Source organism: Zalophus californianus, chromosome 13, assembly GCF_009762305.2.
Source record: "Zalophus californianus isolate mZalCal1 chromosome 13, mZalCal1.pri.v2, whole genome shotgun sequence".
Lineage (NCBI taxonomy): Eukaryota > Metazoa > Chordata > Mammalia > Carnivora > Otariidae > Zalophus > Zalophus californianus.
The window spans coordinates 88814969-88930060 of NC_045607.1; the positions used below are offsets into that span (position 1 = coordinate 88814969).

Sequence of the window (115092 nt, forward strand, 5' to 3'; positions counted from 1 at the left end):
AAGGTCCAACCCTTGCAGATCACTGCCCCTTACCCCCCAAATGTTGTGGAACTCACCATCTGGTGACATTATCCAAGGACGGTTGCAAACCCATGTTACTACGATATTGGATTCATAAATCTGTAGTCAATTGATAGATGTCTGCGCATCTCTTAAGGTTTTTGAGCAGAGGAGCGACATAACCCAATCTTTGGGAAGATTCTGGTGTGCAGGATTAAAAGACAGCAAAGAGGGAAAAGCAGAGTCTGTGTGTCTATGAGTGAAGTTATTACAACTACCCATTTTGAGCCACGCGGGATGGGAGGAACTGACTTGGCAAGAAGCGTTGTGCATGTAAAGGGACCGATGTGAAAGGGGCAAATCTTGGTGTCTCATAATAAAGTAAGCAATGGCCTGGTATCGCAAGACTCCGGTCCCCAGGCATGGGGCCACGGCCACCTTTGCAATGTTCCTCGCGTCTTTCCTCACGTGTAAGGGAGCACCACGCAGGGTTACAGCTGGGAGCGAGAGGAGTGCGCCGGCTGCGCGCTCAGCGCCGAGTTCACGACAGGGTAAGCGCGCTAATCCCATCTTCTCCTCTATCAGGAAAAAGGCAGGGGAGATAATACCATCTACATCCAGGGTTTGCCTTAAGTACTGAGGCTAAGTACCGGGCATGTAGTAGGCACCCAACCCCAGCCCGTTGCCTCCCCGGCCCGCACACCGGTGGAGTGAACGCACGGACACTACCGACTAAGGGGAGCTCCCGCGCTTGGCTCCCAGGCCGCCCCCGGCACGCGCTCCCTCCCGCCGCGCACTGTTGCCGGGGTCCGAGCACCGCCCTACTCCAGCGCGGGCCAATGGCAGCGCGGCCCGGGCACCGCCCAGCTCCAGCGCGGGCCAATGGCGGCGCCTCAGGGGCACCGCCCTGATCCCGAGCGGGCCAATAGCGGCGAGACCCGGCGCGGGAGCCGCCCCCGGTCGGGTGGGGAGGCGGGGAGACAGCCACCGACTCCGCCCCTCTCCCCTCTGACCCGGTGTCTCGTCTCTCCGTCTTCCTGTTCCAAACCACGTGGACGCGCCGGGGGCTGCGGGGCTACGGGAGAGAGCCCGGGTCGCCACCGCCGCTGTCGCCGCCGCCGCCGGGGTCGCGACCCCCGCGCCCGTCCGAAGTCGCCGCGCCCGGGCCGCCCGCCCCTTTGCGGAGGGCGCGCACATGGCGACACAGGCGCACTCCCTCAGCTACGCTGGCTGCAACTTCTTGCGCCAGCGACTGGTCCTGTCCACCCTGAGTGGGCGCCCCGTCAAAATCCGAAAGATTCGGGCCAGAGACGACAACCCGGGCCTCCGAGGTAACTCGGGTCGGGCAGCGCGCGGGGTGGACGCGGGGGCCACGGGGGTGCGGCGCCGATGCCCTGGGGGCGGCGCGCGGGGAGCCTGCGCGTCTCGCGGGCGCGTCGGGGAGGCCGAGCGCTGCGTCGCCCCCGCACCCGAGCGCGCCTGGACTGGGGGGGGGGGGAGGCGGGGTCGGGCCCGAGCGGTGTGCTCAGCTGCGCGCTGCGCTGGCGTCTCGGGGCGCTGCTAGTAAACAGCTACACGTTTTCCAGCACTACGTGTTGCAACAAATCCCGGGCATCGCCCCCTCGCCTGCCTTAAGTCCCTCTTGCTCACGCTGTGAGCCTCTCAAAGGATAAAGGCAGTTTGCTGGACCGAAATGTGGTGATTGGGCAGATATAAGATGGAGAGAGATTTGGAGAGAAAAGTACCAGTTTGGTTCCGTGCCCTGGCCCAAAACACGTCTCAGAAGCAGCTGCCCCCGCGGACATCGGCTGTCCCTGTCGCCATGATTTCTCAGCTGCCCTCACACCTCTCCTTGGGTGTGGATTAAAGAAAAAATTAAAATTCTGTGTTTGTTTTTAGCTGTAACTGGGATGTGCGCAGGACAGAAGCTTTGTGATTTTTTTTTTTAACTCACGGGCCTAATTGCCTTGACTTCAGTCAGATTTGATGACAAGCGCTAAACTACTTTTTTGCCCGACAGAGGTGGATTGATGAAAAAACAGGGCTTGTTTAAACTCACATCAAGTTAAGTGGTGCCGATTTTCAACTGGTACCCGGGAATAGGACACATGCATTTATGTGCATGGTTATCTCAGATTGGGAGATTCACTCAAAGGAAAAAGGGAAAACCTATCTGCAAATTGAAGGAGAGGGTTTGTGGTTGGTCTTGGAAGCTATGTCGGTCCTGTTGAAGTGTTTACTTTTGCACCGACTTCTGTACTAGTTGGCCCGCCCATTTCATCATCTGTCTGCATGTTCTGAAGGGTTACGTCTCTCCCTCTCTCGAATGGTGATTGGTTGCACATAAAGGGAAAACGCAATGTCATTGATGGAGATAGACCGTTAGGAAAGAAAGACCCTCCATACCTGGTGACCGTGGGAAGGGCTTGTGTTGGTACATGATTCTTCTCTCTACTGCTCAGAAACACTGAGAACGTTGAGGAGGGACCCCTAGTATGGTTTCTGCCAGGTGTTCTCAACATCTGTCCTTATTTTGAATCGGCGTGGGCAAAGCAGTTGCTTGAGTGCTCTGCTCTTGTGGCATTCTCAGCCAGCTCTCCGCTTTACCTCCAGTTTACTCTAGAGAATTTGCCACTAGCTAGATATGGTAAGACAGGCTTCTACTTCTGTGAACAGTGGGCATAGGTTTTTTTGTCGTTTGTTTTTTAAATAGCAATAGAAGTCCTTTGGCCTGGAAACCTGGGATTTCTGTGGGAAATATAGTGCTTGTAAGATACAATTTAGTGTTTGTCTTTTGACAGGTGGCCTCCAGACTAATATTTAATGTTCCGAAGGATGCGTCCCCCCCTCCCTGCCGTCCACTGTTTGTGAACATTTCTTCACTGCCACACACACGTACTCTCATTTCTTCCAACAGGGCTTGGCCACTTGGCACTTTCCTGAAAGGTTGCCAGGCTCCGCTGCTTGGGGGAGGTAGTGCTCTTTGGCAGATGTGTTGGTATTTTATGGGGAGCACTGCGTGGAGCATTATTTGCCTTACCTTATTAATACACCAAGGGAAAAAACAGAGGCTCCTGACTTAGATCTCCTTGTGATGGTTTCAGGTCCTCAGAAATCTTGTAGATGTTCACTTAATTTCTTCAAGAGAGGGGCTTGAAGTCGGGTTAAGCCACTGACTGGGTGGCTCAGTCGGTTAAGCGTCTGCCTTCGGCTCAGGTCATGATCCCAGGGTCCTGGAATGGAGCCCTGATTCAGGCTCCTTGCTCAGCGGTTGTGTATCAGGGGCTACATGTATTTCTATACATAAATATGCACGTGTGTGTATGCATATGTGTATATATACATACGTGTATGTGTATCTATGAATGCATGTATATACACACAAATATCTTAGTTCCCTTGAAGAAATTTTTTTAAAAAGATTTTATTTATTTGTCAGAGAGAGCACAAGCGGGCACGCATAAGCAGGGGGAGCTGCAGAGGGAGAAGCAGGGAGCCTGATGCAGGACTCCATCCCAGGACCCTGGGATCAACCGTGATTCTGGCAGCATCTGTCCAGAACAGAAGCAGACCCAGAAGGTCTTCCTTCATAACCCTCAGGGATTATGTGGTCATAGTCAAGTGAGTCCTTGGTAGTTTGATTAAAGATGTAGCCAGGAGGCTGTGCCACCAGTCATCTCTCCCTTTCTGACTCTTTTCTGACTCAGATTCTGAGAATTGGTAAAGACTCAGAGCATATTCAATAAAATCTTCAGCTTAAGCATAAAAATTGCATCTCTCAAAGGTGCTTGCTTAATCACTCCTCCTGGTGTGGGCTCTGGAGGGTGGGGGGGTGTGGAGGCCTTTTGCCTCAGGGGCAGTGGTTCAGAAAAAGGTTCCAGAGCCCCAGTATGTGCAAGGCTTTGTGGGAGTGTAAACACGAGAGGCTGGTTGCCCCACTTCTGGAGGAGCTTTCTGAGTAGGAAGCGCTTGAGAGACTAGCTTGAGTAACGTCAAGTAGGAAGAGCTGAATGTTGTAAAGGGACTCAGGGGAGTTAGGGCAGAGGCTTCCCTGGGGGTTATGAAGGAAGACTTTCTGGGTCTGCTTCTGGTCTGGACAGATACGATGGTGGCTGCCAGAATCACGGTTGGTGAAAGGAACAGCTTGTAAGTCAAAGAGTTCTTTATTTATTATGTCGAGGTAAAATCCTTAATTTGTCGTGGTTGTAGTAGTTTGGTGGTTAAGAGCTTGGTCTCAGAGTTAGACCTTGGTTTGAGTCCTGGTTCTGCTTTTGCTATTAGCTCTTGGACCTTAGGCAAATTCTTTAACATTTCTGAGCCTCAGTTTTTTCATCTATAAAGTGAGGCCAACATCACCAGCGTCATTGGGTTATTGTGAAGATTAAATAAAATAATACTTAAAGTACACAGAGCAGTGCCAGGCATGTAGGAAAAATAAACGTTAGCTGGTTTTGGGGCGCCTGGGTAGCTCTTTTGTTTAAGCGTCCAAATCTTGATTTCGGCTCAGGTCATGATCTCAGGGTTCTGAGATTGAGCCCTGCATCTCTGGCTCTGTGCTCAGCAGGGAGTTTGCTCCCCCCGCCCCCCCCCCCCGTGCACTCTCTCTCTCAAATAAAAAATAAATAAATCTTTTAAAAATAATGTTAGCTGGTTTTATTATTATGTAACTTCTACCTATGAGTATAGTTCTGCTCTCTGGCGTCCGAAATCTGTTCCTGCTTCTTTTAAAAAGATTTATTTATTTATTTATTTGAGAGAGAGAGCGAGCGTACAGAGGGAGAATGAGAGGGAGAAGCAGACTCCCCGCTGAGCAGAGAGCTCGATCACAAGACCCTGAAATCATGACCTGAGCCGAAGGCAGACACTTAACCGACTGAGCCACCCAGGAGCCCCTGTTCCTGCTTCTATATGGAAACTTTTCACATATTTAAAGAGAATTATGCCTTCTTTTTGTCCTCTCTTTTCCGTGTAAAGTTTTCCTTTTGGGTGATGTCTTCCAAATATTTGTGTGTATTATGTATAATGTAGTGGTTTTCAAACAAGGCAGTTTTGCTCCCCTGGGGGACATTTGGCAGTTTTTGGAGATATTTTTGGTGGTTACAACTGGGAGGCTGCTCCTGGCATCTTGTGGGTAGAGCCCAGGGATACCAATAAACATCCTGCAATGCACCATACAACTTCCTCACACAAAGACTACTTCTGCCCAAAATGTCAATAGTGTGGATGTTGAAACCCCTGGCATATGAGACTTAATTATTATGCCTTTTCTTTTCTTTTCCCCATATCTCCAATGGTTGGGAATAGCAGTGTGTGGACCAAGAAAGCTGCAGAGGGATTCAGAAGGGGGTGAGACACAGGTCAGACTCTGTGACTTCAGGCAGACAAGCTAATCTCTTAAATAAAACTGCCTCCTTCCAGTGCAGAGGGATTGTGTATAATGAGAAGATTTTGAACCCCAAAGAAAGATGATCCTGGAATGATTTTTACTAATTACACAACCCCATGTGTAGTTTTTGCTTCATTCTGAGAAACACAGACAACTATGTTTCATTCTACTCTTGCTGTTCAGTGAGGAGGAAGTAAATACTTTGTTCTGCCGCTGTGTTCCTGCGGGTAGAGAGCCAAGGCATAGTTAGGTGAGGTAGACCGCAAAGTTGGAGTCTACTGAGTGGCAGAGCTGGAAGGAGGATGCAGCCGGCTCCCGCCCGGAGGGCTTGTTCTCCCGTTTAACCGCATGCGGGACTCGGCTGTTCCTCGGTGTTCCGGAAGGCAGCTGTCCACAGCGCCCCCGGCTCTGGATTTCATGAGGGCTGTGTCTTGCAGGGTTAGGTTGAGTTCACAGTTTATGGGTAAGAATGGAAAGAATTCCACAAGAATAATTGTTTAAAGTGGGAATAGGGAAAGATGGACTTGGGCAGGAGCACTGGTTTAACGGTTAGGACACGGGACCCTGAGCCAGTCCCGTGACTAAGCCTCACAGTGTTCCCCTGTGAAATTGGAGAGAGGAGTTATGTGGGCCCAGGGGAGTGCTGCACATGGCTTCATCAGATGAGATTCTGAAAAGGGAGGGGCAAGTGGAGTTTTAATCAGAAGAATGCCTCAAAATGTGTTGAGGAAACATGCTACCTAGGAAAACATCTTTTGGTAAACTGATATGCTGTTTTGGGGCTAAATCTGGCTGTTCATAAATTGCATCTTCTAGAAGGAGAATTGTGAGGGAAAACTTTCTCCTCTACCCTCAGTACCCTCCCAGATGGGCGGGGTTTTCCCCCTACAAAGCAGTTCTCCAGTTCTCAGTGAGAATCAGCTGGATGTCCTACAGATTGAACTCAATTCTGACGCTGTCTACATGGAGATAGCAGCAGATCCCACACGGTAAGGGCTCGGTCCCACAAGACTGCCCCCACTTCGGACAAGTCCCATTTGCAAGTTCAGGCCACTTGTACTTCTGACCAACTGGTTATATAAATCGGGGGTTCTCATCGTCCCTTCCTTGGGTCTGATAATTTGCTAGAATGGCTCACAAAGCTCAGGGAAACACTTATATTCACCAGTTTATTGTAAAGGATATTATAAAGGACACAGCTGAACACACACAGATGAGGTATATAGGGTCAGGTCCTGCAGGGTCCTGAAACAGGAGCTTCTGCCCTCTGGACCCAGGGTGTGCACCACCCTTCCAGCACCTGTGTTCATTCGTCAGCCTGGAAGTTCTCTCCTTGTGCAAGAGTTTTAATAGGGTTTAATCTCCAGGCAGCCTCCTTTTCCCTCAAGGCCAGCAGGTAGGGCTTAAAGTTCCAACCCTCTAATGACATGGTGTTTCTGGTGACCAGCCTCATCCTGAGGTTGTGTAGGGGCCCCATCCTAAGTCACCTCATCAGCATAAATTCAAGTGTACTCAAAGGGGGCTCCTTATGAATAAATTTTAGGAGACACTCCTATTATTTTGGAACTTCCAAGGGTTTTAGGAGCTCTGTGCCAGGAATCGGGGACAAAGACCAAATACATTTCTTACTATACCACATGGATGCACCTGTATTTTGTTTTAGTATGGTCTGAGACTCAGAGTTACTAATTAGAAACTAGAGTTGGGGAAGCCTGATTACTAAGGATAGTTGATTGACTATTGTCTTGTGGTTTGGGAACCTACCCTCTTGTGCCTCTGTTGACTGTTGGTTTGCTGTCACATGTTGATTATTGGGTGCCCAAAATGAGATACTAATCTTTTTTTTTTTTAAGATTTTATTTATTTATTCGACAGAGAGAGACACAGTGAGAGAGGGAACACAAGCAGGGGGAGTGGGAGAGGGAGAAGCGGGCTTCCCACGGAGCAGGGAGCCCAATGCAGGGCTCGATCCCAGGACCCTGGGATCATGACCTGAGCTGAAGGCAGATGCTTAACGGCTGAGCCACCCAGGCGCCCCGAGATACTCATCTTTGAAAGACAAATGCCAGGAATCCTAATCGTCTGCTTTCAGATCTGCTGTTGCTTGGAAGCTGTAAAATGCTATTCCAGATGGAACTGTGCACCATCTTTTTTTTTTTTAAAGTAAGCTTTTTAATTTTGAGATAGTTATGGATTCACATGCAGTTGTCATAAATAATACTGAGAGATCCTGTCTAGACTTCACCCGATTTCCCCCACATGGAACATCTGGGAAAGCTGTAGTACCATATCATAGCCAGGAAATGGACAGGGATAAGAGTGAAGGTATTGAGCATTGCTATTACCACAAGGATTCCTCAGGTTGCCCTTTCTCACCACACCATCTTCTTGCCCCACCAACTCCTTAACCCTTGGCAATCACTAATCTGTTCTCCATTCCTATAATTTTGTCATTCGAAGAATATAAGTGGAATCATATAGTAAGTAACCTTTTGTGGTGGGCGTTTTTCACTCAGCATGATCCTCTGAAGATTTAAGTTGTTTTTCAGGATTGTTCCTTTTTATTGCTGAACAGTATTCCATGGTATGAAAGTATCAGTTTTTTTAACCATTCACCTGTTGAAAGACATCCGATTGTTTCCAGTTTTTTGGCCATTATGAATAAAGCTGTTATAAACATTTGTGTACAGGTTTTTATGTGAACCTAAGTCTTTGCCTGGGATAAATGCCCAGGAGTATAGCCGCTGGGCTGTATGGGAGTTTGCATACTTAGGACACTGCCAAAGTGTTTTCCAGTGTGGCCTTAGGATTTTATATTCCCACCAGCAATGTGTAAGTGATTCAGGTTCTCTGCACCCTTGCCAGCATTTGGTGTTGTCGCTGTTTTTTCCCCCAAGGGTTTTAAAATGTGTTACTTCTTCTAAAATCAACATTTTAATAACTTGGCTAAGCCTGTGCAGCTGGTGGCACTGAGGCACCCTCCTGGCCTCTGGCCCTGCAGACCAGCTGCAGAGTCCGCTGGGCTGTTTCTGGATGATCCCCAGAGGTTGTTGGCTAAGAGGCAGCAACTGAAGGTCATTGTCCCACCCCTGTCCCCACCAGAGGTCACATGTTGGAAAAATCCCATCTTGATCACACTTTCTTGTAGAACTGATGTTCTCAGATTTGGGTGGACGGATTAACATTTCCTTGGTTGTCGCCAGGGTTGGGTGATGCTATTGATGTGAAGGCCGCCGATGGCCTTCAGAAAGAAGAGGGAGGAGGCGGTGAACTCCCACCAGAGCACCGGCGAGTGTGACCTGGTTTCAGAGGATGATCAGAAAACTCAGGAGTGCTCTTCTGTCCCCCCGGGAGAGGACAGAGTCTGTGGCCCCCTTGTGCCGTGAGTGGCAGCCCTCCCTGCAAGGAGCTGCAGGCCAGACAGGGCAGCTGCCACCGCCGCGCTGCCGCGGACGGACCGGGATCGGGCCGGGACCAGGCAGGGACAGTGTCCAGGGCAGCCCGGGCCCGACCCAGGCCTCTACGCAGGGTGGCCAGGATGGGCGCAGGAAGCGCAGACAAGCCACAGCTGGGAAGGCGGCCCTCGGCCTGCAGCAGGTGGCCGTCACCGGAGGGGCCCCGAGGAGCCGGAGTAGGGCGAGCACGTTGAGAGGCGGGAGGAAGGACTCCACGAAGGACCAGCCCTGGGCTGGGGGCGCCTCCTCTGGGCTCACAGCCTCTGTACCTTGTGCTGCGCCTGCGCTCCTCCTTGCGCCCTCCGGCCGCGGCGCTTGGGGTTTCTGGTTTTAGCCGTCCTGGTTGTACAGTCTTGTTTAATTTGCGTATTCCTAATGGCTGATGATGGCCAACATCCTTCCCTCTGCCTATTTGCCATCAGCATGGCCTCCTCCGACATCTTTTGTTCATTGCCAACTAATTTGTTTTTAAGCTTATGTTTTGAGAGTTCTTTACGTGTTCCGGTCCTTTGTCAGATATGTGGATGGCTGATATTGTGTCCCTGTCCATAGCTTGTCTTTCATTCTCTCTCTCTCTTAAGTAAGCTCCACGCCCAACATGGGGCTTGAACTCATGACCCTGAGATCAAGAGTCGCCTGCTCCACCAACAGAGCCAGCCAGGCGCCCCCAGTCTCGTCATTCTCTTAACATGGTCTTTTGCAGAGCAAAAGATTTTACTTTTAAAAAGATAAAATTTATCAACTTTGTCTTTTATGGCTTGTGCTTTTGGTGTTGAGTCTAAGATCTCTTTGCCTATTCTAGATCTCGAAGATTTTCAGTGTTTTTTTTCTAAAGGTTTCATAGTTTTACGTTTGATTTTTGTGTGAGGTTTAAAACTTAGGTTGAGTTTCTTTCTTTCTTTCTTTTTTTTTTGCTTATGGATGTTCAATTGCTCCAGCACCGTTTGTTGAAAGGGCTATCTTTCTTCCATTGAATTGCTTTTGTATCTTTGTAAAACATCAGTTGGGCACATTTGTGTGGCTCTCTTTCTGGGACCTTTATTTGGTTCCACTGATCTATATGTCTGTCCCCTTGCCAGGACCATGTATACTTGATTACTGTGCCTAAGATCGTGTAGACTGATACCTCCAGCTTTATTCTCACTTTTTGGGATTGTTTTAGCTATCCTGGTTCCTTTGCCGTCCATATAAATTTTAGAATAATCTTGTCCTTATCTAAACAAAAATCTTGTTAAGATTTTGACAGGAACTGTGTTACACCTCTATGTCAGTTTGGGGAGAATTGTCATCTTTACTGAGTCTTTTAATCCATAAACATAGTATCTCTCTCCATTTATTTAGATCTTTGCTTTCTTTCACCAGCATTGTGTAGTTTCTAGCATGCAAGTCCTATAAACATTTTGTTAGATTTACAAGTAAATATTTTACTTTTTCGAGCAATTGTCAGAGCAGTTTTCAATGACACAGTATTTTTAATGTCAGTCTCCGTGTGTTCAATGCTAGTATATAGAAATACCGTTCATTTTTGGGAAGATAGTTTATCCTCTGACCATGCTGAATTTATTTGTTAGCTCTAGGTGTCTTTTGTACATTCTTTGGGATTCTCTGTGTAGATAAACATGTCACCTGCAAGAAGGAATAATATTATTTCTTCTTTCTAAACTTTATACCTTGTATTTCCCTCTCCTTGCTGCACTGGCTGGAACTTCTAGCACCATGTTAAGTATGTGATGAGAACAAACTGCCTTGCCTTGTTCCTTCTCTTAGGGGGAAAGCGTCCAGTGTTTTGGCGCTAAGTGTAGTTTTAGCTGTATGGTTTTTTTTTTTTTTTTTCCCAGATGCTTTCATCAGTGAGAAAGTTCCCTTCTGTTCCTATTTTTCTGGAGGTTTTTTTTTATTATTATGAATGAGTTGTATTTTGTCAGATGCCTACTCTACACCAATTGATGTGATTGTATGACTTTTCTTCCCAGTGCGTTTATAAAGAAAAATACTAGAACTGAAAAATTTGTATACAAATAGGAAACTTGAAAGGTCATAAAGTAGCATAAATCAGAGAATTAAATTTCCCTTTGTTGATTTTATTTCTTTTATAGGTTTTTATATAAGCACAGCAAAATATCTGGGAACATTTGAAGGCATGGGACAAAAAAAGTAATCTTCAGTGTTTGTTATTACAAATAAAGCAGCAGTAAAAATTTTTGTACATATATCCTAGCGTACTTCTATTTCTACAGGATAGAGTACTAGATGTGGAATTGCTGGGTCAAAGACTATGCTTTTTTTAAAATGTGGGGTCAAATCAAAGTATGTGAAATCCTCTTGCTTAATTGGTAAGATATCCTTTCCCTTAATTGCTACTTCTTCCTTGTATTGACACTTTTTTTTTTTTTGAGATATATTTAATGGCATTTGTAGTATGGCAAATTGGAGAGATGATTAGGTTTCTTTGCTTTTTTCATAATTTTTAAAGGTACTCTTTCTTTGAATTTGATTTTTGTTTATTATTTTTTAAAGATTTATTTATTCATCTGAGAGAGAGCACGCGTGTGAGCCAGGGGCGAGGGGTGGTGGGGGGCAGAGGGAGAGAATCTCAAGCAGACTCCCCGCTGAGCACAGAGCCCGTGGTTGCTCAGTCTCACGACCCTGAGATCAGGACCTGAGCCAAAACCAAGAGTTGGTCGCTCAACTGACTGAGCCAGCCAGGCGCCCCTTGATTTTTATTTTTAAAAAATAAACTTTTAGGAGAGAATACTACATATTAAGAAAAGTGCACAGACCCCGGTGCCTGGATGGGTCAGTTAGTTTATTTTTTTTTTTATTTTTTTTTTTTAAAGATTTTATTTATTTATTTGAGAGAGAGAGAGAATGAGAGATAGAAAGCACGAGAGGGAAGAGGGTCAGAGGGAGAAGCAGACTCCCTGCTGAGCAGGAAGCCCGATGTGGGACTCGATCCCGAGACTCCAGGATCATGACCTGAGCCGAAGGCAGTTGCTTAACCAACTGAGCCACCCAGGCGCCCTGGGTCAGTTAGTTTAATGGCTGAGTCTTAATTTTGGCTCAGGTCATGATCTCAGGGTCATGGGATCCAGGTGTTGGGCTCTCTGCTGGGGGTGGAGCCTGCTTAAGATTCTCTCTGTCCCTTCCCCCCCTCTAAAAAAAAAAAGGCACAGACCATAAATGGATAGCTTGATGAATTTACAAAGTGGAATGCTACCCAGGCCAAGAAATAAAACATGACCAGCAACCCTAAAACCCTTCCATGCTTGTGCCATCACACCATTTTCTCCCACTCCCAATGTAAATAATAAGTTGACTTTTTACACCATTCATTGCATTTCTGAAACATTAACCGTAATTTATATAAGTGGAATTATAGAGTATGTATTTTGTGTGTGTGTCTGGTTTCTTTGCTGTCTTTCGTGTTTGTAAGAGTCATCTCTGTTGGAGAGGCAGTAGCTGGTGTTAATTGCTGTAGCATGCTATTATGTTTTATTAATATGGCACAATTCTCTGTTAAGGTATTGTAAATATCTAGTTATACTCTGACTTGTTTTTTCGCGCTTAATGGTTTCTTTTGATGAGCAATAGATACTTCTTTTAATGTAGTCCAATTTATAAATTTTTCTGTCTTTTTAAAGAAATCTTGGTCTACCCCAAGACCAATGAAGACGTTCTCCTGGAACTTCTAAGGCTTCTCTTGCTTTTTTATTTATTTATTTTTAAGATTTTACTTATTTGGGAGAGAAAGAGAGCACACGAGCAGAGGAAGAGGGAGAAGCAGACTCCTTGCTGAACAGAGAGCCCGACATGGGATTCAATCTCAGGACCCTGGGATCATGACCTGAGCCAGAGGCAGATGCTTAACTCACTGAGCCACCCAGGCACCACCTAAGACTTCTGTTTTTATTTTTATTTACTTTTAAAAGATTTTATTTATTTATTTGACACAGAGGGAGCACAAGCAGGGGGAACCAGGGGGAGCGGCAGGCAGAGGGAGAGCGAGAAGCAGACTCCCCGCTGAGCAGGGAGCCCGATGCTGGGTTCTGTCCCAGGACCCTGGGATCATAACCTGAGCTGAAGGCAGTCGCTTAACTGACTGAGCCACCCAGGCTCCCCCTCTTTTCAGTTTATTGATAAATTTTCTCATTCTCTTAGTTTTGGGTTTCTCCTTTTTGTATCTTTTTGTTTGTTTTATCTGTTTAATTTATCATCTTTTTACATAGTTATATTAATTCCAAATATATTAGTAAATACCAGAGAATAGTTCATCACAAAAGCTCATAATCTTTTATTAATTATGTTATTTATTATTAGCTTACATTTTCTTTCCTTGTACAGATGAATGAGACTGTTGATCTGTGTTGTATTTTTTAAATGAATTAGCTTGATTTTTTTTTTCTGTATATTTTCCATTTTTTAAATCTCTGTTGTGATTATTTTTTCATTTACTTTTTGGCTTGTAATTCTATTCCATTTCTAAAATCTCAGTTCATTTTGCTCTTGCTTTTGTTTTATTTTTTTAATTACTAAGGTATTTAGAGTGGTAAATTTTTTTTTTTTGGTTGACTGCTGTGTATTCTGGTAAAATTGATATTTCTGCTTAAAATATTTTAGTATGTTCTGTAGTTTTTTTCTTGACGTGTTGACAGTTTAGGAAAGATGTTACATGTTTCAGTTAAAATATAATTTATGAATCACATGTGTAATTACATATTATACATAAGATATGTGTATGTTTTATGCATATTTCCAAGTGAATGGACATCTTTTAATTTATTCTGAGAATTGTGTATGTGTTTATAATAGTTACCTTGTGGGATTTAATGAGGATAAGAATAATTTTTTTTAAGATTTTATTTATTTGTCAGAGAAAGAGAGAGGGAGAGATTGACTGAGCACAAGCAGGGGCAGTGGCAGGCAGAGGGAGAAGCAGGCTCCCTGCTGATCGAGGAGTCTGATGCGGGACTCAGTTCCAGGACCCTGGGATCATGACCTGAGCTGAAGGCAGATGCCACCCAGGCGTCCCAGAATGATTTCTAATTTCATGTATTAATGGCTTGTTTTCTTATTTTTTAGGTACTTCTCTAAAGAAATTGAAATCACATTGTATATATTTTTTTCATTTTTTTTTTAAAGATTTTATTTATTTATTTGAGACAGAGAGAATGAGAGAGAGAGAGCACATGAGAGGGGGGAGGGTCAGAGGGAGAAGCAGACTCCCCGCTGAGCGGGGAGCCCGATGCGGGACTCGATCCAGGGACTCCAGGATCATGACCTGAGCCGAAGGCAGTCGCTTAACCAACTGAGCCACCCAGGCACCCCACATTGTATATATTTTATATTTTTTCCTTAATGTGAGCATTTCCTCATGTAATTAATTATTTAAAAATATTTTTAATGGCTGTATAGTATTATAAAGATCTTTCATAGGCTATTTAATGAGAGCAGTTTTATTTGCTATTTAAATTGTGTTATAGACGGGGCGCCTGGGTGGCTCAGTCGGTTGGGCATCTATCTGCCTTCGACTCAGGTCGTGATCCCAGGGTCCTGGGATCGAGTCCCACATCGGGCTCCCTGCTCAGCGGGGAGTCTGCTTCTCCTTTTCCCTCTGCCTGCTCCTCCCCCTGCTTCTACTCTCTCTCTCTCTGTCAAATAAATAAATAAATAAATAAATAAATAAATAAAATCTTTAAAAAAAAATTGTGTTACAGTACCTTTATTTGTATTTTTTAATTTAAATTTTATGTATTTTAAAAAACATACGCATGGTGTGAAATCAGAGGAAGCGAAGAGGGTTTACACAGTGTGTCTCTGTCTTTTCCACCCTCCCTTCCCTGTGAGGCAGTCAGTGTTACTAGTTTGTTGTGCTTCTTCCCAGGACTCTTTTTTTCATAAATAAGCAAATACGTATGCACGTTTTCTTTTTTTCACATAAATGGCCAGCGGCATCTTACTTTTTTTCACTCAGCGTATCATGGAGGTGACTTATATCAGTTCATAAAAATTCTCCTTATTAATTTTAAGGCTGCAGAGTGTTCTGATATATATCCAATATGTATACATCTAACATTTATATTATATGTGACATGTATATAATATTAGAAATTTATTTTAGCACAGTTACTGTTTCTAGATATTTAAATTGTTATGATACTTTTAAGTTGAAACTGTATTGATTGAGATTTGCTCCTTGTTTAAAAGTGTAGGTCTTACATGAAAAAGTGCTCAACATCGCTTGGTATCAGGGAAACCCAAATCAAAACCCGATGAGATACCACCTCACACCAGTCAGAATGGCTAAAATTAACAAGTCAGAAAACGACAGATCAACATCTGTCGGAGGGTTGCGGAGAAAGGGGAACCCTCCTACACTGTTGGTGGGAATGCAAGGTGGTGCAGCCACTCTGGAAAACAGTATGGAGGTTCCTCAAACAGTTGAAAATAGAGCTACCATATGATCCAGCAATTGCACTACTGGGTATTCACCCCAAAGATACAAATGTAGGGATCCGAAGGGGTATATGCAACCCAATGTTTATAGCAGCAATGTCCACAATAGCCAAACTGTGGAAAGAGCCAAGATGCCCATCGACAGATGAATGGATAAAGAAGAGGTGGTATATATACACAATGGAATATTATGCAGCCATCCAAAGGAATGAGATCTTGCCATTTGCAACAAGGTGGAAGGAACTGGAGGGTGTTATGCTGAGTGAAATAAGTCAATCAGAGAAAGACATGTATCCTATGACCTCACTGATATGAGGAATTCTTAATCTCAGGAAACAAACAGGGTTGCTGGAGTGGTGGGGGGTGGGAGGGATGGGGTGGCTGGGTGATAGACATTGGGGAGGGTATGTGCTATGGTGAGCGCTGTGAATTGTGCAAGACTGTTGAATCACAGATCTGTACCTCTGAAACAAATAATGCAATATATGTTAAGAAAAAAAAAGAAGATAGCAGGAGGGGAAGAATGAAGGGGGCGGAAATCGGAGGGGAGACGAACCATGAGAGACTATGGACTCTGAGAAACAAACTGAGGGTTCTAGAGGGGAGGGGGGTGGGGGGATGGGTTAGCCCGGTGATGGGTATGAAAGAGGGCACGTTCTGCGTGGAGCACTGGGTGTTATGCACAAACAATGAATCATGGAACACTACATCCAAAACTAATGATGTAATTTATGGTGATTAACGTAACAATAAAAAATTAAAAAAAAAAGTGTAGGTCTTTAGCTTGTATTCTTTCCCTCACTGCCCTTGAGACAGTTTGCCTTTCTTAGTGAGGAATGGGTCAGGCATTGTGTTACAGAGTTACTGGCCCCTTTAAAGAAGTGATGAGCCCACCTCTTGAGGGGCTGAGGAGGGGAGTGGAGTGCATTAGGTATCAGAGGCAGTATTTAAGGAATCCTGAGATTGAAGGTCCTAATAGTATAAACTTCTAAAAAATGTCAAATATAATAACATAAAAAATGCATGAAACATAAAAGTAGTGCTTAAAAGATTATAAAATGAACACCCGTGTGACCCCATCCAAGTCAAGAAATAGAACACTGTTGCACCTACGGGGCGTCTTCCCGGCACGGTTCCCTCCTCTACCCCTGCTGGTAGCCGCTTTCCTGACCAGTACAGTATTTGTGTTAATTGCATTTATAGCTTTATGACCTAGTTATGTATTCCCAAACAGTGCAGTAAAATTGTGCCTGGTTTTGGATGTTTTTCCCCAGTGTTTTTAGATATCTGAACTTCTGTATCCCCAAGAGCAGTCTTGAGGCAGAGTCAAAGAGGATGTGTGGGAAGTGAAAAGGTAAGGAATCCTACACATCTTGTCTTAATGAAGTTTGGGGACATCAGTCTTACTATTATTAGGTGAACTTGAGATCTTTTTCATACCATGTGATGGAGCTCTATCTTCACTGTTGCCAGGATTCCGGAACTAGCTCTGTTTGGTTCTTTGAAGTATTGCTTCTGAATCACCCATTTGCTGTGACCAGGGGATGGTCCAGCCTGGAGGTCTCTTTATGTGCCCATTCTGTTCCTGGCCCTGTTCCTCTGCTGGGCATTTTTAACTAACTGTGTTCATGCTTAAGTGCCCCTGTGGATTGCAGAAGAAAAAAAATTCTAACGTTATGCTTTCTTTTTGTTTTTGCTTTTTTTCCCCCTAATCTGTAAAAGCTATGGAGTTTAATCGTGGACTTTATTCATAAATGTCTGTTCCTTTCTCCCCTTTAGCCACCTCAAGAGTTTTCCTTTTTCTGTGCAGAGCCCATTGCATTTGCTAGAAAGATAGGTGGAAAGTGGCACTGTGGGTTGGATCATGCCTGGTTTTTTTAAAAACAGAATATTCTATATTAAGAGGCCATGGAAACAGTTTTGTAGTTGATTTATTTTCAAACTTTGGTGATGCTACTTAACACCACAACCAAGTACATATACAGATAATTGTAAAGCCCGCTGAGGATTGACGAACAGTGCCCTATGTAGGGTTAACTCTGACATTGTTTATTCTGCTCTAATTTCATTAAAAGTAAATGTTGATTGGGGATCCATTAAATGGTCTGCAGGATCCTGCAGTAGATCACTCTGCCTGCAGTTAAAAGGTTCCATGATTTTCTAGAGGAGGTGGTTGACACTGAGGGATTAAATGGAGTTCGGCACACTGGTGTGGTGGTGTGGTTAGGAGCGTGGACTCCGGAGAAGCTGGGGCTTGGCCTCAGCCCCCGGCTCTGTCACTTGCCAGTCTCATTCTCGGGCCTCAGCCTTCTATATAATGGGAACGGCACTCCCTGCTGCGGGGCTTTGAGGATTAGGCAAGAGTCTGGCTGCATGGGAGGCTTTAATGCGCACCTGCTGGAAGTAGCCGCTTTTCCTGGTTTCGGAACTTACTGGATTTCCTCTGACTTCTAGCCCAGGCTCTCTGTCCAGATTGCAGCATCTACCGGGACAGGAGTTGTGGGGCAGCGTTCAGTAACGGAACAGGTGGATGAGCATTGCTTAGTTGATGTGCTCACCCTCTGGGATCAGTTCAGGTGACTGCTGCTGTCTGAGCTCAAAAATTCTGCTAGTTTCTTACAGGGGTGGAAACTGCCTAAATCACCACGTGGTCACCATGCCTTTGGTGCGGGAGAGCTGCTCTTCCTGCCCTTGTTCACGGGCAAGAGGTTGACGCTGGAGAGGGAGGGAGTGAGCGTGAGTGTGTGTGAGTGTGTGTGTGAGATCCACTCAAGGGAAGGCCACAGGACATATTCTCCTGCCTGAGTCTTCTCTCTTCCTCCTCTCATAGTTCACATTGAAAATCCATTTCCTCCCTTTCTACCCTCCCCTTTTGATAATGACCATCTTTTACGTTTTTTGGATAACAATCTGTCTGTAAAAGGAATTGAAGTAAATTTATACATGAGAATTTAAATAAGAAAGTTAAACTAATGTAAAGTCCCAAGTCCTACCATGAAGAGAAATCCATTCATTAACATGTGGTGTTTTTTCTTCCAGTCTGTTTTCATGTGTTAAGAAGAAGGTGGTAGTAATACTGTACATTCAAGCACCTTTGTAATGAAATTAAAAATGGAACTGGTTAGATAGCTCTAGATGAGTAGGGTGGCAGAAGGGAGAAAGGGACAGAGTTGAGTGGGGGAGACAGTGACCTCTTACTGCTTCTGAGACTGAGGAGTGACCTGCAATTTCATCTGCCCTCATGTATTCTGGAACAAATAAGAAATTGACTTTAAAACGCTTCCCTACTCTCTGCTGTTTCTCCCTTATTTGGTGTGCACCCCTGAGGTCAGAAGAGCAGGTCTTTACATGGGTGTTAGGCTGCTGAAATTAATATCCCACTAGATTGCTGGTAGAGTTGCTGTTGTGGGATATGAAAGGTGAATTGTTTCCGATAGTCCCACCAAACAAATGTGTGCTAGCCGGTGCTATTCAGCTGCTTTAGTGCCCTCAGCCAGTGGTCCCTCCCTGGTCCTCACAGGAACCTGGGCGTGACGCAGGGAGTCACGTACCTTCCACCACAGCTCTGGAAATGGTGACCCGACATGAAGCCAGTCTGTTTTCTCTTTTCCCCACAGACTTTGAAGCCAGCTTCATAAGGCTGTTGGACAAAATAACTAATGGTTCTCGGATTGAAATAAACCAAACAGGTAAGCTCTCTTTCTTCACGTTCCTGAAAGCACCCACATGTACTACTTAAATATTCCTCTACTTCTCATGCCTTTTGACCATATAAATACTCGGGTACAAAGAGCCAGTTTCCTGTCTGTGATACAGTTGTGCGGAGATGTATGTGAAATCTGCCAATATAAGGGGCGTACACTTGATTTAAAGAAGTTAGAAAGCTGGAAATTTCAGATCAACAAATAAGCACCTCCTTTTTCAACAACAAAAGTACTTTACACCTAAGATTTATGCATAACTTTTCAAAGTCCGTTTATTTATTTTGTCACAATAAAATTTCACAGCAAACTTTGTGAGGTAGTCGTATATGCTGAATTTTATTTTTTTTAAATTTTTTCTTTTAAAATAAGTATGCACGGGGCGCTTGGGTGGCTCAGTCAGTTGAGTGTCCAGCTTTTGGTTTTGGCTCAGGTCATGATCTTGGGGTTATGAGATCGAGCCCTGGAATCAGGCTCCATGCTCAGTACAGAGTCCGCTTGGCATTCTTTCCCTCTTCCTCTCCCTCCGCCCTCTGCCTAGCCCCCACATGCACGTTCTCTCTCTCTCTCTCTCTCTCAAATAAAAAAAAAAAACTTAAAAAAAGTAAGTATGCATAAGTGTATACAAAAGATGTGCAAATCCCTTCACCTGTTTCTTCTTCTGTTCCCTCCCCTAGGGGCAGCCGCGGGCACAGCCTGGGGTGCGTGCCCTGGTCTCCGTTACATGCCTTTGCTTGCATGGACGCTTCTGTATCTCACGCTGCCAGCAAGGTCACGCTCTTCATGTTGCTCCGCAGCAGCTTTTCTTCACTATCACAGATGTCTCAGAACTTTCCCTGCCGGGCACATGCAGGCCCATCTCAATATTTCAGTGGGCCTAGTAGAGTAGTCTGTTGTATGGAGGCATGATAATTTATTTAACTGCTCCCTACTGATAAACATTTAGGTTGTTTTCTAGCTGTTTGTTTGTTAGCTCTTAGAAACTCTTTTCTCGACCTTGTATGGGAAACCATGGCAAACACTGTTTGGCTGGCTCCATGAACTATTCACCTGTGCACAGATAGTCCACAAAGGAAACTGTGCACTTCCTCCTTCGTTGGCTGTCTTAAGAAAGAACACAAGGTTGGCCTAATAAGTGGCCCCTACATCACATGAGACTCATTGATCCATAGCTGCATTTGGCCCTACCCTACAGAGAACAAGTTTCAGGCATGAGGGGCACCTGGGTAGCTCAGTCGTTAAGTGTCTGCCTTCAGCTCAGGTCATGATCTCTTAGGGTCCTGGGATTGAGCCTCACATCGGGCTCCCTGCTCAGTGGGGAGCCTGCTTCTCCCTCTCCCACTCCCCCTGCTTGTGTTCTCTCTCTTGCTGTCTCTCTCTCTCTCTCTGTCAAATAAATAAATAAAATCTTTCCAAAAAAAAAAGTTTCAGGAATGAGACTTCAGATGCCCTTTGCAACCTACGATTCCTCGAGTCTTCCTTGACTGACTGACTTTGAAATTGCTGGAGATCTGAAAAAGATTTTAAATTTAAAAAATTGTTTTTTCAGCAGTTTTTATCGGGGATTCAGAGGGTTCATAATTCTTTTCTGGTCATACCTGCAGCTTAACTTGGGAAGTAAGACATTTTACATGATAGTGCTTCTACCTCATGCACCCTGCCCCACCAGAGTAGAAGCCTTCATTCTGATGATCTGACCAATTTCTCACTTGGTTAATTTGCAGGCCACAGATTTGCAGACTTTAGTGATGATATAGTCTTTTTTTTTTTAATTTTACATAAATTTTTTCTTTTTTTATTTTATATTAATTTTTTTATTTTATATAACTCCAAAGAGCTGCTTTCCTTTTGAGTGACCAAGCCTAGATCTCTTTCCTCTAACGTTAAATTTATTGGTAAATTATGCCAGAAGACAGTGGCAAAAGATTTCGAGCAGCAACAATCCCTTGTTCACCCATTTATGCGCCACCCCCCCCCCCCAGTAATCTAGAATATTTTACTTTGCTTTTCCCCCTAATGCATACACCCAGTAAGAAACTTTTTGGATGATACAAATATGAGAAAGAGTGAATAAAAATAATAGAGCTTCTACTAAAGCTGTTCAGTAATTTTAGATCTTTTTGTTTGTTGCTATTAAATTAAAACAGCTACTATTGACAGAATTAAGTGCCATCAAGTACTTGCCTTCTTTAGGAAGCCTGTTGGTGAGTGCTGTTCATGGGAAATCTCATTTCAAGGGCCCCGAAGAAGCTGGTTGCTGGTGTGATGGTTTCAGCACGTCATTTGTAAAGCCCCCCACCCACAGGCAGAGTGTGCTGTTGGAAGACCAGAGCGCCTGTTAGGATCTCTCCTCTGTGCCCTGCCATGACTTTGGCAACTCAGATGCTTAGGGAGGGGTTTATTACCGTTTATTAAATTACACTCACAGTTTATTACTGTTACAGGGGCTTGACAGTAATGAGTCAGCTTTTGGAGTGAAGTGTGGGCTCTTAGGAATGGCATTTTGAACTTCTTGGATGCCCTTGTCAGACTTTCCCCTTGGGGTTTACCGCCTTTGTTGCCTTTGTGACACTTAGTGCTTTTTTGTTTCTGTTTTTGTTTTTGTTTTGTTTTCTTTTTCTTTGTTTTCTGCTGAATGTGGCTCTTCCTCCGGTGTAAGGAACGACGTTGTATTACCAGCCTGGCCTCCTGTATGGTGGGTCTGTGGAACATGACTGTAATGTCCTTCGCAGCATTGGCTATTACCTGGAGAGTCTTCTTTGCCTGGCTCCATTTATGAAGCACCCGTTAAGAATCATTCTGCGAGGAGTAACCAATGACCAGGTTGACCCTTCGGTGAGTAGTGAGTAGTGAGTAGTGTTGTCTTTTGCGGCAACCCAGCGTTAGAGAAATAAGTTCCTGATAAAACGCAGGTTTATTGCTGAGTGTCTTTGTCTTGTTATTTACCTTGAGGTGTAGACATTAATCACTCTAGGAAGCAGATGAACCAAGACTTGCAATCATCAGATTCAGTGACGATTGTTAACATTCATCAAGGTGCCTTTCATTGTCGTGTCTAAGAGCCTTCAGAACAGATGCATGCAGTCTCATCACGGTTGACATGAAATACGGCTCTGTTGGCTCAAGTGCTGGAGAGTGGAATCATAAGGTCATATGTTGGCTGTGGCTGCAAGACAGCAGACCAGAATTTTAGACAGAAAATAATATCTCCTTGGTATTGCTATAGCATAGTCTTGACTTACTTAGGTTTTAACCATAACTTTTAGGACTTTTCTTCTCCCGAGAAGAGTTTGCAGATTTAGAAAAAGGGCAAGGGCAGGAAAGGTGTACATGAACTTGGGTAGTTTGTGGGCACCAGCAAGCTGCTTTTTTTTTTTTTTAAGATTTTATTTATTAGAGAGAGAGAGTATGAGCAGTGGGGAAGAACAGAGGGAGAGGGAGAAGCAGACTCCCCACTGAGCAGGGAGCCCAATGCAGGGCTCTATCCCTAGACCCTGGGATCACGACCTGAGCTGAAGGCAGACGCTTAACCGACTGAGTCCCCCAGGTGCCCCAGCAACCTTCTTATTAAGCATCCTAATTTTCCTGCATGTGTGGGGAGGATAGTTTAATATACATGTGGGATTTTCACTGTGACCACCACAGCTGTCTCAGTGCCTATCTAGGATGGGTTTTGTCGTGTGTGTGTGTGTGTGTGTGTGAGAGAGAGAGAGAGAGAGAGAGAGAGAGAGACAGAGATTAGAGCAGTTTTCTGTCCAGGCCTGCCTTGTACTTCTCTTGTGTGGAGGGAAGGATCCCCCCTTTGGATTCTTTGCTGGCCACAGACGGTATCTTAAAGCTGAGGGCCACGATGTGAAATCCTTGCCAAGGACGCTTGTCTTCATCTCTACTGATACTGGACCAGGACTCTTGAGGGGGTGTCTTCTGAGGCAGAATGTGAAGTGTGTCGCTTTCCTAACCAGGAAAGACCAACTAGGTGGTGCAGTGAGTTCTAAAGCAGAGACGGCTGGTATTCACCCAGACATCTGTTAAGGTATAAACTGGTTAATGTGTTGCTAGGTACTAAAAGACTTATTCCTCAGTTCTTGGGATTTCAGGTACATAAACTCTTTTCTTAGGATCCTGAGTACGGTGGGAGATCTGAAATTCTCAGTTATAAAGGAATGTTGCATTATAAATGCTTAGAATTTTAAAGATTTATTTATTTGGGGGGGAGGGGCAGAAGGAGAAGGAGAGAGAGAATCCTGAGCAGAGTCCCTGCTGAGTGTGGAGCCTGACACGGGGCCCCATCTCAGCCCTCTGAGGTCACAACCGGAGCTGAAACCAAGAGTTGGATGCTCGGGGCGCCTGGGTGGCTCAGTTGGTTAAGCGACTGCCTTCGGCTCAGGTCATGATCCTGGAGTCCCGGGATCGAGTCCCACATCGGGCTCCCTGCTCGGCAGGGAGTCTGCTTCTCCCTCTGACCCTCCTCCCTCTCATGCTCTCTGTCTCTCATTCTCTCTCTCGCAAATAAATAAAATCTTAAAAAAAAAAATTATAAAGAGTTGGATGCTCAACCGACTGTGCCACCCAGGTGCCCTCTGCCCCGCCACCTTTTTTTAAAGATTTATTTATTTAAACGGTTTAGAATTTTAAACTAATTTCAGATGATTGCTGTTTTTTTCTGCCTTTTCTGAGGATTCTAGGAAACTGCCTTTCAGTTAAAAGTGTGAGAGGAGGCCTCTATACTTTTAGAATGGAGTTGGGGGGAGGAGGAGCCTTCCATAATGGGAAAAACTCTGAAGCATGCAGGAAACTTGGGCACTACGTGTCTCAGTTTTCCACTCTTTTTTTTTTCTATAATTGCTAATAATCTTAAAAGCTGTTTCCACTGGCATTATTAAAAAGGGTTTTATATATTAACAATGACAAAGCTTAACTGATGAATTCTGCAGAAATAATACTTAGTTCTTGCATACAGTATTTTTTTTTTTTAAGATGTTGTTTATTTATTTGACAGAGAGAGAGAGAGAGAGTGAGAGAGGGAACACAAGCAGGGGGAGTGGGAGAGGGAGAAGGAGAAGCAGGCTCCCCGTTGAGCAGGGAGCCCAGTGTGGGGCTCGATCCCAGGACCCCGGGATCATGACCTGAGGGGAAGGTAGACGCTTAACCGACTGAGCCACCCAGACGCCCCTTGCGTGCAGAGTGTTTTAAAAAAAAAAAAAAAATATTTTCACGTGTTGCAGAGCTCTCTGCTTTTGCTAGTTGTGCTGCTAAAATGACCTTGGTTAGTACCTGGCTCCAGACCAGGATAAAATAAATACACCTAATCCTGGATGTGAGTAACTTCTTCAGCCTGTGGCTTCGTCATTTCAAGCTTTCTCTTGAATGTGTGGCACACCCCGTTCATGTCCACTCTGCACACACAAGGATGAATTTGAAGAGTTCCCTTCTGCAACTTGATCTCATGAGGTGGACAACTATGAAGGCAGCTCGGGGGACTACAGGGTCACCCCTGTCAGAGGTACAAGCAAAATGCTGAGGGCCGGGGAGGGTTTTCTAAGGAAAGGAAGCCAGAGTCAGTCTCAGATTTTAGGAAGATGAGGATGAATTGGAGAGGCGTCAACTAGAGTGAACATAATGGGCATGGAAGTGAAAAGGAAGGGGCAGATCTGAAGGACGTTGTGGAGTGAGAGACTTCTTAACTTGGCAGCTCAGTGGAGATGGGATAGGAGGAAGTCATTGTAAGTTATTCCAGGATTTCTATTCTTGACTGGAAGGATCAGGATCAGGTAGCATTTGACACAGGGAAGAGGAAAACTGTGGTAGGATGAATGACGATATATTTGATTTTGATCCTCTTCTCTGCAGTATTGGCAGGATATCCACATGGGGATGTCCAGCTGGCAGTTGGAAATGATCGTCTGGAGCCTCAGCGACAGGTCCTCAGGATCTGGAGAATGAGATTGACCAGTGCCAAGGTTGAACACTGGTGGCTTTTTGACTGAATTAATCCTACAAGTGTTCCCCTGCGGCTTGCACAGTGTGGTGGTGGCGTGTGTGTGCGAATCGGTGGTTCACGTTTGAGACCCCAGATTTTATATTATAGTAGGTTGATGTGGCAGCACTGGGTGGCCATCCGCTGGACCTGTGTGGCCCTGACTTCTTTGGATAAATCGTGAGCTCTTTGGTTGGACACAGATCTTAGCTGACCTCATGGTCCATTAAAATACCCTTTGTGGCCTCTGTGGGCCACATGCTTTCTGAGACTGAGCATAGAGGAAGAAGAGGAAATGAATGTTTAAGGTGTGAGCGGGAGAAGAGGGGCTGGAGGCAGTGACCTTGAGATCGGAGTTGAGTTCTAAGAAGCAGGGGCTTGACTCACAGAGCCAGTTTTTGCAGGCGCTCCCTTAGGGCTGGGCAGGGAGATTGGGCTGTGGGAAGTTGTGTTGACCTTTGAGAGAGTGGTGTCATTGGACTGTAAGGACGGGCACGCTTTGAGGAAATGAGTAGCAAATAGAACCATGGAAAACGGGGAGTTTCTTCTAGAAGGTTAGATAGGATGCTTCTTTAGGAGCTGAGTTTTTGTTCTGGTTTGGTTTGATTTTTGTTTTTTGAATGAGGGGAAGCTTGATCTTGCTTGTGGGCAGAGGAGATGCTGTAGTGTAGAAAGGAACACTTAAAGGAGTGGGGGTGTTTGTAAGGCTGACTCCAACAGTTGGGGGGGTGAGGGTCAACAGTGGAAGGGATGGGGTGAGCCTTGTGCAGGAGTAGGGACATTTTCCCCTGGGGACAGAAGGGCAGGAAGTGGGGACAAATTCTGAGGAGAATAAAAGTTCAGGAGGTCTCCTCTGATTCTCAGGAATTCTGCTCCAGAGCCACTGGTCAAAAGGCAAGTGAAGATTCCAGTCTTTTTTAGTTCCCTCCTGGGAGGGGAGAAGAAGTACAGTTACGCCTGCTGTGTGCTGGGCGCTCTTCTGGGCGAACCTGTGTTCACATGTATGCATCCTTATTTATTTAATTCTTTTACCAACCCTGTGAGGTGGATGTTCTTATCACTGTTTCAGGCAAGGTAGCTGGGAATGGGTTTTTTCCCTTTTTCTTTTTGGCTTGGATCTGGTCACATTTCTGATGACTGATTGACTAGACGGAAGGGTAATGCCTTTGCCCTCAGGTGCCCCCTGGGTCAGACTTTAGCCTGTAATTACAGAGTTGTAGCTTCGTTTCCTTAAGCAGGACTTGCAGACCATCCTCGCTCTGCTAAAATTAAGAGTGTGTAGAGCCAGGGGAGCATGTCCAGTCCAGCCCCTCACTTTATGCAGGAGGCACCCAAGGCCCTGGGGATGTGGGGAAGTGTCGAGGTGTCATGGCTGGTGAGAGGCAGAGAGCGACTCAAGCCCATATCTGCTTTTCCGGCCCTGGTCCCATGCTCCACGATGCCTGCCCTCCATGTCGAATGGAGAGTGTCAGGAGACAGGACCACACCTCCGCTTACACTGGGGCTTCTGGCTGACCTTCAAAGTCAATTTGACCGTGTCCTTTTGACTCCAAGTATAGGTAGAATAAGCCGGAAGTGAGGCACTGTTTTCTCGCCATTCTTTCCCCCAGGAGGGCTGGTGGGTACCTAGCTCCTGGGAGTCATGCCCTCAGAGCAGCCTGTACCCATCCATGCACCCCCCACTTTTCCCAGATTCTGGGTTAGCCTTCTCTCCAGTTGCCCTTCATTCTAGTCTGGACTGACTTCTCTATTCTGGCAACCCCAGATGCATATTTTAAGTTTTTAACACGTGTTTAGCTTTAATGTTTAATGAAATTAGCTAATCTTTAATGAGTTTTCCTCCTAACTGCTTCTGCCTCACCTGATCCCATTCTGACCGTGTTCCTAGGCTTCGTAGGTCATTTCTGCCTCTGGTTAGTTTTGTGGTATCAGAATATTTAGTTGGGGCCTGTTCTGTGCGCCGAAGCCTTATTGGAATATCACTGTGCTGAATCTTAGCATGTAAGAGTTGGTAGCAGCTTGGAGACAGGCTGAGCCCCTTACCTTAGAGACAAGGAAATTCAGACATTTGGGATTTTCTGATCTGAGGCCACACAGTTAACTGGAGGCAGAGCCTGGACCGGGACCAGACTATTCCCTCTGTGCCCCGCTCACCCTGCCTGCCCTCGCCGCCTGCGGATAGGGTCAGCTCCTGCAGGCCGAGGAGCAGCTCTGTTGCATTGGGAGCAAGTAAGGGAGTGATTTTTCTTCCCAAGTTGCTGTTGAGACAACGTTCACGGACTTGTTAGCTGGCCTGATTTGGATGTCATCCTCTTCCCTCGGGGGAGTCCGCAGATGAGTAAGCAGAGGACCCCAGGCCTCCCAGGAGTCTGAGTGAGGAGGACATAACAGCAACGCTTTGCACAGCCTTGCCATTAACTGTGGGTATTGTCATCACAGTCCAGGTTTGTGCCGCTCCTGGAGTTTGTGGCTGCCCATCCCCGTCTGCCCCCACCCCCTTGTGGGCTCACCACCTCCCCTTTAACTGCCTGTGTGGTGGGCATCGGCAGGATCCCAGGTCGCCCCAGCTCAGGTTCATTTGGTTTGTTTTGGCTTGGAGTGCCACCAGCTTTAAACATTAAACCACCATGTCGGAAAAAGAATAATAAAAAAGGCTGGTATTTTCTTCTATAGCATTTATACCTATAAGAATGAGCAGAAGTCAGGGCCCTTGGGTAATTCAGTTGGTTAAGTGTCTGACTCTTGGTTTTGACTCAGGTCATGATCTCAGGGTCCTGGCATCGAGCTACACGTCATCGGGCTCCGACCTCAGCAGGGAGTCTGCTTGAGGAGTCTCCTCCTTGCCCTGCATGCCCCCCCCCCCCCGCTCGCTCGCTCTCAAATAAATTAAAAAAGAACAGAATGAGCAGAAGTCCCAGTTTGTTTTCTGTATGAACTCGGCAGTTTCTTGATGCTTTTTGCATGATGCATGTGATCCTCCTGCAGGGTAGGTGTATGCTGTATAAAGTGAGGGAAGAGGGGCTCAGAGAAGCCAGTGGCTTGTAAAATTGCAGTCTTTACCTGGGAGCAGAGCTGGCCCACTCCCTCGGTTGTAAGCCTGCGTGCTTTCTCTTCACAGGACCGCATCATCTACCTGCTTGCTAAACCTCATCCTGCTTTCACGGGCTCTTTATTCTTTCCACCTCTTAAGGTTTATTTTTTATTTTTAAAATTTTTTTTAGATTTTATTTATTTATTAGAGAGAAAAAGAGAAGGCACGAGCTGGGGAGACGGGCAGAGGGAGAGGGAGACAGCGAGAGAGGGAACACAAGCAGGGGGAGAGGCAGAGGGAGAAGCCGACTCCCCACCGAGCAGGGAGCCCGATGCGGGGCTCGATCCCAGGGTCCCAGGATCATGACCTGAGCTGAAGGCAGACGCTTAACAACTGAGCCACCCAGGCGCCCCTCAAAATTTAATTAAACTTTTTTTTTTTCCTGGAATAATTCTATAGGTTGATGTCCTTAAGGCAACAGCCCTCCCTCTGTTGAAGCAGTTTGGAATTGACGGTGAATCATTTGAGCTAAAGGTAAGAGTGTTTACACTGTTGGCTGTAAACGTGTGTAAAATATTCTCTTATGAGCTCATTGGAAGAGCTGTAGGACGCAGTGTGTCTGTGTGTGTCACGTTTGAAGTCACCATTGAGCAGCCCCACAGGAGCCGTGATCCAAGCATGACAGACTTTGCACCGAGGAGAGACCCGAGCAGTGGCAGCGCCAGTTCCTTTGTGGTGGGCGGCGTTGTGCGCGCTGCACACGGAGGGACTCCTTTATTCCTCATGGCAGCTGCACAGGAGCGGCCGCGCCAGGCTTCCGGCCACATGCGCTCTCTGAGCGAGGTCACCCAGATGTAATTCGCGTCCCGGGCCTCCCAACCTGGATGCCCCTGAGAGTTTTCAGTGTTTTCAAAATCTAGAAGTAATTTAAGCATCTGTTTGTTTGCTGTTGGAAGGAATTATTACATCACTAAGCTAACTGGATATCTTAAGCTGCTTAGCATCTCTACTTCTTAAGTTAATGTTTTAAACAAGGGAAATGACTTCATTTTTATTAATAAAATGAATTTTGCTAGTTTAGTTAATTGCATAGGAAGGAGAAACAGTTCCTGATGGTTAAGAAAACGGCTGAGCCGCTCATCGTAAGCATGAGGGAACAGGCGCTGGGGGTGAAGTGACCCCTGGGGCGTGCTGTCCCTCTCTCCGCTGCTCTTCCTGCCGTTCGGGGTCCCTGCTCAGCACGTGCCCTCTCGATGGTCTTGAAGGGGTTGACCCATTGGCTACCAAAGAGCTAACTGCGTTCTGAGGAAGAGCCCCTTGGCCTAAACCAGCCAGGCTGGGTATCAGGGTCTCCCACTCTGCTGCCTCCTCACCTCTTCTCTCTCACCACCTGCGCAGGTGGTGCGGCGGGGAATGCCTCCTGGAGGAGGAGGGGAAGTGCTCTTCTCGTGTCCCGTAAGGAAGGTCCTCAAGCCTGTCCAGCTCACAGATCCAGGGAAAATCAAGCGGATCAGAGGGATTGCGTATCCTTTGCATTTGATAGAGATTTCTGATCTTTTACTTGCCTCACGAAGATAAGAATGACTCATAACAATTTACTTCTTCCCAGAGTTATTTACGTTTTATTTTTATTTTTATTTTTTTTAAAGATTTTATTTATTTAATTGACAGAGAGAGAGACACAGCGAGAGAGGGAACACAAGCAGGGGGAGTGGGAGAGGGAGAAGCAGGCTTCCAGCCGAGCAGGGAGCCCGATGCAGGGCTCGATCCCAGGACCTCAGGATCATGACCTGAGCCGAAGGCAGTCGCTTAACCAACTGAGCCACCCAGGCGCCCTGAGTTATTTACGTTTTAGACAACAGTCTTGGAGAAGTCTTAAGAGTGAAATTGTAGTTGTTGGCTGAGTTATGATGTTTTATTATCTGTCTCACCATGACCAGACTGATCCATTCCTTGTTTTTTTAGTTAATGTTGAAGCAAACAACTCCCGGGTATGTGCTGCTCTCCTGAGGGCTTTGGTTTAGGGGCCACCAATACACCGCAGTCCCTCCCTCAGAAGAGCTCGTGGTCTGATGAGGGAAACGTGCAAACATGTAATTCTGATATAATGTGTAAAATGGTGTAGACGGATGCACAGTGGGTTGGGGGAGCTAAGATAGAGGATGGCACACTGTCTGGAAGATGTAGGAGGGCAGGAGTAAGATCTACTTATTAAGTGGTTACTCTGCATGCACTGTGATAATATACTTACTTTCTTTTCAAAAAAACCACTTTATTGACACATGATTTACGTGCAAAAAGCTATACATACTCAACGTGTACAACTTGATGAGTTTGGAGATGAATATACACCTGTGAAACTAGCAGCATAGTAGTACCATAAACATATGTGTTACCTCCAAAAGTTACTTTTTGCCTTCTAGTTTTTTTTTATTTTTACACTTTTAATTTTTTGTGATAATAACACTTGACATAGAACTACTCTCTTAGCAAATTTGAAAGGAATTTACTGGGGCGCCTGGGTGGCTGAGTTGGTTGAGTATCCAACTTTTCTTTTTAATTTTCTTTTTTTTTAAATATTTCTTTCTAATTTTATTCATTTGAGAGAGAGAGAGCATGGGCAGGGACAGAGGCAGAGGCCAGGGGAGAAGCAGATTCCCTGCTGAGCTGGGAGCCTGACCTGGGGCTTGATCTCAGGACCGGGAGATCATGCCCTGAGCCGAAGGCAGACACTTAAGCATCTGAGCCACCCAGGTGCCCCGAGCAAACAACTCTTGATTTCAGCTCAGGTTGTGATCTCAGGGTCGTGGGATTGAGCCCTGCGTCGGGCTCAGTACTTCATGCTCGGCGCAGAGTCTGCCTGGGATTCTCTTTCTCCTTCTGCATCACTGATCACTCGCATGCTCTCTCTCTCTCAATAAATAAATAAAATCTTAAAAAAATAAAATAAGTTTTATTTTTTAAACCCCAGTATAATTAGCAAATTTTTAAGTATATGATACAGGCATTATGGTACACAGATCTGTAGGACTTAGTCTTCTTACATAACTGAAACTTTGTACCCTTTGACTGACGTCTCCTTGTTTTCCCCTCCCTCCAGCCCCTGGCAACCACCAGTCCACTCTCTGCTTCTGTGAGTGTGACCATTTTAGATTGCTTATATAAGTGGAATTATGCAGTATTTATTCTTCTGTGTCTAGCTTATTTCACGTAGCACGCTGTTTTCCTTCTTTACCGTGTCACAAATGACAGCGTTTACTTTGTTTTTTTTTTTAAGGCTGAATAATATTCCATTGTATGTAAATATTACATTTTCTTGATCTGTTCATCTTTCACTGGACATTTAACTTGCTTTCGTGTCTTGGCTATAGTGAATAAAGCTGAAATGAGTGTGGGAGTGTGTTCAGTTTCTGTGGATATGGACCCAGAAGTGGGACTGTGGAATCAAATGGTAGTTCTGTTTTTTATTTCTTGAGAAACCTCCCTACTATTTTCCATAGTGGCTGCACCAATTTGCATTCCCATCAACAGTGTGTAAGGATTCCCTTTTCTTCACACTGTCAGCAATACTGGTTACCTTTTTTTTTTTTTTTTTGATCTTAGCTACTCCAACAGGCATGAGGTAATAGCTCATTGTGGTTTTGATTTGTATTTCTCTGATGATGAGTGATGTTGAGCACTTTTCCACGTGAATGTATAAACATCTCTGGGTCTTCTGTGGAAAAATATCTATTCAGGTCCTTTGCCCATTTTTTAATTGGATTGTTTTATTTTATTTTTAAGATTTAATTTCTAAGTAATCACTCTACCCAATGTGGGACTCCAACTCACGCCCCTGAGATCAAGAGTCACACGCTCCACCCACTGAGCCAGCTAGGTGCCCCTGGGTTATTTTATTTTTATTTTTTTGCTGTTGAGTTGTAATGAGTTTCTTATGTATTATAGATATTAATCAGAGGTGTGAATTGCAGACATTTTCTCTCATTCTGTGGGTTGTCTTTTCACTTTGTTGTTTCTTTTGCCCTTGTTTTGGTATTCCATCCAAGAAAGCATCGCTGGTGCGAAAAAGCTTTTCCCCTGTGTTTTCTTTTGGAGTTTTAAGGTTTTAGGTCTTAAGTTTATCTTTAATCAATTTTGAGTTGATTTTTCTACGTGGTGTTAGTCTGTTGAACAGATATGGGCAGGTCTATTTCTGTTCCCATTGCGTTGCATGTTTTTATGCTGGTACCATGCTGTTTGGATTATTGTAGCTTAGCGGTAGATTTTGAAATCAGGAACTCTGATTCCTCCAGCTTTGTTTTTCTTGCTCAGAATTGCTTTAGCTATCTAGAGTCCTTTTTGGTTCCATATAAATTTTAGGATTGTTTTTTATGTATCTATTGTCTGTATCTATTATTCTATAAAAAGTAATCATTGGGATTTTGATAAGGATTGCATTGAATCTGTAGATCACATTGGATAGTATGGACGTTTCAAGAGTATTAATTCTCTCAGTCCATGAACGAGGGCTGTCTTTCCATTTATTTGTGTTTTTTAAAATGTCTTTCATAAGTGCTTTATACTTTTTAGTTTACAAGTCTTTCACCTTCTTGGTTAAGTTTATTCCTAAGTATTTAGGTTTTTTGGGATGCTATTGTAAATAGGATTATTTCCTTGATTTCTTATTCAGATAGTTTATTGTTAGGGTACAGAAATGTAAGTTGATTTTTGTATCCTGCAACTTTTAAAAAATTCATTTATTCCAATAGTTCTTTTTTTGGGTGGGTGACATCTTTGGGGTTTCTACATATAAGATCATGTCATCTGCAGATAGGTGATTTTACTTTTTCCTTTCCAATTTGGATTCCTTTCATTTCTTTTTCTCGCTTCATTGCTCTGGCTAGGATTTACAGTACCATGTTGAATAGCAGTGGCAAGAGTGGTCATCCATGCTTTGTTCCAAATTACAGAAGAAAAGCTTTGGGTTTTCTACAATTGAAGATATTAGCTGTGGGCTTTTCATGTATGGTCCTTATTGTGTGGATGTAATTTTCTTTTCAACTTAATTTGTTGAGAATTTTTAATAATGGAAGAGTGTTGAATTTTGTCAAATGCTCTTTCTGCATCTGTTGAGACAGTCATCTGATTTTTGTCCTTCCTTAATGTGTTAATGTGGTGTATCACATTAATTGATTTGCATATGTAGAACCATTCTTGCATCCCGGGGATAAATCCCACTTGGTTGTCATATGATCCTTTTAATGTATCATTGAATTTAGTTTGCTAAAATTTGTTGATAATTTTTGAATCCGTGTTCATCAGGGATATTGGCCTATAGTTTTCTTTTCTTGTAGTGTCTTTAAGGTCTGGCTTTGGTATCAGAGTGACGCTGACTTCATAAAATGAATTTGGAAGTGTTCCCTCTTCATTGTTTTTGGAAGTTTAAGGATTGGTATTAATTATTCTTTAAATGTTTAGTAGACTTCACCAGTGAATTGATTAATCTGGTGAAGCCATCTGGTCTTGGGCTTTCTTTTTTGGGAGGGGGGCTTTTCTTTTTTGTGAGGTTTTTGGTAACTGATTCCATCTCCTTACTTACAAGCTGTAATCTTGATGCAAACTTGGAATTTATCCATTTCTTCTAGGTTGTCCAGTTGGTTGGCTTGTAATTGTTCATAATAGTAGCTTATGATTTTTAAAAAAATGTGGCATCAGGTGTAATGTCTCCTCTTTCATTTTGGATTTTATTTGCATCTTCTCTCTCTCTCTTTTCTTAGGCTAGTTAAGCGTTTGTTAATTTGTTTATCTTTTCAAAAAACTGACTCTTACTTGTGTTGATTTTTTTTTTCCTACTAGTTTTCACTTTGCTGTTTCATTTATATCTACTCTGTTATTTCTTTCCTTCTGCTAACTTTGGATTTTAGTTTGTTCTTTTTCTGGTTCCTTGAGGTGTGAAGTTAGGCTGTTTATTTGAGATCTTTTCTTCTTTTGTAGAAAGAACATAGGTGCTTATCACTATAAAATTCCTTCTTAGTACTCCTTTTGCTTCGTCCCATAAATTTTGGTATGTTGTGTTTTCATTTTTGTTGTCTCTAGGTTTTTTTTTTTTTAAGATTTTATTTATTCATTTGGCAGAGAGAGCACAAGCAGGGGGAGCGGCAGGCAGAGGGAGAGGGAGAAGAAGGCTCCCGGTGGAGCAGGGGGCCTGATGCAGGGCTCGATCCCAGGACCCTGGGATCACGACCCGAGCCGAAGGCAGACGCTTAACCAACTGAGCCACCCAGGCGCCCGTCTCTAGATATTTTCCAATTTCCCTTTTGATTTCTTTTCTGACCCCATGTTTGTTCAAGGATCCGTTCATTTTCATCTGTTTGTGAATTTTCCCATTTTCTTGCTGTTATTGATACCTAGTTTCATTCTGTTGTGGTTGGAAAAGGTGCCCGAGGTGATGTTAGCCTTTTTTTTTTTTTTTAAAGATTTTATTTATTTATTTGACAGAGAGAGACACCGCGAGAGAGGGAACACAAGCAGGGGGAGTGGGAGAGGGAGAAGCAGGCTTCCCACCGAGCAGGGAACCCGATGCTGGGGCTCAGTCCCAGGACCCTGGGATCGTGACCTGAATCGAAGGCAGACACTTAACAACTGAGCCACCCAGGCGCCCCTAGCCTTCTTTTTTTTTTTAAATTTTATTTTATTATGTTATGTTAGTCACCATGCATTACATCATTAGTTTTTGGTGTAGTGTTCCATGATTCATTGTTTGCATATAACACCCAGTGCTCCACGCAGAACGTGCCCTCTTTAATACCCATCACCAGGCCAACCCACCCTGCCACCCCCCTCCCCTCTAGAACCCTCAGTTTGTTTCTCAGAGTCCATAGTCTGGGTTCGTCTCCCCCCCTTCATTTTTCCTTTCCTATTATCTTCTTTTTTAACATATAATGTATTATTTGTTTCAGAGGTACAGGTCTGTGATTCATCAGTCTTGCACAATTCACAGCGCTCACCATAGCACATACCCTCCCCAATGTCTATCACCCAGCCACCCCATCCCTCCCACCCCCCACCACTCCAGCAACCCTCAGTTTGTTTCCTGAGATTAAGAATTCCTCGTATCAGTGAGGTCATATGATACATGTCTTTCTCTGATTGAGATGTTTCGCTTAGCATAAGATTTCAGCCTTCTTAAACTTGTTACATCGTGTTTTGTGACCTGCCGTGTGATCCTAGAGAATGTTCCTTGTGCACATAAGAAGAATGTGTATCCTGCTACTGTTGAGTGAAATGTCCTGTGGATGTCTGTTAGTTCCTCTTGGTTTATAGCATTGTTCAAGTCACCTGTTGCCTTACTGATTTTCTTCCTGGGTGTTCTATCCGCTATTGAAAGTGGGGTAAGACCTCTCCTCTTACTGTTGTTTTGCTGTTTCTCTATTCAGATCTGCTGATGTTTGCTTTATATATTTAGGTGATCTGATGTTGAGTGCTTACATGTTTATAGTTGTTATATCTTTCTGTTGAATTGACCCTTTTATCATTGTATAATTAACGTCTTTGTCTCCTGTGACTTTAAAGTCTTTTTGGACTTAGTCTGTTTTGTGTGATGGAAGTACAGGCAGTCCTGCTCTCCTTTGGTTCCCATTTGCATGGAATATGTTCACTTTCAGCTTATATATGTCCTTAATATCTAAAGTGAGTCTTTTATAGACAGCATATAGTTGGATTTTATTTTACCCATTCAGCCACTTTTGTTTCTTTTGATTGTGGAGTTTAATCCATTTACATTTTATATTCTTTATTTTTAAGCCTCCATGTGACTCTGAGTTTACTTGCATTCTGTTCTGCAGATGGAAAAACCGAGGCTTCACAGACCGAAGGAATTTGCATCCACATCACACTGTTCATAATGGCAGGGCTGGGATTTGAGCCCTGTCTTAATTGCAGCCCAGTCTTTGAACCTCTGCTTTTCCTTAGAGGAAGGGAGGGCATTTGGGTTGAGCCTTGATGAGCAGAGGCCTGTGAAGTGGAGCAGGGAAGGGGGTGCTTCAGGCAGGAGTGTGGGCCTCTGCACACGCAGTGGTGCACCCTGGTTCTGGGAGTGGCAGGCCATGCGGTGTGGCCTGAGGGCAGTCTGTCACTGGTGTTCCGTAGTTGAAGGTGGGATGTGAAAGATAGGGCCAGAGCCAGTGAAGATTGCGCCTGGGTGGCTCAGTTGGTTAAGCGACTGCCTTCGGCTCAGGTCATGATCCTGGAGTCCCCGGATCGAGTTCCGCGTCGGGCGTCGGGCTCCCTGCTCAGCGAGGTTCTCGCTGCTTCTCCCTCTGACCCTCCCCCCCCATGTACTCTCTCTCTCTCTCATTCTCGCTCTCTCAAATAAATAAATAAATCTTAAAAAAAAAAATGACTGAAGGCCATGATGACCAGTTGGCTTTCATTCCAAAGTCTGTAATTTTCTAGAGAGAGAATTTCCATAGAGGATAATGTCGGTGGTGCTGAAAGAACTTCTGGCTGCACTTAGCTCATTGTAGAAACTTTGGAAGGTACGAGTGTAAAAAAAAAAAAAAAAAACTTACACCTAACGGTGACCACTTAGAGGCAAAGATACTAGGGAGTCATTTTGCCCGAAGAGGATGGTGAGGGTCGTGGCTGGAGTACAGGTGAGGGCTGCAAGTTTACAGAGAACTTGGGAGCAGCGTGTGTGGGAAGCCGTCCCCACCTGGCTCTGTGACGGAGGGATAAGGAGTCCTTGAGGATGATTCTGCTGTGTCCCCTGGCACCTGGAGAGAGATGTACATTCTGATAGTAGCTGCATGTTTGGGGCAGTGTAAGGTGGGGTGCGGGCATTGGTGATAGTTCAGTTTTATTCCTCTTGGGTTTGAGGGCCCTTCACAATGGTTACAGGGAGATAGGTCTAGAAAGGAAATGAGAAATGTACATCTGTAACTTGGGGGTGAGGTAAGAGCCAGAAGTGGGTGACTTGGAGTCGGCTATCATGTAGAATGCATAGAGAGGCAGGTGGATCCCTGAGACATCGCTAAGACTTGAAAGCAAAAGCAAAATGCTCCCAGGAAGGGGGACCAGGGAGAGTCAGGCAGTTGAGAAGAGAATAAAGAAAACGTAGCGTAGAAGCCCTACAAGCCCCGGTCAGTACCCTGAGGAGCCCAGAGGAGTCAGCGCTAGGATGGAGGACACTCTGGGCAGCACACGGCTGGGGAGGAGTTCCTTCCAGAGAGGAGGAGCCAGCCCTGACGACCAGTTCCGGGGAAATGGTGCAGTGTGGGGGCTCTCAAGAATCTTGACCGGAAAGAGAAGCAGGAGGCAGGATAAGGTGGGAACTTGCCACAGGGAGAGAGTTGAGAAGATCCCCTCCCTTCTTAAAGAGAAGGTTGGTGGTGATGGTGGTGATGGGAGTACTTCCATTGTCTGAGTAGAGTAGACCTCTAGGAGATGGGGACGCTGAAGAAGCGGGGTAACACTAACAAGGTGCTGGGTTCAGATGTGGGTTCCGACTCTGGCCTTGCTGCCCGTGGATGGCAGGATTTCAGCTCCACGCCTTGGTTGACTCCCTTCTAACCGGGCGTGGTATAACCGCGGTGTGGGCTGCAGCGAAGGTTGAACAACGTAGTAGATGCAGAGGGAAAGGCACCTGGCTGTTGTGTGAGGAAGCATTTGGTGCGTCGCAGCTAGTATCGTTTTTATTATTATTGAGAGGTTGTGGGTTGAAGATGGCTCTAGATTGAGCCACCTGGAGGTGATCGGAAGAGGGTTGGGAGCAGTTTTCACTTTTCAAGAGTTAGGAGGGGATCATGGATGAGGGCATTAGTGGAGGGATGATAAGGCCGTGTGACAGGTGTAAAGGTGTGCTGTCACAGTGGGGCACAGTAGCTGAAGGGAAGACCAAGGCTGTGGGACAGCAGTAAGGGCTCAGCTGAAGATGAGATTTTATCATGGTGTTGGCTGCGTGACCGTGTGGCCGCATCTGGCAGCAGTTGGCAGCCCAGAGGGAGGGGACGAGAAGGCCAGAGGGTCAGTTTCGTCCAGAGCTGGGTGCGGATGGCAGAGAGTGACTGGTGCAGAAGGATGGGGTAGAGGGACAGCTGGTCAAGGGATTGGAACGCTTACCAGATTCAAAGATTGAATGTAAATGGCTCTAAAGATTGAGTGGCAGTAGGTATGTGTGCTGGGCAGATGAACAAGAACTTGTGTTGGGGGAATTGTATTTTGGGGTTTCAGATATTAAAAGTAGTAAAATTCTAGGTGCCGATCTGGGGGAGGGCAGGCATTGGAGGCCAGGGGGCTGGATGGGGTTGGGTGATGGCTTTCCTGGTGGGACTTTGATAAAGGGGGTAGATCAGGGTGTGTGCTTCTCAGGGGTGGGTTAGGTGCTAAAAAGTCAAGTTTTGTGTTTCTCAGGAGGTTGTGGGGTGGTCCTACTTGGAGGAGAAGTATGGACAGGCCTTGGTTAACTTGAACAGTAAGTGGTGAGGGGAATAGGGTGGTCGGTGCAGCCCCAGAAAGCTGTTGTTGAGATAAAAGGGTGCTGCCTGAAGCTTGTAGAAACCTTCAAGATAAGAGGAATGTAAACCAGAGCTTCCCTGGACGGTGGCCTGTTCTCTCTGCTCAGCTCTCCTGGGGCGTGTCTCAGGGCTGTGCCCCGGTAAAAATGAGGAGAGAATGGGCGGGGGGGGGGAGGTACAGTTCCGGTCCTGGGAGCCCCCAGATTGACGCGTGTGGTTAAACTGACTTTCTAAAGGTGATGTTCTCCATAGAGAAATGGAAATGCAAGTAGGTAGGGTTTTTTTTTTCTTTTTAACCAAATATGCCTTTTCTCCTTGACCCTCGGCACTTACTTACACAATCTCATTCTTGCTAACAGGCGCACTGTATTTTACCATATAAAGAACCTAGGATGCAACCCTGCTGGTGGTCATTGACTTGCTTTCTATTTTCCTCTGTTGCTGAAAATGCTGCAGTTGATGGCCTTACACACAAAATCCTGTGCACGCTCTGGACTGTCTCAGTTTGTTTTTACTCATTTGAGATTTGTTCCCCTTAATAGCTCTAGCGTAGTGGTGAACTCTGCTTGGAATCCATTCCCTGTAGTCTGGAAATGTGATTTCCAGAGTGTGCTCTGTTTGTTTTGACATAGTCTTGTGGTAACTATGTAGGTTTCACAGAGACTGCCCACTGGGGTCCCATGGTACTTGGAGTACTGGGTGTGCAAAAGCCTCATGAGTTAGCCTTCGATGAGGACGCTGAGAAATGGGGAAGCCTTGGGGATCGCACAGAGGAGAACACAGAAGAGCCCTGAGCACTGGGGTGTAACTTTGTTCCTCCCTGGCTTCTCCCTCTGTTGTTCTTCAAGCCTTCCCGGTATAGAACCAGTGCCAGGAAGACACTGGAGAGCCCCTTGGTTGGGGCTGGGGCTTGGACACCTGAATCTTCCTGACACATCAGACCTGTAGAGCCTTCCTCCTAATTGCCCAGGAAAGTAGATACAAGTGGCCTTGCTCAGATTCTTGTCTGCAAACCAGACATTCCAGCTGCTGCTGGTCTCCAGAGCTGCCCCTTTCACAAACACCTCGGTGGAATATGGGTTTGAATTGAGATCACCTTCTTGGCCAGTTTTGGGGCCTGGGGAAAAAAGCTGCTTTTGGAAAAAAGTTTTAGCTGGTTTTATAGGTTTTTTTACTTGCAAGTCTGGTTAACTGTTGGTCTGAGCTTGGAGGTTGCATTCCCCATAGGAGGTCTTGGGTCGGGAGAACTGGCCCTGCTCTTGTGGGTGGTTGTGGCTTTAACTGAGTTACCCCCCGGAGCGCATCTTTTCCCTCTTGGACCGGCTCTCCAGGGCGTGGGAGGGGGCCAGTGTTGGTTCCTGCCAGCAGCAGTGACTGGACAATGTGGTTACCTTTTATTTAATGACACCCACTCTCATTCTTCCCCTGCCTGAAGAGGGGTGGTGGGGAGAAGGGGGCACTCTCTCTTCCGTTGGCGGCACTATTCCAGAAGTTCATGATCTGGCACATAAGAGTCAAATGAAGAAGCTTGGGTAGAGACAGAAGATGGGAGTGAGTTGGAATTTGTAGGACAAACTGGTTTCCTTTCTCTGATTGTAGGGCAGGTACTTCGAGAATAAGCCTCTTTGTCTCTACACACACACACACACACACACACACACACACACACACTTTTGCTCACTTGTGTGTACTCTCTCTGACCTGGAACACCAGGGAGGGATAAGGGTAGGCGTTCCATATGGCCTGTAGCTGTGAAATTGTCTCTCTTGGATATGAGTTCTTAATATGGTATTCATATAAGGGCTTCAGGAAATTCACAGTCCCCTGAAATTGTCTGCAAAATGACATGTGCGTGTTTCCTGAGGGAGTGTCCATAGCTTTCATCAGATTCCCAGAGGGGTCTCTGATTTCTGAAAGGACAGGAACCTCTGCTTTGGGGTTTGACTCTTGGACTAACTACAAGAAAAGCAATAGCCGGAGTTCATTGGGCTCTTACCTCACACCAGGCACCATTAAGCACTTTACATGCATTATTTCATTTGAGCCTCCAAACCTTGGGAGGAGAATGTTGTGATTATTCTTCTCTTACTGAGGAGGAGGTGGACACACACCAGACCCAGAGTGATGCGGTTTGCTGGAGCTGGCACTCTAGAACTCTTAGCCTTTCCTCGGTTGGTCCTTCACACCAAGCCGGCTGGTTCCATGGTGACTCTGGCAGATAGCCACCGTGTCCATCTCCACTGCCAGGGTTCTGGTATAGGACTCCACTGGCCCTGAGCTCGTATAGTTACTCACCTGGTTTCCACATGTCTGTGGGGGTTGGAGGGAGGAGGTTGTCTTTGTGAAGTCAGATCTGTTTAATTTTGCATCTCACTTCTGTGACCTGGTTGTCCTCAGTTTAAGCCCTGGAAGTAGGAATCCATGGCTGTGGCTCATGGGGTCACTGTGAGCATAAGATCAGTTGCTAATGTACCTGAAAGAATTTTGGGAGCCGTGGATGCTGTGGGAGTATATGTCAGGATAGTGACATCTGTGCTCTCCTTAGGTGAGTGGGCAGCATCAGGCTCAGAAGGACAGCACCCACCCAGTCCAAAGGGTATGAGACCCAGGACTGTTTGTCTATGCCGCCTGTGGCCAAAAGTACATTCTGGACAGAGAGGTGGTGATGTAACGGGGCCTTGTGTGTGTATTGAAAAATCCCTCTTTGCTCTTTCCTCACTTCAGGTTTGTCCTTTGAGTCAAGTCAAATATTTATCGAGTATTGCTGAGTACAAAAATAGGGTATGAGAGTCATCAGAGAGCTCTGCTCCATACGGAGGCAGAGCCCCTCTTCTTATGGAAGGCATGGTCTTGTTGGTTGATTTGATGGGCAAGGACGTGTGTAGATGGAGACGTACGGTAAGGTCAGGTGAAGACCACGGTCTGGTTCTGGCTGGAGGGTGTAGGGGAGAAGGAAGGAAAAATGAAGGAAGGAAGAATGAAGGAAGGCAGTTCAGGTTGGAGAATTTGAGCAGTTGGGTGAGTGGAGGGGGTGATGGTGTCGGGGTGGGGACGAACACTGAGCAGACAGACTGACTGTGAGGTCTGGGAGGGTCCAGACTAAGGGAACTGTGGTTTCTCACTAGCCCAGGAAGATTGATCTTTCAGTGGAGGATGCAGGATGGATCAGAGAGGGGAGCTAGGTGCCAGCCAAGGTCTTTGCAGTCTCTGAGCATTTCATTTCTGCAGATCAAATGAAAATTGAATTTGTCGTTGATGGTAATTTTTGCACAGTTGGGTTGGAATGGGCAGACCACACACCTTGTTTTCCCTCTTGGACTTGCCGTGTGGGGTTTGTGTCAGGGTAATGGGAAGATCACATATTGTTACTTCTCTTTTTATTTAACCCCTTGTCCCACATATATAGCCACCTCTTGACTGAACATTGCACATCGAAAGTGCTCCATACTTACTATTTTTGGATTCGTGGCACTGGGGAGAGCCAGTCTCTATAATGAAGTCTAATTTTAGGTAATTGTTTCTGTTTCCTTAAAAGTCAGCCTTTTCGGGGCCCCTGGGTGGCTCAGTCAGTTGAACATCCAGCTCTTGATTTCAGCTCAGGGCATGATCTCAGCATTGTGAGATTGAGCTCTACAGTGGGCTCCATACTAGGCATGGAACCTGCTTAAGATTCTTTCTCTGCCTCTCCCTCTGCCCCCCCCCCCCCCCCTGCCATGTGCGCTCTCCCTCTCTCTCAAAAAATTAAAACAAAACAAAACAAAACACCAGCCTTTTCATTTGAGTTGCTTTTATTTTCCTCCTTTTCTTTCTGGGGGTGCTGTGGTGTAAAAGTGCTAATTATCAATACTTTCATTATAAGGTAGCAGTTGTGAGGAGGCTGTATTATCCACAATGGAGTAATTGACACTTAGATAATTGAAAATAAGCTCTGTGAGTTGCAACAAACCTATTAAGATCTTTATAAACAGCTGCTGTACTCTCTTTCACTAATCTTTTTCTGCTTTTCCTGTCAACAGACCAGGGGTGGATTGGGACTGGCCCAGGTGAGCCCCAGGGTGGTGTGTCTGTTCTGGCCTTAGGTTTACAAGGGAAGGACTCATTGGTTCCAGCAGTGGGGAGGGTCGGAGAACATTTTAAAGGGAGCCTGGCTCATGCCAGACAGGCAGGCCGTTGTCTCCTTTTGTTCTGAAATTGAGTTGAACCATATCTCGGAGAGTGGAGGGGCATTGGGTAGGAACTCTAGAGCAGGGTTGGGAACTCTTATTTTATACTTTCCAACTCTCTACATCTGTGTGTTTTTCATTGTGATTGTTTTATAACAATAATGTAAAAACTATATAATAATACAATAATAAATAAAAATAATGATCTAAAAATCGACTTAAGGTATTACAACAAAGTAAAGCAATTAAATACAGTTGGAAAATAGAATGGCATTTGAATGACATTTTATTACAGTTCCACAAATAGCCGCTAGCTTTATAACAGACCTTTCTCTGTGTGGAGTCCAAGCAGAATGGCACCCTTAACTGTGGATTGCAGGTACTCCGTGCGCGTGTCACCGCAGATGGCCAACCGGATCGTGGATTCTGCAAGGAGCATCCTCAACAAGTTTATACCCGATATCTATATTTACACAGACCACATGAAAGGAGTCAGCTCTGGGAAGTAAGTGTCTGTGCGTTTTTAGAGCTTATTTCTGCAGCTAACCCAGCCTTTTTGCACCCGTGTCCCGATTGCAGTGAAAACTGCCAGCTCTGTGTCGGCAGCCAGAGGAAGAGTGATTTCAGAATTAATTTCCTCCCGACTTAACTGCTGTTGTCACCAGCGGGCATCTTCTGAGCACCTATCACGTGGGAAGCATCTTAGTGGCCGGTGCTGGGGATGAGGGGTCCAGACCCCGGCCTGGGGGAGTTAAAACCCAGCTATTAATAAACGGTGCTTCCAGCTTTAAATTCCATTTGTTCCCACAAAAAATTAAAGCAAACAAGTTCTTCCACCCTGAATAAGTAACAGTTTAGGGGAAAATACCCTTTGTTGGTCTGTGCCAGTTGGTTTCTCCCTCCATCAAGGGGAACAGCATCCCTAGAGCCAAAGGAAATTGTTATTGCAGATTTGACTCGGGTTTAGTAAAAGCCTTTGTGGAAAACCTCACTTTAGAAAATAAAAAGTTAATGATGATCTGTGTAATGAAAATACTTGTTTTAGGCTTTGCTTGTATATTTAGCAACCAGTAAGTTAGGGAAGCAATTAAAAACTAATTTTTTTATTATGAAAATGTTAAATATACAGAAAAGTTGAAAGGCTAGCACAGTGAACACCTGTGTGTTCCTACTACTTGTAGTTAACAGTGAATATTTTGCCAGATTTACTTGTGGGTGGGTTTTCTGTGTTTGTTTTTGTTTTTGCTGAATCATTTCAGTGCTTACAGTCTGAAGCTTGCAGGTCGTGTCTCCAAAAAAGAAGAACGTCAGAGATTAACTGTTGTGGGTTCAGAAATCAGTTTTTTGCTAAGTAGTAGCACAGCCGCTGCTCTCTCATAGCCCTTCCGTCTGAGCTTTCCTTTGGCTTCAGCCAAAGAAGGAGAGAGAGCACAGGAGGGCTGGGTGTGTTTCGGCATTTCTGACCTTGACGAGGTCCATGGGACAGACGAAGGTGATTTCAGCAATGTGGTGGCCACTCATAATTCAGAGGAATGGGGGTGGGTGTGTCAGAGGATATAGTTGGGAAAGGATGTGTGTGCCGAGCTGCCCTTTCTGTGGGTTTGGAAAGGTCAGTGATGGTCCCAAACCTTTGGTGCACTGCTCAGATATCCCCAGCGTTTTCCTTGTTCATGTGGTGGGAGTCATAATGCCGGCATCGTTAGGTTACAGTACACATTGAAAGATCACATAGGTAAGCCACTAATGCAGTGGCTGGTACACAGTTGGTACTGCAGAAATGCTAATGCTGCTCCTCACTCCCCGCCCCTTTCTTTCCCCTTCTTGGCCCTTCTCTGGGGAGAGGGGATCACAGAGCCATGGGGGGATAGGTAGCCGCAGTAGCAGCTGTCTGGGTGGCCTGGTCTCCATCATGCCTTCTTTGTCTGGCCCCTGGCTCTGCGAGGGTGTCTAGGGATGAAGCAGAGGAGGCCTGAAGGCCATGCTGCCCCCACGATGGTGCAGCTTTTCCTAATGCCATCAACTCAGCTGACCCCGCCGTGTGGTCCAGTCCTATCCCTGAGGGTGAGTAGGAAGCTCATACATGGATCAGGACGTGAGCGTGATGGAGATTTGTGGGTCATCAACTCCAAGCCCCACTTAAAAAAAAAATTACACGTAAAAGCAATGCATGGTGTTAGGTGTGTGTTTTCTAAATCTCAAGTTACAGAGGACAAATGGTGCTCTTCCTTCTCTGTTAGGAAATGGTGAAGTCATAGTGGGCGTTTTCCTCTTCTGACTCAGTGGGGTATCCATGTAATGAGGTTTATTGAACTCTGAGACTGAGAGTGTGTGTTGTGGCCACGGCCTAGAACTGTGGGGAGCGGCAGCTCTGGGTGGTCTGTGTCCGCTCTCTGACCAGTATGCACAGTTGTCTGTTGTCCCGTTTTGATCCTCACAGTCAGGGGGCGCCTGGGTGACTCAGTCCGTTGAGCGTCCGACTCTTGATTTCAGCTCAGGGCGTGATCTCAGGGTCGTGAGATCTAGCCCCATGTCAGGCTCCACACTCAGTGCGGAGTCTGCTTGTCTCTCTCCCTCTTCTCCTCCTCCTCCCCCACCCCCCAATAAATAAATAAATAAATAAATAAATAAATAAATAAATAAAATCTTAAAAAAAAAAAAAAAACTCTCACAGTCAGGACTTCCAAAAAAATCTGGTCCTTTACCAACTGGGAGGTTTTTTTTTTTTAAAAGATTTTATTTATTTTTTAAGAGAGAGCACGAGCAGGGGGGAGGGGCAGAGGGAGAAGCAGGCTCCCCGCTGAGCAGGGGTCCAATGTGGGACGCGATCCCAGGACCCTGGGATCATGACCTGAGCTGAAGGCAGACACTTAACCGATTGAACCACCCTGGCGCCCACCAATTGGGAATTTTTTTTTTTTTTTTTTAAGATTTTATTTTATTTGACAGAGCGAGACACAGCGAGAAAGGGAACACAAGCAGGGAGAGTGGGAGAGGGAGAAGCAGGCTTCTCGCTGAGCAGGGAGCCCGATGTGGGGCTTGATCCCAGGACCCTGGGATCATGACCTGAGCCGAAGGCAGACGCTCAACGACTGAGCCACCCAGGCGCCCCCAATTGGGAAGTTTTGGAGGCTCTCACTTGCAGATTACTAAGGCAGATCTTCAGTGAGGTCATCTGGTGACCAGCTGCTTTGTCATCATAACTTGAAACAGGCCAGATAACACATACACACCCCAGATTGGAGGGAGAAAATTAGCGTAATGCACACATGGCTTTGTGTGTTCTCATGTTTTTCCTAAAACAAATACAATGTTAAATGGAACAGTCTTGATTAAATACAAAGCTTATTATGATAACAACTATACACACCTCAAAGATTTCACATGGATGGAAAAATTCAGAAGTTCTTGGGAACTGTAAGTGAGCAGATGAAAGCAGTGAGGGCAGCTTACCTCCTGGTTCTGCCTCCCTCTGTTTCCTACTTTTCATGTTTGCATGGCTCCACCTGTACCGCTCAGCTGGATGCCTTCCTTCTTCCTGGTCAGGTGACTCGAAGGCAGCTCGAGATTGCCACATGGTGTGATGGCTGGGCGGCACGGCGTTAGGTGGTGAAGCATGACTCGGAGTGCCCCAGAACCTTTGTTCTCACTCACCCCCTTCCCTTGGCAGGCGTCCTTAACCCTTGGCTGAGTAGACAACTTTTTTTTTTTTTTTTTTTAAGAAATTGAAGACTGACCACTGTAGCTCGTACAGTACGTTTTGAAACGTTATTCATTTTGTACGTAGTTTTTCTGAAACATGTTTTGGCTAGTTTTGTGCTGGACACAAAGTGCTTTAGGAAGATGGATGTTGAATTGTGTTAAAGGGGACACGTGTAGTGATTGCGTGTCGAATATACTTCTGGAAATACATATTTTTTTAAAAGGTACTGGGCAAAGTAGACGTCTGTGATGTCAAACTTGGAAATTTTATGGAGAGGTGCTGTTTTTATTGTTCGTGGACTAATTTTATTTTGTGCCAAACCAGTTGTCACTGAGCTCTGTGAGAGCAGGAACTCCTGTGTTTACCGTGTGCTCGGTGTCCTGGCCATGGAAGCAGCTTTTCCCTGAATGTTTGTTGGATGCATGAGTGAGTGAGTCAGCTGGTGTTAGCTTCTGGCTGTTGGTGGGTAGGAACACAACAGGAGAGAACACGGTGCCAACACTGGTTAGATTAAATGAATTCTGAGGGGTGCCTGGGTGGCTCAGTCGGTTGATCATCTGCCTTCGGCTCAGGTCATGATCCCGGGGTCCTGGGATTGAGTGCCGGCATCAGGCTTCTTGCTCAGCAGGGAGTCTGCTCCCTCTGCCTGCCACTCCCCCTGCTTGTGCTCTCTCTCTGTCAATGGATAAATAAAATCTTTAAAAAAAAAATAAATGAATTCTGAGTGAGGGATGTTCTTCAAACAAAGGTCTATAGGCCCTTTCTGGCTCATGTGGTACTTTTCATTATGGGGGAGCAGCCTGGTATTTCGGAAGAAAGCTGTCATCGGTGGCCTCCGGCCACTCATATCTGCTGGATTGGTTGGAGGCCTAGTACTGTGGTGGAGAACTTTCATGGGCTTTGGAGTCTGGAACACCTGTGTTTGAAATGCATCTCAGTCACTTTCTAGCTGTGTGGGCTTGGTGCTGGTTGCTTAATTTCTCATTTGTAAAATGAGGGTGGTAATGTTTACTCTGCAGAGTTGTGGTGTCAAAGCTCCTAGCTCAAACTGGCCATAAGTAGGTGCTCAATATCTGGTATCCCTTGTTCATATTACTTTATATGTTGATTGTTACAGGCTCGCACAGTACTATCTTTCACGGTGTTGGAGTGGGGTGAAGGAAGGCAGGGCCAACGGGAAAAGCCGTGCAAACTTGAGCGTAATCTTGGTTCTGCCCTGTGTGCCCTCACTAAGTCGTTTATATTTCTAGCATAAGCTAGATCCTTCCCAGGATCTCTAGGAAGGTGTGCTGTGGCCAGAGAGAATGCCATCAAAGAGAAGTTTGTCTTCTCTTTTCCTTTTGCTGGTGAATGTGAATCCCCCCACTTTATGAACCCTACTCATGTCTGTGCCTTTGAATCCCCAGGTCTCCAGGCTTTGGGTTGTCACTGGTTGCCGAGACCACCAATGGCACCTTCCTCAGTGCTGAACTGGCCTCCAACCCCCAGGGCCAGGGAGCAGCAGTGCTTCCGGAGGACCTCGGCAGGAACTGTGCCAAGCTGCTGCTCGAAGAGATCTATAGGGTATGTCCTCTGTCTCTGCAGGTCTGGGAGCAAAGCCATCATTGTTTCTCATTTTTATTCCTTAGCAATTTTTTTCTCTTCCAAGGGCTTAAGCCAAGGAGTTAACTTGCTCCTACCCATTCAGCGGTTTAGCATTAACTACTTGAATGGATTAGGTAAGCTAGTCCGTGAGCAGACATCCAGCCCCACTGGTTTGGGAAACAGGGCAGGTAGGTTTAATGGGGAAAGGAAGGAACTAGAACAGAGTCATACAAAAGACAGAGGGTTAAAAAATGAAGCCGGTTTGGTGGTGATTGGCCAGTTGAAGAGCACACACTGCCCTGACCGATGCAGCACCCTCTCAGCTCCTCGAGTCCCTGCTGTAGCGTAGCAGGGGCTCGCTGTTCTCAGCTTTTTCAAGAGAAGCCGGAAATCTGGAATTGTATGTGACAATTCAGGTAGAAAATCGTATCGATGGGCTAGGTTTTGCAATGTGCTGTGGAGCACAGAATGCTGTCTGGGGAAGGTAGACCTGCGTCGGCGCACAGTAGGGGCTTGGAAAGATTAGAATGCAGTGAAAGACAGAACTTTACCAGTTGCCGTTTTGCTTCTGCAGCTCTGCTGTGTCCCACACCAGCCTGTCCTTCCAATTGCCAGAGTATTCTCTGCATGCACATGCACACAGACATTTACTGTGTCCTAAAGGCAGTGGAGCTGACCTGAAAGAAGCAAGGAAGAAATTGGAAGGGAAGGAAGAATGACGGCAGGAGAAAATAAGATGAAGCTGCCTGAAAATATTCTTTAAGATCCCATAAGCTTGGTTAGATGAGAGTCACAAATGCACCTCCAAGGTTTCTGTTTTTCTGCACTATCTTTCACCTTGGTTCCAAATCTGGAAGCTGAAACTTTGCCCTTGAAATGCAGAATCCAGTTCAGGCTTTGAGGGATGTTCACTTCTCCACTGTGTAGGCGAGGCCCCACGTTCTTAAACTGAGCACTGGTGAGAACTATACTCTGGGTGGTTTGCTACTAGATGGTGTACAGTGTTTGTCAACTGTCTTTTCTGTCTAGCTCAGGAGCCTTTCATCTCCGTATTTGTGTATTTATTCTCAGTTACTAGACCTCCCTGTGGGTCCTTCCTGGAGTCTCCCAGGGAAGTTTTACCCTGTTGAAAGCAACAAAAATCACATGTGAGCCCAGCGAAATAAAACCAGTAAGGCGGGTACAGTGGTGATTTTTTTTTTTCATTCACTTCTTCCTTTTGCCACTGTCATTGATCACGGTGGTAAGGTGATGGCTGGGTCATGGGAACCCTGTACAGGCCTCGTTAAGGAAAACAGCTTATAAACAGTCTACTCCCCTGATCCAAGTCAGCATTCTTGAAAATGTTATTGGTCACAAGGTGAAACAAGTAAGAATGAACTGTTTCAGAGTTAATTAGGATTTCCAGTAGGATTTCCAGGTCCTAAATGGCTTTATTTCATGTCCCCCTAATTAAGATGAAGCCAGAGAAACCTGTAACTGTGTCTTCAGTGAAGTGCCTCTGTCCCTGTATGTCCCTGTACTCACCGTTCAGCTGGGAAGTAGTGGAGGAAGGAAGCACCGTGTCAGATGAAATCCTCCAAAAAGAGTGTGGTCAGGGTCTGGCCTCAGCTCTTTTGTTGCTAAATCAGCCCAATGGTTGGTGCTAAATTTAGTGATTTTTTTTTTTTTTTTTAATTCGGTGATTTTTGAAAGACAGGTGGTAACTGGAAGCTGGGAATAATGATCAAGATCTTGCTTGCGCTGCCCGTTACTTAGTTCAGGAAGTTTGTCGTCTAGGCTTGTGTGAGGAAAGCCTGTGTGTTTTACGTGCATCCTCCAGCCCCTGTTGACGTGTGCAGGTGTCCCTTCCTGGGTCCTGTGGGGGCTGGCAGGCCCTCTTCCTGACTGTGGGGGACGCTCTGTCTCTTTCCTGCAGACCTGGGGGCATTGGAAGCATCGAGTCACAGAATAGCCCAGGGGGAGCCCACAGGCACAGCTGGACTGTGCATTTTGTATCCCCGTAAATAGTGGATCATAAGCCTCTAGGTAAAAGCGCAGCCAGCCCATCAGTCCACAAGAGAGAAGACATGCAATCTGGATTTGGTTATTTTATTTCTTCTCTACACTCCAGTTAAGTTCTATTTTATACCATTTTCTTATGCCTGGACCAGGTTTTCTGCCTTTGTTTTTAATCACTAAGAAAACCTCTTTTGTATATACGTCTAGGATCTTTAAGTTTTAAAAGGATGAAAGTGCTTTATGCTTTTATGAATAATTATTTTTAAGATTTTATTTATCCGAGAGTGAGTGTGTGTGCAAGAAGGGGGTGGGAGGGGGAGCTGAGGGACAAGCAGACTCCCTGCTGAGTGCAGAGCCCGTCGCGGGGGCTCGGCTCGCCTCGGTCTCATGACCCTGAGATCATGACCTGAGCCGAAATCAAGAGTCGGACGCTTAACTGACTGAGCCACCCAGGAGACCCTATGAATCATTTTTTATAGGTGTGTGATGTGACAGGGTTTAAATGAGTAATAAAAATCCATCCCTTTGAGGGTACCGCTTATTTTTTATCAACGTTTTCATGCTCTTCTCTGATCTCTCGTTCCATCTGTGTCTCCTCGGTGACTGAGCCCCCTTGATTCTGTGGCAGGCTCCCTGGAACTGCCTTTCTCACTCATCTTCTGTTGCCCCATCTGCTTCTCCTCCCTCCCACCCAACCTCTCGAACATCTCTTACCCTGAGACACTGATCTCATCTTTCCACTCCTGCGTTCAGAGACCTTCTCCAGCTTCTCACTTTCCCACGGTAAAGTCAAAACCCTTGGCCTGGTTAGAAAATCCCTGCCTCAGTCTGTCCTGCCCCTTCTCCCGACCGTTTCTCATCCGTCTGCACAGCGTGCAGCCACTTTCTGGCTGCTCCTTGCTGGCCCTGGGCCCTCTTTGCCCTGTCCTCCTGCTCTGGGGCCACCTCTCAGGTACCTGTCCCCAAAGTCTCCCTCTGGTTCCAGCTGGGTGACTGCCCTCCCCCGCCCGCCTTGGCAGCCCCAGTGCCCACAGCCCCCGATGAATGCACAGTGCTGGCTCCGCCTGAATTGTCTCTGTTCCTGCTCCTTTCTCATCGCCGCAGTAAGAGCGAAGCCACTTAGTACAAGGACTGCAGCCTGTGCCTTGGGGATGCCTCCACTACTCCCTCCGTGGTGTCCTGTGCACACAGTGCACATAACACAGTGATCACACCAAAATGTCGCTCCAGCACATAGTAGAAGTCTAGCAGTGAGGATGGTAGAAAAGCAGCACAATGATAAGAAGGAGAGATGGAGGAGAACAGTTTAATTTTAGGCAGTTAGGAGAGGGAACAAGTTCTGTAAGGCAGAGTTAGTGTTGTTGGGCCTCCTCTTCCTCAGGGGTCAGGTTGTCCTTTTTAGATGGAAATATATAAGCTGTAACTCTTCTTGTCCTAAGATTTGCTAAACGAGATAAACACTGTCCTATAATATCTCTGGCAGTTTGGGGGCAGCAGTGGGTTTTCCTAAAGGCTATAGCCGTAGCATAAACCCCCTTATATTCTGACTCCGTGGTCCCAGATGAAGTCCAGCAGCAGAGAACGGGTGTCCGCACCTGAGCACTGACTTACTCCCTACGCTGCACACACTCCGAGAGGACAGGGTGCAGCCACAGAAGCAGCAGTGGGGGGGCTACCCGTTCCGATCACAGTCCGGGAGACCTGCACTCAGAAACGGGGTGTCTCACCTTGATTCTTACAAAATACGTAGAGACCCGGGGTCATCCTGCTTTCACTGTGCATGATGTAAGTTTGAATTGTTGTAAATCAAGTTCTCCCAGGAAGTATGATGAGAAGTAAAGACGCTTTGAAGGGCACAGATGTCAACAGCTGTAATGCATGCATCGGCAGATGCAAAATGGCAGAAACAGTGGAGAAATTCAAGAATGAAAGAAGGAAGACAACCAAAGCAGCTGTGTTCTGCTGTGGAGGAGAAGGAAGGGAAAGTGGCGGGGAGTAATGCTTAAGCAAGCAGTGACGGGAGACGGACTGATCGCAGTAGTTCTCCAGTGCTAAGGCACACACAGGGAGAGAGCTGAGAGGCTCCTGGAACGGGCCAGCAGTATCTGAGTGTAACAGAATGTGTGCATAGGTGAGACCCGGGGAAGGTGACTGTTCACGTCAGATTAGCTCCGGAACCGAGGCGGCGTTCACATAGCCCTAGGTAATTAACTCCACATTGCCTAGAGCTGATTAGGGGTTTTTGCTTGTATGCCCTGCCTCTTCTTTCCTTCCAAAGGCAGGCTTTCATTTTTCCCTAGATACGGCTGAGTGTCTATTCATTCGCATAGTCTCTGCGATTACGGTTGTTTTTATTAACTGTTAACTTTCACTCCCTAGAGTCAGCTGGTGTAAGGGTAACTCCTCAAAGACCTGCCCTCTATTTTGTTACTGCTTGAACTTTGTAGTCTGCTCTTCTGTGGTTCTGATCCTCTGGGTGTCTGTGGTTTTCCTTCCCTCGTTTTGTTGGTTTTCCATTTTCTGGTTGGTACAATGATTAATCTTTAAGGTGTTTGTGTTTACAGGGTGGATGTGTGGACTCGACCAACCAGAGCCTGGCTCTGTTGCTCATGACCCTCGGACAGCAGGATGTTTCCAAAGTCCTGCTCGGACCGCTGTCTCCCTACACGTGAGTCCTTGCCCTTCAGCCTTACCGCGCTGGCCGGTTTAGTCTTCCAATGGCCCAGAACGACACAGGTGTTGTGCGCCACACAGCTCGTCTCTGTGAAGCCCGGCTTGTGCAGATGCATAGGGAACCAGAGCCTGTCACCCTAAACCTGGTGTTTAACAAGGATCTTGCTTCCCATTCTTTCTTGTAGCTTCACCATTCCCGTCTGTCGTTCTCAGGTCATCAGAGTTACGTGACAAATACTGGACTGTTCTCTTGTCTGTGCTTTAAGATTTAGATTTTGTTTCCATTTTGGAGGTAAACTCCTGGTTCTGTTACAGCTTGGATTTTGTTGTTAGTTTTTTTTAAATCCCCCTCTTCCTTCGCTGTGGCCAAGAGGACTATCTTTTTGTCCAAGACGATAGGGTGTGAGCTGGCTGGAAAGATGAACGAGGAGGCAAAGTTCATAGTCCTGCCGCTGGACTAGTGGGGAAATTAGAGAGGTGAGTTTGAGGCCATGGGTGTCATCGGAAGTTGACCACTGAGGCAGAAAGAGCAGCTCAGACTTAATGATAAACAAGACTTAAATGATACACAGCAGAGGAGAAGCATTTCCTATTGATAGTAACAGCCTCTGAGCACTGACGTGTGTGTGTGTGTGTGTGTGTGTGTGTGTGTGTGTGTGTGTGTGTGTGCGCGCGCGCGCACTCGCATATCTACCTAACATCGTTACCTGGTCATCTGTGGGTGGGCCTCGTGGGGGCGGAGATGCTCAGGTAGATACGAGACTGAACTGTCCTTTTTCGGTTATCATGGTACCGATGCTGTATATCTGAAAGGTACAGTACTGTGATAACTGAAGAATGGTGGTGCCATCACATTGGGAGAGGGGCACGCTCTGCCACGACTGGGGAGACCAGGAGACTGGAGGAGATTCTTATGGAGGCTTTTTTTTTTTTTTTTTTTTGGATTGCTGGTGGGAGATTGTTTTGAAACAAGGAGATGCAAGAAGAGTACATTCTGTTAACAGAGGGGGAAGACTGATAAGCAGGAGGGTGGTGAGGACCACACTATCTCCCGATAGCTCGTGTAAAGTATTTCACAGCACAGGAAACCGGAACTTGAGTAAATGGCACTCTGACACCAGGAATCAACAATACTAAGATAGACTTTGTAACACCGGCAATTCAAGAGCGGGTCAGGGCTGGGAGTTCAGCACCCCGAGTGCAGAGATTTGCTTCCCGTGGAGAATTTGCTGGCAGCGGCCGATAGTCTGGACCCGCCGCGGCCCCCTTCGGTTGGTTGGCGGCTCTCGCGGCTTCCCGGCCTCCGCTCCGGGGCAGTCGCGGGCCTGACTTGCTCGTGTAGCGTGATGCTGTGTCTAGAAATGTGTGCCGTCATGGGGCATGGGGTTTGGCAGAACATTATGTGAAAAATGGAATGTATATTTTTATTTTTCTGTCACAGTTTTTTTTTTCTTTTTTGCTTTTGGAGATTTTTTTTTTCTTTTAGTTTGGCTCCAGGCCCTTTATAATCTTTTCACGTCAGCGGCCCCTGTGGAGGTGGTCAAGATGTGACTGGGCATTTTTAAAAGTCCCTGTGTCCTGGTCTCCTTGACTCACTCCTCGCCAGACATTAATTGCAATGTCCTGTTTTCCAGAGACCTTGCCTAAAATTGTAACATCTCCTGGGAAAACAAAGTGGTCTGCTCTGAATGGAGCTTTAGAGGAGTTGGACAGATTGCAAAATCACGTGTTTTGAGACTTGGGGCTAGGCCTTACAAGACATTTGTCCTCTGGATTACCTGCCTCCCAGGCCTTCAGGTCAGGGAGGGGACAGCCTGCCTTCATTTTGGTAAACTAGCATAAAGGTGGGGATTAGGGAGTTTATTTTTGGAAGCTGTATCTGATTGGGACCCGTTTTCCTCATGGAAGGCTCCAGTGGCCCAAAGTAATGAAGGGGCAAAGGTGGGAAGAACTGTGTCCTTGAGGGACCCAATAAGCGAAGTTAACATTGTATTTGTGAACAGTTAAGGGTGAAAAGGGACAAAATCCACAATCAGGAAGATCATACTTGGGGGGGGAGCCGTTTATCCTAGTCAGAGTCAAGAGCTTTTGAGATCAAACTGTCACACTTTTATGAGCAGATAAAGTCATAAAAATTTGTTTTCTGAAACCTGATTTTTAACGAAAACCAGAAGCAAGGCCCTCCTTGGTTTAAAGAAATGTATTCTGGCACTTTGTACATTTTGATTTTTATAAATAGCTTTTCAAATGTCTGTTTACAGAGCACTGGGATTAAGGAGGATGTTTTTTTCGTGCAGTGTTGCTTTCAAATCCTTTCTGGAAAATAAGGGTCTCAATGTTCTTCCTTTCTTTTCCTTTTCCCTCTGTCTCACTTCAGGAGATTGCTGTTGGTGGTTTTCTGTGTTACTTGAGAAAGTAAGTCTATATGTGTGAAATTCTTAGGAAGGCCAGAGAGATTTTTTTTCCCAGTAGAATAAAATAGTATTAAATGGCATGCTAGTATGTGTAGAATCTATTTCTATTGAATTTATTGAGTTTTAGATGGTTAGAGTTGGTGACAGTGGTTCTGCCTTCCCCTCAAAAAGCTTAACTTTAGAATTTAGGGAAGGATTTACGCTTTATTTAAAGGCAGGGTGAACAGCAAGAAAAATAAATATTAATGAGCATCTTAGCATTTTCGGAAATTGTTCATGATTGGAGGCTGCGGTCTCCAGAGCATGTTGCATTCTGTGTGTGCACAGGTATCAGAGTCCTGCCTACCTGGATTTCAGGTCTGGCTCTGCCCCGGAGCTTGGGAGACCGTGGACCAGGCACTGAGCACCCTGAGCATCTTGTCTCATCAGTAGACAGTGAATGGTCCTGAAGTCATGGGTTTGTGGAGATGGAGTGAGGCTTGAATGAGGTCAGGTACTCAGCCCTTCCAGCCGTGCAGTATGCCTCACGGAGCTCAGTCCATGCCAGAAACTGAGGTTTGTGCCTGGGCGTCCCCTCAGCCTGGGAAGTCCAGTGTCTCGGTAAGGTCTTTTTGGACACCAGGAGGCCTCGGAAACTTGCTTCGGGTGTTCTCGAGCCTGAAGTCACTGTAAATTGTCTGCTCAGCTATCTCTAAATCTGTATTCATTATGACCGACCTCCTGCAGTCATGTTACTAAACAGCACACATGTCTTATTTGTGATTCCAAGAATTCTGTAGGGTCGGTTTATCTAATGAACACTTAACAGTGTTTACTGTTGTCCAGATGTTGTTTTAGGTGCTTTAAAATGCGAACTCATGTAGTTTTCATGATGACCCTATGGGGGCGATAAAGGCAGGTAGGTACTCTTTATCCTCCATTTTACAGGTGAAGGGGTTGAGGCTGGAGAGGTGGAATCCTGTCCCGTGGGGGCACACAGGTCAGCCAGTGGGGTTCTGACGGAGACAGTCTCATCCAGAGTCCCTGCTTCCCTCATGCACTGTGCTCTTGTGTAAGAGCTGGGATTCCGTCCACATCGCTGGGCCCCAGGCACCTCCCTGCCTGAGGCCGGGTGCCCTGCTGCATCTTTTCAGAGAGTCCTCATTCCAAAATCTGCTGTAAAATGATCTCCTTCTATCTTTAGTTAGAAGTCTAAAATAAACCATGCCATTTTGTTTTTTTTTTCCCCCCTCACTTTAATAAATGACCTCTTTCCACTGCGTGTGAAGTGCTGGGGGTTAGTGAGAGCCCAGTGTCCTTGTTCGCACAGACTGATCGGGGCAGTGGGCTCCCCCAGTCTGAAGCACCGCAGCGTGAGGCCAAATGAGAGAGCACCCGGCGCTCTGGGCTCAGTGGCTTACCTGCTCTCTGCAAGCTAGTGCGGCCTGCTCCACCTTACCTCTACCGAGTGCTGGAAGTCCTGCAAAGCCCCGTCCCTTCTCTTATGCCGTTTGTACCCCAGAACGTATTTGGCGTGTGGGAAAAGTCAGGGACATCCTTACTCTTCAGGTGAAAAGAGAGAAGTAGTTAAATTCACTTACAAAGGCTGCAGGGAGGAGAGAGTCAGGCTGGGGGAGATGTGGGGCCTCTGCCGAGCTGGGCGGGGGCCTCGCCGTGAGCATTCATCCTTGGAACCGAAGTCAGCGGGCTTCGGGAAAGCCACTGTTGGGCAGAAAAAGCACCACCCGTGTATTTTTTAAAAGCTGGTGTGTGATGACTATGGGGTCCCACTGAACAGATGCTCTTCCTGCCCCTGAAACTTTCCCTTCAACTTCCAGAGCAGCACCTTAGGCCTGAGAAGCAGGTAACCGTAATAGCGAAGTGACTTGGTGGAACAGAAGGCAGGACCCGCTGTCGGGTTTTGTGTCTGTGGAGCTCCTGGACAGAGGGCTCTCCCATGATCCTGGTACCCCCCTGGGGTGGTGTTTAAGGGGTGGGGCGGGCCACCTGGCAAGTCCCAGGCAGTTGGGGTTCAGTGGGCAGGTGCCCATGAGCCCAGTGGCCTTCACCTTTTGACCAACGGTGGTGGGAACAACCCACCCTTTGAAAATACACAGGAAAAATGATCTCTGTGCTCCAGAAGTCTCTGAAAGTTTGTCAGATGGACCGGAGGCTTTCATAGAAAAGTATTTTTCTACAAAAGTATTGTTGTTTTTGGTTTTGTTTTTTCCAAAAATAAATCCTCACTTTTTCCTGAACAACAAGAAAGCTCTCACTACAGGGGCGCCTGGGTGGCTCAGTCGGTTGAGCGTCTGCCTTCGGCTCGGGTCATGATCCCGGGGTCCTGGGATGGAGCCCCGCTGAGCAAGGAGCCCAATGGCTCACCATACAGTTGTCTAAGTCAGGAATTCAAATCCTTCACACAGGAGTTGTAATAGAAAGAATTCCAGTTGTCTAAAATGGTCGGTCTGCAGAGCGGCCCGTTACTCTGTGCAGGTGGTCACCGTGCCCCCCAGGGGGCAGAGCGGCTGTCAGTGTGCCACAGCTCCTCTCCCGTGTGGCCCTGTGCTCGTGTCCAAGAGGTGGGAGTCCACAGTGTGGTGCTGGGGAGAGAGAGGGGCGGGCGTCCTGCACCGGGAGGCACGGGCGCAGCGGCGCAGGGCTACACGTGGGGAAGGGCGCAGGTCAGCGTGGGTGTGACTTGTTGAATTCCTTCAGCAGACGGTTAGGATTTCACATTGTCTGTGGTTATTTCTCGGCTTCTGGAGACCCGGCTGGAGGGGGGAGGACATTCTGAAACCTCCCCTCAGCCCCTTCAGACAGGCAGCAGGGCTGGCAGAACATCCTGTAGAACGTGGAACCAACTTTGCTTTTGTTAGCTATTCCAAAGGCTACAAACGTGTGGGCCTGCACACTCAAGCCTGTGTTTCTCCGTCCTTCTCCAGGAGCTCGGGGGCGCCCGGAGGCCCCTTGGGGGTTCTGCCAGCTGCCGGGGGCATCTGGGTTTTCCAGCCCAGCCCAGCGATTCCCAGCACGGCTGGCCGGGGCGGCGCTGGGAGCCGCGCGCGCCCCGGGCTGTGCTAGAGCCCAGGCAGCGACAGGACAGGCCGTTTTCTCCCCAGAGCACAGACGAGTGGGTGAGACGGCTGGCGCTGTGCCTTGCTGCCGGCTGGAAGCGCTGCCCGCAGATGTCGACTGTTTATCTGTGGGTTCGATGTGTTTGTTTTCTCTCCTAGGACAGGGTGGGGGACACGGTGGGGCTCGGACAGAGAGCACGAAACAGAACATTTCAGTTGGTGAGGAAGACAGGGAAGCCAGCACGGCCGGAACGGGCTTCCCTTCCCTGCTGAGAATGGGGGCGTCACTGGTCAAACCCCCCGTCCCTTCAGTGCCTCATGGCCGAGCAGCTGGTCGAGCGCCCAGCAGGGAGAATGGGTTTCCGCAGCAGGCTCGGTCTCTGCCCGGGAGGTGCTCTGCCAAAGGGGGCGCGGGCAGTTGCGAGACAGCTCTACGGAGCATTAATTAGGCACTGTGAGCAGAGCCAGGAGCGCCGTGGAAACCACACAGCTTGCTGGCCGAGGAAGCTTTCCTAGGAGACTTGCCAGATGGGATGTTACTTGAAAGATGGAGATGAAGAGAGAGCAGAGAAGCGAGGGACTTTTGTGCGAGCGTGCCCCACGCACCAGCGCTACTTTGCAGTGTAGTTCCTGTTTCTTCTCTTCGTCCCTGATGTGCTGGTCATGTTGGCCAGACCGGCCGAGGAGTTGTGCTGCCCCCTTTCCTCTCCCTTGTAGGTTGAAGGATGGAAGGACGGGGGGGGGGGGGGGGGGGTGCGCGAAATTCACCGCAGTAGGCTTTGCGCTCATCCGGGTATATACCGCGTGAGGGTGGGAGCCAGGCCCACTACTTTTGAATTTCACAAGTATCGTGTATTTATTCATTTTGAACAGCTGTATTGAGATATAATTCACATACCACACAGTTTACCCTTTTAAAGTGTACAATTCAGGGCGCCTGGCTGGCTCAGTCAGTTACGCGTACGACTCTTGGTTTTGGCTCAGGGTCGTGAGATCGAGCCCCGCCTCAGGCTCCGCACTCTTGGGGGGGAGTCTGCTCAGGATTGTCTTCCTCTGCCCCTCCCCCGCAGGCACGGGCACTGCACTTGTGCTCTCCCTCTCTAAAATAAATAAATCTTTAAAAAAATAAAGTGTACAATTCAGTGGTTTTTAGTATATTCCCAAAGTTGTGTGACCATAACCCCAGTTTCGGAGTAACCATAATTTTAGAATGTGTTCACCACCACACAAAGAAACCCTTCGCCTATTCGCGGGTGTCCCCTGGCCTTCCTCCTCCTCCCACCCCCTCAGGCCTGAGCAACCGCTAATCTGCTTTCTGCCTCTGTAATTTGCCCGTTCTGGACATTTCATACAAGTAGACTCATATAGTACGTGGTTTTTCGTGACTGGCTTCTTGGACTGAGCACAGTGTTTTCACAGTTCATGCATGCTGTAGCGTGGGTCAGTTCTCCACTCCTTTTCAAGGCTGAATAATACTCCCACTGTACGGACACCCTGCATTTTGTATCCATTCATCAGTTGATGGGCATTTGGGTTGTTCTCCTTTCTTGGCTGTTATGAATAATGTTATCACAAACATTAGTGTCAAGCTTTTGTGGGGGTGTATGTTTCCTTTCTCTTGTGCCTGTACCTAAGAGGGGAATTACTGGATCATATGGTAAGTCTTTACTTGAGATTTAACTGCCAGACTGTTTTCCGCAGGGCCACACCGTATTAACATTGCAGTCGACAGTATTGAGGCGTCTGATTGCTTCACATCCTCGCCCAGACCTGTGAGGTCTCTCTTTTTGATTGTAGCTACTCTGTGGGGGTGTGGAATGGGACCTCCTAGTCGTTTTGATTTTCGTTTCCCTAATGACTGACGATGTTGAGTTTCTTTTCATGTGCTTATTAGCTGTTTGTATGTCTTTGGAGAAATGTCTATTCAGATCCTTTGCCCATCTTGGATTATTTGTTTTTTTTTATTACTGAGTTGTAAGAGTTCTTTATATTCTCAATACCAAACTCTTACCAGATACATGATTTGCAAATACTTCTTTTTCCAACCTGGGAGTTGTCTTTTCACTTTCTTGATAGTGTCTGTTGATGCACAAAAGATTTTAATTTTGATGAAGTCCAGTTTGTCTGTTTTTTCTTTTATCACTCTGCTTTTGGTGTTGTATTTAAGAAACCAGTGTCCAGCCCAAGATCATGAGGATTTTCTCCTGTGTTTTATTCTGTGAGTTTCATGCGTTAGCCTTTAAGTTGAGGTTGTTAATCCATTTTGAGTTAATTTTTGTGTATGATGTGAGGAAAGGGCCCAACTTCATCTTTCTGCATGTGGAGCTGTTCCAGCAGCATTTGTTGAAAGATAATTCTTTCCCCATTGAATTATCTTGGTGCCCCTGAAAATCAGTTCACCAGGGGCGCCTGGGTGGCTCAGTCGTTAAGCGTCTGCCTTCGGCTCAGGTCATGATCCCAGGGTCCTGGGATTGAGCCCCTCATCGGGCTCCCTGCTCGGCCGGGAGCCTGCTTCTCCCTCTCCCTCTGCCACTCCTCCTGCTTGTGCTCGCTTTCTCTCTGTCAAATAGATAAATAAAATCTTTAAAAAAAAGAATCACCAGGGATCCCTGTTAACAGTAGAATTCTGGCCCCTGTGCACTGAGGAGACATGGCCTGTAAAGGGTGGGGAGGGGCTGTCTTTGTGTTGGCCTATGCTTCCAGGCTCTACCATGTGGACCCTTGCTCCCTACCAGTTGTTAGTTGAATAGAACCTTCAGGAACTTGTGTGTTTAATGAACTCTCCAGGTGAGTCTTCTGGTCGGGCCACCTGGGGAGATGGTGAATCTGCTGGGGCAGACCAGCAGAATTCTGCTTACCTGTACAATGATTCTTCCATGGAATTGCCGTTCCCAAGGTACTGTTGGGACGAAGCCATCATTCTGTCTTAAAGGAGATGACAAGAAACAGCCCTGTGAAACCCCTTGTCACATTTACTGTGAGCTCCTACTTGGCCATCTTGTTTAATATGGCCTGTCATATAAACACAAATATTGTTATACCCATATTTATTCCCACACCTTTGCCTTGTTTATTTACATTTCCATAGTACTTTTAAGGAGTATTTAACTTGTCTACCCTACTACATTGACAGCTTCATGAGAGAAGGGATTTTTGTGTTGACTACAGCATCCCCAGCACCAAGAACAGTGCTTGGTACCTAGTACACACTCAGTAAATGTGTGTTGAGTGAATGGAAAGGTTATATTGAGGTTGAGGAATGGAGAGAGAGACTTCTCTATTCTGGTATCTGCTTGGTTTTATGTTATGATGCTGTGAGTCATGGGAGTCCATGTTTCTCTCTTTGCAAGAGCTGCTCAAAGACTAATGCTGTATTTATGTCCACTCAAACTGTAGGGCCTGATGACTTACGTGTCATGTACTAACCTCAGACCTTTACAAAATCTATTTAATTTATCTTGTATTGTGTGCATCTCTATAGGCTGTCCAGATCCGCTTTGGAAAGTGGCAGGCTGTTAATAAATACTATTTAATGAACTTTGATTGAGACGTTCTTAATTTTAGATATTCTTGATCTGTGAAAGTAAAGCCTTGGGTTCTAGATGGGGGAAGGAGAACTTCCTTTGAAAATAGAATTCCTTTTTCACTCCTCCCTCGTTTTTTGTTTTTTTGTTTTTTCCTTTTTAGGATAGAGTTTTTGCGGCATTTGAAGAGTTTTTTCCAGATTATGTTTAAAATTGAAACCAAGCCCTGTGGTGAAGAACTCAAGGGTGGGGATAAAGTGCTGATGACCTGTGTTGGCATTGGTTTCTCCAACCTTAGCAAGACCCTCAAGTGAGACTATCACCAGATAAGGCCCCAGCGCCTACCGACAAAGCAGAAGCTGCCACGGACACCCAGAGGGACCAAGTCCACATTCATCCAGGACAGGATATGCTTCTGCATCAAGGATTTCTTAACTTTCCATTAAAAAAAAATCAATATTTAAATAAAAGACATCTCTGTATCATGTGGTTTCTAGCCACTTCTGCAGTGGCCCGGACATTCCTTAGGAGGCCCAGTCATGATGAGCGCTCCCTTGGCTCACCTGGATGAAGAGTGTGCCTTCAGGATACAGTTGTGCTGCTAAAACAGCCTCACATCTGCATCCCTGGGCTCCTGTCGTATGGAGTCTGTTACCGTTCCTCCTGTGAGGACTGACTGCTTTGAGCCTCGGTTTCTGTGTAGGGATTAAGTGAGATAATACAGGGTGGAGTGCACTGCTCCACACATGTCAGAATTGGTCTCTGAAGCTCATTTGTCCCTCGTCTTCTGAATGGACTGACATCATGGAGGCAGGTGCTACCCCCCGTCTGGCTCATCGTATGTGTATGTGGGGCGAGGAGTGCCTGGGGAGGGCAGGGGTCAATTAAAGTTACTGGATATTTTCTCTATCTAACGTGTGCGGTACGTTTTCTTTATCCTCATAGTAGCTCTGCGATGTAGGTTTTATTATATTCTTAAGAAAATTCACAAAGGGTATTTTATCCCTTTGAAATTTATAATGTAAAGACATTACATCTTCTGATTTAAAGTGCTGCATGTAATAGTGTCAGAGTCTGGAATTGGACCCTGCTCGCAAGCTACGAAGTCAGATTATTACTGTTTTGTGGATGCTAGCGGAAGACCTGCAGATCTTGGGTCAGAGACAGAGAACGTCGTTACCTAGAGCACAGCGAACAGCATGAGCCTCATGTTTGTATCGGTTTCCCCTGTCCCCCAAGTCCCACAGTGATGATGTGGGGGGGGAGGGGAAAGGAGATGCTGAGCATGCAGTGGGTTTGCCTCGCGGCCAAGGAGTCTGCACGCTCGGGGACTGCACCTCTCCAGCAAGCCTGCTCTTTCTTCCAGATGGGGACATTACTGCATCCCTCGGCTGCTTGCTGTGAACACCATTAGGAGAAAGGGCCCAGGGAAGGGCCTCCTGAGCAAGAACATGCAGGATCACTCAGCCCATGGTGGGTCGCCCCTGACAACTCACAGTCTACATTTGGTATGTGTATGCGGCTGCAGTTGGTAGGAAAGGAAAGATAATTCTTCCTATGTGGATTTCAAATGGTATTCTCCGTCTGGGGGCGGTGGCTAGTTTGAAGTAAGTAAAGGTCTTTGCCTCCCTAATCTTTGTGCCCTTTTATTTTTTGGGGAAAAGGGACCGGAGAAAGTCTGCGCTCTCATGACTCAGGGTGTGGGAAGTTGTGGAGATTTCAGCCTAACATTGCAGAGAGCCAGGCCATTTTGAACCATGGCATTCCACTTACTGAGAACTTCACGTAACTATTAGTTTTGTGTTTTGCGTAAGAGATGAACACAAACTTAGCATCTGAGAACAATACCTATGTACCCTCTCACAGTTACGTAGATTGGAGGTTCTGGTGGGCTTGGCTGGATTCTCTGCTTAGAGTCTCACAAGGCTGATGTCAGGGTGTCAGCTGGGCTGGGCTCTGGCAAAGAATGAGCTTCTAGCTCATTCAGGTTGTTGGCAGAATTCAGGTTCTAGGACTGGAATTCCTGTTTCTGGCCGGCTGTCAGCTGGGGACGTCTTTCAGCTTATAGAGACGGCCTGGATTGCTTGTAACTTGGTTCCCTCTGACTTCAAGCCAGCAGTGGTACATTGAATCCTGTTGCATCCAGTCATTCTCGCACTTTGACTCTGACTTTTTCTTGTGGTACCAGCTGAAGAAAACTCCTGGCTTTAATTGCTTTTAAATGCCTTCTGTCTTACTTGGATAATCTCTCTATTTGAAGGTCCCCTGATCACAACAGTACCTGAGTTTGTGTTTGAATAGCCGGGGGCCGGGAATCTTGGATGGCCATCTGAGAATTCTGCCTACCACACATGCTGTCGCTGTCTTATTTACTGCTGCTGACGTTTGAACCCAGATCTGCCCATGATTAAAATCAGAATGAAGGGGCCACGTTGCTTTGGACACGAGAGATACTGTCCTTAGGGGCTTTCTATCTGTTGTGGCAAGCTCTGGAAATGGTATTGTTGGTCAGTTTCGGGTGGCATGTGGACTCCAGGCGGATCATTGCGAACAGTAGAAGGGGTGTGTGCTGCTCCCTGCTGTGAACACGGGAGGGTCCAGTGTTTCCAGCCCTCCTTCTGCAATGGAAATATCTGGTAGTGGTGATGATGTTGCCAAAGGAGGAGAAATGTAATATTTATTTATACAGCGTGCTCCCAGCCCCTTCTCAGATGCCCTTGAGAAGCAATACCGTTCACTGGGCAGAAGCCATTCTGTGCAGGTGGCTGGTCTGTCTTTGACATTGGGCCCCTCCAGGTTCTGCCTTGTTCTTAGATTCGCTCCTGGTTGGTCCAGCTGCCCCTGGGGTAGTTTGAGGAGAGATTTTAGCATTTTAGGCTTGATTTTCTATCTTGGTTTTTCTGTTCCCTGTCTGTTGGACAGAAACAGACCATTCTGAATTCAGTGACGCTAGTGATTTTTTTGTTGTTGTTGTTAAGGGCATATGCACCGGTGACCTTATTAGGGGTCATGGCAGAACATTGCTTTTTGCCTTTCTGTCATCTACCTACTTCTGTCTTTCAACACCCTTCAACTACATTCTGTGTAAACACCAGCCAGCCTCCTTGATCATAATTACTTTACGGTATTCATCAAGGCAGTTGATAAGGGGTGGGAGGAAGCCAGGATATTGCAGCATACCATACTGATGGGGAAAGAGTAACAGGAGGCTCTGTGGAAATCCAAATTGCCCTCATAGGCCAACTGAACCTCATGGTTGGTTTTTAATCTTTTATGAAAAGAAGTGGTGAAGGACATCACTGATTACAGACCCAACAAGAACACCCCAAAGCTTAACTTGCATCATGGTGCCTGTCTTCTCATTGTCACTGGACAACAAAACCCCATGAGGTGGCCATTTCCTGCTAGGTCTTTTGTTTTGGGAGCCTCCTCAGTGAGGCCCATGGTGGCAGATAGTTTTATGCTGAGTGGAACCTTCGGAAGTAGTCAGGATGGAGTAGAGGAGTCTGGAAGAAGTGGGTAAGATCAAAGGTAGATGGAGAGAAGGAAACACCAGGGAAATAAGGAATTTCCCACAGGGTTGGCCATGCCTAAGGTGTGGGTGGGACTCACCTGAGTGAGGTCAGGGACCAAGGTGGGCTGATGAAATGGATTTACTGGGGGCTTTGGGCATGGTGTGAGGATTAGGATGTGGGGTTCCATTGGCTTTGCCTGTTGGTACTTTGTTGGAGGGCTGTGGATGTACCAGTGTGGGCAATGTTAGCCAGTCTGTGATGAATAGGGAAGCAGCACCACGGACCAGATGCCCCACCCACATCTCCGTTGTTCCTCACCTGACTCCAGGGTGGGTGAGAAGCAGCTTGAGCTCGGTCAGAGTATCCACTATCAGACCACCCTAGCTTGTTCTTCACAAGGACTAATGGTTAATGGGAATGTCAATAGGCAAGCCGAGTCTTTTTGGACTCGAGTTGACTAGGTCTAAGAGGCCATTCGAGTGAAATAATTTATCAGTGTTTGGCATCTTACAGAGGTCAAGCCACATCACTCCTTTTCTCAAGCAAATAAAAGCTTTCATTTTGTCGGGGACTGCTCTAATTCCTTGACATATTTGGCCCCACCTGCCAGATAGTCTGACCCCAAACCTGAGCCCAGGCTCGGGGTCAGCCCTGTTGACCAGACCAGGTCAGAGTTTTGGCAGATGGGCCACTCCCTCTCTTCCTGGTCCTTCTGATGCTGGTGGTTCTGGATGTGGATCCTGCTCTGCTGGGACCCTTCCACTGGGTCTGAAGGGGAGGTGATGGTAATCTCAGGAGGTAAGGGAGGCGCAGCTTGCTTTCTGATTCAGCTTGGCTGCTGACCAGCTGTTATGACATTAAATAATTTACGTCCCCACACTTGGTTTCCTCTGTGGAATTGAGGTCGATGTGTGAGATGGTGCCAAAAAAAAAATCAGAAAGATGCCCACCGTTGCCTGCTTATCCCGCCAGCCCTTCCCTAATCTCCTGTATGTTTATTTGGGGCAGCAGGTAGGTTAGTTGGTGTGAGCTTTTGTTTTATAAATATCAAGATATTTTTCCTGAAGTCTCAGAACACTCTGTTTCTGTTTCCTCCCCATTCCCAACCTTCTAAAGAGCTTTGCACCCAAAAATATTCAGATTGATTAATTTGTTAATAATGTCTGCTACCATTTAGGAAATGTTATACTCAAACCTATGAATTTCTAGAAATCAGAGGCCAGCTCAAAGACAAAGGATAAGGAACCAGCCCAGCAAGGAGACACATCTTGAGTGTCCACTCCTTGAATACCCTGTCGCCACAGCCATGAAAATGGTTGGCCCTGCTGCTGGACTCACTGGTGTCCATTTGGGCAGCGGGTCTTGGGGAGCAGATGATGCCCTAAAGGAAGGGGTGTGGTAGAACATCCTGAAGCTCTTCATAGGTCTTCAAGGAAAGACATTGGTGGGGACCATATATTTTCAAATGGTGCCTGGCATGCTACGTGGAGGGATCCAACTTCAGGTTGTGACAGCTTACCTCAGGCTGTTTTAAATGCTGAGTTCCCTTGGTTCTGGACTTTCTACATACTCCTCTGTCAGTTTCACACTCTGTTTTGACCTTCCTGCGATTTTACCTGTTAGGCAATTAAAGTCGTCTTGCCTAAGATCTGTAAGCTTTGAAGAACCAATGGAAATGTTTGAAAAATACCGGGAAAAAAAAATCCTGGCTCCAAATTATGCAAGGAAAAGAGCAAAAATTATTAAATATCCACAGAATGAAACGTTTCCTTGCTTCATTGTTCAATATTGAGAACAACATAGATGAGAGTTGCTTTCTTCACAAGTGTTTCTAAGCAGACATGACTGCCAAGGAACCATCGCTAATCATCTTTTAAGGGAGTTGCTGGCTCCCTAAGCAATTTAAAAGACAAAATTATAAAAAGCTTCAGAAATTATGATGTGGCTACATTTTAATACGTGTGGTTTGATAATGCTCTTCCTAAGAGGCCTAGAAAGTAAAAAGTTGTGGGAGCCCTCCCCTGTCCCTGAGCCGCCCCCTTAGACGGAAAGCCTCAGCAGTTCCTGAGGGGGACCCCGTCCCATGATGCATCCCCAGCTAGATGTTCTCACAGACCCCGGGGCCTCCCCTTGGCACTCACCACCCTCAGTCATTTGTTCCTGAATTGTACCCCCTGTCAACCTGTGAGATGGGATGGAGTGAGTTCATCTTTTAAGGTTTGATATGGCTATGATTTTAAAGTTATTTTTGAAAGCCTTTATTTTTTAAAATACTTTATTTATTTGAGAGAGGGAGAGGGAGATCACAAACAGAGGCAAGGTGTAGAGGGAGCAGCGGACTCCCCGCTGAGCAGGGAGCCTGACGCAGGGCTCGATCCCAGGCCCTTGGGATCGTGACGTGAGCTGAAGGCAGACGCTTAACTGAGCCACCCAGGTGCCCTGAAAGCCTTTATTTTTTAAAAAGATTAATTCAGTAATTTCTGAGGAAAGCTTTTGGTTTCTCGAGTTTCAGTAGAGTGTTGGGCAACTAACACAGAAGTGGGAATGAGTCCTGTGTGAACCCTAGCTGTGTTAGCTGATGTGTGGCTTTGGGCAGGGCCTGCATCTGAGGCTCATTTCCTCACCTGCAGTATGGGAATTGTCTACCATCTACCCTAGGATAGAGAAGACTTCTTAAACATAATGGTGATGTACTAAATGCTAGCTGTTGGTCCCTGGTGAAGGTTCAAAGCAGGCTTCAGCCTAACAGGTTAGCATCAGGATGAGTCACAGGATTTATCTTTAACATCTGGTACGTGGATGTGCTCAGCTAGAAGGCCAGAGATGAGATGGTGGCACCTGTGTGGGCTTGGGGTCAAACTGCCCCATGACAAATGTTGGAGTTTAAAAGAGGGCCTGCAGGCATCTCCATGAAGTTCACCTTGTTCCAACACAGAGTGCTAGGATCTGTCCAGTCAGGGTGAACTGAAAAGGCGGGCTCTGCCACAGAGCTGTTGGATCCTAGAGCTACTGCGTACACCAGACCCACCTGAGGAGCTACGATGTCGTTAGAATTCAGCTCTCTCCCACCTCAGCCTGCTTTCTTCAGTGCTGTCCTCCTCCTGCAGGCATGCTCTTGAATATTCTATTCTCTCAGCAACCATGGTGGACAGAGAGACTGTCTCTGCCCAATACTAAAAAAAAATAAAAAAAAAAAAAAAATCCCTCCGAGTTGTGTCTCCCTCTCTTGACTACACAATGTTTTGATTGTTTGATTGACCAGATCTGGTCCACTGTAGCACTTTCCAGAGCATGCTGTATGGTACACTAGCATCATCAGCTGCTTCCTCTGGAAAGGATTGTTAGAGGTGTAGACATTGCTATAATCTCCAGCTCAGGTTTGAGCATCACAGTGTGCATTAACTTAGCAAAGGCTCTGCAAAGTCCTGCAGTTGAAACTGTCTTTGTTCATCCTACCACTTTTCAAGCTGACTTGACCATGGGACTCTCCATACCTGCCCCCCCCAAAAAACTATATATATATATATAACACATAGTGCTTTTATTCTGCAGATCATACTTTGGATGTTCCTGGTCTTCTGGTATTTTTTTAGGATATTTTTTAGGAAAAGATCAACTCTTCCATTCTTTTTTTTTTTTTTTTTATGTTACTCACCATACATTACATCATTAGTTTTTCATGTAGTGTTCCATGATTCATTGTTTGCATATAACACCCAGTGCTCCATGCAATACGTGCCCTCCTTAATACCCATCACCAGGCTAACCCATTCCCCCACCCCATCCCCTCTAGAACCTCAGTTTCTCAGAGTCCATAGTCTCTCATGGTTTGTCTCTCCCTCCGATTTACCCCCCTTCATTTTTCCCTTCCTACTATCTTTTTTTTTTTTTAACATATAATGTATTATTTGTTTCAGAGGTACAGGCCTGTGATTCAACAGTCTTGCACACTTCACAGCGCTCACCATAGCACATACCCTCCCCAATGTCCATCACCCAGCCACCCCATCCCTCCCACCCCCACCACTCCAGCAACCCTCAGTTTGTTTCCTGAGATTAAGAATTCCTCATATCAGTGAGATCATATGATACATGTCTTTCTCTAATTGACTTTTTTCGCTCAGCATAACACCCTCCAGTTCCATCCATGTCATTGCAAATGGCAAGATTTCATTCCTTTTGATGGCTGCATAATATTCCATTGTGTGTGTGTGTGTGTGTGTGTGTGTGTGTGTGTGTGTGTGTGTGTGTGTGTGTGTATACCACCTCTTCGTTATCCATCCATCTGTTTGTGGACATCTTGGCTTCAGCTCTTCCATTCTTGATTGGAGTATTTGTGAGAAGGCGAGCAGTTTGGGGAACCTGGTGGGAAATCCAGAGTCATGTCTAACCCTTGCCCCAAACTTACTGTGTCAGTCACCCTCACACATGAGCTTCAAAGCAGCAACTGCCAGCCCCACCCATCCCTGTACCATCTTTTCTTCCTGTCTGGGCTTTGAAGAATTACAAGGGTCAAGTATGGGGATAGGTGGGGACTTTTTTCCCATCCTGTCATAATTGCGGTGTCCCTGGTTTCTTGAGGTTTGCATTGACAGTTCCTTACTTCTTGGCTCAGAACCTTAACATGGCAGTAGAGCTCATGAGCTCTCAGGAAGAAGAGGTCAGAAGATGTGTGTAGAAGTTCTGACTGGGGGTCCAGGGAGAGTGCCAGAGCCTTGTGGCTGATTAGCCCAAGTCTTGGTAATAGGTCAGGGAAGGGGGGGGACCATGGAGAAATGGTTGGTGGTACTCTTAGGGCCAGCCTGAGCTCCCAAACATCTGGATTTTGAAAGAACTCTGATGGGGGCATCACCTACTAGCAGATGGAAGATAGTGTTTTTGAGGCAGTAGACCTAGGAATGGGGAGAAGGCTTGGGCTTTTTAAGGGGGCTTATAAAAGGAGACTCCTAAAAAGAAAAAAGAAAAGGGGACTCTTGCACTTAAAACAAGCCCCTGCCAGCCCTGCTCCTCTGCTAATGGGCTCTCCAGGAAAGAGCCTGCCCGTGTACTCCCTGAGGGTGTTCTCTAAAATGTAGAACTTACGTGGGTGCTTTCTAAAGCAGCTGATCTGTACGTCAACGATAAACTTTTGCAGCTCCTGACAACGTGAGTGGGTGCTGTTTACAGTCCTGAGTTTTGTCTTTGGGAGTTCAGAAGGTGAAAGAACAGCAAAGGTTCGACCAGAGCCCTGAATTTGACCCAGAGTAGGAGGTAGCGAACAGAACTTGAACTTCCTGTCCACCTACCTGAAGAAGAGGGGTGGGGAGGGACGTGGAAGACAGCCGTACCTCAGGCTGAAGGAGCGTGCGGCCAGCGCCTCTGTTAACAATACCAAGAAAACAGCTTTGGCAAAACCAGGGGCACTCCGGGGAGAACAGCAGTGGGTGGGCGGCCCCAGTGCCTCATGGGCTGTGCTACTTGTCTAATCCGTTTGCCAGGAATCCTTGGCCCCAAAAGGACCGTGAACATTGAACACCTAATAGAACTGGCGCAGTCTCGTATGACTCTCTTTCCAAATGTTAAGCACTACAGCTTTTATGAATAATATATAAATTCATTGTGTAAAGCATTACTGAATTCATTCTTTTTTAAAAAGATTTATTTATTCATTTTTAGAGAGAGAGGTGAGCACTCGGCTCGCTCAACTCAGCATTCAGCTCTCTCCCATCTTAGCCTGCTTTCTTCAGTGCTCAGGAGTGGGCTTGGGGGTGGGGGTGCACATGAGTGGGGGATGGGGGTGGGGGGCAGAGGGAGATTGAAAGGGAGAGGGAATCCCCAGCAGACTCCTCCCAGAGCACGAGCCTGATGTAGGTCCCGATCCCAGGACCTGGATTGATCCAAGCTAAAACCAATATTCCTACGCTCAACTGACTGAGCCACCCAGGCATCCCTACTGAATTCATTCTTGTTCCATTAAATACCTTCTCAACCAACAGATTCTATTGTGGAGAAACAGGTTTGTGAAAATTTTAGATGTTTAAAAGAGCTGAGATTCCCATATTTTCTTGAAAAGGCTGGAATGACTCTTACATTGTGTAATTATGTTCTCCTCAGTAGTGGTCTCCTGTCGATAACCTACTTTGGTCATGTGATTATTCTGGAATGTTCTGGAATGTTTGCTTGTGTCGGGGTAGGTGAGGAGAGAGAGAAGTAGGGGGGCCTGGAGGTCAGTTCTGTTATTGGGCCATTCTCAGTTGTCACTCAAACAGATGAAGTTCCATTTGGCATCACTGATCTGCTGGTGGTGAAATATCGTCCAAGCTGAGCCTCCTCACTTTGAGATCAGGTGATACTTTCTTCCCTCAGGATGTTTTCCTCCACAAAGCCTCAGCCTTCCAAGTTGGCCAGTGTCTTGATTTGCAATTGTCATTGCCATATGGATTTCTAAACACTTCTTCAAACTTACGTCAGCCTCACAGGACTTGCGTTCAGATCTATAGAAGGTGTGAGACGTCCTCAGGGCCACACAATGAGTAGAGAGGTGGAGCGTGCACGCAGAACTTGTGCTTCTTAGCTCCGAACCATGATGTATGAATGTCTCTAGCTGGCCATACCTTGGTGCTCTTTTAAGTGGGTATTATTTAAATATTTGTTTAGTATTTATTTAGAGACGAGCAGATGAACCTTCTGTGACGGGAGGGTAGAAAAGGAGCACCCCAGATTTCCATATCTCAGTGGAACCAGAGCCCAGCTTTATCATCTTTGTTGACTTAGGAAGCTGTACTAACCAGGATGTTTTGTGTTTCCTGAGTGTAAATGACTGGAAACAATCAGACTTAAGCAAAAATGGGGATGTATTGACTCATTTAAAGGAAAAGGCCAGGGCTGCATCTCCCTTCGGGCCTAGCTGGGTCCTGAGGCGTAACTGTTATCATCAAGACTCATCACTCTTCTCCCGTATCTCTGGTTCTTCTCCTGGGTCCTTCTCCTGCCCTGTTCTCTAGCAGGGTCTCCCCACTGATGGTGGCAAGCGGCTGTTAGGAGTTCTTGGCCGCCCCAGTACAAAGAGTCTCACAGTTGTCAGAAGTATCCCCAAAGAGTTGAGTATCATGGAATTGACTTTGGTCATTTGCCCAAACAGTAATCAATGACTATAACCAGAGGGACTGGTTGCTGTGATTGGCCATGCTTGGGTCACGTGCCAACACCTAGAGCCTGGAGTAGTCCCAATCCCAAACCACATGCACTGAACGTGGGGAGGTGGTTCCCCAAGGAAACTATGATTTCTTGTGCCAAAAGACAAGGAAATGGATGCCGGGCAGACCAAGCCAACAGACACGTATTATAGACACATCCTTATGTCCCTCCAGCATCCTGCAGTTAATCAGAATATTGCTTTAAACAGCATTCAGGCCACTCCTTGAGCAGAGTGCTGATCAGTACAATTCTCCCTATTTCATTACAGTATCGGTTGGTCCCCTAGGCACCTTCCCAGCTGGCTCCCTCTTACACCAACTCTGTCTTCCACCAGGTGAGTAGGTAGGAGAGCAGAGGAGCTCACCACAGGACAGAGTTCAGAGCAGAGCCCGGCCCCATGCTTGGCCAGCAAGCATGGCCACTCGGCTCTTGGGCAAGCCCAGCAGTTGCAGCTTTGCTTGTCCCACAGCCCACCTGGGTCCCACTGGGACTGAGACTGGTACGGCTTGGAGCTGGACTAAGAGATCTCCATACTCAGGATTGAAGGCAGTTTGGCCCGAGGCATTTGCAACCTGCTGACGGCTCTGTGGAGATGTGCCTGTGTAGCTACTGCAAGGGACTTAGTCTAGCGTTCCTGATATGTGTGTTGATTTAGATAAAAAAGCATGCTTTAGAGTCCCCCAAGAGAAACGTCCAGAAGGAAACATTAGGCCGTTAACAGGAGTAGCCTAGGCATGTGAGATTGGGGAGGGGATGTTCGCTTTTTGCTTTACCTATTTTCTGTTGTTGGGGTGGTTTAAGGGTGGCTTAAGGGGGCGGGGCTCTGAGCTGCAGGGGAATAGAGGGTATCTGGGGGGAATTACTCTTGGCCTTGATTGCAAGGTTTGAGGAAGACTGGCAAAGTACCTCTGTTGGGGAACTGGGTGGGAGATGGGGGTTGGAGAAAAGACTCAGGACCCAAACACGAGGCTGCCACACACCCAGAAAAGTAAAGGTCTTCAGAGGATAAGGACTTTTTCCTCCCAGTGGCACTGACCCTGCTAGTCAGTGGTATTTAGTACACTGGATCTAACACTGTCAACGCCCCACTGAGCGGCGGCAGCGGGCATGATCATCACTGCCCTACCAGCCTGGCCTCCCTTCTGGGCAATTTTGCAGGGCATAAGAGAAAAATAATGACTAAACCAGCCACACTTGGATGTTGACATAAAAGGCAATTGCCCAGCTTACTAGTTAGGGCTTTACTCCAAGTGACTTTAAACTCCTTCCTGTCATCAAATATGTCCTAAAAGGATTTGTAGTTGCTGAGAACGTCTAGAATAATAAAGTATAAATATAAATTCTAAAGGCAACATAGAGCTTACAAAGAGTTTCTCTGTGGACATAAGGTTATCGCCTTCCCAGGTGATTACTTGGAAGAAGATGCTGTTCTTTTGCATCAACAGGGATGCCCTTTACACCACTGACCTGAGAATGTCTGGTGGCCCCAGTTGTACTTGGAATTCCCCTTCTTGCTTTTCTCTTCCTCTACTGATTGCTTCCCAGAAGGGGCCTGGCTCTGTCCCCGCCTTTACTTTAGTTTTTTCTTTTTTTCTTGCACTAAGTGAAATCGACAGTGACTGGACTGGCCATGGCCATGGATGTATACTCTGAATCATTCCTACCTGGACACTGTAGTTCTGGGCCACTAAAGACACTGATGGTTCTGGGCCACTGAGTTTTTTCTTATAGAGTCAGCAAGAAAAAAAGAGATAGTGAAGGGGATAATTTGGAGTCATTTTTTTCTTTCCTATTTCTTCTTTCCTTTAGAAAAGTGCAAAAGAGATGTACCTGGAGTGAGATGAGACTCTAAACCATCAGGGGCTGGGCATTAGAAGGAGATGCCCAGAGGGGCAGGGATGGGGCACAGGAGTGTGGACTAACGCTGGGGACAGAGCGTCTGGGCGAGAACTCTACTGTGTGTTCCCCTGGGGTCTTTTGACTGGATTTCCACTGGGCCTACAGCAATGTTGGCACATGGTTATGGTGTGGGAGTGGGTTGTCCTTAAGGATAATTCCAGTCTCAAGGTTTGACACATTTTTAAGTGCTATATCCAAAGCCGAAAGAAATGCAAACAAAACAAAACAAAAAACAACAAACCCAACAACCCCAAACCCAGGCTTTCATTTCTCTCCTCCATGACAATCTCCACTTTGGTGTCCTTGGATATACTAACCTTTCTTAAGCTGGGGAGGAATCTGATGGGGTATGATCCTTTCCACATCTTCCCTAGATCCACATACCCAGAGATTTCTAGAAACGGAGAGCTCAGGTTGGGCTTGAGCTGAGTGAAGGGAAGAGTGGGTGCTAGACAGGACACTGAGGCAGGGGCAAGGCAAGGGGTAGGGTGAGGGGAGGAGGGACGAAGCTGCTGGTCACCCACAGTGCCTGGGGGTGGCTTGCGTCATACAGAGAAGCCTGACCTTGGTTCACTTGCCTGTGGAATTTCGGTCACTAAAACCCGTGTGGGCTAAAGGATAAGAACAGTTTGCTCTATTCCTTGGCACCGACTTCACTTGAACGTTAAATCAATAAATGCCAATTTAATGGAGCCGTTGCCGGGAATCAAGTTCTGACATCTCCTAGGAGGAGATTTTTTTTTTTTTTTCTAAAACCACAACTCGCCCCTTGTTGCTCTTTAGGTTATTCTTTGTAGGAAAATGGCTCCCCATCCACTCTCCTCCCCACCATTTGACAAGGCCTGAGAACACACTCAGCAGCGTCTCCCACAATTAGCTGGAGGGCCAGGAGTGTCCAGGACAGAGGGGCCTCCCAGAAGGCAGAGTGAGGAGTTTGTGAGTGAGAAGGGAGATTATGGTCTTCTCAGAAGAAACACTCTAGAGGAGAAAATATTTGGGTCACAGTTACCAGCTCATCGGAATCTCTATTGCAGCTTGAGAGACCATTGTCAGCAGGACTGCGTAGCTCTTAGCCTGGGTGCCCGTCATCCTGTGCTGTGCTAAGTCATCCCCATCTTCTGTGAGTTTGCTGCAGAGAACAGGTAGCCAGGCTGGGGTCTTCTGGGTGGTTCTCCTTGGGACGGAGATGCCAGGCTCTGTGCGTGTGTCACTTCTTGTCCGGCCCCCCGTCTCCCTCGCTTTCCTGTGCCCTGGGTTGGCTGCCCAGAGGTAGTGTTGGCTTGTGGGGCTGGCTGTTGGGAAAAGAGGAGGAGGGTCCCACGTTCTCCAGGATGGTTAGCACACACGCTGCCCAGACACAGGCAGGGAGTGGGGCCCCGGGTGCCGGCCGTGGGGGGCCTGTCTTGCCGCTGGCTCTGTCGAGGCATGTGGTTCTCACTTGTCTTCAACCCCACCTTGCAGCCAGTCGTGAATGCCACTTCCTCAGATGTTTGAGTCCTTTGGAAACTGGGCTCTGAACTCAGTTCCGTTTGGATTGACCCTGGCCTCCCTATCAGAGTTTCCATCTAGGTCTCCAGTGACCCTAGAGCAGGAAAGGGGAGTAGTGAAGTTGGAAGGTGGTCTACGGACAGTTGTTCTGACGTAAAGAAAATCACAAGCCTCTTATCAGGCAGCGAAGGCAGCATCTTCTGTACCAGCAACCATCCCCCAGACAGCACTTCCTGGTTTGGGGACTATTAAGTGGCCTAGGGCTGCCGTAACAAACTATTATGATCTGGGTGCCTTCAAATAACAGGAATTTCTTCACTCACAATTCTGGAGGCTAGAAGTCCAAAATCAAGGTGTCAGCAGATTTGGTCCCTTCCAGATGCCTCTCTCTTTGCTCTGGTGGTCCTCGGCATTCCCTGCTTGTAGATGCATCCTCCATCTTCACCTGCTGTTGTCCCTGGGTCTCTGTCTTCATGTAGCTATCTTCATGGAGGGACACCCCTCATATTGGATGAGGGACCCACCGTCCTGCGGTATGACTTCATCTTAACCGATCACATCTTTAATAATCCTATTTCCAAATAAGCTTACACTCTGAGGTACTGGAGGAGGACTTTAACATATCTCTTTTTTGGGGTGAAGGAGACAAAATTCAACCCATAAGAGAGACCAAAGGCTGAAGGACCTGCAGCAGGTGGACCTGGAGGAGTTGTGGAGGTTACTTGGAAACCCCTGCCAAAACAGTGGTCTTGTTAATTCTATAGGGACAAGTGTCTAAACTCTGAGACTTTATAAAATCCCATATTTGTATATATTGTTCCATTGTGGGGATTTTGGTGGCAAGTAATACAAATGAACTTATATAAGCCAGGGCTGTTTTGGTTGCAGGGGATGGAAACCCAATTCCAGCTGGGTTAAACAAAGACGTAAAAGAAATCTGTTGGCTGACATAACTGGACATTCTAGAAATGGATCTGACTTTAGGCAGGATGGAATCTAAAGCTTCATGTCTTCAGAGGTGTCTCTGTCTCGGTCTCTCTCTCTCTCTTCCTCCTGGCAAGCTCTCTTCACAAAGAGGGTAAAATAGTGGCTCAGTGTCCCAAGCTCCCATTGTCGCAGTTTAGCCACCTTAGCAGAAAAAGAACTTCTTTCCAGCTCCCTCTGTCAGTTCTAGTGAAGACACTGATTGGCCTTGCTTGGGTCCTATGCCCATACACAAGCCAGTCATCGTGGCCAGGGAAATAGGGTGCCCAGATCGGCCAGCCTGGATTATGCACTCACCCTTGGGAGGAGTGTCCATGGTGGGTTGTCCTACTAGAACCTCATGAAAATTGGGGCAGGGATTTCTCAGGGAAATCTACAGAAGGGAGTAGGGAAACACAGTGTTAGATACTATAGTGCTACACTCCACTATATAAGTCAAGTCAGTTTAAAGAAAAAAGGGGGAATTTGTTATAAGGATGCAGGGGTGTCTCACGGAATGCAAGGCAGGCATATAGCTGGGCCTCTGGAGGGAACCCGAAGCAATCCGGGCCCAGGCAGCTTCTTTCTGCTGAGATGCTACAGTCTTCTTTCTCCGAAATCCCCCTTTCTTTGCTTCTTAGTCTACTCTGTGGGAAGAAAGTGGTTTCCCTACAGCCTCCCAGTTTTTAATCTCCTTCATTCAAGGAACTAGCCCAGTTTAAATTTGCAGGCAACAAGTCTATCATGCGCAGTATATCAATAGTGGTTTCTTTTTTTTGTTTTTTGTTTTTTGTTTTTTTATTGCTGGGAAGTATTTCATTGTATGAATATTTATATCCTTTCACCAGTTGATGGATATTGACATTGTTTCCAGTTTGCGGCTGTTATAAGAATAGCTCCTTAACCTACATTTTAACAAAACCCTGGGTAATTCTGATGCAAGTAGACCACATTTTGAGAAACACCGCTCTAAGGCTGAAAACTGATACATGAGAAGGTCAAGTAAATTTCCAAAGCTACATAGCCCAGAAGGCTCTGATGTCAGAAGGTGGATTCAAGAGCTCATGCTCTTCCTTCTTGCATGGTAGACGTAGGCATAGCAGTGTGAAGAGTTGGCCAAAGACCTTCAGGACTAAAATGGAGCTCTTCCATGACAGTCGGAGGAGGGACCTTGAAAACAAGTCATACATTTCAGTTACCAGTTGCTGCATAACAAATTATCCCCAACCTTGGCTTACAAAACAATTTCTTATGATCCTGGGGCAGGGCTGGGTGGTTCTTCTGTTGGTCTTGCCCGGGCTCTCTCATGAGGTCCCTTGCATGCTGGACTCAGCTGGGATGACCGGGGCAGCTGGACTTCTCTCTCCATGATCTTTCATCCTCAAGGAGTCTGGACTGGGCTTCCCCACACGACAGTGGCAGTATTCCAAGGGAGAAAGCTGCAGTGCTCAAACCCTTATCAGGTCTCCAATTGCGTCGTGTTTGCTAATGTCCACTGGCCAAAACCAAGTCACATGATTAAGAGGAGAGAAAATTAAAAACTAAAACGCAGACAGACGTGATGGAGAATATGAACACATGCTGTTCCATAAACAAACTCTATGTTCTTTCAGTCAATTTTTACCTTTGCTAAGCGCTATGCAAAGGACTAGAGCTGTGTTTCTCAAAATGTGGGTCACCAGAGCATGTGGAATACTGAGGAGATGGTTAGAAATGGCTGAGAGAAGGGCGCCCGGGTGGCTCAGTCGGTTAAGCGGCTGCCTTCGGCTCAGTTCATGACCCCAGGGTCCTGGGATCGAGCCCTGCATCGGGCTCCCTGCTTGGCGAGGAGCCTGCTTCTCTCTCTTCCTCTGCCTGCCTCTCTGCCTACTTGTGCTCTCTCTCTCTCTCTCTCTCTCTCTCTCTCTCTCTGTTAAATAAATAAATAAAAGTCTTAAAAAAAAAAAAAAGAAAAGAAAAGAAATGGCTGAGAGAGGTGTCTAAGTAGCTGGGCCTAAGACACTGTCCCTGGTTTCATGGTCTTCCTGTAAACTGCGGAGGGATCTAGAGGTCACCGCCCACCCCAGTGGGGGTGGGGGTAGCAGATATATATGCCCCAACCCTACTGTCCTCCCCTTACCACTCCAGTTACAGGACAGAGCCTCTGACTGGTAGCACCTGGACGTTCTGCCTGAGAGCTAGAAAGGGAGCAGTCCTCAACCAAAGACCGACAGGTGTTGGTCTAGAATATTAAAACCAAACCAATTATTCATTGTAATCTTAGAGGCACAGAGTGCCCATTATTCCACTAATCAACGTATAAGTTCCACTGAAAATATACAAGACTACTGTCTTGCTAATACCCTTCCATTCAGAAATGAAGGTTGAGGACCAATCCTTCTTTGCATTTCTAAAGGGGCCTCCTAACTGATCTTCTGGCTCCAATCTTGTTTCCCTCCAACCCGCTTTCTGCATCTCTGAGTAACCTTTGTAATTTGAATATGATGATTAACTTTGTGAGAATAGAGATGGTGTCTTTTGCTCTCTATTGTACCTTCAGCACTTAGCAAGGCCTGCACATTGTAGGCACCTAGTCAGTATTTATTGACTGGATGTTATTGGAAATTCCCAGCTCATGGACAGATTATATCCCAAAAGGTTTCTCTTGTGAGGAGGCCCTTGGAATTTGGAACGTGCTTGGCCATCATAATGGCAGGTGGTTTTTAGCGTGTCAGACTAGCTTATAAAAACTAAGTTCACTCACAATGTAGCCTAACCTTGGTCCCAGCTTTCCTGGTTCCCTTGAGCAGGTCAGCATAAGATGAAGGAGGGAGGAAGAAGAGATGGGAAACGGATGAGCCTTAGTAGGCATTTGGAATTGGGTAATTTGTCTCTAGCGTCCTCCTTTCCCACACTTCTGTTTTTGTACTTCTCTGTCCCTGTGTGAGTGTCTCCTCTGTACCTGTTCACCCTGCCTTCCTCCCCGCCAAAGGTCTTACCCTCCCTCTCCTGCCAGTCACAGTCCTATTCCCAGGGCAAGTAATTTCACATATTAAGAGGAAAGTGCCCCCATTGAGTAAATTCACACTTCAGCCTTACTAGAGATATTTCCAATTTTCTAAAATGAGTGTACACTAAATGAGTGTTTAATGACGGGGATTCACTGTAACAAGATAAAATGAAAAAAAATATGGTAAAAGATATTTTGGAGCATGTACTCTCACCCCCTGTAAAGCCTTTTTTTCAAATTCTCCCTCTAGGGCTAATCATCTGGATTATTTTGGGGTTTTATAATAACTGTAGGTGCTTTAAAGATCCTTTCCTGCTTTTTTCCCCACACAATTATGCCCATAGGCCTGGTTGAGGAGGGGACGTGTGAGGGAGCGCAGCTGTGGGTGGGAAGGCCCACAAAGTGGACCCTTCTTTGTCTTTGCTGATTTACCCCGTCCCTGGTGGCTTTGCCCAGCGACATGCACTTTTCAGCTTGCTCTGCCTGTGGGGACGCTGGAACCAAGCCCAGGGTCATACTGTGGTCAGTACTCAGAGAGCAAGAACCAGGACAATTGCAGGGAATTTCTAACCAGACAGTCTGGGGATTTCCATCCTAACATTTGTATTCTCTTTAATTCTGTGTTATTCAAATATGCTTATATTTGGCCACCACAAAGAACTCTGTGACTAGGGGATTTCTGCTTTTACAGCTTTAGGAAACAAATTGGATTAGAAGGGATTAAAGCAATACTGGCCCAACTTCACAGAGATATTTAGAAGAAAGCACATCTTCTGGCTGCTTAGTCTATGGTTTGTTGTTATTGTTGTTGTTGTTAAAAAGTAGATGTTTTGGGTGCCTGGGTGGCTCAGTTGGTTAAGCAACTGCCTTCGGCTCAGGTCATGATCCCGGAGTCCTGGGATCAAGTCCCACATTGGGCTCCCGGCTCAGCGGGGAGCCTGCTTCTCCCTCTGACCCTCTCCCCTCTCGTGCTGTTTCTCTCTCAAATAAATAAATAAATAAAATCTTTAAAAAAAAAGTAGAGGCTTCAGATCACCTAAAATATAAGGCTTGCCTTAATAAGCTTGAAGATTCCTTCTTCCTTCTTGAGTCAGAAAAAAAAAAATTATATTTGTAGCATTTTCCCATTGACCTGAGGTAGATTTCTCAGAGTATGTTGTTCCGTTGAACACTAGTCAATTTTTAAAAGGGTTTCAAACACAAAGGTCTACTCTCTGCCATCTTGGAGACTTACAGTGCACATTAGCATATTAAAGGTTCTGGGAAGTTCTGTGGCAGTAAATTAAGATTTGTTGAACTCAGCAATCTCCAAATTTATTTGGTTAAGAATTCCCTTCTTGGGGCGCCTGGGTGGCAGTCTGGTTAAGCGTCTGCCTTGGGCTCTGGTCCTGGGGTGGAGCCCCGAGTCAGGCTCCCTGCTCAGCAGGGAGTCTTCTCCCTCTGCCTATGCCTCTCCCCCTCACTTGTGTACTCTCTCTGTCTCTCTCAAATAAATTTTAAAAATCTTAAAAAATAAAAATGAATTTCCTTCTTTCCTTTTCCTTTTTATGAAACACCATTACCAAGTAATATGCTTTGAGAAATAGTGGATTAAGGTAAACAGAATTGAAAATCAATCTACAGTAGGCCAGTAATTCTCTTCTGAGATCAAGAACTTTTTATTGCTTTGGCTATGTTCTCTACTATGGATGATATGATAACATCACAACTTGCATCTCTGGGAAGGCTTTGGCAAACTTAGGTTATTTCAGTGATGTTCTCTTACTGCACAAAAGATGCCTTGGTGTGTGGGGAACAGATGTCAAGTCGCAGGTGCACATAAGGGTAATATTTCTGTTTCTTTACAGTCAGTTTCTAAATTCAGTACTTGATGTCTTACAACTTTGTTTTGCTTTTTTTTCCCCCAAGATTATTTTGGCTAATTCTACAAGTATTTCATTTGCATATAAACTTTAAAAGTGGATTGTCAATTTCTACAAAAATTAGCCTGTTAGGATTTTTTTATTCTGATTACACTGAACCTGTTGGCCAATTTGGGAAGGACTGATGCCTTAACAATGCTGAGTTTTCCAATCCATGAACATGGTTTTGATATTGTGATATAATGAATATCTATTTGGTCTTTGTCCCCGGTTCCTGCCACAAGAACTTACCTGAGTCATAAGTGTCTTTCTGTATGCTAATGAGATGACTGATGGCTGGGGACCCCAGGGGAGTTTCAGAATGGGGATGTGTTGCCAGAAAGATCAAGTCATGATTAAAGGGTTGGAAATTTCAGCCTTCCCCCACCTATATCTGACATCCAGGGAGTGGAGAGGGGCTAGAGACTGAGTTAATCGCCAATGGCCAATGGTTTTTTTTTTTTTTAACATTTTTTTATTGTCATGTTAATCACCATACATTACATCATTAGTTTTTGATGTAGTGTTCCATGATTCATTGTTTGTGCATAACACCCAGTGCTCCACGCAGAATGTGCCCTCTTTAATACCCATCACCAGGCTAACCCATCCCCCCACCCCCCTCAGTTTGTTTTTCAGAGTCCATCGTCTCTCATGGTTCATCTCCCCCTCCGATTTACTCCCCTTCATTCTTCCCCTCCTGCTATCTTCTTTTTTTTTTCTTAACATATATTGCATTATTTGTTTCAGAGGTACAGATCTGTGATTCAACAGTCTTGCACAATTCACAGCGCTCGCCATAGCACATACCCTCCCCAATGTCTATCACCCAGCCACCCCATCCCTCCCACCCCCCAGCACTCCAGCAACCCTCAGTTTGTTTCCTGAGATTAAGAATTCCTCATATCAGTGAGGTCATATGATACATGTCTTTCTCTGATTGACTCATTTCACTCAGCATAACACCCTCCAGTTCCATCCACGTCGTTGCAAATGGCAAGATCTCATTCCTTTGGATGGCTGCATAATATTCCATTGTGTATATATACCACCTCTTCTTTATCCATTCATCTGTCGATGGGCATCTTGGCTCTTTCCACAGTTTGGCTATTGTGGACATTGCTGCTATAAACATCGGGGTGCACGTACCCCTTCGGATCCCTACCTTTGTATCTTTGTGGTAAATACCCAGTAGTGCAATTGCTGGATCGTGTGGTAGCTCTATTTTCAACTGTTGGAGGAACCTCCATACTGTTTTCCAGAGTGGCTGCACCAGCTTGCATTCCCACCAACAGTGTAGGAGGGTTCCCCTTTCTCCGCATCCCCGCCAACATCTGTCGTTTCCTGACTTGTTAATTTTAGCCATTCTGACGGGTGTGAGGTGGTATCTCATTGAGGTTTTGATTTGGATTTCCCTGATGCCGAGCGATGTTGAGCCCTTTTTCATGTGTCTGTTGGCCATTTGGATGTCTTGTTTGGAAAAATGTCTGTTCATGTCTTCTGCCCATTTCTTGATGGGATTATTTGTTCTTTGGGTGTTGAGTTTGATAAGTTCTTTATAGATTTTGGATACTAGCCCTTTATCTTATATGTCATTTGCAAATATTTTCTCCCATTCTGTCAGTTGTCTTTTGGTTTTGTGGACTGCAGAAGCTTTTTATCGTGATGAAATCCCAATAGTTCATTTTTGCCCTTGCTTCCCTTGCCTTTGGTGATGTTTGTAGGAAGAAGTTGCTGCGGCTGAGGTCGAAGAAGTTGCTGCCTGTGTTCTCCTTTAGGATTTTGATGGACTCCTGTCTCACATTGAGGTCTTTCAACCATTTGGAGTCTATTTTTGTGTGTGGTGTAAGGAAATGGTCCAGTTTCATTCTTCTGCATGTGGCTGTCCAATTTTCCCAACACCATTTGTTGAAGAGACTGTCTTTTTTCCATTGGACATTCTTTCCTGCTTCGTCAAAGATGAGTTGACCTTAGAGTTGAGGGTCCATTTCTGGGCTCTCGATTCTGTTCCATTGATCTTTGTGTCTGTTTTTGTGCCAGTAACATACTGTCTTGATGATGACAGCTTTGTAATAGAGCTGGAAGTCTGGAATTGTGATGCCGCCAGCTTTGCTTTTCTTTTTCAGCATTGCTCTGGCTATTCAGGGTCTCTTCTGGTTCCATACAAATTTTAGGATTATTTGTTCCATTTCTTTGAAAAAAGTGGATGGTATTTCGATGCGGATTCCATTGAATGTGTAGATTGCTCTAGGTAGCATTGACTTCTTCACAATGTTTGTTCTTCCAATCCATGAGCATGGAACGTTTTTCCATTTCTTTGTGTCTTCCTCAATTTCTTTCATGAGTATTCTGTAGTTTTCTGATCCTTTGCCTCTTTGGTTAGATTTATTCCTAGGTATCTTATGGTTTTGGGTGCAATTGTAAATGGGATCGACTCCTTGATTTGTCTCTCTTCTGTCTTGTTGTTGGTGTATAGGAATGCCACTGATTTCTGTGCACTGATTTTATATCCTGCCACTTTACTGAATTCCTGTATGAGTTCTAGCAGTTCTGGGGTGGAGTCTTTTGGGTTTTCCACATAAAGTATCATATCATCTGCAAAGAGTGAGAGTTTGACTTCCTCCTTGCCAATTTGGATGCCTTTGATTTCTTTTTGTTGTCTGATTGCTGTGGCTAGGACTTCTAATACTATATGGAATAGCTGTGGTGATAGTGGACATCCCTGCCGCGTTCCTGACCTTAGGGGGAAAGCTCTCAGCTTTTCCCCATTGAGAATGATATTCGCTGTAGGTTTTTCATAGATGGCTTTTATGATATTGAGGTATGTACCCTCTATCCCTATACTCTGAAGAGTTTTGATCAAGAAAGGATGCTGTACTTTGTCAAATGCTTTTTCTGCATCTATTGAGAGGATCATATGATTCTTGTTCTTTCTTTTGTTAATGTATTGTATCACGTTGATTGATTTGCGGATGTTGAACCAGCCTTGCAGCCCAGGGATAAATCCCACTTGGTCATGGTGAATAATGCTTTTAATGTACTGTTGGATCCTATTGGCTAGTATTTTGGTGAGAATTTTTGCATCCATGTTCATCAAGGATATTGGTCTGTAATTCTCCTTTTTGATGGTGTCTTTGTCTGGTTTTGGGATCAAGGTAATGGTGGCCTCATAAAAGGAGTTTGGAAGTTTTACTTCCATTTCTATTTTTTGGAACAGTTTCAGGAGAATAGGTATTAATTTTTCTTTAAATGTCTGGTAGAATTCCCCTGGGAAGCCATCTGGCCCTGGGCTCTTGTTTGTTGGGAGATTTTTGATGACTGCTTCAATTTCCTTAGTGGTTATAGGTCTGTTCAGGTTTTCTATTTCTTCCTGGTTCAATTTTGGTAGTTGATACATCTCTTGGAATGCATCCATTTCTTCCAGGTTATCTAATTTGCTGGCATAGAGTTGCTCGTAATATGTTCTTATGATGTTTGTGTTTCTTTGGTGTTGGTTGTGATCCCTCCTCTTTCATTCATGATTTTGTTGATTTGGGTCATTTCTCTTTTCTTTTTGATAAGTCTACCACTGGCCAGTGATTTAATCAATCATGCCTATGTAATGAAACCTCCATAAAACCCCCTAACTCTGGGGTTTGGAGAACTTTCAGATTAGTGAACACATCTATATGCCAAGAGTGTGCTGTACTCCCAACTCCCTCGGGACAGATGTTCCTGTACTCAGGACCCTTTTGGACCTTGACCTATGTATGTCTTCATCTGGCTGGCCATTTGTATCCTTTATAAGAAACTAGTAGTAGTAAGAAAAGTGCTTTCTGGAGTTCTGTGGGCCATTGTAGCAAATTATCAAACCTGAGGAGGGGTTTGTGGGAACTACCAATTTGTAGCAGGTCGCTCAGAGGTATGAGAGCCCTGGGACTTTGATTAGTGTCCGAAATGGTGGCAGAGTGACCACTAGGCTGTGGGGTTTGATGCTAACTCTGGGAATTTAGTGTCCTTATAAGAAGAGGAAATTTTGACACAGATGGCCCTCTACAAGACAAGGAGAAAGACATTAGAAGAAACAAATGCTATCAACACCTTGCTCTCGGACTTTTAGCCTCTAAAATTGTGAGAAAACAAATTTCTGTGGTTTAAGGTATCCAGTCTGTGTTATGAAAGCCCTTGGCTTCACCTACCATCTATATGGTTATTCCTCTCAGTGTTTCATCTCTAGTCCAAATTTTGCTCCTGACATCTAAATCCATGTATTCAACTAACCACCTGCCTGACCTCTTTACTTGAGGTAGACTCCAAGAAGACTAGCCAAGGCTAGAAGTATTGAAGAGAGCCCTTAGCTGTTGTCCATGCAGGAAGAGGCAGAGTTTAGACATGGAGCTCAGCTAAGTTAATTGCCTGATCAAACAAAAAAGATCAACACTCTTTAGAGGAATATAACAAAATCCAGAGCCTCTACAAGGTTCATAGTGTCCACATAAAATCCAAAATTTCTAGGCTTCCAAAGAAATAGGAAAATGTGATTGTCTACTAAGAAAAGAAGAGAATCAATGTACACCAACCTTAAAATGACTCATGTTGGACTTAGCTGATAAATATTTTAAAACAGCTATTAGAACTATTATAGTAACTCATGGAGATAAGGAAATGTGCTCATTGTTATAGAACAACAGATGGAAAATCTCAGCAGAAATAAGAAACTATGGAATAAAATAGAACTTTTAGAACTAAAAAGTATATTATCATGGATTAAAATGTATTGGACATCTTAACAGCAGAATAGAAATGGCTGAAAAGTCAATTACCGTGAAGATATAGCAATCAAAACTATCCAGTTTGAAGGAAAGAGAGGAAAAATATTTTTAAAATGAATTAGTCATAGGTAGCTGTGGAACAGTATCAAAAGGTCTAACATAGGTAATTGGAGCCCTAGAAGTAGAATAAAGAGAAAACAGAACCTAACATTTATTTAAGGAAATAGATAGCAAAAATGTCCCCAAATTTGGTAAAAGACATTATTTTGAGATTCAACAACTCCAATCAGAATAAATACAAAAAAAAATCATGTCTAGCTATATCATAGCCAAACTTTGAAAACCAAAAATAAAGAGAAAATATTGAAAGCATTCAGAAGAAAATGATACATTATATACAGAGGAACAAAGATTCCAGTGACTGTGGACACATCGTCAGAAATCACGGAGGCCAGTCATCTTAAAGTGCTGAAAGAAAACAAAAAACAAATGTCAACATAGATGAATACAAATGACAACGATAGCATTAAGAACAAAGGAGGTAAGTGGACATATAGAGTTATAAGAATCACACACTTTACATAAAGTAGTATTATATTAAGTCTAAATAGAGTTAAAAGAAGTTTGAGATGTCTGTTTAATTTCTAGGGCAATCACTAAGGAAATGATGCAAAGAAGTATATGTAAGAAGCCAACAGATGAATTATAATGGAATTCTAGAAAGTATTCAGTTAACATAAAAGAGGGCAAGAATAGAGGAAAAGACGTACAATAGACAGGGCAACAGAAATTAAGCCACAATCTTCATACAACTGGAATACCAGTCAGTGATAAAAAGGAATGAGCTACTGATCCATCTACCAACATGGATGGATCTCAAAAACATTATGCTAAGTGAAGGATGCCAGACACAAGACATTAAGTACTGTGTTTTGATTTTTAATGAAATTTTGATTTAATGAAATTTTAGAACAGGCAAAAAACTAATCAGTAGTGAAAAATAATCAGGACAGTGGCTGCCTCTGGAGTATTGGGGAGTAAAATTGTTGAGAAGTTGCATAAAGGAACTTTCTAGAGTGATGATAGTGTTCTGATAAGGTTAGGTCACACATGTGTATTTACCAAACTCATCAAATTGTACACTCAGATACGTGCATTTCACTCCATGTAAATTTTACTTCAAGAAGAGCCATAGGATGTGACGGCTCTCCAGCTGCAACATTTGTCACCCAATTGGTCACCAGGCTTGATTTGGCTGATTTGGCTGGTGAGGCGGGTATCGTCCTCCTCCCTCACTGCTCCATGTGCGTCCCTCCCAAAACTGCAAACTCTGTCAAAGAGGATGACCTTCCCTGATAGAGGACAACCGTTCCTAGGTCCAGGCTATACAAGTAGCTATGTTCCCCTGCTAGAACCTCCCAACAAGCTCTCCAGGTCCATTTGTAGGAGAATGTAGGGTAGTCAAGCTTCTGAGACTCTGGACACATCCAAATGAGGCACTCTGCATGTGGCAGTCCGCCTTTCTTTAAAAAACAAAAGAAAGACCGGTAAACAAATATTTAATTGATAGTGTGCATGCTGAAGGATTTAAAGGTTAAATATGCTGATTTCTGCTACTTTGAAATGCGTCAAAAAATGAGATGGATTGGTTGTGATGTGATAAAGAAAATGCAATCCAACATTAACTAGAGGACCCAGGTGGTGGATATATGAATGTACAATGTACAGTTCTTTCAACTTTTCTGTATATTTGGACATTTCTGTAATAAAGTATTGGACAAAATTAACAGACCTCCAAGCTGTACTCATTATCACTTCTTCCTTTTTTTTTTTTTTTTAAGATTTTATTTATTTATTTGACAGAGAGACACAGCGAGAGCAGGAACACAAGCAGGGGGAGTGGGAGAGGGAGAAGCAGGCTTCCCACTGAGCAGGGAGCCCGATGTGGGACTCGATCCCAGGACCGTGGGATCATGACCTGAGCCGAAGGCAGACGCTTAACGACTGAGCCACCCGGGCGCCCTCACTTCTTACTTCCTTCAAGCCTATTGGTTTCATCCAAGAGCACCATCTTTGACCCAGTTGTACAAGTCACAAACCTGGGGTTATTCTTTATTCCCTCTTTGCCTCATCCCTCAGATCTAAATTATCAGCAAATATTGTAGGTTACATTTCCCATACATTTTTCTTGTCGGTGTACTTCTTTTTTGGTCATAGCTGCCAATGTCGTCCCTTTCATCATCATCTGTCACCTTGACTACTGCTTGTACCTCCTAACATGACTTCCAGCATCTGCTACTGCCCCTTTCCAATCCACTGCCCACCCCTTGTCAGAATTTTTTAGTGCAAGTACATTACATCACTCCTGCTTAAAATTCTTGTAGGGTATTCCATCACCGTTAGGCTAAAGCTCAAAGGCCTTCATATGGCTTTGTAGGCCCCTTTCTATTTCTTGGCTTCATTTCACCCTATTCTCCACTTCATTCTCTCCGCTCCAGCTCCACTGGACTCGTTTCACTCCCCGTGTGTCTGACGTACGCTCTTTCTTCTGCCTGGAACAGCCTTCCTCCTCCATTTTCTGTCTTCTGGCAAATGTCTCCTCATTCTTCGTGTTTCAATTTAAATGGAGGCCTCTTGCTCCCAGAATAGGTTAGACCCCCTTCCCTCAGTAGAAAGTACTCTTTCATAGCCCTTATTACATCACCATTATATCATTACATTCCCAGAACTTAGCAGAGTAGGCAGATAATACATGCTCAAGAATTATTTGTGGTATGGATGGTTGAATGGGAGATGGTTATTATGCACTCTCAATTTGACCTAGAGGGCTAGTTTAGGAAAAAGAGCATGTTTTCATACACTTGAGGGAGTATGTATCAACACATTCTGGATTGCAAGTGTCAGACACCAGGATCAAACTAGTAAACAATGAGGTTTTTATGGGTAGATGGCTAGAATAGTGCAGATTTCAGGTGCAGTGTGATCAGGGTTTTCAATCCATCTCTTTTCAGCCATCTTGTTGGCTCTTCTCATATGTTTGGTCTGTCCTCAGGCTTGTTTCCCTCATGGCTTCAAGATGGATACCAGCAGCAACTGCATCTTCTTTTCACATTTAGCAAGAAAGAGACACTGGCTTCTCACCGCTCTCTCTTAAGGCCAAGAAAGAAATTCCCCAAAGTCTACATCGACCATCTCCTTGTGTCTTATGTGCCGAAATGCAATCGTGTTCATTCCTGAGCCAATCACTGGTTGGCTTGTACTTATGGGTCCACCTCTGGGATCAGATTGCTTCAGTTATGAGTGCTGCATGAGGAGGGGGTAGAGACCTGAACAAAACTGAGTTTCTCTTAGGAAGAATCAGGGGAGAATAGATTCTGGCAAGACAACCAACAATATCCACCCCTGTGTATTATGCTCTAGGAAATTGCCTTGCTCTTTTTTTTCTTTTCTGTATAGATCATTGCATTATGTGATTGAGATTATGTTGGATCCTATACTGATAGTTGAAAGAGATAACTTGTGGCCCACTCATAGCAAGTGCACAAAATACTGTGATATTTTTAGAGTAACTTCATTGCTGCTTCCTGTTTATGCTCTTACTCTTATTTTTCTTTTACCTTATCTTTCTGGTCCATTTCTAATTCATTTGTATGGAAGTACCGATTTTTTATAGCTCCTTCCTGCCAGCAATAGACAGAAGTTTGTTGGTGCCACCAGCATGCCATAATTTTCTCATTTTACTGCCATTCCCTTTTGGAGCATTCTTCTTTTGCTAATATTTAGAGAAGATACATAAATGTGGGTTTTTTTAAAATGATGGAAATCAAGATGAACTAATAAAATCTAATAATTTCATAGTCTTTGAAGAGAACACTCTATGTAGAAATTATCTTTAAAAGATTAAATTGATCTGCTCTCATTATGAAGGAATGGCCTTGTCCTCACTCTTGCTGTAGATTGTGTATTGCACGGTTTTGTTGTGTAAAATATTATGCCCTGTGACCTTTTGGCAAAAAGTAAAGTTAGATTCCTTCCTTATTCCATATACCCAAATAAGTTCTGAGATTGAAATATAAAACCTAAGACCATAACATGGAACCTTAAGGGCATTAGGATAAATTCAATAAGCCAGTCACAGAAAGACAAGTACTTCTATATACATGACTCCATGTATAAGAGGTACATAAAATAGTCACAGTCATAGAATCAAAGAGTGGAATGTGGGAGGGGAAAATGGGGGTTTCTAATTAGTAGGCATAAAGTTTCAGTTAAGCAAGATGAATAAATCCTAGAGATCTGCTGTACAGCATTGTACCTATTGTTACCAATCCAGTATTTACACTTAAAAATTGGTTAAGGGGGTAGATCTCATGTTAAATGTTCTTAGCACAATAAAATTAAAAAGATTTAAATGTAAAATATAAGATCATCAAAGGAAATATGAGTGAATATTTAACCTTAGGAAAGGAAAGAACTTTCTAGGCATGATACCCAAGGCAGAAACCATACAAGCAAACACCGATTGCAAATAATAGCTAACATCTATTAAGGGCTTACTATGGTGCTGGACCATGTGCTGGGGACTTGTGTTATCTCATTTAATCCTCACCTCAATCCTCATGGGATGTTTGCTATCACCCTTTTATGAATGAGAAAAACCAGGCACAGGGAAGTTAATTACCTTACTGAAGGTCACATAGCCAGGAAGTGACTGAGTTAAGATTTGAAGCCCAATAGTGGGACTCCAAAGCCTGAAAACCTAATAGGATATGATACAAAATCATATTTACTGTATATACTGGCCATTGCTTCAACACAGTGGTGTTGAGAAAACCAGATGAATTCTTGTATGTACAAGTGCTTGGAAAACTGTACAGAACCACTTAGTATTGGTGAACAGGGGCTCACCTCACTGCTTGCCAGGGTAGGACCAGGAAGAGCAGCCAAGGTCCAGTCCACCCTGTCCAGCAGCCTCCTCTCTCCCTCTCGCTCTGACTTCTTTCATTTACACTGTGCTGCTCAGTTGCCCCCATGGAACCCCCTCAGCTGATCAGCAGCACAAGGTACCTCTCCAGTCTTGCCAGAGAGCTCAGCAAAGAGCCCGCTTCTTATTCTCTGGGGACAAAGTGGCATAGGTTCTACACCTGAAAGATGGAAGAGAACAAACAGTAGCTCTTAATCACTTGGCTATCCACCATTTTTCTTCCTGTCCTACTCTTTTTCCCCAGCAGGTAGACAAACATGGTTAATTTTCACAGCTTGAATAGAGTTGGGGTAGGGTTGGAATAGGCATTTAGGAGATTGCTAATGTAAGCCAACTTTTTAGCTTAGTTTTACAGGAAGGAAGGATTTGTAAATATAATGTTGCGATTGCCAACGAGTTTGTGGAACACCATATTCGGTGATGTAATTCCGGAAGCCATTCACTCCTTCATCGTCCATCCACGGTCATTCTCCAAAATGTTTGTTCTGACTTTACCATTCCTAAAAATGTGGAGGGAAAAGAAACCCTGCCCATTTCCAAAAGCACGGGTAAATGTGAATCGCTGTGGCTGACAGGAGTTGGTATGGTTGACGAAATTGATCCCGGACAACACTGGAGGTTGGGAATTTCCAAGTCTGCTCCATTCCAGTAGATGAATGAACAGTTGGGAATTATGAGTGGTTCCCCAGTTGGAAGAAGACTGTTGATATTACTGACCACAAAAGGAAAAATGTCAAAATTTCCCGTTATTTGTTCCTTGAGATTGCTTTCCACGTCTGGGAGATCCCCTGTTATCAGCACTAGAGGCAGCTTCTCAGGAAAAAAGAAAGAAGATGCCACTTTGGAAGACATCATTGCTTCATCCTTCAAATAACCGCATGGGGTACATGCAGCAATTTCCTTGTTAGGAAATTCTGTTCAAAGCATCCTGTGCTTCTCCACGTGCAGACTGGAACTCCCTGAGAGCTAGACTGACAGACCCATCACCTGATGGTAGGTCGCTCCCGTAGGCTGTGAGGAAAAGTAGCGGAACTCAGAAGCGCGCGCATCCCATGGGTGTTTCTGATGGAGCTCTAAACCCAGAGGCTAAACAGCTGGTACTGGAGTCACAGACTATTTTCTTATTCTTGACACCTTTCTCCACAGGTGATCTCACAACAGGATGGGATTATTTAATTCGTGACTATGTTGTACATGTCGTGGGAAAAAATAGGACATTATTGGTGCTGGGATCAAGACTCATTACTGAATGAAATTTAGTAAATTAAAAAAAAAGTGTGCAATTCCTACCTTAGGCATAATGCAGTACTCATTTGGAAAGTCTGTTAATTTGAATAACTGCTTGAAAAGGCAGTACTAAGTGAAGACTAGATTCACCTTGCTTCTGTATCTGAGGAAATTGAGAGAAGGTGTGCCAGTTTGCACAACCTAAGAATCACACGCCATCCCTGAATGATCCTGTGTTTCAAATAGCTTATCACAATCGAAGTGTCACTGTAAATTATTAAAGATCACTAGGCAGTTCTAAAGGTAGTTACTGTCTGTTGAGTATGTCTGATTTCCAGGCTTTCGAAGGGGAAGCTGTTGGGTTTATTTATTTCATTAAAATATTTCATAAAATAGAACATTTATTCTGCTTCCTAATTAGAAAGTAATACATGTTCATTGAAGAGCATTAGAGAGAAATGTTAAAAACCACAGGTGGGGGAAATAAAGATCACCTATAATCCTTAGAGGTAACTCCTATTAGTATTGTGCTGTTCACATTTATCTTCCAGTCAATTTTTTCTCTTTTTTATTGTTTAAAAATTACAACAGAAATATGTGCTCATCATAAAAAAAAAAAAAAAAAAACGGAGACAATATAGACCAAATGTGGACATCCCCCTATTATGGGCTGAATTGTGTCCCCCTCAAAATTCTTATGTTGAAGAATCAACCCACTATCTCCGACTGTGACTGTTTGGACATAGGGTCTTTAAAAAGGTGATTGAATTAAAATTAAGCTGTTAGAGTGGGCCCTAATCCAGTCTGACTGGTGTCCCTAGAAGAAGAGGAAATTTGAACACGTGGAGACACACCGGGGATGCATACACAGAGAAAAAGCCACGTGAGGACCCAGGAAGAGGTAGCTCTCTGCAAGCCAAGGAGAGGGGTCTCAGAAGAAACCCCTAGGCAACTCGATCTTGGATTTCTAGCCTCTAAAGCTGAGAAAGGGCATTACTGTTGGTTAAGCCACGGTGGTATTTTGTGGCAACTAGCAAACTAATACACACCCTTTACCCTTTATCCCAGTGTTCTCTCCAGAGGTAACCCTGACCAATGCTCTTCTTCCAGACTTATATCCTGTGCTTTTGCCCACACAGAGTCATCCACAGGAAGTTTCTTTATACAGTTTATACAAATGGGATCATACTATAAATATTGCTCTGCGACTTGCTTTTTTCATTTAACAATATATCATAGACAGCATTCCACATTAGTACGTCCTTCTGCATTCTCACTGAAGACTGTGCAGTCTTCCACTGTGTGAGTATATCCTGATTTATTTTCACCATTCCATTATTGATGAGCATTTACATTCTTTTCTTTCTTTTTTTTTTAATATATTAACAGCAGTACTGCAATAAACATCTTTGTACATTTGGGGTTGAGCTTATATGCTAATACATCTGTAAGAAGAATCCCAGAACTAGAATTACTGGCTCAAAGGACATATTTTAAAATTTGAAAGCTAGGGGCGCCTGGGTGGCTCAGTCGTTAAGCGTCTGCCTTCGGCTCAGGTCATGATCCCAGGGTCCTGGGATCGAGCGCCGCATCGGGCTCCCTGCTCGGCGGGAAGCCTGCTTCTCCCTCTCCCACTCCCCCTGCTTGTGTTCCCTCTCTCACTGTGTCTCTCTCTGTCAAATAAATAAATAAAATCTTTAAAAATAAATAAAATTTGAAAGCTATTGGTCAAGTTGTCTTCCAGAAAGTCTTAACAGATCTCCAGGCTTATTGACGTGTAAGAGACTCTCTGCTTCCCCATTTAAGCTTTTCTTTCCTTTTCTTATTTGAAGGTATGAGTATATGGAAATACATAGATAGATAATAGGCTTTAAAAGACTGGGATTGTGGGGCGCCTGGGTGGCTCAGTCGTTAAGCGTCTGCCTTCAGCTCAGGTCATGATCCCAGGGTCCTGGGATCCAGCCCCGCATCGGGCTCCCTGCTCCGCGGGAGGCCTGCTTCTCCCTCTCCCACTCCCCCTGCTTCTGTTCCCTCTCTCGCTGTGTCTCTCTCTGTCAAATAAATAAAATAAAATAAAATAAACTGGGATTGTACTGTAAGTATTGTTTTGAAATCGCCCATTAGTATTTTAGACATAAGCATAATTTGGTCCTCACTTTCAGACTTTCTGTATAGAATCGTTCTTCCTGGGAGCTCTTGCCGGCATCATCTACTCTTATTGCCAACTGTGGGTATTGGAACTTGGGGATTTGTTTGGACCAATCTAAACCTGCCCCTTAAGGGTCTGTCTCATGGATGGAGGCAGAAATGAGAAAGCTCTTTCCCTGGAAATCAGTGAACAGGTGGCTTTGCAATCGTTTGCTAAAGCGTGCCTCTGAAAGTTAACTTCCATTTTTCTTTTGGAACCTAGTTAAATTTTTCAGGTGGCATTCCAACCCAGGAGGCTCAGTGAATGCTTGTGAAGTTGCACGGGGGTGTGTCTTAGTCTGCTCGGGCTGCCGTAACCAAATATCACCAACTGGGGCTTCCACAACAGCAGAAATGTATTTTCTCCAGTTCTCGGGAGGACGTCCGTGACCAGGGTGCCTGGGTGGTCAGTCTCTGGTGAGAGCTCTCCCCGCAGGTTGCCGCTGGCTGCCTTCTCGCTGTGTCCTCGCGAGACCTCTTTGGTGCGCCTGCTTGTGTGTGTGGTGGGAGTGGGCGGGCTGGGAGGAGGGAGCTCTTTATTAAAACTCTAATCTTACCAGATCAGGATCCTACCCTTCTGACTTCATTTAACCTTAGTTACTTCCTTAGAGACCCTTTCTCCAAACACAGCCTCACTGTGGGTTAAGGCCTCAGCGTATAAATTCTAGGGGAACACAGACATTCAGTCCATAACAGAATGTGTCTGTAGTTAAGCCAGGAGTAGCCCTAAGAATTTTTTTCTAGGTGGATCTGAGGGACTTTGGCCCCAGGGGAGCTCCATAAAGTGAACACAGATGACAGCTCTGGTAAGATAATGTCTCCTTTTACTGTCCCATTTAGAACACTATTCTGTAAAACTGTAAGAAAAGATGACCAGAATATAAAGTGAAGTGAGAGCATTGATGTTCCTCAAGTATTGATTAATACTTGGGGAAAATGTAGCACGACCAATCTAAGTCAAGTTTAAATCAATTATTTGTTGATCTCTTACTACATGTAAGATACTGGTCTGGTACGTTGGGGGCAGTAGAAAGAGGTCAGTGTAGTGGCTATCTGCAAATGCTCATGCTTTAGTTCGCTGGTTACCAAACCTGGCATTAAGTCAACTGGGAAATTACTTAATGCCAGGTTTGGTAACCACCGAACTAAAGCATGGGCATTTCCAAAAGAAAAATGGAAGTTAACTTTCAGAGTTAAACACAAGGTAAACACATGGCTAGTCTTTGACCCAGTATATGTACCCAACAGAAATGCATATGTATGTGCACCAAAGGCCATGTATAAGAATGTTTATTGCGGCACTACTTGTAACAGCCCCCATTTGGAAAGAACCTACGTGTCTACCATCAGAACAGCAATGAGAATGAACAAGCCACAAATATAGCAACAACATAAACTTCACAAACACATGATGTTGAGCAAAGAAATCCAGACACAGAAAAGTAAATATTGTATAGTTCCATTTATATCAAGTTCAAAAAAAGTCAAAACCAATCTATGCTGTTCGAAGTCAAGATACTGGCCAGCCTTGGGGAGGGGAAGAGGCAGAGTCTCAAAAAAGAACCTGAAAGGGATTCTAAATATGCTTGGCTGTTCTGTTTCTTGATATGATTGGGTACCTAGGTATGTTCATTATGTAAAAACTCTTCCAACCATACATTTATGATTTTTACAGTTTTCCATATGTATGCTGTTCGTCCTTTAAAAAATACAGATTTCTAAGCCTTATCTCAGGCTTGCCAAATTAGAATATTTACCTAATGTAACTGTCTATGTAAGGGGCTTAGGAATCTATGTTTGAAAAGCTCCCTGAGGATTCTGGTGCGTTTAGATTTGAGTTTTGGAGAACTGCTGCTTTATGAGGACATTTTATTAGTTCTTCTTCCCAAGACTTTGTATCTCCTTTGTACTGGGGAGGGATCTTTGTGGAGAACATTAATGCCCTAGGGCTTCATTATGGAGACCCTCCAAGTACTCCATTGGCAGCCTACTAACACTGACCGCCGTGGTCTGATCTGGTACTTGCTCAAAAAGAAACAGACTCTTCTCAGCTACATAAAGAGATGGATGGATCAAGAGCTGGATGTGGTCTAGTTTACTTAGGAGACTAGATTGTCATGTTTTTACATTAGTTTGTCATATTGGAGCAAACGAGAGGAGTGCAGCTGTGAAGCAAATGGCATCAGAGGAATATACCAAGTATCTCATGAGGATTTTGCCTAAGAATTGTGCAGGTCATGACCTGCAGACCTTAGATTAGCTGTGTTACTCTGGTTTCTTATCACGCATGGAATCCTATTGAGCAAAGAAAGGAATAGGTGTCCTTTCTGTGAATATGTTAAAGCAGTGAAAATATGACAATAGTCATGAATTAAAGAGGAAAAACATTATTTCACAATTGGAATATGTTTAACTTCTCTTTGTTGAGAAAAAGATCTTTGGGTATCAAGGAGACACTGAACATCATTAGATTCCATTTGACTCTCTTTTTCCCTCTTTCTTTTCTCTGCTGAATTTTACCAATGAGATGGTCGCTAACCAATTATAGAGAATTACAGTCTGCAAATTCGAGTGTGACTAAAGTATCATAACTCTTGGATATAATCCTCCACTTTGAGGTAGAGAACCATAGTCAAGTGTGACTCAAATTTTTTGACTATGATCCTCCATAAGAAATATATTTCAGGGGTGCCTGGGTGGCTCAGTCAGTTAAGTGTCCGACTCTTGATTTCAGTTCAGGTCATGATCTCAGGATCATGGGATCAAGCCCCGAATTGGGCTCTGTGCTCAGCAGGGAGTCTGCTTGAGATTCTCTCTCTCCCTCTGCCTCTGCCCTTCCCTCCACTTGTGCATACTCTCTCTCTCAAATAAATAAATCTAAAGACAAAAAAAAAGGAAATATATTTTACATTATGATCTAACACACACACACACACACACACACACACACACATCCCCCACAAACCTAAAACAAAAGATTGATCAAAGGTACTTCTTACTATATGTGAGTAACTTTTTTATTCTTTATGTTCTACTATCCTATTTAATTTCTTTTTTTAAAAAGATTTTATTTATTTGCCAGAGAGAGAAAAGAGAGAGAGTGAGCACAAGCAGGGGGAGCAGAGGCAGAGGGAGAAGCAGGGAGCCTGATGCAGGACTCAATCCCAGGACCCTGGGATTATGACCTGAGCTGAAGGCAGATGCTTAACTGACTGAGCCACCCAGGCATCCCATATCCTATTTAATTTCTTAAAGTTTAATGATTATGGTTCATTAAATTGATTTTATTACCCACTAATGGCTTGTGAGATGCACTTTGAAAAACACTAACTTAAACTGTATCCAGTACAACTCCAGAGGCACAGAGAAGCTACTCAGCTACTTACCCAAAGGCACACAGAAAAGAATAAAAAAAGAGAGACCCATATTTCCTCACATCTATTGCTTTCCGTCAAAATGCAGCTCAGTTATTTCTGAACCTGATTAATTTAGACAATTTGGACTCATCCACATTCAGGCAGTTGTCATTCACTTTAGACTGAATTCACGTTCTTATAATTTAATAGTCTGTAACTTGCAATTTATTGGGCCACAGTTTTAGTGAAACCAATGGAAATGTAGTTTTTTTCAGGTCCTAGTCATGGGAGAGCATATATGGCAGACTGGTTGAGGGCTCAGGATTTGGAGTCACACAAAACATGGTTATAAATCCCAGCTCCATCCCTTTCTAGTTTTTTGATTTGTGGGCAGGAAGCCGCTCTATGGCTCAACTTCCTCAGCTGTAGAATGGGGTAACAAGAACAACCTTACAGAGTTGTATGGATTGGGCGAGGTCAATCATGTGAAGTATGTGTGTGTTAATTACACCACGTCTCAAGCATGGTAAGGACTCAATATGTGTTGACATTATGATGAGGGTGGCCATTAGGGAAGTCTAGTCCAAGGGAACAAGAGGCAGTCCTGTGGACAGAACCCTGAAGACCCAGGAGACACCAATGGAAACTACCTACAATTAAATATGAAAAGAGGGGACTCTACTTGGTTTCCACTGATTTCCAGGTCCCTGGGGCATGTATAAGATACTAACAAACCCTTACCTGAAAATTACTTACGCTGATTGACAATAGAAATGAGAATTGCATTCAATTAACAAATGATAGATTTATTTACTTACTTTTTGTCTTGGCTATTTTATTTTTTTAATTAACATAGAACTTATTTTTTGTTTCAGGGATACAGGTCTGTGACAAATGGTAGATTTAATTATGAGCTGGCATGTAAGGTCTCAGAGATAAAAATTCAGTATCAGTGCTCAACCCAGAATGGACTGGATATGGAGAGAGATTTGGCTTTCTTAAACAGGCAGATGGTAGCAGATGGCTCTCCTATTGCAGTTACCGTTCAGGGCAAACCAGGAACAGAATAGGTATTTCATAGACTCGCCGTATCTTTATCATTGGAAGGAGAATGCAAGCCTTAGAAGAGAGTCCTGCATAGATGTGAGCGCTCTGAGCTTTTGTGCTCTGACACACTGTGGTAGGAGACCTGACTGCATCTATAGAAAATACTCAGCCTTGGTTGTTGACACAAATTTCATGACAGTGAAAGAAGCGGATGATTCCAGTGTTCCCAGTATGAGCAGTTTTGGACAAAGGCAGAAGTAGTCTGGGTAGGAATTAAAGTGAGTCCAGTGTGTGTGAACCTCCTTTTTCAGAAGTCAGTGATGGCGAGGTCAGCAGTGTGACTAGAGTGCCCCAATTCTTTTCATGCCTCAAGTTGCATTATCACCACCCCTGGTAACAATGCTGCTCCTCTTCAAATGTACCTGGGCATAGCTGATGGGGTCCTCTGCGCTCCCGTCCTTATCATGAGGGCTGAACTCTGCCCTCCCTGCATCAGGTCTTTGTAAATGTTAGCTCAGAGAATCTTCACCACATCCTGGAAACTAGACTTTATTACCCCATTTTAAAATCAAGGTAGTGAGGGTAAGTGACCCTTTAGAAGGAGAAATGGGGTTAGAAGCCAAACTTGGCAGAATCCAATCCCCCGATGAAGCCCAACAGGAGGCCACGAGCAGAGAGGTGGCAGAGTGAGATGTCTGTGTTCATATGCTACATCTCTTACTAGCTCAGGATCTTAGCACATTTTCTTAATCTTGGTTTTCCTCTCTCAGAGGAAATCAGGATCTTAGAACATTTCCTTAATCCTTGGTTTTCTTAATCTAGGGTAGAAATCATAATAGCTACCTCGAAGCAAAGTTGGAACACGTGAGACAATGCATGAAAATAACTCAGCACAATGTTTGGCTCATAGAAACGGCTCAGCTGACATTACCTTTCATGCTCTTCATCTTCTCGGGGCTTTGGAAACTGAACTATGTCCAAATTGCTGTGTTCAATCTCTAAGATCCCTTAAGCAGATCATTTCAGGTGTATTGCTGCTTGCTTTCTGGCTGTGGGCACATAATATTCTTTTTTCTTTTTTTAGAGAGAACGAGCGAGTGAGCATGTACGCGCATGGGCAGGGTGGGGGGGTGGGGTAGGAAGGAAAGGGAGAGAGAGAATCTTAAGCAGGCTCCACGCTCAGCATGGAGCCCGATGCAGGGCTCCATCTCATAACCTTGAGATCATGACCTGAGCCAAAATCATGAGTCTGACACTTAACCAACTGAGCCACCCAGGTGCCTCTGTATTTTCTAAGAGCATACTCACAAATCCTGGAATAGGGCTAGTATACAGTAGGTGCTCAAAAAAAAATTTAGAGTAAAATTTGTTGCTCATTCCATTCTTTTGTGGCCTAAAGACATGGAGTGCTTGTTGGTGAACTGTGGTTTCTTCTTGCAAATCATCAAATTCTTTTGTGTTATGACTCATACTAACAGGAAGACTGATGACGTATCTTCTTAGCAGTGACCAGAATGTGTTCTTTATTACTTAAAAGTGCAATAGATTCACCAACACTGAAATTGGATATGATCAAGGTTGAACGATGACAGAGGGAAGTGAAGCATTTTCATAGAGGACTATGGTACAACTTGCTCCCCACCCGCCTCTATAAACCAGAGGAATGATTATAAGAATAGCAATAGTGATACAATGAACACCTGTTCTGAAAAATGTGTCTACCTACATTGAAGAGGCTGTCCAAGTGAGTTGCAATTACCTACCATTAGGAATAAATGCTCTACATAGTTTTTATGCAGAAAAAGATACAATATTTGGAAAAGTTGCTAAGTAGATAAAACTGTCCCTGCCCCCTTCACCACACTACCCCTATGAGTTTTGGGGGGTTTGCTTTATTTACCAGAACTTTCATTACCTTCTGATAATTTGAAACTGTATTGCTATTGGAGTGGGCCAGGGGAGGAATGACATCACCAGGTTTCCCTTTCTCTTGAGGAAGCCAAGGAGTGATCTGGTTGTGTCCCTTTCAAGGAGGTTCCGTCTAAGAGCATTTTTCTCTTCGAGATTTTTGTTTCAAATACTGTAGGTTATTGCTTGGAATAAACCCTCAAATCAGATATATGAAATAAAAACTGTCATGTCGAAGTGTTTGATTTAGGGGCGCCTGGGTGGCTCAGTTGGTTAAACAACTGCCTTCGGCTCAGGTCATGATCCTGGAGTCCCAGGATCGAGTCCCGCATCGGGCTCCCTGCTCGGTGGGGAGTCTGCTTCTCCCTCTGACCCTCCCCCGTCTCATGCTCTCTCTCTCTATCTCATTCTCTCTCTCAAATAAATAAATAAAATCTTAAAAAAAAAAAAAAGGAAGGAGGAAAGGAAGGAGGGGGAGGGAAACAGAAGGGAAGAAAAGCAGACTAGAGAAGAAGCCAAAGAAAGAGCGAGGGATATTGGGAGAATTTGTGAAGAATGGGAAAGGAGGAAGTAGGAAGTCTACAGGGGGCACCTGGTTGGCTTAGTCGGTTAAGCTCCTGACTCGATCTCAGCTCAGGTCTTGATCTCAAGGGTTTTGAGACGGAGCCTTGAGTTTGGCTCCACGCTTAGCAGGGAGTTTGCTTGAGATTCTCTCCCTCTCCCTCTGCCCCTCCTCCAATTTGTGCTCTCTCTCTCTCAGATAAATAAATCTTTTTTTTTTTTAAAGATGTCTCTTAACCATGCAATTATACAAATGAATGAGAAAATTTCTGTACATTATATGGAGATATCTCTAGGGTATAATTTAAATGAAAAAGGTAAGATGTGAGTACTGTTTCCACGGTCTTTGTGTAAGAGAGGGATACATACACATCTGTATGTATGCCTTATATTTTCAAAGAATAAATCAAAACAATAAAATTCTCTGTGGGAGAACAAGATTCGGGGCATTGGGCAGTGATAAACACAACTTTTGTGAAGTTAATTTGTTACAGTTTTGATTTTGGAAGCATGTAAATGTTTTCACATTAAAACAGGAGGGACGCCTGGGTGGCTCAGTCAGTTAAGCATCTGCCTTCGGCTCAGGTCATGATCCCAGGGTCCTGGGATCGAGCCCCACGTCAGGCTCCCTGCCCAGTGGGGAGTCTGCTTCTCCCTCTCCCTCTGGCCCTCCCCCTCCACTCGTGCTGTCACTCACTCTCTCTCAAATAAATAAAATCTTTAAAAAAATAAATTAAAAAGGAATACAAAGAAACCCCCAGAATTGGAAACAAATGGCCCTGTGTATCAACTGTATATCAAGATGCTAAAACCACACAAAATCATTACTAGAAGTGACTTTAATATGCAGTATTTTGAGTTGACATCCATAATGAGGTCTATCCAAAGAACAAAAACCCACAAAGAAATATTAAATTGCATTCAGTAGTCTTGCTGTTTTTATTTTTAAGATTAATTTCTTTCAGAGAGAGACAGAGACAGAGAGAGAGAGTGAGCACATGCACGGGGCTGGTGAGGAGGGACAGAGGGAGAGGGAGAGGGAGACCCAGACAGACTCCCTGCAGAGCCCAAGTCAGGGCTCGATCTCACGACCCTTGGATCATGACCTGAGCTGAAACCAAGAGTCAGATGCTTAACTGACTGTGCCACCCAGGCGCCCGCTTGCTGTTTTATCTGTCTGTCTGTCTGTCTATCTATCTATCTATCTATCTATCATCTATCATCTATCTATTCTAGAAGATTTTATTTATTTGCTTTAGAGAGAGAGGGAGAGTGGGAGTGGGAGGAGGAGTAGAGAGTGAGGAGGAGGGGGAAGAATCTCAAGCGGACCCTGCACTGCGCACAGAGCCTGCCGAGGCGCTCAATCTCACGACCCTGAGATCAGGACCTGAGCCGCAACCAAGATGGGTCACTTACCAACTGAGCCACCCAGGTGCCCCCTTGCTATTTTAAATAATACTGATATTGCTGGTTTTAAACTATTATAGGTCTATTACAGGATAAAAAAATAAGTAATGATGTTAATGTCAGAACCAAGATTTTCAGTTTAGGAGAAAAGGGACATAGTAGTCTTAACTTTGCAATAGAAACACCAGTATAATTTATAACTTTTTTTCTTTCAAAAACCAGTACATACTCCCTAATTCTGTCCTAACCTTCCTAACTCTGAAAAGACCTAAAAGCACTAACAATGCAGTAGCAGTGAGCACTCAAGTATCCAAATTGTGGATTTTCAACTAAAAGTAACCTGGACTCCTTGGAAAAATGGCTGATTGCAGGTTTGGGATAAGAAATATATTAAGGTGAACCTGGCACATCTTACTGTACCAGAAACAACCAAGCTATCAAAGACTAATGAGGAAAATCTGGACAGCAGAAAAAGAATAATAATTGTAATTCACCAAATCACATCAGATATATAAAATTGAATAAGAATTCAAAATAGAGCAAACAAACCTCATTGTCTACCACTGGAGATTACCAGGGCACCAACTTACCTACAAATTAATGAATTAAAAAAGAATCAAGTATTTATCTTGCCTTTCAAACTTCATTTCGGGGTAACCAAACGATGGAAGTTCTTTTTTATTTTATTTTATATTTATTTGAGAAAGAGAGCACAAGTGGGGGGTGGGCAGAGAGAGAGGGAGAAGCAGACTCCCCACTGAGCAGGGAGCCTGACACAGGGCTCGATCCCTGGACACTGAGATCATGACCTGAGCTGAAGGCAGATGCTTCACCGACTAAGCCATCCAGATGCCCCTTGATGGAAGTTCTTAATGGGAGAAGTCCAATGAATAAATGCAGAAGGAATGACGGAAAATCACCAGTTTGTGACCCTACTGGAACTAAGCAACATGTTGGCCAATGACTGTTAAAGAGAAAACTTAGTGGAGGAATTTATGATGGAGGGATCAATCTGATGCCGCCTAAACCTTCTCATCACTTGGGCGTCCATTGGAGGAACAACCAGATATTGCATGTTCCATCATAGCATAGGAAATATACAGCATTACCTGAAGTATTCTTCTCTATTATACTAACACCTAATCTAATCAACTGCTTTATCAGTCCTCTCACGCACACCCCAACACACACAAGCTCTTGCACGCGCACAAATACACAGTAAGACCAAGAGGAAGCACTTAGCCAAGTCCAAAATGTCAGTCAAATCTACAGGACAGATCTACAAGACAAATAACTCAGTCTTTAAAATGAATCTGACATGCAATGTAATATATACATAATGTGAAATGTCCAAAATAGGCAAATCTGTAAAGACAGAAAATAATTAGAGGTTGCCTCCAGCTGAGGTGGGAGGCAGGATTGGGGGATGTGCTATGTTGTGCATCCATCATCACTACCCATTTCCAGAACTTTCTTACTATCCCAAACACTCTATACCCATTAAACAATAACTCCCCATTCTCCACTTCCCACAGCCCTTGCTAACTTTCTTTCTCTGAATTTGCTTATTATAGGTACGTCACATAAGATGAATCATACAATATTTGTCCTTTTGTGTCTGGATCATTTCACTTAACATAATGTTTCAGTATGCATGCGTGTTATAGCATGTATCAGAATTTTGTTCCTTTTTAGGGCTGAATAACATCCTGTCCTTTGTATAGATCACATTTTGTTTATTCAGTCATCTCTTGATGGACACTAGGTTGTTTCAATCTTTTGGCTGTTGTGAGTAATGTTGCTGTGAGTATTGGTGTGTATCTGTTCAAGTTGCTGCTTTTACTTCCTGTGCTATATACACAGAAGCGGAATTGCTCGATCATATAGTTCTGGGTTGAACTTTCGAAGGACAGCCGTACTGTTTTCTACAGCGGCTGGACCATTTGACATTCGCATTTACAATGCACTAGAGTTTCAGTTTCTCCACGTCCTTACCAACCCTTGTTCTTTTCCATTAAATTTATTGTCTTTATGATATAGCCATCCTCATGTGTGTGAAGTGGTGTTTCATTGTGTTTTTGATTTGCGTTTCCCCAGTGACTAGTAACACTGAGCATCTTTTCATTTACTCATTGCCCACTTGTGTATCTTTGGAGAAATGTCTATTCAAGTCCTTTGCCCAGTTTTTGTTGTTGTGCTTGAGTTGTAGAACTTTTTTTATATACTCTGGATACGAATCCCTTATCAGATCTATGATTTGCAGATATTTTTTCCAGCTCCTGATGAGGGCAGGATTCCGCCCCACCCCATCCCGCTGCCACCGCCACCCCGTCCCCCGGAGTTGTAGTCCCTTCCCTTCTGGGTGCAGAGGTGGACACCAGCAGTTGACTGGGGCAATCCGTTCACCTCTCAGGAACCAGTTAGAACTCTGAGTCTAACTCTGGAGCAAAAGCTGTAATCACTGTGAGAGAAGAGTTAGCTAGCTAGTTCCGCTTACATCAGTTAAGATGCTGTTGGCTGCAGCTACACAGCATTCAAATGAAACTGGCTGAAAGAATAAGGAAGTATCTTGTCTCACTAAGAGTGAAGTCAACCAGAGGATGGGCCCCAGATCTGGCTGGTTGAGAGGTTCAACTGTGTCATCAAAGGCCCAGATTCTGCTGGTTTCTTAGTTTTTCTGTGTATGGTGTTGGTTTCATCCTCCAGTTGGCTCCCCTCCCCTGTGTTGTAGGTAGATTGTTTTTCACACCAGGGCTGCGTACTTTCTCATTTCTACCCAGCAATGTTCCCCTATCTCATTGGCAAGTCCTGAGTGATAGGCCCCTTCCTCAGCAAATCACCAGCAAGAGACGTGAGGTTGCACTTAGGCCAGTGTCTCCACCCTTGAAGGTGAGAGGATTGGTCTTCCAGAAGCATGTGCTCTACTTAGGGGAGGAGTGAAACAGAACTGTGATTTCCTTGGGAAGGAGGAGCACGTGAGTGCAGGTAGGCAATCAGTACAATTCACTACACCAGTGTTAATCCAGTCTCCAAGCTGGTGGCTCTCAGTCCACTCTTTCTACCCCATCCTGTTATCTCTAATCTTGAGTCATTCCACGGTTCTTTTGGGAAACTCATTTGGGGAGGGGGAGGTGTCTTTTGTCTTTTAGGCTTAGTCGTTTATACCGTCAGCCTGCTTTATACCTTCCAATACTTTTTCACTCTTCAGAGGGTCTGGCAACACCCTCCTTTCCATTCCGTGTTTGCCTGAAGTTATTTTTCTGTTTAGATTCCTTCTATCATTCTAACGGGATACTGAGAGTGAGAAGAAACACAGCCATTATTGAACTGGAGGTCAAAATGCCTCTAAATTATGGAGATTTTCCTATCTCTTACCACAATTATTTGACTTCACACTCTCCATAGTAGGGCTTATTTGCATGTTGTCCACCGATTGTTCCTGGTCTATTAACTATTGGTTGCTAGTCCACAATAAGGCAAATACCGAAAATTGGAATGAGCATTTAGAAAATTTTATTTAGAGTGTGACATTTCTGAGACATCAAACACATGATCAGTGGACCCTTTTTTTTTCTCTCAACTTTTTTAGAGATTTTATTTAATTATCTGGCAGAGAGAGAGAGAGCACACAACCAGGGGAGTGGCAGACAGAGGGAGAAGCAGGTTCCCCGCTGAGTAGAGAGCCTGATGTGGGATTCGATCCCAGGACCCCAGGATCATGACCTGAGCTGAAGGCAGACGCTTAACTGACTGAGCCATCCAGGTGCCCCTGGACTCCTCTTTTTGAACAGAGTAGAGACAACTTTAGGAGTTACTGAATTCACTTGGTGACTTGCATGTAGCATGAACTGCCTACCGGTCATGTGTGGTCGGGCTACATCATAGTCCAGAACTGATTGGGAAAACAAAGCATCACACAGATAAACAAAATCTGGCTCTTTGTCACAGAAAGTTTAAGAAGGCTGATTGACACAATACAAATATCCTCAATTTGGTAAATAAGTTTATTTACCCTATTTGTAGGTACCCACATGGCCAGATTTTTCTCATCTATTAGGTGGACTGAAGATGTCTAATCATTTTGCCATGAATCATTTTGGTTGTTTTTCTCCCCTAAATGTTTTCTGGCCCAGTTATGCCATCTTAATGAAAGAAATGCCTCAGTGTAAAAAATGTTGGGACCTCAGAGCTAGTGGAGTTTGGTGTGTTTTTTGTTTGTTTGTTTTTTAATTTTTTTAAAAGATTTATTTATTTATTTTAGAGAGAGAGAGTGGGGTGGGGTGGGGCAGACGGAGAGGGAGAGAGAATCCCAAGCCATCTCTGCGCTGAGTGCGGAACCTGACACGGGGCTCAGTCTCACGACCCTGAGATCACGACCTAAGCCGAAACCAAGAGTTCAGCAGCTCAACTGACTGCACCACGCAGGCACGCGTCTTGGGGGTTTGGTGTTTTCAACAGCAGAAAGTGTGGAACTGTCTCAGAGGGAAGGTGTCTTAGGCACCTGCTCCTAGATTTAACTGCTAAACTACGTAGGTGGGCTCCTGAGACGTGACTTGCCACGATCTTACCATCCCCCTTCATCTCTGCCTTCAGCCTGCAAGCGGGGGGCTCCAGCTCCTGAGCTCATCCCTTCCTGCAGTCACATTCCCATTATGCTTTCCTGTCTCTCCTTCGAGGTTCCCCGGAACTGACCCAGATTTTTCAGTTTGTTTCAACCTCTTCCCTTGGAATCTTCAACTGTTTCCTGTTCCTCTCTGGGCTCACTGCTTCACCGTCTTTTTCTGAACCACAGGTATGGCTTCTCGTTCTCTCACCTGGAACCAGGCAGCTATAAGATAATATTGATTAATATTTGTTGCAAACCTCCTATGTACAAAGCTTTATGCTATCTGCTTGACACATATTACCTCCCTCCGAGGCAGATTTCTCATTTTCTTCACAGGGCCATGCAGCTTCACATGGCCAAGCTGCCATGCAGACAGCTTGTAAGTGGCAGAGGCAGGATTTGAACCCAGATAGTTTTAGAATCCAGCTGTGGAGAGCTTTCTGTTCAGGTTTGGTAAAAGCACCATATTTCTGTGACAAAGTAAGATTATACTCTCTGCTTTATTTTCAATACCTATATGAATATATCTCATAATAGTCTTTCTGTTTGTTTGTTGGTATTGGTCTCTTTGTTCCTAGAAGCAAAAATTTCAGCTGAATTTTCTAAGAATCAAAGGGGGCAAGGATGCCTGGATGGCTCAGTCGGTGAGACTCGTTATTTTGGCTCAGGTCGTGATCTCAGGGTCATGAGATCAAGCCCCAAGTCGGGCTCTGAGATAAACAGGAAATCTGCTTGAGATTCCCTCTCTCCCTCTGCCCTCCCCCATCTTGCATGTGTGCATGCTCTCTCTCTCTCTCTCAAATAAATAAATCTTTAAAAAAATGATAGAGTTCTTTCATCTGAGGAAAGGGATAATGAATTTGGTATATTTCTTTGGATATTACCACCCCTCCTCCAACACAACACACAGTCCTTCACATATCTATTAAATAGTGAAAAGGTAGAAATCCAAGGGAAAAAATATTAAGGAAAAGAACAAAAGAACTCTTCTTTAATTTCCCACTGAATTATCGTTGGCCTTGTCTAACACCATGTGGTTTCCTGTTGCAAAAGGAAGAGTCAAGGCAACTTTGGCTCCAGTTAGCCAAAGGAATTAGCTAGATCCTCATATATTTATGACCCCAACTTCTGAACTTTCTTGTGCCGATTTCTTGCGCCAATTTGGTAACTCAAAGAAAAAGTTACCTAGGATCTAAGATTATAGGAAAAAACAAACTCTGAAGGTCCAGTGAGATATTGGGAAATACTTCAACCTGGGAAGTGCAATTAGTTACAAATGAATTTGGACTTGAGAAATTAAACCAGGAGAAATAAAATGATCTGCAGATATGTCATCCTAAAAAGCTAAGTCATTTAGAATTTTTTTAATACCTAAAACTCTCTTTTCTCAAATTAAAATACAAGGAAAGATATCTCCAACTTAGATTCAGAGAAAATTGGCACAGAATATATCGATTTAAAAAATATGTAGGGAAGGGGCACCTGGGTGGCCTCAGTAGGTTGAACGTCTGCCTTCGGCTCAGGTCATGATCTCAGGGTCCTGCGATCGAGCCCCACATGGAGCTCCCCTGCTCATCAGGGAGTTAGCTTCTCTCTGCCTCCTCCCCCTGGTTCATGTTCTCTCCCTCTCAAATGAATAAATAAAATCTTTTAAAAAATAAAAAAATTAAAATTAAATAAAAAATATGTAGTGGAACCTGGGTGGCTCAGTTGATTAAGCGTCTGCCTTTGGCTCAGGTCATGATCCCAGGGTCCTAGGATTGAGTCCCTCATTGGGCTCCCTGTTCAGCGGGGAGTCTGCTTCTCCCTCTTCTCCCTCCTCCCCCTGCTCATGCTCTCTCTCTCTCAAATAAATAAATAAAAATCTTAAAAAAAAATCGAAATAAAACCCAACTGAGTATGAGGGTGAAGTCAGAGAAAGAATTACTGTCCAGTGAGCTATCATTGTTATAAGTTGTTCTCAACAAGCTGTGCACAAAATTCCAGGCCAGAGGAAGCCATTAATAAGAAATTTGAACACACTCCTATTCTCTACAATTAGTGCAGTCAGCTTTTCCTCCAAGGAAGTGTAGCAATACTTGTCTTTAAGTGAAATAAAAATATGTTAGAAACAGTGCCTGGCACAGAATCAGCATTCAAATTCCTTCCCCTTTCTAGTGGCAAATGGACAATCTGGCCACTTTTCATCTTGTTCAAAGCTCTTGAACTTACAAAGTGCAGTGAAGGGAGTCTCTTTAGATGAGTGTAGCATCCTTTGGTTTTCTGGGGATACAGGTAATGGCCAGGTACCAAGAGAGATAATGTCTAAGTATTTTCCAGCCAGGCCCCGCACGGGGACCACAGCCTCCGATCTGAGGTGGTCAGCCTATGGAGATCTGTGCTGTGCTGCTAGAACCAAAAGGCATCAGACTGCAGATTTAGTTGGTCCTTCATGGATTTTGTGGTTTTGTGCATGTGTGTACCTGCTCCGGGCCTGCTAGTTCTCCGTGTCATCTCTTTCCTTTTCAGCAAAGTTCTACATGTGTAGGGCACCCCACTTTATACCAGGATCTGCATGCCACAGTGGGGTTACGAAGATGAATGAGACGTGCTCCATCCCCTTGAGGAGTTCTGAGTCTGGGAACGGCCATCAGACATAGAAAGACATCACCCAGATTTTACAGTGTGGTGACTGTCATAATCAGATGCTACCACAGGAATTTTGAGGTGCCACCAAACTCAAATCAAGGATGACTTCCTAGCCAGAAATGATGCCTGAGGCAAAGCTGAAGGGAAGAATTTGAATTGGTAACATTGGCGTGTGGGAGGTGGGAATGGAGCCTCAGTTTTCTTTTCTTTTTTTTTTTTGCTTTGTTTTAAAGATTTTATTTATTTTATTTGAGAGAGAGAATGAGAGAGAGAGAGCACATGAGGGGGGAGGGTCAGAGGGAGAAGCAGACTCCCTGCTGAGCAGGGAGCCCGATGCAGGACCTCGATCCCAGAACTGCAGGATCATGACCTGAGCCAAAGGCAGTCGCTCAACCAACTGAGCCACCCAGGCGCCCGGAGCCTCAGTTTTCTTATTCATAAAATGATTAATAGTGCCTGCCTGGTAGAACTTTTGCAAGGACTAACTAAGATATGTATGTAAAGCACTTAGCAGAGTGGTCTTACATACTAAACACATAGGGAGGAGTTGTGGTAGTAATGATGTTGTTGATGATGATGTCTTGAGTTAGAGGCAGGAGCTTGAACAAAGACAGAGAAGTCCTTTTAACACCTTGGATTCACACTCAATCCCAGGTGATCCCTTTTACTAAAATGAGAACCTAGAAATTAATTGCCATGTTAGTAAATGTTGTATGTGACCCATGATATAGTTAAAAGGCAAACTCTGCATCCTTTCTGATATATACCAAGATAGAATAAAGTCTAGCCCAAATTCAGAAAACTGAAGCAAAATACTAACTTGTTCTACAATTGTCCAACCTTTATAGCCTCCCCCGCACTTAACTTTATTATATGAGCTAAATAAGCCTTTTCCTGAGAATGAGAAGTGATAAGAAGGAAAGTAAAATGTTCCTTAAAGTAAATGACTCTATATATTTGATTTTAGAAAGTTGTCAGTTACTTCTGAGTCTTTTTTTTTTTAAAAAGGTATTTTATTTATTTATTTATTTGACAACGAGAGTGGGGGGGGCATGAGCAGGGGGAGGGAGAGAGAGAATCCCAAGCAGACTCCACGCTGAGCACAGAGCCAGACGCAGGACTCAATCTCACGACCCTGAGATCATGACCTGAGTCAAAACCAAGGGCCAGGTGCTTAACCGACTGAGCCACACAGGCGCCCCACTCCTGAGTCTTTCTATGAAGAATCTGTGTCAGTTATCCGTTGCCACGATAATGGCACATAACGATCACAGAACCTTAGTGTGGACTGACACAACAATAAATCTTTACCTAGCTTGGAATCGGTGGAGTTCAGCTGACCTGGGCTGGGTCCACCTGATCTCACCTAGGCATGCTTATACATCTGTGGTAACTGCAAGTCGGCTAGGTGCCTGTGTAGGTCTAGGTTGGGCATGCTCGCATTTGTGGGGGTTGGCTGGCTGCTGGCTGATCTAGGATGGTCTCATTTGGGGTTGCTGGGGTTACTAGGGTAACTTAAGGTAGCCAAGGCAGAGGAGGAGGAATAAACGTAAAATGCAAGCAAATTCAAGCCTTTGCTTGTGTCACATTTACTAATACCTCGTTGCCAAATCAGTTCACATTACTGATTTTGGAGTCAGTGAGAGAGCTTTACAAAGTTCTAAGGCAAAGGGTATGGATAAGGGAGGGTGAACAATTAGGGTTATTTTTACAATATCACAATTTTCCCTTTGGCTAAAATCATTCAAATATTTCCCACATGCAGTAGGCTCAAGCTCATTCCAGGATACCAAAAATCTCATCTAATTATGGAAGCAGGCTTGAAATCCAGGTTCTCATGATTTGTAAGTCTGGATGCAGAGACTTAAGAACAAGTTATCTGCTTCCATACACCTCACATGCAGTGGTGAAACAGGGACAAGATAAATGCAATAAACATTCCCATTCCCAAAGTGGAAGAATTGGAGGCTCATATATGGGTCCCTATGGTCCTGAAATCTCGCTGGGCAAGTATTGTCGGATTCCCATAGACTGGGGATGGGAAATGTTTTCTAATTAGACCCTAGTTCTGCTACCTGGGAATGGTTTGTCATTCTATTCGCTGCTGTTGTTGGCTCTTCCCTCTGATAGGCCCCCACAGATTCCATTTAGAGAGGATGCCCTCTGAGCAACTTTCTCTGTCTTTCTCTGTCTTTCTTCCTTTCTGGAGAAGGTTGAAAGCCTAGTGGCCTTTTTTACATTTTGAACAGTTTCTGATCCTCTTAGTTGGGCTAGCTACTTATGCTATTACGCTATCTCAATGATTTTTGAGTTTGTTTTTAGAGAGAGTGAGTGCGTGTGAGGCAGGGAGGGGCAGAGGGAGAGAGAGAATCTTAAGCAGGCTCCATGTCCAGTACGGAGCCTGACTCGGGGCTTGATCTCATGACCCTGAGATCATGACCTGAGCTGAAATCAAGAGTCAGACGCTCAACCGACTGAGCCTCCCAGGCACCCCTTAATTTGTGAGTTTTATATAAATTTTGACTAAACTACATGTGTTGAAAAAAATACCCCCCAATTTCTGGGGAACGTGTCTCTCTCTTTGGACCGAATCAGTGCTAATTTGGAAATGCCAGAACGCCGTGAGTCCCAGAAGCCCTTTTGTCCCACTGAGTGGGTCTATTCTGTCCAACCTGGAATCTTCCAGAAGTCCCAACAAATCTCACGGCCACCCCTTGAATTGGTCTGTGTCTTGAGGCCATATCTTACTAAGCAATAGTTTCATTTTCCACCGTAGCAAATTCTGGCCCCTCTATGTTCTGTGAAAATTCTGCTTGCAAACTGGCCTGTTCTTTTCTGAGGTTTTCTCTTTCTTGAGGTGGCTTATTGGTATGCAGTAGGGAGTAAGAGCCAATTGATACTGTCAACATTCTTCCTGGAAATCTTTGCTCATGTTTGAATGTTCATTTGGCACTTTTTCTGTCTTCTAAGTTACTGCAGGCTGTGCTTTTACCAAATATTTTTCCACTGAAAAACATGGGTCACCATTGTTCCAGCCTGCATTTACTATTGCCTAGCCTCAAGGCTAAATGCCATACATTTTAGGTTTTGTTACAGCTGTATTACACTTCTAGGTATCAGTTCACTTATTGATTATCTATTGACACAATTGTGTTTCAGAACAAATAATGATAAAATCTCAGTGGCATTCATTGTTTAGCACAAGAGCCTGTGCAGATTAGCTGATTAAGGTTGGGTTTAGGTGATGTTGCCTGAGGTTGCTTACGTGTGTAGGTATCTGCTGGCTCATCCCTGGCTGGGAAGACTGGTGCAATTGAGGTGTGCTCCATAGGCCTTTCGTTCTCCAGCAGCCTGGGCATGTTCTCCTGAGAGTCACTAAGGTGCATGAGCCAAAGCAGGCTGCTATTGCTGTTGGTGCTTCTTCTTCTTAAGATTTTATTTATTTATTTGAGAGAGAGAGGGAGAGAGGGAGAGGGAGCATAAGCAGGGGGAGGGGCAGAGGGAGAAGCAGACTCCCCGCTGAGCAGGGCCCCATCCCAGGACCCTGGGATCATGACTTGAGTGGAGGGCAGATGCTCAACCGACTGATCCACCCAGGTGCCCCCAGAGCAAGCCTCTTATACATAAACTGAGATGGATAACCTGAATGGATATGACTGGATGGATAACTCATAGACCTAAATGTAAAACTCAGAACCATAAAACTTCTAAAAGAATGTAGAAGGATATTTTCAAATCATAAAATAAAAAAAATGGATAAATTGGGCTTTATCAAAATAAAAAATTTCTGCTCATCAAAAGATGTCATTAAGAAAGTGAATAAATAAACCATAGGTTGGGGGGAAATGTTTGCATTATATATATCTGACAAGACTTATATCTAGAATATGTAAAGAAGTCCTAGAAATTCACAATAAAAACAAATGACCCAATTAAGAATGGGCAAAGCCTTGGTCAGACCTTTCCAAAAGAGATATAGGAAAGGCCAGGTGAAAAGAGGCTCAAATCTCATTAGCTGTCAGGGTAAAATACACATGAAAACCTCTTAGAACAGCTTAAAGCAAAAAGACAGACAACAGAAAATTCTGGCAAAGATGTAGCGGAGCTGGAGCATTCATTATTTGGTGTAAAATGGTACAACCATTTTGGAAAATTGTCCATCAGCTTCTTATAAAGTTATACATCTACCCTAAGTTCCAACAAATCGACTCCCAGGTATTTACTGAGAAGAAATGAACACGTATGTCCACACAAAGACCAGTACAAGAATATTTATAGCAGCTTCATATCTAATAGCTTCAAACTGGAAACAACCTAAATGCCCTTCAAAAAGAGAAGGGAAAAGCAAATTTTGGTGTATCGACACATGGCTGGATCTCAAATGCATTATGTGAAGCAAAAGAAGCTGGACATAATAACAGCACACACTCTGTGGCTTTGTTTGCCTGAAATTAAATATAGGGAAAATATAGGGAATAAATCTATGATAGTAGAAATCAGATAGTCATTTTTAGGGGTGGAGGGGGCAGTCAACTGAAATGAGGGCATGAGAGAACTTACATGGAAATGTTCTTATCTCGTTTCGGATGGTGAATACATGGGTATATTCAATTGGTCAAAACTCATCTAACTGAGCATTTCAGATTTGTTCATTTTACTGTAAGTTCATTCTCTGAAGATGGTTTGGGTTGGGATGATCACCAATTATGTTTGAAAAACAGGTAGGTGTATTTCTGTTGGTTACTCTTTTTTCTACAGTGTATCTCACAGCTTGAAGGGGAAGTTAGATGTTTCAAGAACGTGGAAACCACCGCCTGTGGTATGATTCTTTTATTTCTAGGTATATATGAACATATATACATATCACTTATAGTTTGATTGTGGGTGT

At 44.9% G+C, this 115092-nt stretch overlaps 1 protein-coding gene across 3 annotated transcripts; it reads left to right on the plus strand.

Annotated features, from left to right (window-relative positions):
• The first annotated feature begins 1026 nt into the window (after window positions 1–1026).
• On the plus strand, window positions 1027–62520 carry RCL1 (RNA terminal phosphate cyclase like 1). Of its 3 annotated transcripts, none has more exons than XM_027616537.2 (9): window positions 1027–1331; window positions 18912–18983; window positions 21655–21830; window positions 28463–28537; window positions 29402–29526; window positions 43039–43164; window positions 47766–47922; window positions 52509–52612; window positions 61775–62520. In XM_027616537.2, the coding sequence occupies exons 1-9, from the start codon at window positions 1196–1198 to the stop codon at window positions 61923–61925; spliced, it is 1122 nt and encodes a 373-aa protein (XP_027472338.1). In that variant the 5' UTR covers window positions 1027–1195; the 3' UTR covers window positions 61926–62520. The 3 variants fall into 3 exon arrangements, with proteins under 3 accessions (XP_027472338.1, XP_027472339.1, XP_027472340.1); XM_027616538.2 differs by lacking the exon at window positions 1027–1331 and adding an exon at window positions 4074–4146; XM_027616539.2 differs by lacking the exons at window positions 1027–1331; window positions 18912–18983; window positions 21655–21830; window positions 28463–28537; window positions 29402–29526 and adding exons at window positions 41298–41394; window positions 41903–42006.
• The last annotated feature ends 52572 nt before the right edge of the window (window positions 62521–115092 follow it).

Coding starts and splice junctions, on each gene's coding strand:
- RCL1 (XM_027616537.2), top strand. CDS start 1,196: ATGGCGACACAGGCGCACTCCCTCAGCTACGCTGGCTGCAACTTCTTG. Junction 28,538..29,401: donor GTGAATCATTTGAGCTAAAG/GTAAGAGTGTTT, acceptor CCACCTGCGCAG/GTGGTGCGGCGGGGAATGCC. Junction 29,527..43,038: donor AAGCGGATCAGAGGGATTGC/GTATCCTTTGCA, acceptor TGTGGATTGCAG/GTACTCCGTGCGCGTGTCAC.